The 143,179-nt window shown below is 43.7% G+C and overlaps 7 protein-coding genes and 1 long non-coding RNA gene across 11 annotated transcripts; 4 read left to right on the forward strand and 4 right to left on the reverse strand.

Annotated features, from left to right (window-relative positions):
• Positions 1–512: 512 nt before the first annotated feature.
• Positions 513–5,170, forward strand: LOC133155977 (chondrolectin-like). Its single transcript, XM_061281678.1, has 7 exons — positions 513–768; positions 2,162–2,468; positions 3,139–3,296; positions 3,470–3,520; positions 3,712–3,789; positions 3,878–3,992; positions 4,291–5,170. The coding sequence occupies exons 1-7, from the start codon at positions 696–698 to the stop codon at positions 4,607–4,609; spliced, it is 1,101 nt and encodes a 366-aa protein (XP_061137662.1). The 5' UTR covers positions 513–695; the 3' UTR covers positions 4,610–5,170.
• Positions 5,171–6,587: 1,417 nt separating this feature from the next.
• On the forward strand, positions 6,588–35,975 carry LOC133155536 (serine/threonine-protein kinase SIK2-like). Its single transcript, XM_061280937.1, has 15 exons — positions 6,588–7,155; positions 10,482–10,598; positions 13,129–13,192; positions 18,767–18,928; positions 23,423–23,547; positions 23,635–23,758; positions 26,144–26,370; positions 26,930–27,082; positions 27,386–27,544; positions 28,661–28,892; positions 28,973–29,266; positions 30,503–30,660; positions 31,634–31,747; positions 32,006–32,094; positions 32,256–35,975. Exons 1-15 carry the CDS (start codon positions 7,018–7,020, stop codon positions 32,917–32,919), a joined length of 2,820 nt encoding a protein of 939 aa, XP_061136921.1. The 5' UTR covers positions 6,588–7,017; the 3' UTR covers positions 32,920–35,975.
• Positions 13,161–16,179, reverse strand: LOC133155537 (uncharacterized). 2 transcript variants are annotated; one of them, XR_009714686.1, is made up of 3 exons: positions 16,065–16,179; positions 15,144–15,277; positions 13,161–15,037 (listed from the first exon to the last, which is right to left on the reverse strand). It is a non-coding gene; the product is annotated as an uncharacterized LOC133155537 (long non-coding RNA). The 2 variants fall into 2 exon arrangements; XR_009714687.1 differs by having other exon boundaries at positions 16,069–16,154.
• Positions 35,976–40,321: 4,346 nt separating the features above from the next.
• On the reverse strand, positions 40,322–46,833 carry LOC133155290 (serine/threonine-protein phosphatase 2A 65 kDa regulatory subunit A beta isoform). Its single transcript, XM_061280495.1, has 15 exons — positions 46,622–46,833; positions 45,724–45,814; positions 45,480–45,580; positions 45,165–45,397; positions 44,933–45,080; positions 44,630–44,785; positions 44,039–44,153; positions 43,884–43,954; positions 43,493–43,627; positions 42,791–42,964; positions 42,644–42,704; positions 41,584–41,738; positions 41,371–41,513; positions 41,205–41,296; positions 40,322–41,115 (listed from the first exon to the last, which is right to left on the reverse strand). Exons 1-15 carry the CDS (start codon positions 46,697–46,699, stop codon positions 41,096–41,098), a joined length of 1,773 nt encoding a protein of 590 aa, XP_061136479.1. The 5' UTR covers positions 46,700–46,833; the 3' UTR covers positions 40,322–41,095.
• Positions 46,535–48,243, forward strand: LOC133155293 (mediator of RNA polymerase II transcription subunit 29-like). The gene is made up of 5 exons (XM_061280501.1): positions 46,535–46,596; positions 47,120–47,267; positions 47,353–47,411; positions 47,540–47,624; positions 47,694–48,243. Exons 1-5 carry the CDS (start codon positions 46,550–46,552, stop codon positions 47,919–47,921), a joined length of 567 nt encoding a protein of 188 aa, XP_061136485.1. The 5' UTR covers positions 46,535–46,549; the 3' UTR covers positions 47,922–48,243.
• A 77-nt stretch (positions 48,244–48,320) lies between these two features.
• LOC133155292 (myeloid leukemia factor 1-like) lies at positions 48,321–52,676 on the reverse strand. 2 transcript variants are annotated; one of them, XM_061280499.1, is made up of 8 exons: positions 52,496–52,675; positions 51,849–51,999; positions 51,018–51,104; positions 50,167–50,250; positions 49,959–50,087; positions 49,725–49,884; positions 49,511–49,649; positions 48,321–49,125 (listed from the first exon to the last, which is right to left on the reverse strand). In XM_061280499.1, exons 1-8 carry the CDS (start codon positions 52,540–52,542, stop codon positions 49,065–49,067), a joined length of 858 nt encoding a protein of 285 aa, XP_061136483.1. In that variant the 5' UTR covers positions 52,543–52,675; the 3' UTR covers positions 48,321–49,064. The 2 variants fall into 2 exon arrangements, with proteins under 2 accessions (XP_061136483.1, XP_061136484.1); XM_061280500.1 differs by lacking the exon at positions 51,018–51,104 and having other exon boundaries at positions 52,496–52,676.
• A 500-nt stretch (positions 52,677–53,176) lies between these two features.
• Positions 53,177–120,305, reverse strand: LOC133155291 (serine/Arginine-related protein 53-like). 2 transcript variants are annotated; one of them, XM_061280498.1, is made up of 10 exons: positions 120,256–120,305; positions 119,695–119,889; positions 118,524–118,640; positions 105,907–106,071; positions 93,674–93,710; positions 85,886–85,937; positions 66,578–66,649; positions 55,327–55,433; positions 54,209–54,313; positions 53,177–53,455 (listed from the first exon to the last, which is right to left on the reverse strand). In XM_061280498.1, exons 2-10 carry the CDS (start codon positions 119,868–119,870, stop codon positions 53,363–53,365), a joined length of 924 nt encoding a protein of 307 aa, XP_061136482.1. In that variant the 5' UTR covers positions 119,871–119,889; positions 120,256–120,305; the 3' UTR covers positions 53,177–53,362. The 2 variants fall into 2 exon arrangements, with proteins under 2 accessions (XP_061136482.1, XP_061136480.1); XM_061280496.1 differs by having other exon boundaries at positions 120,147–120,257.
• A 2,142-nt stretch (positions 120,306–122,447) lies between these two features.
• On the forward strand, positions 122,448–128,685 carry LOC133156183 (short stature homeobox protein 2-like). Its single transcript, XM_061281991.1, has 5 exons — positions 122,448–123,029; positions 124,011–124,222; positions 126,232–126,289; positions 126,726–126,814; positions 127,470–128,685. The coding sequence occupies exons 1-5, from the start codon at positions 122,768–122,770 to the stop codon at positions 127,761–127,763; spliced, it is 915 nt and encodes a 304-aa protein (XP_061137975.1). The 5' UTR covers positions 122,448–122,767; the 3' UTR covers positions 127,764–128,685.
• The last annotated feature ends 14,494 nt before the right edge of the window (positions 128,686–143,179 follow it).

Raw genomic sequence — 143,179 nt, forward strand, 5'->3', positions numbered from 1 at the left:
GTTTGACAGCAGATCCGCTCTCACTCACACTCTTAGCACACTTCATTGCTGCTTTTCAAGTCAAGATTGACTCTGTGCTCTCCTTATGTGTTATTTCTCCCCAGACGGCATTCACTCTTTGTGATCTGTGTAGGGGGGGGGGTCAGATGTCCATGCACCCAGAAACTAACTGCATCAAGCTCGTGACACGGCCACATCCCAAACTACAAGGGGTGTGCACATTTATGCAATCCGATTGTTTCAGTTGTTTATCTCCCATCTCGAAAAATATTTCACTTTTCATTTGTTTGCAAATGCTGAAAGTCACATTAATGTTGTGAACTATATACAGTTTTGAATTAAGTACATTATTTTTAAAATACTTTATTATGAAATGTTCAACAATGTAAGACAAAAACAGAGATGCCTCTTGTGCTGATCAGATTCCTTCAAATTATAAAGTGACATTACTTTTTTGTGCTTTGTCTTTTTAACTGAGGAGGGGGGACCCTGGTGGTCTCATCCCCCCTTCTGTCAGACGCCGAGCGCACGACCCACTTTTCCATCCACATCCCATTTCATCGCGAGTCTTGGTTGGCCCTGGTGCGCGTTCGTGTTCGTCACGAGTTTTTCTGTCGCGAAAACGGCGTGATTCAACGATTTCGGTTTGTTTTCGCTCTAACGGCGCAGCAGCACACCGACGTGAACATGTCGAGATGGATTTTATGAGGCTGTTCGGCGCCCTGATCGCCTTCCTCTTCCACAATGGGTGCGCTTCTAAAATCAATGGTAAGACGCCAACACTTGCTTGACTCGGAGTTTCTAGTTTATTTTAAAAATTGCATGCGTCTTCTTGCATTTAATAATAATCGGCAACAATTGCTTGTTTTTGCACAATCTGCTGAGATTTTAAATATTGTGAGAGGGACTGAGAAAGGGGAAAAGCGCGTTGGTATTGTTATTATTAACAGGCGGCGTGATGTGGAAAATATCAACAGCCACATGTTGTTTTCGTCTCAGCTGCTCAGTCAGGAGGTCCCATCTTGAGTTCGACTAAACAGCTTCAATCCTGACGCCAGTAGCAGGAAATACGATCACAAATCACTCGCGGGGTTGGTTTTATACTAGTTTTTCATATAATTCAAATATTTGGGCCAAAGCTGTCAAGCCAAAATAACAGATGAAAATGATCAGAAAGTTGCACAGGAATGAATTGTTCCGCCAAAATCAATACAAAAGTTGCAGACAGCAGTCTATCCTTCACTTTAATGTTGTGATTGTTGGGTGAAAAAAACTAGTGTCAGTGCTGACAAATTGGTAATCAAGTCCAAATGATATTTTAGGTTTTATAAAGGAAGATAAGTTAGGATACATTGGCTGTATTTCTCTCGGTCCATTACTGAATATATATATATATATATATATATATATATATATATATATATATATATATATATATATATATATATATATATATATATATATATATATATATATATATATATATATATATATATATATATATATATATATATATATTTCATAAAATGTTGAAAAGCAATCAATTATTCAATATCTGGTAAGTGACAGTGCTTCCTAGTTATTTTCTGTTTTCTGTTAAGAAGAAAACATTTTGTGTCTTCTTAAAAAAGCAGAAAGCATCTCACACTCCTGCAACTCAGTGAAATTTATATAAATTTACATCCACACACAATAATGAATAACTTTATTAATTTTGTTTTCTTTTAGTCTGTAACAGAAAAGATTTGAAAAGCAGCAATGCGGTTGAAATTGAAAAAGAAATGAAAGCGATGTTTTTGCAAAACAAATAACCCCCCAAAAATATATATTTTTGCCTGGTTCAACTTAAAAGAAAATTAGCAAACTGGCCGATGATGAAATTAAGGTCACAAATGAAATCCCCATGATGTAAAGTAACTGGCGGCCCTACTTTACATCATGGGGATTTCATTTGTGACCTATGTCACAAAAGTTATTTAACTTTTATTTGATAATTGAAATTGATAATGAAATTCTGGTCCTCTGACAAATATCATTGATGATCTCTGCTGTGTAGGCATTCCCAGTGCAATACAGCCCCATTTGCTTTCTAATTTTTCAACCACGTGAGAACCACGGTCAGCCTCTTGTTCTCTCTCTCATGGCTGATGTTTCTGTCCAGGCCAAAGGATCTGCCGGCGAGGGACGGAGCGTCCATGCTATAAAGTGTCCTACATCCAGGACAGCAGGCGAAGGCTGACGTACCAAGACGCCAGACAGGCCTGCAGATCGGACGGAGGAGATCTCCTCAGCATCGAAACAGAAAGCGAGCAGCGACTGATCGAAAGATTCATACAGCAGCTCCACGCCGCCGATGGAGATTTCTGGATTGGCCTTCGACGCAGCCCGCAGCGTTTCAGGACTGGCAGCGTCAACCCGGGATGCCCGTCCCAGTACTTTTGGCTGGACGGGAGCAAAGCCAAGTTCAGGTTGTTTTTCTTTTCACAGATGCAACTCAGAAATTGTCCTTGCGTGTGCTATGTTGGTGTTTCCACTGCTGCTTCAAGACTGATAACCACAGACATTATTTTGGGGAAAAAATTGGAAAATAGCCGGTGTCATAAAAAATTTAATCACTATTGGTTTAAATGAGTCATTGTTGGGAGTATATCCAGTTAGCTCTAGCAGTTTTACACAGCAAAACAAAATGATGTGAAATAACAATATAGGAAGCAGAGGGTGTACTGCTTCACAGTCAAGAGGTCATGGGTTCAAATTTCTTCCTGGGCTTGCCTGAGTTGTCTTTGGGTACTCAGCCGCATGCCAAAACATGCATGTGAGGTTCACCATATTTTCAAAATTAGCGGTGTCAAACTCATTTTTTGTCTCAGGCCACATGGTAGTTATTAGGGATTGGACCGTAGTCTAAAAAATGGAGTCTCGTTCAAATGCTCTGCGTGGGACAGTTCACCATTATAGACAGCACTTTTTCTGTTTTTCAGTTTTCTTTATATTCACGTCGCATATGTGTGTGCAGGGGAGCTGCTAGGGGGTGGCCAGGGGTGGCCAAATAATCAATGCTATAGAATAGAGTGACTGGAGTGATTGAAGAGATTCCGATTCAAATTAATTTGAGCATTTGAACCTTGTGCCTTTCAGGAACTGGCACTGGGACGAGCCTTCCTGCGGCGGGGAAACGTGTGTGGTTCTTTACTACCAACCGTCTGCACCACCCGATGAGGAAGGCCATTTCCTCTTCCAGTGGAATGACGACAACTGCAATGCCAAGAACAACTACGTTTGCAAATATCCAAAAGGTGAGCCACAGGAACACATAAATACAGTTTTCTGACATTAAATCAGCATGTACAGTGTTTCCAACTCTCATAGTCTGTTAGTGGTTTTTTTGTTTTGGTTTTTGTGCTGTACCTGTTGATTAAATAACCGTATGTTGTGCAACTGAGGAAACCCAATCTCTTTATATTTTCAGAGAAGACGACAGTATTTACAGAAGCAGGGCGAGGGAACGCAGCACATGCAGGTACAACATGTACCATATGAAGTCTCAAGTGTCCGATGCCTCAAGGCTTGAAAATGCATTCAGACAAACATACAGTTTGTCCTTGCTCAGTTTCGAACTTATGATTCCACTTTCTAACTGGACGGATCATTAATAAGACATTTTGAATTATTTTTCCATAAACATGGAGTCATTTCTTTTGTTCCCCACAGTTCCTACAGTGATGCCAAATATATTCTTCACAACATCAAGTGGCGAGACGATTAAAGTAGGAATGCCTGAGTCATCAGGTTGGAAGAAAACGGACTGTTTTACACTCAACCAAGTATATTTTGGAATAATATTTTGAAAGCTGTTTTTTTTTGTTCTCCCTTTCAGTATCTTTCTCCGACAACTCCTTGTATGTTCCCTACATCCTGTACGCAACCATTCCTGCACTACTGCTGCTATTGCTTGCGGTTTCGGGCTTCTTCTGCTACAAACAAGCTAAGCGGTATGAACCAAAACACAAATATTTATCTAACGTCTCCAAAAACATTGCCTCTTTTCCATGATACAGTATGAACAGGGCAATATTCACTTTTGAGTACTAGCACTGTTCAAGTTTTTACAACTATGACTGGATTTGGGTTGGAGAACTTCTGTGCATGGGCGGATCTAGGATTTTTTTTTTCTTTGGGGGGGCCTTGGTGGCGAGCAAGGATATCAACTCTAAACTCAAACTTACCTACAAACTGTCTATAGACCTATTGAATCAGAGGCTTTTATTTATCTTTTTTTTCTGCCTTCAGGAGAAAGTCAAAAACCAAAAACTCAACCGGCCAACCAAAACCATGGATGCCCACCGAAGCATCAACTTGCCCTATTCAAGGACCCTATGCCTTCAGTGACATCACCAGACTTTCTCACCTGACTCCGGACAGCACCCTACCAGCTGACTTCAAAACCAAGTACCCGTATGCTGCTACAAAGGAACCCCAGTGGAATGAGTATGAGAATGTATATTTAGCGGACAGGGAGAGCGGCTTCGTGACAAATGACATCTACGAGACCACTGGAGCTCACTGTCGCCCTCAGCCTGGTTGGGTCGAAAATGAGATCTATGGGTAGGATGATACACTCTTCTGCGGCCTGCCAGGTGCGAGCTAAGGAATCTTACCCTGTCAGACTAAAGGACGTATTCTTTATCCTCCTTCTCTACCACATGCCCGGTGCAGGATACCTGAACATGTGCCTGTGACTGGAAACTATACTACCACGTTGTTCTGGATCTACAGTAGAACTAGTAGGACTTGAGACTATTAATGTCATGCATATTGTCAATGTACCAAAAAAGAAAATTGATCAATGGCTAAAAACTCAATTACTGCTGCATATAAAAGAATCCGTTCAACACAGTCCCGCATGCTTAATGTCTGGAATGAGTGAAGCAGGTTATGCAATCACAGATGTTTTGATTGTATCCATTTTGCTTCTTGTGGTTTACATTGTCCCCTTTTATCCATCATTTCTGTCGAGTTATGTAACAGCAGTTTTCATTTCAAAGAGCCAGTGATTAACCCAAATATTCCGCCTTGTCAGCTTGCCCGCAAATGCAGCGCTTTCTATATTTGGTTCAGCATGTTTTCTTGCGAGGTTGTATTCATTTAATAAAATGATTCAGCAGGATAATTCTGGCCTTTTCCTCTGAACTTGAAGAGTGACGTCATTTCATTCTTGATGTAAAGAAACAGGACATGTCGAACCTTGGATGACAGAACGTAACGTGACCCCTGCGAAGCATAAAGCTGTGAGCCTACCTGACTGTTCGATAAACTTCCGTGACAATGAACAGATTTGTAGGAAATTTTAGACATGTCATGGATTCACTCACCAGCGTGCCTGTCTCACAAATAATCTCTGACCGAACGAGTACCGTTCGGGTCTACGTGTGTCATGGAAAGCTGCAGCCAACCCAGTCAAGAAGAGGCTGAGTATGTTCTTGGAGAACGCTCGACAGGAAATGCCAAAAGCACATCTGGAACTCTTACATTCAGGAAGTCTAGTGCGTGACAGCAGGGGCCTTCAGAGCACAGCTCTGCCTGTCTACAGTCCACCGCTCAGTGGGAGACAGCTGCCTGTGGGCTGTACATCAAAACGTGACACTTGCTTGGTCACATTGTACTGTATTAATACACAGTACATACGGTATACTATTTATATTGTTTATTGTATAGATGCAACATACCTTGTATGTAAATAATACATATTGCGTATATATTTAAATAGATGTAGCTGCATAGATATTGTTAGTTCAGTCATGTAACTAAAGACGAAATTGTCCATTCTTGTGAATGTGACTTGTTGATTGACAAATGTGTGCTCTTTGATTGACAGGAGCCCAGTTCATGGAGTGTGCTGTCACTAAAGATGGGTTCACCAGCAGCCCCCGTGAAAGATTTGGATGTATGGATCCACCATTCAATAAAGGTTTAATAAATAAGGATAAGCCGTTTAGAAAATGGATGGATTGATGGGATTACTGTACGTAGCCTTGTTGCAATTGCCTTGTTTAGCCTGCAAGAGGTGCTATGACGTAGCTGATCAGGACGCTTGGGGCTGATAAAATGTTTTGTACTGTATATCACGAGGACTTGTATCAATGCTATGAAGTTTTAATTAGATTTCTCTATAATTGTTTAGTACGCATCATAAGGATCTGTAATGCATTACAACTATACGTCCTCAGAAGTTCCAAATTTCAAAGAATGTACAGAATGTCCACACATGCTGCACGGCACTTTTTTTTTTGACCCACGTGACAAAAAAAGGCAAATGAAGCTGAATATGAACATTAACCCCTTTCGTACCTCGCAAAAAAAAAAATTATGAAGCACCTGCATGAGCTGCACAAAAGAAAGTTACCTTATGCATGCAAGCAAGGGCGATGGATGGGCAGGCAAGGCAGTAGAGCAAACATGCATTTCGGAAGAGCAATTTTACCGGTTGACGTAAGAGGTGGGTCTGGTTGTCGTGGCAACCGATTGGCACCGAAGTGTGGAGCGGCGCCGTGGCCCCGCCCCGTGTACAAATACCCCCATGGCTTTGACGTCAATGCACGTCAGGCGGAGAACATGATGCCTCTTTGCGAGGCAACTCGTGTGTGCTGGCTGGCTGGCTGGCTGAGAGAGAGGACCGCGAGCTGATTCGGAAACAGTAGAGCACCATTGTGGCTGCAGGAAGGTGACATACAGGGTTTGCCCCCACGCCCCCCCCCCCCAAAAAAGAGAGAGAAAAGAAGAGAATGGACCTCCTCGTGTCCCCGCCGTTTTGAAAGAATACGCCGACAAATAACTAAAGTATTTTTTTTTAAATGGACACGCTTCGAATGGCGGCGGTGGTGGAGGCAGAAGCCGGTGGTTAGTTTAAGCTTGTTGGTGTGCAAAAGCTGAAAGAAACCCGTGTGAGCACCCCACGCCACCATCATCACCCCCCAGCTCGTCCTCCGCCGCCGAGACAGTCCCGTCGTCGAGAACAGCATGGTCATGGCTGACAGCGTCCAGAAACCGCTGCTCCGGGGTCCGGTTCGTGTGGGCTTCTACGACATCGAGCGCACTTTAGGAAAGGGCAACTTTGCCGTTGTTAAACTGGCCCGACATCGTATAGCCAAGACGGAGGTGAGTTGAAAAAAAAAAAGTATTGCGAAGTGGTTAGCTTGGAAGCTAACTTAGGCTACTGTGGAGTTCGATTCGAGTTACATAACTTTTTAGCCACTGACGCCCTGTGCATTTGGGGACGAGATTTTGGAAGCAAAACAAAGTTGGTTCGGTGAAGTGTGTGTTGTTAGCCCCCCCAGGTTGGCGGAAGGCTGACAGCCTGCACGTTTAACCCTGCTTGGCACGCTCCACTGCCGGTAAGAGCAATGAGCGTGAGCGCTGCTGGGAAACACAAATTGTAAACATGCATGGCTCCATGGTGGACGTTCATTTGGCATCATGATTCACTTTGAAAGATGTCTGGATACCGTTTAACTAATAAATGGGACATTTGTGTCATCCTTTTTTTTTTTTAACCCAATGACATGTTACTAAAACAGAATAGACATGTCAACCTTGGCGACATGAAATAAGACACAATATGGTGATACGTTATAACAAAATTATTATTTTTGATTCCTAGCAAGACGAATGTCACTGTAAAGAGTTGGAATTAAGAAACGGTATTCTAATTTTGTCAATATGGTAAGAATTAGGGATGTTATGACATTTAAAGGATTCAAAAGCCTGTCAAAACTGTAAATATCTTTCTCCATTGTTACAATGGAATGGCCTGTGACTGAAACAGTACTGTACTGTACCAGATTCGACCTGCCTCCTCCTTTTATGTAGCCTGCAAAAAAATAAAAAATCGTATGCAGCAACTTAGTTTTCATCATCTTCGTTTTTAATCCTGTTTTGCTGCAAAACCGTGCAAAATTCCCACGTCTTTCTCACCTGCATTTTACGCCTAACCCAGCAAAACAGGATCAATTGTCACAACTGTGTGCTCTTGCAGCTCTTAGATGTGCGATGACGTCAGCAGCGGCGTAACATGTAAATGACATTTTTGAGAGCAGCCATTTTTTTGAACACACTAGTGACAGAATTGCCAACGACTGTTTTTTCCTCAAACACAGGTGTCATACCGCCTCGGTCAAAGCTGCGACATGAACACCCATGAACACGGAATATTTAGCAAGTACAGAACCTGTACTTTCTGTCCCCGACACTGCCACCTGCATTTATACTTTATGTGCTAATTACTAAGCAATTTTTATTTGGGTTCTGAAAACACACACAGTACAACCATATATGATTTCACCTCAGTTCATGTTGGGCAGCTCTATTTTATTCTTGTGCTTTTACAGGAGTGGCGACCAAGGTAGTTTCTCTGTCTTTGTGCCCACCATGTGCCCTGCAGCTGACCCACAAAGTGTCACCATGTACCATGCACCTGTACCTTTTGTGCTTATGACCCACACAGCCATCCCAACCAGCGACCAAGCAAAGATCCTGTCTGGGTGTAAACACAGCCGTTCCGTATCTGGGGCGAGCTTCATGGGTCGGCGGTCTGGTTACGTAAGCCAAATCATGACGTGATTTAGTGGGTTTCTTGTGCCTCTGGTTCTGAAGAGTAGGATACACTGGAGAGATCTGTGTTTGGGATGTGTTCAGCTGCACGCACGCAGTCCACTGACATTGCTAGATTTGACATTCGAAACACTCTCAGGCAAAGCGCCACAAGGAGGGGGGTGGGGTGGGGGTTACAGAGATCCGAATTCTTGACGTCATCTTGCAAAGGGGGCCTTGCGTGCTTGGTACCACACAGAGCCGAAGACAAAATAGGCCACGAGACTTGCGAAAAGGACCTTTGATCACTTGGGCCTTTCAACAGTTTGAGGCGTAACGTCAGCAGTGATAACGTACAACAAAAGCACCATTGCCAAGACGAAGCTCGCGGTGCCTTAAAGACTGCCATTGTTGGCCAGCACATCGTAAGACTCTTATCGTTAATCCGGTTAGTAAAGTGAAGTAATACAGCGATAGTCTAGCCGGAGTCATTTGTAGCCATGGAGCGCTAATCCCAAAGCAAATGCATGTCAAACAAATGAGACACCTGCCAATTCCCTAGTTTCCCTCGTGTGTTAACAGCTCACACAAGACTGGCCGGCAGCTGACCTGGTCCAACCTGGAGATTGTAAAATTACCCAGCGTTTTTTTTGTGGGTCCGCTTTGTATGACGCAATTGAGTGTTTTGGCGGGGTCAATGAGAAAAGGTTAGCCCAGTGTGTGTATATAACCTATTTTTTCAACTTGAATGCGATAGATTTGCTGGCTTTGGTCCTCCAGTCAGTCCACCTCTGCAGGAAGTCATTTTACGCCATTTTGACCTTTGCATTGTTCCAATTGTCTGTTGTTTTTTTTTTTTCTTCATTCATTCATCTTCCAAAGCTCTTATCCTCTGTACGTAACTTTCAGTGTGAGTTGAAGGCCTTTTCCTCAAGTGAAGATGCACAAGGTTCTTTGATTTGATTCCTTCAAGTCCATGTCAAAGTTCTCTTTGAGTCTTAAACGAAAGCAAGCAAGTTCCAAATTTGTCAAATTTGACTGTTTTGTAATGGATAATTGGGTTTGTTTCCTGGAGTGAAAACATTTTTTGGAAATCTGAAACTACTCAAATGAACAGAAGTTGAATTTTCCGGATGTACCCTGCAAATCACGGAAGACTTTTATACGAGAACAACTGTTGTAATTCATTTTATTTTTTTATGAGTCACTAAAATGGCGTACAATAAAACGTGTTGTTGATTGCGAGATCATGAACACGATTGCGAAAATCCCGCTTCAGTTGAAATTTATTAAGCCAGTAATCGTTCATGAATGGCTTCATTACACACTCAGCCGTTTCTTTGTAAAAATGACACATACGGTGGATTTCAACTATTAATATCCTAAAGCACTCTATGATGTTTTTAACGGTTGACCCTGAATGATTTATGATGACATAGTTATCAGTGCGATCGTTTTCTTTTGACCAACGTAGTGTTTGCACTGTGGTCCGGGCATGTGGACAGTAGCACAATGCCGTGTGTGTTTTCTCAAAACACAGTGGCGTTTCTTTCCACTTTGTACGTGAGGAATCACAGCTGTGAGGGGGAACTGGGCTGTCCTCTTGTTTGCTCTTGCAGCTTCAGAGAACACTGCGGACCAATAGAGAGTTCTCCGAGGTCCGGCGAGTAATAATTATTTGACCCGGCCCAAAATAGTCTTAATGAGGGCCATAAAGTTGAAAGAAGATTTTAATTTTATTTTTTTTTCCAAAGAAGCCAAACAATGTTTACAAAGCCATCACAAGCATGACAAAGTGAACAGTAGGTTAAAAAAAAAACAAGTTTGTCTCAGAAACTTGCCAGTACTAAGCACTCATGAAATAAAAATTAAAATCTTGTGGGATTTCTTTGCAGGTGGCTATTAAAATCATTGACAAGACCCAGTTGGATGCAGTCAATCTTGAGAAGATCTACAGAGAAGTGCAGATCATGAAAATGCTGGATCACCCGCATATCATCAAGCTCTATCAGGTAAAGGTCAACTCGGCCCTTTTTGGGGATATTTGAAATTTGTCAATATTTTTGTTACAGATGTTAAAATGTATATATAATTATATTATAAATGTATATAATTAAATTAATTAATATAATTCTATTCATTTGTATTATTAATTAAATAAAAAATGTTGCTCCTAAAAACTGTCTAGTTAGACACCTTTCCTGTTGTCCTAAGGGAATTGGATCTGTCCAAGACACATCCTAATGCTCCGCAAACAAACAGTTGTCTTGACGATCCTGACACCAGGATGTGTCTGTGTGTTCTGCACCTTGTCACGTGCACTTTGCATGACAACTGACCAGACCTGAAATGTGTCTGGATGAGTTTTGAAAAGAATTATTGGTTCACGTCACGAAAGAGTAAAATATCTCATTAGAAATACATTGCGGTCTTTAACTGCAGTCGTCATGTCAGCGCTTTCTGATCATTGCAGCATCCGTCTTTATCCTTCATTTGGCTTTGCTGAAGGCACCTCCCCCGCCCTCTTTGCTATAATGATCTGCATCTGTTTGGAGATTTTTCTTTGTGCATTTTCTAATGTTTGTTAGGGGTATGTAATGAGCCAGGAATTCCAGAGCGCTACAATGCAAAGCAGACGACATACGGCACAATCAGTTTTCTGATAAGTCTCCAGGAGTTGTCAATAAGGTTAATACACAAAGATTAGTCACAGATTATCCAAATACTTTTAGGCTAATGACAAATTTAATGGTGGTGTTAAAAAAAGGCAGCAGCTCGGTACCAAAATCCCAAATTGAACATGCTTAACTGGTGAATTTGGTTAACAAAGTACCTTGGAAACAAACTTCACCTATGTGACACAATAACATCAACACACTGGCAATATCTGCGAAATTACATAAGCTTGTTGGGTCCTAGTTTGTTTGGACAAAGTGGACAAATGTTCATTATCCTTACACAACAACCACGTGGCCATGTTCCAGTATTCTGCCATGTTATTTCGGTGGGTGTCATTCTTTCCAAAGGCATAGCCAACCAATCAGTTCGGGTCAATTAGTGATTTCTTCTCCCGTCTCAAACCGGCGTTGGCCTTGTGGCCCAGTGGGACGCCTGAGCCAGTAAAGGGAAACACGCAGGCACAGGCACAATGGTCCCTACTCTCGTTTGTCATTTGTGACATTGTGTCATTGGGGACAATTCAATTGTTTTTGTGTTTGCTATACACTTTAATGGAAAATAGGATTGTGACAACCGTCCAATCCATCATCCATTAGTGAAAATGGGAATAAATATGGAGGTGAGCGCTTGTGTTGTCTGTACAAGGCATCAGCCTGAAAATTAAATAAACATAACCACATTAGAATGCTTTAAAAATAGTTGCAGTCAACATTGCGGTGTATATGTTTTTTTTTCCAGTATGCACCACTGGATTAAAAAGTCGAGCCAAGATGGGTTCTTTAGACGGCTAACATGCCTCGCCATTATCTTGACTTAGCACTGAACAAGAGCGATTGCAACTCGTGTGCTCAGCATGCCAACCATAAGGCTTGGTTCATAGATCATAATTGGAGAAGGGCCTGGTTACATACTTGTCACAAAGCAACGGGGCATCGCTTTGCCCTGTCTGGAATTTCAAGTATGAACCCTCCACTTGTACCGCATTTTATGTTATGACATGACACATAATGGGCGAGAGTCATTTCCCTGCATGCCATGTCGTCACAACAAGGAGTCTGTTTACGGCAGGGACAGCTAATAACCGAAAGCTACCGCAATAGCTTGCTAGGGAGGCTCACTGTCACCACTTTTAGGATTACTTTTTTTTTAATGCTATGCAGGTGCGGTTTGCATACTGCAGAGAGCTGCCTGATATGAATAAATAAATGAATAAACAAATTTAAAAAATAAATAAATAGTACCTCCATTATCAACTAAATCAATCACAATGACATTCATTGAATTAAATAAAAAGTTAAATATTAGTCTCTAATACAAGAAGACATTAAATTCCAGAATGAGGGCCAAAAATCTGAAATCTTTTTTTTTGTTTGTTCATTTGCTTGACGCATAACTCAAGCTTCCTTATCACCAGAGCAGAGCCCAAACTAAAATGTGTTATGAAACAATGCTGCACCTTTTCCAAGAAACCATTTCTTCACTCAATGATTTTTGTCAGTGGAGCAGATGGAAAATTGATCATGAACAAAAAGAGTGGGATCCCGAGTGTGAACGTCTGGCTCGGTGTGTCTGATTCACCCTCCGCTCTCCACATTTAATTCTGTTTGATCTCCTGAATGTTTCTGCTTCTAAATTGGGTCTCCGCCTCCCACACAGCGCCGCATTGAGCAAGCACAGCCATGGTTTTTCGAGTCCCATTCAGATATCTACCCGTCCACCTCCACTATCCACACATTCATTGTTTCCCCTCGATCCTTGTGGAAGTGTTGATTGGGTTATTTCAGCGGTCAAAAAAAAAAAAAAAATGTGGGTGTGATGTCTTTGTGTGTATTTCCATTCAATACTGCCCTCTGCCCTCCTTAGGTGATGGAGACAAAGAACATGCTTTACCTGGTCACAGAGTATGCCAAGAATGGGGAGATCTTCGGTGAGTGATCTTTTCAAAATGCATTGTCAGCACGCACAACCTTTTGTGTCCCTCCCAGCTCTGTTTCACCACATACCTTCCCCGATGCGTCGCTTTAAACAAACAAGTATCACCGTTTGAGATTGGTTGCAGCTGTCACGTGGTTTACGGACCTCGGTGGCAGTCATCCCATGATAGAAATCTGAGATCAATGTCCCGATCAAGTGTATGTCACGTGCTGCACATGTGAGTGAACGTCACTTCAAAAGGAGAGGTAGAATGAACTGATGTTGATTTAGTTTCTGCATACTTCTGCATGTCATTAAAGCTGATTAAATAAAAGGTTTCACAGCAGTAGATTACACGATGAGTGCTAAAGGTATGGTTGTTTTGCATCTGCAGACTGTAGCAGCATAAAAACACACTATTTACCCGCTGAGCCATTAGCTCTATTTGCTCTACACAAGTAACATTAAAATTGACGTATGAGAGACAGGATAGGCAAACATCGAGATGAAGCCATAAACTGATACACACACATGAACATAATACTCTGAACCTTTCTGAAAACCTCACAAATGTTGTCATTGTTTTGACCAAATTTCTCAAAAGCACAATTTTGAAAACACATCAGTAGCAAATTAGCATGTGGAAAAGATTAATCACCATTTGTAGCCTAAAGGTCTTTGCGACTCGCCGCCTGACGACTAACAATGGACTCTTCAAAGGCGCATAGATGATGTGGCCTGTAAAGGTACCAGGAATAGAAATATCTCGCACCCCCTTGACCCGAACACACGCAAAAAAAATACCCTTTTCAAACTCAACACTTGCACACCCACAGACAACAATACAACCGACAAGTGTGAAGTAGACTCTATGAATGACTGTCGGTCGAGACGACTGAACGAAACACACCCACACATTTAGTCATTTTTTCTGAATCAAGTCTGAATGGTTCGATGGTATCTATCTATAGCCCTTTGCAATATGTAACATCAGAAGGTCGCGTCGAAGGCACACGTCTGATTGAATGTTGAGGAACAGAGTTATTTTTTTCCCCTTAACTGCTATCACATGTCGCGGAAGTCGTCGCGGAAGCATTTTCGTACATATAGTCTTGGATGATGCACCGTGTTTATGCCAATGCCTAGCACAAATAAAGCCACTCAGAAGGAACATAACCAGATTTGAATCTTTGTCTGTTGAGACCAGACAAGTGTGTGCCGTGTGATATCTCTAAACCCAGCCAACGGGATATACTTGGCGACCAGAAATCAAGTAGGGTTTGTTTGTTTTTTTGCAAGGATTGCATCAACTGCAGCAGAGTTCTTTGAAAGACAAATATTTCTGGAATCATTCCAATTGTCTAATGACACCTCAGGCTAGTCAATCAAATATTTAAAGAGCTGTTTTCCAAATGTGATTACTTAGGATCACAATTTGTGAAAGACCTATTTACTGAGACCTGCAAATTTGCAACTATTATTTTTTGTTTGTACAGCGATTGTCATATGAAATTGTGACAATAATGGAGGATCCATCAATTTAATTCATCGGCTCAGTTGTAATATGAGCGACAGTTGTGACGTGTATAATGGAATGGCACCGAAAGATTGATCCGATATGAACGATATGCAAGCAGATTACGATCCGCTTATCAACCTGACCAATGAGACTGTCTGAGAATGTATGAAGCCTAATTCCAGACACAGTTGATTAGAGAGCATTACTCAACAGTCTACGTAACAAACAGTCTTTGCGTGGTGTCTTCGAGGCCAGTGTTCCACTTGTGATGTTGACTCAGCAACTGCCAGTCCCGCTCATGTGACCCACAGAGCGCTAGGAAGCAGACAGTAAGAAAAACTGAAAAGGGAAAGAAAAAAAAAAAATCAAAAATAGACGGCTTCACTGCTGCTTTGACCAAAAGAGAGAGATGGCATGTACAGCTGCCGGCGCGTTTCATTCTCACCTCGTTTGCTTGCGTCTCTCTTAGATAACCAATGACGGATAGATATTTCACATTGCACAGTCTGTATATTTCCTCTCGGATCATCGCCGGGATTTAGAAAACCATTGTGTCCCGATTCCTCTGACCCCCTTGCCCTGATTGCACAATGGAATATTGTTACGCAAGAGCCAGCGTATATGTCGTCATCCGTTGCAGCAGCGGCGCTTTGACTCAGACAACCAGATATCGAAAGTGTTTTATTACATTGGTTTGTACAATCACCAGGAGTGGAACCTTAAAGGTCCAACTAGTTGTTTGTATTTCAAAACATTTCTCCCCCCCACAATAAGGCAATTTTGAATTGAGCCGCTTATGCTGCGCTTCAAGAGATTTCAAAACATATCAAACTTGGAAATTGGGTCAAATGCAAATACAGCAGCAGTCCAGCGAGTGGAGGCTCAATAGAATAATAGGAAGAAGAATAGAATGGAGAAGCGCGTGGCGACATCCATTTGAATTTGGAAGGTGGTGGGGAAATGTAGGGCATGCATATTTAAGGAAGCACTACTGGCGTGATGAGGGGAGCGTCGAAGCTGGCAGCTCACACAGATCTCAGTCTGCCTGATGGGAAAGGAAGGAAACATTGTTGCCTTCAAAGAATTCCTATTTCTGATACACCGCCCTATTTGCATAAACTGTCAATTTGCGTTTGCTCATGAGCCCTCCGGCATATCATGGGGTCACTCGTAATAAAAAAAAATGACTGCACAAAATGTGTTTCTTGTCAATCTGCATCTCTTTTGATATTTCAGCAAAGCAATCAGCCCATTTGTCTCAATCATATATTTTATGTTACTGTACTCGAGAACATTTACAAAACTATTGTGGATTTTAAGAATAATAGTTAGCTCGGAGGGAACCTTTGAAAATGTTTTGACCTACCTACCGCAAAGGAGTCATGAGTAAAGTAATCCCACCAGCAGCTGTTTTCTCATGGACACGAGTGATTGTCACATCATCGGTGAAACTCACATTTACACACTTGACTAATTTGATTTCAAGGACGAAAGCTTATATAAATAAGGAACCAAACCGATACATCCCGTCCTGTCTGTGGAATGTCATGTGCTGTTGCATAAACAAACTATGTGTACATGGCACGCATATCTCATTTATTTGAAATCGAGACAATATTGCGAGTAGTTAATAAGTTAATAATATTCTCGCTGGGGGAAAGAAATAACTACCAGTACCAGTGCTTGCATGGGAGTGATGTAGAAAATTGTCTGCCAGCTGCGTGCAGCTTCTGTCAAGTGATCACAGATTAGATTTCAAACCAGTCAAAAGCTGAAAGACAAACAATTGTTGGACCCCAGCTACTTCAAGTATCTCGTATCGGTTATCATCACTCGGGGATCTTGCTCTGTCTGTCAGAAAAGAAATAGTTTGACCATCATCGTTTGAAAATTACACCCAGTAGAGCCCTCGCAGTGAACTGACCTTTAAAATAAATAGTATTGTTGACATAAAACAATACCTGAACCATTTCAATTTCTGGATGGGTCTCGGCTTTAATTAAGTCTTTCAAAGATTCGCTGTAATATAAAACTAACATTACATGGAATAACATCATGCTTCAATCTTACGCCTATGAACCTAAATTAGATTAATAGAGCTCTAAATATACAGTAATGAAATTTAATCGCCAGGCTAGAATAGGATTTAGATACTATAAAATTATATCTACTGACAAATCATTAATGTCTTTTAAAGTTGATGATGCTTCAATTGTAACATTAGAGTTTGAGAACAGCGCCGCCTGGATTGATGAAAATGTTCTTTTTGGATCACAAGTCGTCTCAATCCATTTATTTTCAAACCTATTGAAAGAAACGCGTCAAAACCAAACAAAAAATCTAATCATAGTTGTAGTATATTAAAACCGAGCTGAGCTCCAGCTGGCTCCGAGCCATTTGAATCGCTCCAGAAGGAATTAAGCACCGCCGTCTCTCGACACGCGGCATAGATGTGACTCGAATGTGGTCGGTCAGCTCGGCTATCGGTTACTGATGTGGAAAAAGACCGAGTGTTTTTTTTTTTTGCCCCTTGTACTTCACACCCGCAGACTCTCTCTCTCCCCTCTTTCCGACCGCGGCGTGATCCAAAGCTAGGCCAAGGATCGATCCAGCAATCTTCCCTGTAGACACACTGTTTGTCCCGTCTAAACCTCAGCAGCTGTTACGAAACTCTCTCAATTCCTCCGCCGGCTCTCTGGCATAGCTCAGCGACTGTTTCCTAATACAGCTATGAGTCACCCTTGTTCTGTTGAGTTCTTTGGCCTGGCCAACATTGGATCTGGGGATTATTCATCCTGCTTGACTTTGACTCGCTTTGGGTACTCATTTCCTACTTAACGGCCCAGTAATTAAAGATGGCTTGTTCAACTGGAGTTCAAAGTATGTGCGCTCTTTTGGAAACAAACCCTTCACACGGGGTCAGTGCTTAAACCTGACGTTGGACACGTAGTGTGCTTTTGTCCAAAACACCATGATTGATATTTTCCTGTCAAGGGAACCGGCTGAGAAAACTTTTGTATTTATTTATGCTATTCACTTCAGATATTTCAAGTGTTGTAAACAGCCTAACTATAATAGATATAGTCTTTCCTTAATCCAACACACAGTGATAATGAATCAAATATCAAAGTCAAGCAGTAAACCTCAAATTGAATCTCTGTCCTCGGGGGTTCTCCTCCCGTTGCCTAAAATTCTCCAGGGCACGTCAGGGGATTCTGTTTCCTTGCAGCCTCAAAAGACCGTGGAGGGATGACGTCCCTTTCTCTTGGACCTCCTCGACACATTCCCCTCTGCTGTGTTTCTTTTGATTAGCAACTTTACATGAAAATATTAAACGCGGCCCTGGTCACCGACTGGCATCCCGTTTGGAATGTACCAGCTACTATCTAATCAGTAGCCTTTTCTCTGATGTTAGCAATTCCTCTACCGTGCCGTGGGTGATTTAACATTCCCTCGGAGCAAGAGAAAAACAATTCTTAACGTTCTCGAGATGCTTTTATTCCGCAAGACTTTGAGGCCTTGAATAATTTGCCACTTGATGTGCGTTGCTGGCTCGTGGGAAATATTTTGCTCGACTTAAAATATTGGATGTGCATTTTCATCCAAGACATGGGTGTCAAACTCAAGGCGCCGGGTCCAGATACGGCCCACCGCATCGTTTTATGTGGCCAGTGAAGACAAATCATGCATCGACTTCATGTGTCAATAGTAAAATTAAAAATTGTCTTCACTTTTAGAAAAATAGATAAATTACTAGCATTTATTACCATTCTTTTTTTTTTTAAATTTGAACAGTTTTTACTAGTCTCTGATTCTAAATCTATTAATTTTATCAGGTGACCAAGAATTTTGTTTTAAGATCACACCAACAGACCTCTTCAAAATTTCCCGAAACTGTCAAATTGGTTTGAGATTAACTGTGAACAAATTACCATGTGATTTTGTATCACTCCAACACTCATCAAAATATTGTAAACCACTGTGATTTGAAATGATATAAATAACTTTATAACCGATCAAGGATTTCATTTATCATTTTAATCATTTGCCTCTCTACTTTTGTTGCAGACTATCTGGCTAAGCACGGCCGACTAAGTGAGATAGAGGCCAGGAGGAAGTTCTGGCAGATCTTGTCTGCAGTGGAATACTGTCACAACCGCAAAATTGTCCACCGGGATTTGAAGGCAGAAAATCTGCTGCTGGATGGCCACATGAATATTAAAATTGCAGGTATGACTATGACACACAGACAAATATTTTGACGCAATAAATTACGACAAGTCAAAAGCAATGTCTTATTTATTATTATTTATTTTTATTATAAATATTGTTATTGTGTATACTTTTTTTTTCTTTCATTGAGTGGTGTGGAGGGGGCATGGGGCAACAATTTTGTCAACATCTGTATTCCCCTGTTGGTGTGAAATCCAAAAGGTTTTGATCCATAGCCACGCAATGGCGTCAGGACTGACGCACTTTAGAAATGTCTTAACTACCTGCTCTGGCCATTCGCACTTTTGTGTCGGGAAGTGGTTGGGGGTTGCGTGTGAGATGACTGTTTGCCGGAGCAAATTCTGGAAAAGGCTATCCTTTCAAAACCGATGTGGAAAGAGTGTGAAATGCCTCCCCAGGGACACCACAGCTTCATATTTGAAACATTAAAGATGAAGGACAAAGAGAAACAATCCCAGAGGTAGGCATGATGAAATCAATGTGGACAGTTTTAGTAGTATTTATGCTAATTTAGAGTTACTGTGTTTAGAGGCAGCTAGTCAGGATGTCACTGGGTGGAACAATGGAGAGAATAGTGATGGCTGAGATAATGACTTTCTGTTAATTCTGTTTATGCTCAATAGCTTGTAGTGCCACTGAACTGTGCCGTGTTTTACTATTGTTTCAACAACACATAAGGAGCAAATTTGTTCGAGAACATCAAATTACATCAGCGGTTTGTTTATCCGCAATGTTCCGAGCCGAAAAGGTCAATTTTGACAGAAGCGTATTACTGTCATTTTACTGGCACATTGGTCCTTTTGCGTGGAGATGTTATTACCTCAATTTAAAGAGACACTTTTGACTCGCAGCCAATTGTTCACGTCACAGATGAGCTTTGAAAAACAATGAGCAGAACATTACTTGGCTAGTGATTAGGCGGAAGGGAGGGAAAAAAAAACCTCTCTGGGGAGGAGATGAGCAGCATTGTACGCCGTCTGCTTTTTACCCCGAATGCACTTTGACAAATGGAGGGATATGATCAACTGAGTGTAAATGTGGACTGCTTTGTTTTAATTGACATGAATGCAAAATTGGCAGCACGACAAAAACGGCTTATTAAAATGACAGCAAATGACGAAATACTATGAATCGTCAATATTGAGGGTGGGGGGAATCTTTTCAAACTAATTGGGACTGAATCAATGGTGCCCACGCGACTCAAACCGCCGAAGCCAGAAAGAAATTATACATTTCCTTTTTCATCCCCTCGACATGTCTTGTCAATATTGCTTATACTTCCTATTCCACACATTCCTAACATTGGCGCCAATTGAATTTTCACTGATGTCTCTTCTCTCCGGGTTAGCTATTTGAAGCTCATCCAGGTAGCGGTCAGTGAAAAAAGGTCAGGCTCAAGTAGACTGCTGAGTGGAGGGGGCATCACAGGCAGCAGGAGGGTGCCCTTCATGTTTCCACCTCAAAAAGCCTTTTTACATGCAAGGTGGGCTGTTTGAATCTGGGTAGAGAGGTGGTTGAATATCATTTGCAAAACCCAAATGACACTCAGATCTCCAGTTTCCTGGAGCTGCACTTAATTGTGAATCTTTTAAGATAGCTGCCGTCTTGCACGGCTGAGTGTTTGATGAAGTGGAATACAAAACAAATCCCGCATTTTATTTGGATCTTCACCATCTTGAATGGGTTCTTGCCCATCGCTCAACAAGATGATACTGAATCGTATTGAGTGGGTTGTTGTGTAATCATCCTAACATTGCTAATGGGCAACTCTGAAAAGATAGCCTTCTTGACAAAGGTAAATAAGACACTGTTGTTGTACAGCCTCAAGCATAACACCACCATGGTGACATATGAAATGTTTGTGCAACAGAAGCCCGACTTGAGCCATCGGGGCAAAGAGATGACTCAATCATCTATCTGTCTTTGGCACATGGAGATATCTGCAGGCACTAGTTAGCTTTAGCCACCAACAGCTAGATACTAATAGAGTATTTTTTTTAAAGCCTCATTTTGAGCAAGCACTACAATTTGGTTCATTTCACCATGCTATAATTAGGGTCAAATCAACTGTAAACATATTTCTTGAGCTTAGATGTTCTGGCATCGCGTGACGGCACCACTTAATCGCCTGGCAGCACAAACTTTGATGAGCCTTTAGCTGTACACATTTTTAGTGTGCCATCGTTAAAGCTAATATTATGCTGATGTCGTTGTGTGTGTCATACACACACAAGCGCAACTTGCCCACAGCGTGCGGCAGCGTTTTGACGTCAAACGGGCTGCTCAGTATTCCGCTCCACGAAGTGGGTCACAGCTTGTGAAGTTAAATCTGCACTGGCAATAACGCTTACACAAAAAAAATTCTTACCTGCGTCACATCACAGCAGCATCACACAGCAAGCATCATTGCTGTGGAACACCGTTTTGTAATATTGGTGGCACTTCTTATGGAGTTCTAGATGTTTACGTGAGAACTTTTGTCACCCCAATAATTATAAAAGGTTATTGGTGCCGAACAGAATTGTAGCTCATTTTGCCTCATGCTGCACAACATGTATGTCCATGTGAGTCTGCACTCGTGGACATCACCTCCCCGGCCTAATCACCGTTACTTATTCGTTTAGCTTCCCCCCCCCCCCTTTCCTGTTTATATAACTGTGTCAAATGATGGAGAAAAAAAAGCATGGGGACAAAGGTTTAAGTGAGCACCATTGTCTACGCTTGTTATCAGTGGCTGCCATAGGAATCATGGATCACATTGGTAAAAAGCAAACAATACTAGTTTATTATCCTGACCTGTAACTTTCCATACACAACCACTTCTTTTTTTTAAATCCACTACTAAACCTAAAACACTGCTCATATCTTCAGAATAAAAATGTCCTTGGTGGATAAACACCACATACATTCTATATTAATAGACAGTCTTTTTTTTTTTATTCTATTTTATTTTTCATTTAAGATGCCTCCGTATTTTTACAGCTACTACAGCTTGAACTTTGATTTTAAGACATTGCCTCAAAGTCTGTGTATTTAGTGTGTGTACGTGTAGACGCTTCCCGTGTCATGCTTTTCGGTAGATAAAATCAGACTCGTTTGCTCTCCAGGCAACCAGTCGGAGCAAAGTCTTTGATGAGCTCGTGTGATTTGAACATTCGGGGGCCCCTTTTGCTCAGGATACAAAATATTTGGCTTGTAAAGTACATGATGCAAAGCCCACTGATACTATAAAGATGTTACTACACGCCTTACTTGATTTCCTAGAAAAGTCAAGAAAAACTGAAACGTATTCATTGAATACATAGGGAGGTCATTTTCAGATGGTCTATTCGTCCCTAATTTCTGTATTAGACATCGTTTAAGTTTTTTTGTAAGATTATCCCCAATCTGATGTTTTCTTTATGCAGTCTTTAAAAAAAAAAAAAGTAAAAGTAAAATAATGAAATCTTCATTGCCGTTGGTTGTCAAAAAGAGATTCCCTTTTTTAATTTAACCAAAGACATATATTTTGACATTGTCCGTTACATGCTAATTTATTAAGTTGCATCTATCTAGAAAAACAACTCAAGAACTTGGTTTTGAGATGAAAACGCCTCCAGACTTTGACGATTAACGGGCGGTTTCGGTTTGGTTGACCACCTCTCATCAGAGACAAATGTTCTATGGCATTAATTAGACTAAACTGCCAATTGGCCATCATAAAACAATTAGTATTTCCATCAAGCAAGCACAGTTGATATCCACATAACAAAGATATACAAGAAATAGTTTTTACATACCAGTGGGAAGAAAAGAGGAGTGCAGAGCTGAGACAGAAGATGGGAGTGGAGGCCATAGTGGATGTGGTGAGGAGAGGCAGACTGCGATGGTACGGACATGTAGTGAGGAAGGACGAGAACGACTGGGTGAAGAAAGTTACGTCGTATAACGTAGAGGGAACAAGACCCAGTGGCCGACCTAAAAAGACCTGGCAGGTGACCGTGGCAGCCGACACGGAGGCACTCGGCATCAACCACGAGATGGCCATGGACCGTTCCCGGTGGAAGAAGGCCATATTGAGAACCCAGTCCAACCCAGCGGCGCCTGGAAAGCGGACTTTAAACCGATGATGATGATGATGATGAGTGGCGTCTCTGAGCTTCTTCATGAAAGCTCTTCCAATTTTGTTAGGACTTAGATCTTCCCAACTTGGATCCACTTTTATCTGAGATGTCATAACTAATAAAGCCTTGTGACATCAACTGACAATTTGAAGATGCTTACCTTTTGTCAAATCTATTCGTATAGATTATACCACAGGATAATGGAATTGAAATAATAAATTATAATTTCATGTAATCGTTCTCAACTGCACAATATTATTGTGAACTATTACAATCTAAGTCCATGTTTTGCCATCCATGAGTTGACTGCTTTCTAAATGTATCAAAGTCAGGATTTTTATCTTCTGGCAACACTTTGAAAACGATCCCACCTTTGTGTCTTTGGCAGACTTTGGATTTGGGAACTTCTTCGAGCCTGGCGAGCCTCTGGCCACGTGGTGCGGCAGCCCCCCCTACGCGGCCCCTGAGATCTTCGAGGGCCAACAGTACGAGGGTCCCCAACTGGACATCTGGGTAAGTTGTTGACAATATTCTCTGATGCTGTTGATAACTGTCCCATCCGATTTTCTATTTCAACTTGTTTTCTTTGGGTTGTCCCAGAGTATGGGTGTGGTGCTATACGTGTTAGTCTGTGGCGCCCTGCCCTTCGACGGACCCACTTTACCTGTGCTCCGACAGCGAGTCCTGGAAGGAAGGTTCCGCATCCCCTACTTCATGACTGAAGGTAGAAACCCTCCCTTGATGCAGGCAAAAACATTTATTCCCCATGTGACAGCATCACACCTTCTGATTGGTTTACCACACGCTGCACCATGTGTTAATGAAATGGATCATTTAGGTCAAGGGCGAAGAATGATAGTAAGCATTTCCATCAGCGTACTTTTTATGTCAAGGCAGCCGCGCTGTCATCGGCCATGCTAGCTGGTTAGCAAGAGATTAATTAAACACTTGATGGGCAATTGTGCCATTTTTTTTATGTTTGTGATTGGACCTTGAAACAACATGCAAAGGGGCTGGTGATGTTTGGAGAGTGTCAGGGAAACTGGCTGTTCGTAAGAAATACGAACAGTATGTTCCTCTGCTCTGTCCTTAAACCACTTGCCTGCTCTGTTGTGTTGCTCATCTCACCAGGCAGTAAACACAGTGGAGTGACAAAGTGTTTGTCCCTTAAAACTAAGAACTCCGGGGCCCACCCAAAGCAGCAACAAGCGAAATCAAGCGTTTGCAATACCGTAACTGGCGAGGAGTGTTTCACATCTCGGTGGAGAGATTTTGGCCCACTGCAAACATGGTCTGCCACCATTCTCGCTATTCCACAGCTGGATGTTGGCACACCGCAGAGGACGCGTGAGTCATGTTATCCAGGGAAACCGTCAACCCAACACCGCGTTTCTATTTGTGCATGTCAGACAGTTGTGGCTGAAATGCATCAGAAACGGGCAAAGCAGAGTATCATTAAAACTTAAGTCATTGGTCGTAATAATTAATTGTTTCTTCATGAGCATGTTATGTCCATATTTGAGGCCATTACTGCAGGGGGCTTATGAGGAGTAATTTATAGCATTTTGCCCTAAGAAATCAATTTTAAAGGAACAATTAATCTGTTCACTTCTAATGAAAAGGTCATGTAATTTCTTTTTTATACCCTTTGAGCTAAAAGCCTCACAATCCTACGATTCAAATCACATTTTCTGGTTCATAACGGCTTAACAAGGGTAACTTCTTAAACCCTAACCGATCTTATACAATAGTCTTTGAATGAAGGAAACACGAGTATAATCGCCGGTGGGTGAATATTCAAGAGATGTTCGTTATTCTTTATTGCCCTCAATTCAGTGGCTAATAGATTAGCATTGTTGTTTTACTTAGTAGCCATAAAGCCAAAGATTTGCAGTTAAAAATTCTATTCAATGACATTTTGAATTCTATTTGCATCAAGTCAAGTTTATTGGTATTGCTCTTAATGACAAGCGTCACAAAGGGCTTCACAAGCCCTTAGTTGACAATTAGCGACATCAAAATCCAAATGTACTCACTTACTCAACTCACTCCATCATTTAATTTCAGCAGGGTTATTGACAACAATAATTATGACAATGTATCGCTGCATATAAGTCCCTCTCCACATGCCTAATGGCCACTAATAAAGCGTCGCTAATGAAGTACCCGCTCCTTGATCGGAGTGGAGTGCCGTTCCCCTTGGCTTCATGCAATTCTACACCACTCGGAGGCTGTCAGTGTTAACTGGGATGCTTCTGTGCTTGAGTCATGGTGGTGGTGTAATGGCCTGGCCAGGAACGGCGTGTCAATCAGTCAGCCAGCTTCCATCCGTGTCGCCCCTGACATAGTCCACAATCTTCTCGGGGCAAGTTAGACCTTTGAGCGAACATATTCGTCTTCGGGTGTTGCTATAAACACAGCTGTGGCAACGAGGACAAACCTCCTTTAGCTTGCCGAAAATCCGACGACGATTGCTGCTAAGAATGTGTTGAGACGAACTTCTTCTCGGATCTGCACGTAACGAGGGTGAACATGTTATTCAAGAGTCTGGAAGGTTGAAAATATGGATTGTGCATTTTACAAGGTGCGTCAGACAAGTTCCAGGATTAGTGCCTTAAAAGAACTCCAAACTTTTTCCACTTTGAAGCAATCCCATTGGAGTCAAACACACTTTGCCAACCTTCTCCGCCACGCCTTGGAAGGATTCTTCAAACGAAAGATTATCGTTCGAGCTATTCCGGCAATCGCAGCGTCCTGATGATTCTCGGAAAGGGAAAATCGACTCAAATTGATTGGCTGGCAAACGCTCCCAGGTGTATTAGACCCTGCCAAAGCATATTTCAAGAGCCTCGCAGCGGTCGGTGCGAATGGCTCAGAGTGCCGCGCGGCAGCTCGGGAATGCAGTTGAGGCGTTGCAGGAGCAGGCAGGAGACCTTAATCCTGTTAAGAACCCAGCTGTGTCTGACGTCAATCTCATCCAGCCATTAACGAGAGGTCAGGAGATTTCATTTGGGCGGGAGGGAACTTGAAAGGACTGTAGACACTGCTGTCTCACAGAGGAAGAAAATGACATTTTAACGAGAATTTGTTTTCTATTCCCCTCTCTCAGACTGCGAGCATCTGATCCGCAGGATGTTAGTCCTGGATCCGTCAAAGCGTCTGTCCGTAGCGCAGATCAAAGAGCACAAGTGGATGGCGCTGGATGTTCCGGTGCAGCGGCCCGTTCTGTACCAGCAGCCCGTCTCCGCCGAAGGCCAGACGGGCGTGGGCGAGTACAGCGAGCAGGTCGTGCGCTTGATGCACAGCCTTGGCATCGACCAGCACAAGACTGTCGAGGTAATGAGGCAGATTAGAATGTTGGGCATTATTCATCGCTAATCGTTTAGGATGCAGTTAATATACACAAGTAAATAGAAATTACGTAAGATCTTTGAGTAGCTCTGTCACAAGATAGAAACACATGAGAGGTCTTTGATTTCCGAAAACCACATAATCACAGTACACACCACACGGCATTGCAAAACAGGACTCGGAATTCGGTAATGAAGGAATTTTGCTTCTGGCTTGTGTGCAACTGGGAAAAAAAAAAGGCATAACGGAGGTTATTACTGGGCCAACATGAGGGTTAACTGAAATGTTGCTAGAGGAGCAGACGCTTGGGAGAGATGGAGAACTAATACTCTAATCTTAAGTTTTGGTCACTTCTTATATCAAACTACACAAACTTCTCTGTGGGTTTTTTGTTGGCAAATCACAACATTAAATGAAGGTGAAGTCAATCCAATAATATGGCATATTCAATGTCAGGTGAGATTTTAGGAGGAACTTGACAATTTGTAAAATAAAAAAATCTTGATCAAGTGATGTCATCGAACATGTGCTGTCTGTGCTCCAGTCTCTGCAGAACAAAAGCTACAACCACTTTGCTGCCATCTACTACCTGCTGGTAGAGAGGCTCAAGGCCCACCGCTGCAGCTTCCCCGTGGAGCAGAGGCTGGATGCACGTCAGCGGCGGCCCAGCACCATCGCCGAGCAGACGGTCGCCAAGGTAGCTCATGAATAATCCATAGCCTGCGTCCTCGCTCGCCGCCATGATCAAAGTGCTCTTATTCACACCTGCATCCACTGACCACAATCATTTCTTTTCTCCAACTGTTCTTCCTCTCAGCCTTGATCTTTATCGCTCTCTTACGCATTTTTTTCTCGTCTCCTTCCTCTTCCCGACCCCCCCCCCCCCCCCCCCCCGTTCAATTGCTTGTACCGTTTGCATCCCCGTTTGTGGCATGGCCGTGCTCGGGGAGTCAACAGCTGCGATTTGGAGAAGGACTCAGTCTGCCTCTTCTCTCCGCAGTCGACGAGCGGTGCAGCTCAGGTGGGCTTGCTCCCGCAGGGGGTCCGTCTGCTGCGATCTCCTGCCGTTTCCCAAGCCGCCTCCGACGCGTTTACCTTCACCCAGCCCACGTGCACCCTGGAGCAGAACTTCATGGCTGAGGATGTCAACACGCCCAAAGTAGGTTCAGTGAGCAGCAGCAAACTCAGTTGGCTGGGACACACCGTGTCTTTGGAACTCCCGTGCTCGCGTGCATGTTCTCTAACCTCATATGACGGCCGATCGGCTTTGGTTCTGGAAAATGCCGTTATTACAGTCATTATCGTGCTGCCAAAGAATGTCCAAAAACATTATCCTGATGCGCTCCGACAGTGATTGGTTTTGATAAGCTCACTCGTTGTAAGTCACAAGTGTGTGTGTGTGTGTGTGCTTGCACGTCATGCTCCTTTGAGGGCTCCAGCATTTGCTTGCTTCGTCAACCTGCCAGAGTTCAGATGACTCGTCCTCTTATGTAAGCTCCAAGCTAGTGTACGCATCAGACAGGACAACGACCTGTCCTCCATATGCCAAAGACTCACACAGACTCAAAACACACTTTTTTTTTTCTTCTTGTTTATTTGTGCCAACTAGTGACCTTCTTCCTGCTGGCCTGTCATGAGTTGGCTTATGATTAGAGTCCCACCACCACACACACACACACACACATGTAGTTTTCATTTAGCAGTCCCCAAAATGTACTTTGCAGAACCCCCTCAACCAGTAGCTCCAACCAAATGTGATGTGTGTGTGTGTGCTAAGCAGAGCAGGGCGTGCGTGCGTGTGTGTGTCTGCGTGAATGGAGCTCGGTTATGTAAGCAGTCCTGCATGATGTGACTGACTAAATGTGTTGCCGAGCGAACACGCATGGACGGGAAGCCGCAGCGCTCAACCACCAAAGTGAATACTAAGTTTTTCCAAGCCGTTAACTCAAATGCGTTTCTTTTTTTATTTCCTTTACTTTTAATTGTTACTCTACTTTTTCTCGTCGCTTGTGTATCAGTGACTGTTTCTCGTTGTGTTTTGTGTGTGCGTGCGCGCGCGTGCGTGTGGCTGTTGAGTAACTGCATTCCAATCCAGTGCACTAGTGAAAGCAGATGGAGAACTTGAGCGAAGTTGCTGTCTCCATACCGACAGCAGGCTGTTATTGCAACAAGTCATTTGCATGCTTTTGAGTGGCTGTGGCAATGAAAACCCAGTTGCTGACTCAAGGTGGGCAATGAGGATGCAAATAAAGGTATCTTCTACATCTCTTTAAAGTTAAACGGCTGCATGCTGGACCCCCTGCCTCCCATCACTGTACTCCGCAAGTCCTCCACCTCGTCTCCTAGCAACATGATGGAGATGTCGATTGATGAGGGCATCGAGACCGAAGAGCCCGACGCGGAGGAGGACGCGCCCCACATGTCTTTGGCCTATCTGGCCGCTCGTTTCGGCCAGAGGCGACACACCCTCTCTGAGGTCACCAACCAGCCGGGAATGTCGAACCAGGGTATGATGCCTTCAGGTCTTATGGGCGTTTTTTTTTTCTTTCCCTCCCCGAGTCTCCCACTTAAAAGCCTTTTCCACCAGGTCAACTGTTCACCCTGGGCCACAACCCTTCCACGGGCAGCGTGGACTCTGACATGGGCTACGACATGGGCTCCATGCACAGCGACCTCAGCCTGCTCGAGGACCCCCCGTCGCTCAACGAAGTGGTGCTGGCCAACAGCACGGCCCCCCGCGTGGCCCCCGCGTCCTTCCTGAGCACTCGGCCGGCCAACCCGGCGATGGCTGCCTTGACCTCGCAGCACAGGGACACCCACAACCGTTCGCCCATCAGCTTCAGAGAAGGACGGCGCGCCTCTGACACCTCACTCACACAAGGTCAGGAGCCCACTCACGCTTATCAGTGCGATTCAACATGCGTGCAATTCAAGTTCAGATAGATTGAGCCAGCTCGCACTGACAAACCTGTATGACCGGCAAAGTCACCGGATCGGAAGGACACGAGCGTGACTGCAAGAATGAATAAGTGTCAGATCATGTCTCTTTGGATGCCGTCATGAAGTGCCGCGCTGGGGGGGGGGGTTGACATGCAACAGAGCACACAATCATAACACGCCGGCTGCAGCTGCTCTTTCACACCCTTACCTGCACATCCACTCATGTGCATATAGATTCGAGTGCCTCATTTTCACTGTCGTTCACGCCCTCCCCCTCTTTCTTGCCCTCCCTCCTTATCACCTCATCTACTTGGGCCCTCCGATGACTCTGATTCATGAATCACCGACTGATTTTAGAAAGTTCCAGCCCACACATGTTGCCATCGTACCATTTCTCCCGCCACCCCTTTCGCCCCGCTTGTCTTGCTTTTTTTCCTTTAGACAGCACTGTAGACGGCTTGTTACCAGATTGTGATGGCATTCGGTCGAGGGGCAGACCTTTCAAGCCCAAATATGGATCGGCACAAAATCATACAGCTTGAGAGATATTCAGCTACTGCACTTGCCCTTGTCTAGATCGCTATCAATGTTTAATTACATCGCCCCGTGCCCGATCCTGCCATAAAAACAGCAATGAAAATCTTGGTGGGGGCAATCAAGAAGGGATTTCTGAACACTCTCTCTGCCATTCCATATACTGCCTCCCTGATCTTGGCCCACACATTATAAAACTCACATGCACTTCTGCCGAGCCGAAAGGATAATTACAGCTTGAAAACATTTGTTTCTCCAGCTCCTCATTGACAGCCTGCAATGTGTGTGCTCCCGTTTGCTGTTTGTGTGACTTGTTTCTCTCGCTCGCTCACTCGCCCGCTCGCTCGTTTTCATTTTAAATCCTCTTTGGGGAGAGAGAGTCGATGCGGCGGATTCTTTTGCGTCAGACTGCTGACTCGGGTTAGAAATAACTCCCACCAGCACAGTGAGTCAGGACATATCGTACACGGCCGTTGCTCGTCACCACTGGATGGCTCTTATCAGGCTCACGCAGTGTCATATGTGCGCACACACACACCAACACACCCACTACGCTTCAGTGACGCGTGTGGAAGGAGATGTGTCAGAAAAGGGGGGGGGCCATTATAAAATCTGACGTTCAACATTCTCAATATTCGCACAGGTCTGGTTGCCTTTCGACAGCATCTCCAGAACCTGGCGAGGACCAAAGGAATCTTGGAGCTGAACAAAGTCCAGATGCTGGTGGAGCAGATGGGCTCCAGTGAAATGACAGCCATGGCACCCCCGGCAGCCCAGTACCACTTGCACAACCTCCTGGAGGTCAGTCGCACTCGAGAATCTGGTCATAAACACACACGCATGGCAGACTCATTGCTTGGCAGTTCATCCACCATCACACCAGCTCAGTGGCCTAGTGGTAGAGTGACCGCCCTGAGACCGGAAGGTTGTGGGTTCAAACCCCGGCCGGGTCATACCAAAGACTATATAAATGGAACCCATTGCCTCCCTGCTTGGCATTAAGGGTTGGAATTGGGGGGTTAGATCACCAAATGATTCCCGAGCGCGGCGCCGCTGCTGCTCACTGCTCCCCGCTCCCCCAGGGGATGGATCAAAATCACATGGGGATGGGTTAAATGCAGAGGACAAATTTCACCACACCCAGATGTGTGTGTGACGATCATTGCGACCTTAACTTAACTTTAACTTAACTCACCCCATTTTGGGCAGGGGGAAAAAAAAAAGACAGTCACTGGGGTTGTTGTGTAACCCCGAGAGAGCTGGCCGACCGAGGCTTGTTTACCGTGTCTCGTCCCCTTGGGGCCCGCAGCCTGGGCCAAAGTGAATGCCGCCATTGTCAAAGGCTGTCAGACTTAGCCGTAGCAGAGACTGGACGTTCAATAAGCCCAAATCACAAGCCCGCTGAATGAGACACACTGTACGGGAACAGGAGTTTTCCAGTAAGTCTAAACATAAACACACAATTAATAGGCAAAAGTGACAAGATCTGTTTGTTCCCGTTCGTTCATAATGCAATAACACGGCGCCCCGTCATCCTTTTAATATGCCGCTAGTATGTAATCCCCATGGAACATGGCATTTAGTGATAAGGCATCTGGCTGATCAGTCAACACAAAGGCATTTTGGCAGCCACACTGTACGGATAAGCCACTTAGACCGAGCCTCGAAGCACCCAGGAGCACACGGCGGCAGTGTTAAGTGTGTCCTTGACTTTACGGCATTGCGTGTAGTCGTGGACATCCTGTTTGTGACTTGTCAATGTTTGTGTTGGAAGACCGAGGCAACCAAGCAACAGGAAGGCCCGACTTTGTACCAAGGTGGGCCGCAGCCACCCCTCCTGTCCCGCAGGCAGAGTTTGGAGACGCAGTACCTCACCCATCGTCTGCAGGTACGCTCCGACGGGACAGCACACCTCCATTACATAGTCAATCAGGCGGAACTAGTTGAACTCATTTCTTCAGTGTTGACATTTTGGAGGGTCTTAAGCTCGGCTAGCACATTTTGTGCTCGAGACAGAAATAGGCTCATATTACAAAACTCAGTAGTGGTCAGATGGCCCCGTAATGGGGTTTGAATTTTTTGTAGCTCATCCAACACCTGACATTCATCGAGTTGAAAGCCGTCTTGTGTTTCTTGTGTCCATTAGACGGGCGTTTTGGCAAACAGTCCTGCAAGCTGTCAGATGTACTGTAAGGAGTCCCCCCGAAGTTTAGAACAACAGCTACAAGAACACCGGTAAGTCATCACTCCAGATTGTCTCATTGCTAACCCAAACAGCTGCACTTATTGACATAATAGACATTTTTAGTTACACCCATTGTTTGATCAAGTTCTGATTTTGACAACCAACACCCAAGCAGTACTTAGCGTCTAACTCGACCGTATCGTCCTCACAGACTGAACCAGAAGCGGATGTACCTTCAGCAGTCGCAGGGTATAGGCCTGCCCGTCTACTTCAATCAGATGCAGATCGCCGAAGGCTCCTATCCAGCGGCCGGTGCCCCTCTGGACCCGACAGCCTCCCAGAACTCCCCCCAGGTATCCCCGATGTCGGCCGGCGGGCCTCAACCGCAGCCGCAAGCCTCGCCGCCTTACGGCCACCCCCACAGCCTAAGCCCCCTTCTGGAACCAGGGGAGGGCCCTCTTTACGACCCCTACATGAGCCACCACCACTACGCCCAGCACATGCTCCCTGTCCCCCACCTTCAGCACCACCCCTTGCAACCTCTCCACCATCAGCACTTCCCCCACCACCACCACCACCACCACCAATCGCCTCATGAAACCTCAGCCAGCAGCCTCGGTTTCTGCTACCCTGTAGAGCAGCAGGCCTGCTGCCCCTCGGTTGAAGCCCCGCCCCCAGGCCAGTATGAGTTCCCACTAGACCTAGGGCTACTCCCCCCTCCCATCATAGGAGAGGTGGAGGGGCCCGGGGCGGAGGCCTCATGTGAGCCGGGCCAGCGCGAGGGTCTGGTTCTGGCCGAGCTGCAGAGCCCGCTCCTGGACAGTGAGATGATGGAGACGGTGGACTCCCAGCACGGTTTTGTGTTGGTCAACTGAAGACTCGGGTGCAATGGGCCGGTTTGAAGCAGTATTAAGCACAGAGATCCCGAAGAGCAGAGAGATTTGGAGAGAGGGGCTTAGCAGCGGGGAAAGCGCAGATTTTCGTACAACCAACGAAAACTGAATTTCTTACTTGGGATGAACCTCGGAGAACCTTTCGTACCAAAATCCCTCCCTTAGCTGACCTCCTTTCCCTCCCTCTCCTCCCCACCTGTCGAGCAGGACAGTGCGGCGGGAACTCGTGTTGATGTCGCGTCGCTGTGGCGAGGCTGCTCCAGCGGCAGCCCTCGTGAGACGACGACAATCACGTGCAGCGTATTCACACAGAAATGGCTTGGAAGTGAGCGCTTTTTGGACTGGGTGGCGAGCAAAAGCACAAAATGGCTGCCAGGACCGCAGGTTGTTTGAGCACTAGTTTGAGGTCCACGTGCTTCGACGCTCATTGTGCTCACCGGTACGGCAATTCTCAAGCTGCGTGAGCATCTATCAGTTATTCTAGAGATAAAGAACCGGTAATGCGAGTTCAGTGTGCACCACGTTTGAAGATAATTGCTGAAAACATGCAAATTTGCACCATTTAAAATGTGCCTGGTATTTTGGTGGGGGTGGGGCTAAAAGTTGAAATTTTAGCCCTTGCCATGAAGCTGCTAGAGAATTTATTTGCAGTGCTGAAGATTCATCACTCGACGAGTGAAAACAAAGAGCGTACGAACGAGCACGTGGACCTTAAACTGGACTTGCGGGAAGTGCTCAAAAGGCTCGCCATAGGCAGCGTTGTTTTTTCTGCTCAAATAAGACACCTTGACAACAACCGCAAGTTGTCGTTTTAGCGGAGAGAAGAGACAACGGCCCTCGTTTATCACAAAGCACAAATTCAAGTGTCACTTTGCACTCTGGTGGGTTGTACGGCAGCGGGTGGGCGGGCACAACGGTCGTATTGACCACTCGCAACACTAACAATAGAGGCACGCAGTATTCTGACAGGAGCACTCGCCAAGTGGATGACTACACAACACAACAACACATTTCCCTCACTCTCCAGTGTTTTTCTCTTTTTTTTTTTGGCAACTACTGAACTAACACTACTGAAAGGCTTCTCCACCTTCTATCCTGAGGAGCGCTTGATTTGTGGCGTGTGGTAAACGAGGGCTCCCGTAGTTGAATGTTTGGTGGCAACATCTTATTATTCTACCTTTTTGTGGCAATACTGAAGCAATATTAATCTTCTGTGATGATGATGATGCGCCTAAGATGCGCGGCTCACTCTGATCTGATTCGTCACGCGGAACTGTTGACATCAGCAGGAGTGTTTTTTTGGTTTTGTTTTGTTTTGCACAAGTCGGCGAGAATGTCACGTGACTGAAAAGGACGAGATTTTCCGTGAACGAATGTAACGGATGACGCCACGCGTGACCACTTTTGGGGCGTACGGCAAAAATGGCGTCGAGACGAGACTTTTTTTTTTTCTTCTTCATTATTTTATTCTTTTGTTTTAGCAGCACTCAGACTGTGATGAATACAGTTGAAGTATCTTTCCGACAAGTGACATTTTGTGTGTGTGTGCGTGTGCGTGTGCGTGTGTGGTCAAATCAAATTGAAAATTAATTATTTGGCGAAGTGAGGTGTCTAATAAAGTACACCGACCGAAGCAACAATGGCAGAGTTGGAGGTCAAATCCACCATTCAGACCTTTCACGTACTTTTCTTATCAATAGCAATAGACATCACTTATTCACCAAGGACTATTGGAGTCAAGCTAAAAAGAGAAGAAATAAAAATATTGAATATACAAGTCAAACGATCATATGAAGACTTCTCTCACCAAATGACGTTTTCTCTGAAAATTGCGATGTTTTTTGTAATGTTACAATTTGCTCAAAATGACAACATTGATGACTATCCGATAAAATGACGACAATTGTAATGCTACAATTTTGTTACAGTTTCAACTTGGTCACATTCTCTCAAAACGATTGTCCTCGTAAGATTACAATTTAAACATTCGCAACTTCATCTTATTACAACTATTCTCGTAAAACGAGGACTTATTTCCTCTGAAAATGGTGACTACTGTTAGAATGTTACATTTTTTCATTCAAGCATTACAAGTTGAACTCTTGTCATCCGCCTTTTTTCCTTGTCAGATTACGATTTGATATTCACTCGATGAATTATGACTTCATTGTAGTGACTTTTCCCCTCAGATTTTGATGTTATCGTTTTGAAATTACATTTTTAGATTGGCCCTAATATTCATTGGTACTTACAGCAATGAGGCCCTGTATATTTTTTCTTTTCACGTTTCATGAATTACTTGACACCGTAACGTGAGTTTATATCTATTTACAGTCCCAATTTTGTCACCTCGTGTCGCCATCGTGACGGCATTGATTAGTAACGGCAGCAATAATAACCCACAATGCATTGCAGCCATAAGTGGCAGAAAAAGGTGTGCAAAGAACTCAAATATTGTATCCATATTTTCAGGTAGCTCAGGTTTACTGGACAGAAATGTATTACTACCGCTGTAGGACATCAACTCATATTTGTTTGAAAAAGTGTACAAATTAGCGTTAAATACAGCGAGCTAGTATTGTTTGTATTCTGTGTGCCTTTTACTTTCCACATTTCAATTTATCGATTTATTCATGATTAGCTTTTGTCATAAACACACACACTCAAATGAGTACAATCCCGTTTTTACAAAGGTACAAAAACCAAAGTCCCTCAAAGATTTTGCCAGTATGAGCCGCCATCTTTGTGACTTTAAACAATGTTTTTTGTTTTAAATGGCCACACGTGTCAAAAGTATTCTAGCAATATATTTGTGTGTAGGTGAAGACTGAAATAATCGGGAGAGTAGTATTGGATACAATACATTCATTTCACACACACACACACACACACACACACACGCCCCCCTGCCCACTCGACTCCCTGCGGATGGAACACAACAACATGAAATAGACTTTTCTATATTTCCCCTCATTGTTGTCGACCACACATAAGCTAACTTGCTGTTGAGATTAAAAAAGGGTTATTGAACAGCTAAATGCTTCCTTGTCTTCTTTTGTCTCCAAAAGAAATTGTGCTCTGAAGCTGTCTTAACGTGCACGCAACTTTTTTTCCCAAAACTCTAGGAAGCGAAACAAAGGAGAGCTGCATGACTCAGCAGAAATGACCTCACTCTAATTACTCTGACCAGTACAGATTTTTCATATTTGTTCAATGTTTGCAGCAATGACGGAGTGAACCACTCAACCCGACACAATCCCATTACTCATATCAGTTATTGCTTTTCTTTTTTAGTATGTACTGTGGATATAAAAGTATACACACCCCTGTGCAAATGCAAAATCGATCATTTCAAAAATATTTTTCAAAAGCAATGTTACTGTCTGGAATTCTGTTGCAAAAGTGTGCACACCCTTGTAATTGGGATAAAACTTGTGTCCAGAATTAACCAAGCATATTTAAACCCAAAATAAACCCTAAATAAAGTTCAGATGTTACCGTAGGAATCTCATGATCTTGTGCTAACACTGACTGTCGGCTAGCAAGAATTTAAGCATTGTTTTGCAATGTTTTGTAATTAGAAGAATGCTCAAATTAGTTTTCAAATCCACTTATAAAGGATTTCTTGAGCAATGCATGATATGAACATAGGTGTTTCCCCACCCAATGTGCAGGGAAGGTGACAATGTACCAGAGAACACCTAATCCCTGAGACTAGACGCAGATGAGTTGGGGGACTGATCTGGCCTCTTCATGGAAAAGCAAGGCGTTATGGCTTTCCAGGGAATATGATCACGTCGAGTGTGAAGGACACATGCGTGACCTCAGTGGACATGACAGTAAATCCAATAATAATGCAGGGATTTGTGATGCTTTTTACTGCCATACTTTCACATTTTTAAAAAATGACCATGTATAGCAAGACCATTAATTAGGGGAAAAAAATGACAATGAGGCTTTTTAAGGGATAAACACTTTGTGTATGCATAGAGTCTAGGGGTACACTTGATTGACTTGTATGCAGTCTGTGGTATCAATGCCTCCCTGGATTATGGTAAGGATCAAAAGTGGCTTCTTTAAAAAAAAAAAAAATAATACTATGTATAATAAGGGGCTCCTGGAATGTTATGTGGATATTTCCATTTTAAGCCTTGCTTGCAGTGCAAAGCCGATAAGAAGAAAAGGCACAACTCAACAGCATGTGTATTTTCCCCCCTCAGTAAGTAAAAAACGCACACACACATCAGGTCAAAGTATGCTGTGATGACATCATCCGTTGCCACGACAACAGGGGAGGGGGCATGACAACATCCTACTGCGTCTTTGCCAGCAAGATGAGTGAAAAAAAGAAAAGGAATCCGGATTAGAGCTGGGCAGTTCATTAAAAAAAAAACATTAATAAGGTTCTACCTTCTCAAGGTTAACATACATGTTGAAATGACTTTCCTTTTATACTTTTACTGGATGTGACGTAAATAACATGAATCGTGAGTATTATCAATGGAACAATGACAGGCCTCGCTGTTGAGAGTTTGCATGAAATCTTCACGCTGCATGCAGGAATGCGCGCAGACACACGCGCGCACGCGCACGCCTCAAGCGCAAACAAACATACTGACTAGTAGTGATGTGCATTACAATTCTTTTAAGAGAACTGAATCGTTTGGAATCAGTTCTCTCAAAAGATTCGTTCATAAGATTCGTTCAACGAATCGGCTGGTTGATCTGTGACGTCACACGGACACTCATTAGGTACACCGCCATTTTCAAGTGTAAATAATAACAGGCCACTTTATTAGGGAAATATCATGGTCAAAGGTCATAAAAATGGTGGTGTACCTAATGGAGTGTCCGAGTGACGTCACAGATCAAACAGCCAATCAGAAAGTGGGGGTGAGGGCGGGTGTGGCACTTTTCACTTTCAGTTAAGCTTTGACCATGATTTTTCCCTAATGAAGTGGCCTGTGATTAGGTACACTTGAAAATGGCGGTGTACCTAATGGAGTGTCCGTGTGACGTCACAGATCAACCAGCCAATCAGAAAGTGGGGGTGAGGGCGGGTGTGGCACTTTTCACTTAAACCAGGGGCGTCGAGCTCTAGTCCTCGGGGCCGCATTCCAACATGTTTTCCAAGTGACCCTCGTTAAGCGCACCTGCGGGAAAAGTTTTAGCTCCTTTCACGTTCTGCAAGAGCTAAAACTTTTCACGCAGGTGCACTTAACGAGGGAATCACACGGACACTCCATTAGGAACACCGCCATTTTCAAGTGAACCTAATAACAGGCCACTTTATTAGGGAAATATCATGGTCAAAGGTCATAGGTGTCAAGTTCTGGTCCTCGGGGCCGCGTTCCAACATAATTTTCAAGTGACCCTCGTTAAGTGCACCTGCGTGAAAAGTTTTAGCTCCTGCAGAACACGAAATGAGCTAAAACTTTTCCCGCAGGTGTGCTTAACGAGGGTCACTTGGAAAACATATTGGAACGCGGCCCCTCGAGGACTGGAGGTCGACACCCCTGGTTTAAGTGAAAAGTGCCACACCCGCCCTCACCCCCACTTTCTGATTGGCTGGTTGATCTGTGACGTCAAACGGACACTCCATTAGGTACACCGCCATTTTCAAGTGTACCTAATCACAGGCCACTTCATTAGGGAAAAATCATGGTCAAAGCTTAACTGAAAGTGAAAAGTGCCACACCCGCCCTCACCCCCACTTTCTGATTGGCTGTTTGATCTGTGACGTCACACCGACACTCCATTAGGTACACCACCATTTTTAGGTGTACCTAATAACTTTATGCATTTTTTGTACGTGTCAAGAATGTGTATTTGACTACTTGCTCTTTATTTTGGGGGACACAAACACATATACATATTGTCATATAAAGCAGTTAACCAAAGATGTCAGATTTTTGTTTTCATCCCCCAAAAAATAAAAACAATAACACCAGACAAGTTTTAAGATAAAGTTTATTGAAATAATAATAATAATAAAAGTACATTTCAAACGGGAAGGCAGTTTACTCGTTGACTCGTCCGCGAACGAGAAAGTCAGGACTCGTTCCCTCACTGCTCCGTTTTCGCGATGAACTGGAAATGCAAATCACTCATTCACTGACTCACAGTGCCGTTCAGTTAGTGAACGGGAAATGCAATTTACGACTCGTTCGCGAACGGGAAGCTACGTCATTTTCTTCTTCGTTTTGTTTTACGGCGAGGTGGCACCAGCTTCAATGGGCATTACTGACACCTACTGGTTGAAGTCATATGAACTGAAAAAACTGAATCACTTTAGGAAGTGATTCGTTCGTTCTCGTTCACTGAAAGTATTTGTTCCTTTGAACGAATCGTTCACTCACGAGCCAACACTACTGACCAGCAGATGGATAGTCACAAGTCACTCGACACCATTCCAGTGCCAGGATTAGGGGAAAAAACATGTAATGAATGGTTAAAAAAAAAAAAAAATCAATCAACCAATTAACAGATTAATAACATTGCCATTTATTTCATTGGAGAAAGGCAATTGAGAGGGGTTTTAAGTTACAAATTCAACTTAGTACTATACAGTCTATTTGATTACACTGAAAGCAAAATGTGAGCGATCATTTTGACTGATGATTATTTGCCCGTAGACTAGAGCGCAACTGTCTTTATGTTTAGTTTGTGTGTACATGTGTGTGCGCGTGGGTTTTGCTCAACTACTTCCACTGAAAAGAAGAGTCAGTCCTGGGAGGCAGCTTCATTGACGTCAGGACCTCTCACGGCTGTCTGCTGCCTCGCCTGCTGAAAATAACAGCATCCCAATGAAAGCGAGCGGACGGGTGGCCTCGAGTGGATTCACTGTTTCCTTTCCACGTAATCTCCTTTTAATGAACATTAGGGCTCCGATTTCAGAAAAGGCTTTCACATGCCTATCAAGCCTCGGAGGTGCCATCCACATTCACACCTCCTCCGTTCTTCAGAAGTACATCCTCGTGCCTCCGGGCCGCTCCCCAAGGGGCTCTCACAATGGCAGAATATGCTGATGCGCACCAGACAAGGGCATCACAATGCAGCAGCGAAAGAGGAAGCAAGCTAGCTGCAGAAGTAGAGAGGAACTCAACATATAGAAGCCTAGCAGAAGTCAGCACACAAACCAGAGACACAAAAGTGAAGATAAGAGGCCAAACAAACTGAAAGCAGGTGTCAGGTATACTGGCTGCTTTGTTTCAAAGCTTTCATCTCCATACTTGAGGTCAGAGCGGGTACAATGTGTAATTAGATTGTCTGTCTGGTATTGCAGAGGTGGGCAAATGTTTGGGCTCAAGGGCCACATTGATTTTCAAGAGTGAGCTGTGCCAGGTTTGACACGCGAGTTTGCAGTCAAAACAGGTGTGACGAGTGTTCTTTGTTACTTTATTCAGATGAAGGTACAGTAGAACAGCATCAAGTGTGTGAAGCACTGAAAAGAACAATAAAAGCACACTGGTCATCAAATGGTGCACAAAAAGGTCCTGACACCCCCCTCCAAAAAAAAAAAAAAAAAAAAAGTATTTTGAAGCCTCACTTGAAAACACTTAAGAGGCATTTTAAGTCCAGAATATTCCTTGAAGCCTACCGTGCTCCCCTTTCATGAACATATTAAGCCTTGGAGTGAGTTTCCATTTCGGAACATGGTTTTGTGTAGAATGACCACTGACAAATTGGGAGTCAAGATGCATTCTGGGTCTTTTATAATGGGTCGCCAATTAGTAGGATAAAACATTGCATGCTATCTTTTTTGGCAAAGAGTTTTTGGATTTTAACAACTTTTGCCATTCTTGCGCAAGGATTTGGGGAGCAACGAGTGAGGCAACTTAGCGTTTTAAGATAAGAACATGAACTTGTCGTCGAATATCACATTTTGAGTTTGTTAAAACAATGCGAATTAAAAAAAAAAAAAAAGTGTAAAATGGAGGAACGTGAGAGGGGTTGCTGGGGCTCTGAGACGGTTAACTAGCGCGTAACACTATTAGTCAGCATGCACCACTTGATTGACACTTGACGGTGAAGCGTCTGTTTACAGCGAGGGAAGTTGGGGGGCCCAAGGAGGAAAATCAAAATTATCGGATTGGTCTATACAGTTAGCCATTGATCTTGAACATCAATAAATATCTTGTAAAAGGGTTGCGTTGCTTCACTTATGCCAGGGCAAGACTGGAGGGAGAGAAGAAATAATACGACTATTAGTTTGCTTATCATCGTCATCAGGAATATAATTGACAATGGATGTTCTGTAGGCTCACCACTGATGGCCTCCTGTGCAAAGTACTTGACATCCATGTCTGTATCAGAGGCCAGCTTCTCCAGCACCGGCTTGACTTCATCCCGCAGTGTGCTGATGACACAAATTGGCGGCCGGTCAAGAGAGCGATGCCCGTGGACGTTTCTGCGACAGCGAGCGCAATTTACCTGCCGTCCAGGATGGGTCCGATCTTCTGCAGCGATTTGGCTACGTTGAAGCGCACGTTGGCCACCTGGTCGTTGGACATCTTGAGCACCACGGGCAGCATCTGCTTGGTGGTGATCTCCTGACCGCACGCCTCCGACAAAGCCTGAGAGCAATACGGAAAATGTCACGGTGCAACTCGGAGACTGCTGAGGGCGCGCCGGCGCGAGACCCACGTTGATGCAGAAGAGGGTCGTCATCCTGTGGAGGTAATTGGGGTCGTTGGCCATGCCCAGAACCTTTGGCACGATGGTGTTCTGCGCCCACTCGGCTCCGAACCTCTCCACCAGCTTCATCAGGTTACAGGTGGCGGCCTCGCGGATGGCGTACACTGCATGGCCACAACAGCAAACGGATGTTACCCTCACCTCGATCAATAAGCAGTGACGCATGGACATAGGAGTCTATCTCAGGTTATCTGAGCTACTTTTTGACTAAATGTGCGGTGCGCCAACTCTAAATGGTCCTTTTATTCTCACACTTGTAGTCGGCGACACTGGCTGCTCAAGACTTAGCACCTCGCTAACCGCATGCTTTGCACTATAAATGGCCGTCCGTTGAATGAAAACAAAACAAGGGCAGAGCCAAGAGTCGAGGAAAAGAAAGCAAAACGTGAAGACCAGGGTGCGCTATTGTCATTTTTTTCCCCCCAACTCACTCTTCCGACTGCATTGCAGTAGAGGTGGACGAATTGAAAGCAGTGTTATTAAAGTTGTCAGACCTGCATCCCAAATGGCAAAGGTGTCAAAATGATCACATGAAGTCAGTGAGGAACGCATTCTGGAGAGAGCATGTCCTTTCTTATGTAACGGTAGCCTGGCCCTTACCCTAACCCCCCAGACACACACACACACGACATTCCAATGATGTAATGCAGCTGGCCCTTTGTCCTCAATCACACATCTCTAATTGGGGGAAAGTGGCGAGAGAGAAAGCCCTCAACACAAAAGACAATGTCCTCATGTGTAGGACATGTACAGCCTTTCCGGTGACTGCGCGTTTAAATAAACTTCACTGGAGTGACAAATGCAACGCCTTGATGGACAACGTATGGTTCACTATTCTCGCTATAGCAATTGCTGCCGCTCTCCATCGTGTGCTACTGTCGCCTCCGTGCCCGGCCGGGAGTGAAGGGTAAGGCTTGGAAAAAGTGCAGCTGCCCTCATGAGTGACTTGGGCGTCGGCAAACATGTATGATCCAACGCAACATAGCAAGAAGAGCAGCAAGTGTCTTACCGTGGTCAATGAGCCAGGCCATACAAAGAGTGTTGAGCTTCTCGTCAAAGAACTCCACACCCTAAGCAGACAGACGCCATTCAAATCCAACGCGGATAAAAATCTAAGTCAACAGCAGAATATTTTGTTGGCGATTTGATGACTGACCAGCTGACCGGCCAACAGGGGCATGTACTCAATGATGGCCAGGCGGACCCTCCACTTGGCGTCCTCGGCCAGCTCCACAATGGCCGGCAGGAGTGACTGGGACAGCTGACGGATGCCGATCACCTCGTTGACACAGTCCAGGTTGGAGATTATGTTGAGACGCACCTCGGGGCACTGTGAACACAAACGGCAAAAATGAGTATTTTTTGTGAATAAATGGGTTTTCTACTCAAATAAATTTCCTTTTGATTATGACTTCTGTTCCTGTGACACAACACAAACTTGGAGGCAAAGTTATCAGCATCTCCGCCTCCTCCAAAAAAAAAAAAAAAGGGGGGGGGGGGTAGTGAGCATCACCTTCAAATATTGAAGTTCTGCATGCTAAAACTGTCGATGTTTGGACAGTAATCTAATTGGACAGTCGTGGTCTTTTTTGGCAGCGACAAGAAAGTGGGCCAACTTTAAATAGGACTGGGGAACGCAGAGGCACAGATGACAGTTTCAAATCTTCCAAAACATTTAGAAGGATAACCAGTCGAAAATATCAGGACAAAGCTACACAAGCGCCCTACATACACTCCACTTTTTTTTTTTTTGAAGCATCAAGGCCAAGTAACCCCGTGTGAAAATCATGTGATGGTCACAAAGTGGCTGTAGGCTGCGTGAGAAGTAGAAAAAGAAAGAAAAGTGCATTTCTTTTACCTCATCCTTGAGCTGAGCCAGGAAGAGAGGCAGTAAATGCTCTATTGTGTTATCCTTGCCCAGGATGGCAGAAAGGCCCATAATGACCAAGGCTAGTGCTGACTTGACATGTTGGTTGGTGTCTGAAACCAGCTCCTGCGCACACGCCACAAAACAGTTGCAACATTAGTTGGTAGAAGGTGACACCCAAAAAATAAATCACATCAGTATTTAAATTTTAATTATGCAAAATGGGAACGAGATGAATATAGCTTCACACACTAATTTTCGTGTGGTAAATAGTGCCCCCTGCTGTTTGAAAGCGGTGCAAAAAGATGGCCCATCCAGCACCAGCTATCGCTATCAACGGGGTCTGAGGTTCACCTGCAAATTACTTTTTTCATTTATATACCTTGACGCAGGGCAGGATGTGAGTCATGATGATCTGCTCACGATTATCCTCTGGGAGGTTCTCACAGAATTCTAAGCAGAGGAAGATCACTTAGTAAATTGTTGACGTTAAATAAGGCTTGTTATTTTAGACATAGCGTGCATTCATGGACTGACCTTTGACTTTGTTAGCAGCCGCGGCACGGACCTCAGCTTCGCAGTCCTTGAGAAGGTTCTGGAACGCTGGGACCAGGTCGTTCTTTGTGATTTCGGGACCCACTGCTTTTTGAAGCTAAAAAAATTTAACATATTTTTTTCCACTATCCAAATAACTGTTTAGCCTTGAAGTATACATCTCAAACATCACAATGACCTTAAACTGTTACTTTTCAAGTCTTGACTACTCAGGCCTGAGCAATATGGATTTTCTGGGGCGACTGCTGATTCTGCCCAAAAAAATTCGATTACTTTTATTTTATTATTTAAGTATTACGATACTCCTTCTTTAACGATTGGAGATCCTGCTCAGAATCTATCATAACGGCATCGACGAAGCGTAATCTCATAACAGGCACTTAGGCACAGTGGCAATCAATGTCAGCAGGAAAAAAAGGGCTTATTCTGCAATTCAACAAGGTCCACCTCATTTAAATTCACAGCAAGAGGAGTCTGAACAGCACAGCTGAATTCGACAATGGAGCACATCCATCTCCCCTGCAGCTTCGCAGATAATGAATCCGTTGATGTGCAATCCCAGGTCAAGCTCACCTCGGAGAACTTGTCGGCCACCATATAGCGGACCCTCCAGGACTTGTCCTCGGCGGCCTGTCGCAGGGTGGGCATCACCAGGGTCTCCAGGTCCTCCTGAGGCAGCAACGTGGCAATGCTGACGCAAGCCTCCACCGCCAGAAGCCGCACAGAGTCCTGAGGGAGGCAAAGTGAAGCCATGAGTTTGGCCGCCGCAAGCATCAAGTGATTACTTGGCAACACTTTGAAAAACTAAACGTCGAGTGAGATGCATCAGCAATGTGAAGTTTGTAATTACTCTTGATCCGTTGTTTTGTAACCAACCTGCTCGTCGGAGGCCAGAGCCGTGAAGAGGGAGATGATGTCACTACGAACATAATCCAACTCCAACACTCGGGCAAACTCGCCCAATTTTGAAGCAGCGGCGCGACGGACCATGGGAGTGTCATCCGAACACAAGGTGCGGAAATGCCTAAAAGTAACCGCGCACACATTTTCTTATGCATCACCTTGGAATATAAATATTAGCAGCTTGTGGAAGAACTTCTCAACTTACTGGCGAATCTCCGCCTTCACCGTGCTGGAGACGCGCGGATAACAGACACTGAAGAGCCCGCAGGCAGAGGTACGAGAGGTGAACCAGTCACCGCAGGACAGACGTTTGACCAGGGGCTCAAAATGGACCTCCAGGTCTACCGGAGAATGCTCCTGGGAGATCTTGCGCAGGGACTCCACTGCTTTGTCACGGACCACAGTCTCCTCCACTGTGGCCAGGCTTTCCAGAGGAGGCTGCCAGTCGGGGGGAAAGGAGGGCAGTGGTAAACCACATATTGGCAGAAGTCCATCGATTATATGACGGCATGAGACGTACCAGGAGACAGTGGACGTATTCGGGACCTCCCACCAACATGGTAAAATTACCAAGCTGCTCAGCCAGAGCCAAAAGCACCTCATCTTCATCGTAGATGGTGTCTGCCACAGAAAGAGGTCAGCGGTTCAACCAAAGTCAGTATACACACTTGTAAATATTCTTGACAGCGTGTGACACCACTGTTAAAACATTACCACTAAGTCATAATGGGGTTTAATTGGCACCATTGAGTTAAATTGCTTACCTGTGAGGAAAGGAAGCAGTTCAGTACGGGTCCGCTCCACACCCAGAGCCAGTGCAATAGTGGACAGCTTCTTGATGCTGTTCAGTCGCAACTGTTGAGTAATAGAAAGAGAATTAGTGACAGGGAAGTATGTTGATGCGTTTGTCAGCCCTCATTAACCAGATTTTTTTTTTTACGAGAGCTATTACCTGAAAAGGGCAGGACCCAAATGTGGGTCAATATCATTGTAAACTCAGAACATCTACGCTTAAAAATGGCGTTTGCGATTCTATTGATAAAAAGCACAGCAAAGACAATATTGTGTATAACCTTTAGTAAAAACAGTAAAGGACATTTTAAAGGGGATGTTTACACTTCGCGGCAGGTCTGATCTAAAAAAAATCCGCGCATATCATGGGTTGACTGACTGGATTTAAAAATAAGTACTGTTGCTATCGTGTTATAAACCCGCTGGCGCTGACTAACACCAAGCAGAGACGAAAACCAAAACATTTCAACATATTGTGTATGCGTTTAGAATATGATGGAAAAAGGATCGCGCTGAAAACGAAAGGCTCCTGTCAAAACCATCGATACGGCAAGACGTCAGCGACTAGCCCGATGACTGGAGACTAATGCCTCGGATTCCTTCAAGTAACAGCCGAAGAACAACCAGTAGTGAATAGTACACATATTATTGGCGCATATTGTCAGCATTAAGCAAATTTGCTATGACAAACGAGCGCCGAACGAGTCAAGGGTGCGCCCCAGTTGACAAAGCCGAATAGGCCCCGCTAACCATCTTCGCTAGTTAGGAATGCTAGCCAGATAGCAACCGGCGATGTAAATGTCACACAAGCGGCCTCAAGGTTCCGTCGGATTATTAACTTCAAGGTAAAAAGAAGCTTTTGTTACCCACCTGAACATCTTCATTCCGCAGTTCATCAATGAGAACAGCGATAGGGTAGAGAGAATCGTCTCCATCGGCTCCTGCCATTTTGGATTGTACAGCGACAAAACGAATGGCGCTACTGTGGCCGACTACGGGGTTTCCGGCCCACTTATGAAAGGGAGCCGATTCGCCTCCTCGGACGATTGTTTTGTTATAAATTCAAATCGATGACGTTCTAAAGCACGTTGACGAATAAGCAACGGGCACACTGTGTTTAGAATGCAAATAAAGCTGTGTCTGAGGAAATACAATCACGTCATTAAAAAAAAATCAAACTGTGTCAAACTAGATAATTGTATCAAAGAGGGGATCCATACACCAAGTTATTTTAAGTGGTCTGGATTTATTCATATATGTTTATAAATCTTTTTTTATTTTGGCTGCTCTCATTAAAAATGTTACAATTATCAATATAAACACTATATCTGGGTCAACCGGAAATGTTTATTGTGTTTCCGGTGTCAGTGTGGCGAGCCATGCCAAGATGGCGTCTCAACAACAAGCAGCTTCTCTCCAGCAGCAACAGCAGCAACAGCAGTTGAGTCAACAACAAGACTTTGACCCGGTGCATCGATTTAAAATGCTCATCCCGCAGTTGAAAGAAAGTCTTCAGGTAATAAAATCGAGAAGCTTATTGGAGGGTGCCACCTCAAGCGGCGCGTCATGAAGTTGAGTGATGCTTTGTGTTCATCTCACAGAACCTAATGAAGATCGCGTCGCTCAACTTGACCCACAACACAATCATCGATAACGGAGTGTACGAACCCCCGCCCACCACTTTTTTTTGTTTTAGTTTATAAAACCAAACATAATGATACATTCAAAAGACATGGCATAATCGGATGCTATTAAATTCTTCCCATTATGTTGTTTCTTGTGCTTTAGTACAAGCAACGACACTGCTGTTCAGCGCTTTGACAAAAGCTTGGAGGAGTTCTACGCGCTTTGTGATCAGCTGGAGCTGTGTTTGGTGAGACTTCAAGACTTTCACATAGACGTGCTACCTACCGTCTTCTAAGCTGTATCTTGCCCTACGCAGAGGCTGGCGTACGAATGCCTCTCGCAGAGCATCGACAGCGCCAAACATTCGCCCAACTTGGTTCCCACCGCAACCAAACCTGACACGGTGCAGACGGAGTCCATGTCCTACGCCCAGTACCTTGGCATGATCAAGTCCCAGATCTCGTGTGCCAAGGACATCCACAACGCTCTGCTGGAGTGTTCCAAAAAGATCGCAGGAATGGGTCAGCCTCCAGGAATTATGTAGATCTCTCTTGGACTTCATTTCTCAAATGTCATTTATTTTTGGATTTCTTGCTGTTTTTTTTGTACCACCTCCGACAGAGGAGTAATGCTTTGAGTCAAATGTGGTTCTACAAGATTGTAAACAAAGCCTCACATCCTGAAATTTTATTTCAAGCTGATGGCAATTACACTTTATCAAACAAGTATTCTTACGTTGTGTTCCATTATGGCCAGCAGGGGGTGCCAGATGTGCACTTATCTACCGTTGTACAGTCTTTGACTACTAAAACATTTACGAGTGTGTTGAAATCTGCAGTGATCAATAAACCTACACATTTATAAGATTTCTTGCTTGTCGGGCTTCAATAAGCATTGTAACGTTTCGAATCAAATACTTGGAAGTCCAAAATAGCTGTAGACATTTTGATATAGACATTTTTATTTTTTGACACTTAATTGTATATTTAAAATATACAAGAGTTGCAAGTGGCGTTACAGAGCTCGGATGAAAAATGAAACAGTACAAAAAAGGGAAAGAAATGACTCTTTGTACAAAGCAGGCACGAAACATTTCAGCTACTCAACAAGATACGTTCAACCTATTTTAAGTGCATTTGTGGCTCCTAAGTCAGTCAACTCGAGTTTTTACGGCCCTTCGCATTCATCCCATCAACTAATCAGTCAACAGCTAATGTCTCGTGAGCTAAGAGTGAAAAACATTTGTTAAAAAAACACAAACTATTCTTTGCTCTTCTTAAAAACAAAAACACTGTCTTGTCTGATAAAACTGCCCCTATTATAAGTTCAGGCGTCGCAGAGCTGCCACTTACTATACATCTCTCACCTATCGCTTTGGAGACCACCGATTGGTCCACTCGTTCAGAATCCAGCTCGCTAAATTCACCGTTATTCTGTCATCGGCAACGCGTCATTTCCTGACTTCCTCAACCTTTGTGCCACTGCGATCAAAGTTGGAAATGTGACAATTGAAAATAAGGAGATGGGAGCAGAAGCAGCAGCTTAACAGTCACGTTTCCAAGCATATCAAAATGTTTCAATTTATGGGTCGGCTCTATCCAATTAAGTCATGGGGATAATGCCATCATTTGTGGATGTGTGTGTGTGTGTGTGTTTCGTGAGAGCACTTGCGGAGATGTTGATGATTTTACTGCTTTGGCGAGTTGGATGCTTTCAGGATACTTTTACTTTTGGACTTGGGTTGTTCACTGGGGAAGACAACAAAGCATAAGGCTGTTGTAATGATAAGTTATTTCTTGCCAAGGAAATTTAATATATGCCTGCAAGTAAGTGGTTTGAAGGTTTCAATTACATTAATGCCAGTTTTAGATGCCCGTCTATAGAGGGCTAGCATTAAGCTAGCAGATTTCCAGAAAAGAGAACAAAATGGTGTTTGGTTGTGTACTTTTCTTTTAAAAAAAAAAAACTTTTTACTAAAACTTTTAAATATGTTTTAAGTACTAGTACTGCAACGATTTAGCACTGGCAGCTAAAACTTTTTGTTGGAACGACTCTTGAAAAAAAAAAAAAAACCATAATATTTGGTCTTACAAATCGTTGCATTACGGCTAATGTGTGCTAGTCATTACTAACCTGCGGCTTGGCTCCGGACCAACTAGACTTGCCTGCTGACCTCTGCGACGTCGGGACGGCTCTAGCTGAGCCATGTAGGCCCACGGCCTGAACTTGGAAAACTCCTTCTGCCATTCCTCGTCAAAGGACTTCGCTTCAGCTAAGAGAGAAGAGTCAGGACAAGAAGGTCAGGACTAAGCAAATGAATGGAATGTGATAAAAGTCATCAACGTACATTCATCTAAATTGTGGAAGTCCTGTAGGAACTCCTTATCTCCTGTTTTCTTGTTCCTTTTCTTCTCAACCACGTGCCCTCTGTCTTTTATGTGGTGGCCGATGGCCATCTTTTCCAGGCCGCTTTCAGAGTCTCTCACGGCTTTCACAGTCTCCTTCACCTGCACAAGCATATTGATAATGAGAAACTGAAAACAGTTGGGTTTCCCCATCCTCCCTCAGTAGATCCACTTACACCTCCCGGGGCCTGGCGTGTCGACGACGAAGCATGGAAGACCTTCGGGGGTTCGTTACCAACCTTGGAATACGTCATGACTGATGAGGAGCTGAACGAGTGAGCGTTGGGGTCTGTGGACATGTTCTCCTGACACGCAAGCATAAAAAAAAAAAATATTGGCTTGCAAATGTGCAAAGAGAAAACGGTTCTTGGTGTTTTAACTCACAAAGTTTCGAAACATCCCATCCATTCTGCTCCTCACGTTGGTCATCATGCTGTCGAACATGTTGAAAGGGTTTGTGGCCGTGTCCTGTGCCAGCACACAAGATAGAAAGAATAGTCACAGCGGCTGGACGCTTATGCTCGGACGCCAACTGCTCTCGGTGCGCTAAACGTATAAATATATCCAATTATGAAGCCTTGAGTGGCGAGGATATCTTTAAGAACAACATCTGCCCGTGTTAGCATGTCGGGCTCTATCGCTATGCGCGGAGGGGATACAATCAGCATCGGGGGGTGTTGAATGACTTGTGTTCCATGTGTAATTGGGTCGCATTGACAGAGATTAGCGCGGGCTTTGACACTGAAACTGAGATTCATTCTGGGAAAGCTACGCAGGGGTGGCTGAGTCCAAGGCTGCTCCGCTCGCTCAGCTCTTTCCCAAAAGGTCAAGCTGATGTAAATAAAACACTCCTGGTCACTGTCGGGCTGGCCAATTTTACTCGACGTTGGCCTCTATGGACAAATAAATGCCACTTCCATTTGGGACCTGATTATATTTAGATCTGACTTGCCTTTGAGTAGAAGCGAGATAAGAACCTGTTGTTCAGAGGGCCAATGCTTTGCTACGTTAGCGCCATGAAAGGTAAACGAATAGAACTTGTTTTCCCGCTGGGAAGTTAATGTGTTGAATTCTTAATTATAAAAAAAAAAAAGTTTGGTCATTTGTTTGTCAAACCAGCGGAATTTGATACTTTGAGGTGACTATCCTCATAATTTCCTCTTACTGAATTGGCAATTGTATATTTTCAGCAATTTTAAATGTTTACGTTTGAGGTGGCACTTTGTCTGCCTTACATTTCTGAAGTTGGGAGTTCGAATCAATTGGCTTCCTCCTTCCTGTGGGGAGTTTGAATGTGCTCCTCGGGCTTTTCTCCGGGTACTCTGGCAATATTTAAAAACATGCATGTTATTAGGTGTAAACATTTAATACATTTTTTCAAACAGTCTTGCCAAGTTGCCACACATGCACCCCAAAAAGGATCAAATCAAGTGTTTGGTTAACTGCGATTTAGTCACGGAGGTCATTAGTGCAGGACGCTAGCTCGACTTAATAGCAGCAAGCTGCAGTAATTGAGAGGCATCAAGTTGCTGCCTATTGAGGCCAAGCTTGTGATGAAAGTCATTATCAAGGATAAATATACAGACCTCAATGACATGGAAGGATTAAACTGGTTTCGCATGCTTGGTCTGATTCGAGGGAAGGTTAACGGGTATGTTTTTTTACTGAGCGGTGTTGTTCAATTTAGTTTGTCACAATACAGCAATTTAGAAATGAAAAGATGGTACAAGACGCCAATCAGTTAATTGGTAAATAATCGCCAATTGAAAATGTAAAGATGGTTGGTCTTTATTGGCCCGCCACTTTTGAGAGGTCACACTGTACTTGCCAGTAAAACAATAGCCTATTAATAGTGCTGCTATGGGTGACAGATATAACGGTTGGAGAGGTCAAGGGTGTTGACCTTCTTTGAAACCAGACACTAACATGGCCTCATGCCCGCCGTGTACGAGTGTTGCTCCACTTAATCCTCTATAGTTTGCTTGCTCAACAAACTCAACTAATGAGGCAGGCAGGCGTGGATTAGTTAGTTGAACTGTTGGTATATGACACGGTCATGTTCCCACCCTATGTTCGCCTCTTAGTGCCGGGGTCTCCTCCGCTTCATGGCTGCCCATTCTGCAATCCATGATGCTCTGCATGTAGTGGCCGCCAAATGGCTCAGAGAAACTTCGCATTATCTGGCGTGCATTTTCCTGGTGTGCTCGGAATGGGTCTCTGCAAAGGAGATGTCGATTATGAATGTTGCTTAAAACATTTCCAATACAGTTTATAAAAGTGTTGATTCTGGAGTCTTCGATTCTATTTCCATTAAGTCCTGTGGAAGCTTGGAGATTGAGATTTCCAACGTCTAAACTGTGATAGTATAACACTTTGGAGAATTAAGAGGGTTTGTTTTAGGCTGGCAATCTTCAAAACAGTATTTTTGAATAAATAACGTCATAAATTGGACCTTGAAATAAAGAAGAGGGTACCCCCACCATCACCCCGAACTAAAAGCTCTTAATTTCTGCGCGTCACACACACGCATGCACGAATTCGTTGTAGGAACTTTTTCGTGCATTGTAATCCACAGTATTCACATTTAAAAAATAATTGCAATTTCTTATTGATTATAGTAGCACGACAATAAATAAACGCCATTCTTTAGCCCCTTTTGACATTATTAAAAAAAAAAAAAAAAGCGAGCTAAAATTTGTGGCCAAATACTTACGAGAAGAAGGGGTCATCGGTAAGGTCCCCGAACTTGCTTGTGAACATCTCGATGAAAAATGTGTAAACTAAAGGAAAATTGAGAAATAATACAATAAAATGCTTAAATAAACATAACCGTCCTTGTGCGCGTCACAGGTGGACAGAAGTGCTCGACAATAAGTATAGTAATGTCCCCCACGGGGGAGGAGTCAGGTGATTTAGGATCGAGGGCATCTTACCACGTGACGCGTTCCCGTCCTCCGATTGGCTGATGGACGCAATTCAGTCCACGAGGTTTGTTGTCTTTGAGGGTTGCCATGACGATGGCGCTCTCGAAGCTTCTGATTAAAAGTCCTAAAACTCACGCTCTTTCATAAACGTCAACGTTTAGTAACTATGACACAGTAACTTACACTTTCTTACAAAATGACAGTGACCATTCACAGTGGCGTGTGAGGAGCAAATAACTGGGTGCAATGGTTTAAGAGTGCTTGTATTTGTATTTAGGACTTCATTACAACACTGGCTATTTGGAGGCGATGGCGGGGTGACAGTGTCCCACGCTGGGTATAGACTTACCATCTGGAGCGCTCCATAAATAGACCTGTCTCCTATTCTCTACACAGTCTTAAATTGTTACTCCTAATTAAAATTCAGCCGTAAAAGTTAGTCAACAAGGTCGCACATTGAATAAGCAAAGTTTTCCATCAGTACTTTTTAATGAAATTGTTTACAAAGGAGAATACACGCAGCATATTCTACAATGAAAACCAAGAAGATAAAGTGTTTCAAATTGTTTTGCTACCATTAAATGTGTCCTACAAAAACTGTACAACTCTGCCACAACAATATAAATTTTTGGGACGGCTCTCCTGGCGTTCTCAGGTTAGGACACGGGACTTCCCATGAGCCTCTCCTGGCGAAGTGAAATAAGCCTGTTGAGCCACAACTCCTCAGCCTTCTCCTTGTCCATGAACAACTGTGTGAAACAGATTTCACAAAGAGCTCATTTAAAAATGTCCTCATGCACTGTGCACTAGACAGTATAATGTTCTTGTTTTCAATTATTATTTTAGTCTTTGGGATGAAGGACACTATAATTTTTATTCCTCAACCCAACCAGTCCGATGGCTGCGCCGTATTGAGTCTTGAGTCTCCATTAAGAAGTAACACCATGAAACCTAAGGATCTGTGTGTTGTACGTGTGTGTGTGTGAGTGAGTGTGTGTCATACAGATTGGAGAGCAATCCTTCACTTTGAATCTGACACTGCTTTCCTTGATTGTTATTTCGTTCGACACTGGTGAGATCTTGTCTGTCGGCCCCGCGCTAGTGTCGTAGGGCTAATGTGTGTTTGTGTCTGTGATGACACGATGCGGACTGGTCTAATGACTCATCCGTTCTAATTGGGATCGGAGCTGAGGCCGGGGCCCGCCTGGGGCATATTGATACCATACATCAGCCTGTCGCCAGGTCTCGTATGCGCGTGTGTGCATAGAATGTGCGTGTGGGGGTTATCTGCATATGTCAGGTCATAACTTCGTTTGCCTGCTGGAGATAGATGAGTGGGAAGCCCTGGGGAGCATTAGTGCAGTTGAAAGTTTTCCTTCTCGTTTGTCATCATTGCCTTGCAGAGGAGGAGGGGATGGAAGGAGGATATGCAGCACACGCATAACACATGCACGCGCATGCAAAGGAGTGTGTTGTGAGGGGTTGTCACGGCGACCACTCACAGCGGGATGGGCCAAAGTGTCGGTGTCGTTATAGACGATGGACAGGGGGAAACTGAGGTCCACGTGGTCCGGCTTTTCCGACTCCTGCTTCACCACGGGCTCAGTCTGACAAGGAAGAAAGAAATGGAAGGAAGGAACAAGTAAATCAAAGACACCTTGCAAAAGTACATCAAATGAAGATGCATTCGGATTCAATTAAATGAGGTTCAGAAAATGTAGAGAACTAGAAAATTGCTTTACACGGTGACAAAAAGTGCCCAAACTTGCAGATGAGGCACAATTGTATGTTATTAAGATATAATTAATATAGGTTCCAATGACATGACTAATAAATAAACAGCTTGGAGTAATTCCGATAAGTAAAAACTGCCTGTTGTCATACAGCGACTCAGAGGAACTTATATCAGCACATTGCATGTACAGTACAACCTGGAAGGCGTCATTGAATGAGGCCTACATTTGTCCACTAGATGGCAGTGCAAGTCTGTAGCATGAAGCTCCGAGATAAATGACAATACAAAAGATCGGCCAAGCTTAATCAAAAAAGACAATACTGACTTTTGACTGAGCATTATTCTCTTTTAAATATTTGTTTCGATGTCTTTTTTTTTTTTCACCGACCGTAGATTTTAAACTGATGGTTACTTGCTGATTAATACTAGTGATCAGTTGGTCTGTAATTTGATGACCACAGACTTTGCCCACGTATGAACGTTTTTAGCAGATGAAAACTATCCATTAAACATGACTTTGAGAAATTATATCAATGTAGGTGCAAATCAGTACATGATGGCAATTCAAAGTGTACTTCCAATTTTAATGATCTATGCTCGGTTGTCATTGGACAGCGACATCAAGCTCCCTGGTGGAGGTCAACGTTATTGTGGGTCTCGACCTTGGCCGGCGTCCTCTGAGCGGACACGAGGTCACTGTCACATGTTCCCGCCTGTCTTCTCAAAAGAACTCAGGCAAATCAAATCTTTGGAACATTTCAATAATGACTTATGTGTTTTGGGTGACAGATGCAGGACGCACCAGTTTGTCTGAATGGGGACGTTTGATTTGTTGCAAGCGAATTGAATGAGGGAGCAAAAAAAAAAAAAAGCGCCGCACTGCACCTTGACGGCGTCCCGGGATGATTTGAAAGCCTGCGGAACAAAGGAGTCGTCCTCGATGGCCTCGATGTCCTTTATCCTTCGCACTTGCTCCTCCAGAGAAGCTCCCTCTGGAAAGAAAAAAAAAAACGCAAGGGAGGAGGTGCGTGAAGAAAAAGGCCAAACGGCAGCGTTGGTTGATTCCACCTGATTGCATGTGATCTGTCTGCAAAATGCTCCCTGACGCATAATGTGACGTATGGGATGTTATTTCAATCTTTAAGGGGGCGCCCCACCAAGGGCACGTAGCAGCCCCCCTCTTGTAAGAAGGCAAATAAATGCTAACAAGATGAGAGTAAATTACACTGGGAATAATGCATTGTAAAATAATCACAAATATGAACACAAACTGCTGCAATGGAATTTCATTAGGGAGACAAAATGGGATTAGATTTCAGAGCGTTTTGGTGGATCACAGACTATTGCTGATGCCGTTTGTCCAATCACGCGCAGGGACGGACGGGAAAGGGCTTCCAGTAAATGACGGCTGCATATAAACACGTCAGGACTGCGCATAATCACACAAGTGCAGCTTTTGCAAGCGTAAGAGGAATTACCAAAAAGGAAAGTTTGCCATTTTCGACTATGAACACCGGGGCTATTGTGCGGCTGTCAATCTTGAAACCGATCGGTCAATATTCATCCTTCCCTTCCGCGTCTATCCATCCTCCGCTGTACTCGCCCATTTCCCCACCTGTCAATCTTTCACGTGTGTTACTATCTGGGGGGTGTCGTCGAAATAAGCAATTGTTAGTACGCCCACACAAGCACAAGGAGGGGGGTCGTTCTGATAACTACAAAACACGCTGGAAAACTTTAACTGTGTGTGGGGGGGGGAATATTCTGAAGTTTGTCACAAACACCACACAAGATTTCTGACAAGCTTTCCATTAACGTGGAAATTTGATCCTTTTGGACATTGGTGTCAAACTCGAGCCCCGGGGGCCAGATACGGCCCGCCAAATCATTTTATGTGGCCCGCAAAGAACAAATGTGCATCGACTTTGTTGTACAAATGGCAATTTTTTCACTACCTTATCTTATTAAAAATATTTGGAGTTTTTATTAGTCTCCGATTTCAGAACTAGTCGATTTGACCCGCGACAAAAACGAGTTCGACGCCCCTGCATTAGGACCTCAAACTTTATTTTTGCCTAACACATTATGGGTGGATAAGATGACTCTCACATGCTGTTTGACAGATGTCAGCAACCAAGATATGAATTTCACGAGGAAAATCACACATAATGGACGCGGCGAGCTCGGAGGCGGACCGGAAAAATCAATAGTGGAGCCGGCCGGGGGTGAGCGCACTTGGCAGCTCGTCGAGGTCAAACTTGATATTTAATATTGACACGTTATCTGACAAATGAATTTAATTGTCAGCGCATTAGGGCTGCTTTGTGTGTGACAGCGATGAGAGGAAATCGAGAGGGAGCGAGATCTTGTGTGTCGGATTGTTCATGAGACATTGCGAAGGGATCCGGTGCATGAAACGACGGGAACAAATCATTCCAAATGTAATTGATTCAAAGTTCAACCAGTGGTAGTAAAAGTGAACAAGTGCGAGAAGACGCTCGGCCGTGAGTCGACAAGTAAAAGTGGGAGTCATTAGTGAGATTAGTCGGACAGACAACCACGTTGACAAGGGGATCAATACGCTATTGTTCGTTCTAAATAGCTGTTTGTCCACCTCATTGATTAAGAGCACAAGAGCAGCAGAGAAAATCAAACAAGCCAATGGCAGCTTGATCCAGGAGCTGTCACCTTCAAAGCCTGAAAAAGAAATGGCAGTGTGTCGCCACAAGAGGGCGCTGTTCAACAGCACACGACAGATGCTCAACGCTTGACTTTGCAGGCCGGTGTCTGACAGGGTGGACATTTTTGGTTAACGTGCGTTTTTTTTTTTTTTTTTTAATGAGCAATTAGCAACACGGTTCAGCTAGCAAGCTAACTGTGTACTGTTCAACAACGTTTGAATATATTGTGAAATGAATAGTTGACATTTGAGCATTCGTTTCTTTTTAATATGCAGGAATGTTGCATGGGCTCTCATTAGTATATTTTAATTTGATGACTGCCGGTGGTTTGGCGGAGATGAAAATTTCGGAACCTAAATGTCTATTTTTACGAGTCGCTAACCCACACGCCGCGCATAGAAACACATGCTCACGCAGCAAAATCCCAGGTTTCAATTAAGTGTCTCCCTGTGCAGCTGTAAAGATGTAATTCACCGCTCGATTTAGAAGCCTCTCAGTGGAGAATTTTTTTTTTCTCCTAATTGATAGAAATTAAGCCATTAATCAAGCCACTAGCCATCACTCAGCCCAGGGAAGATGAATACAAACTTTCATAATAAGCACCTTCCTCATTTTAGCCCTCATTAGCATTAATTTTTAATGTAATTATGCTATTCTTTTACAGTGAGCTCATAAATTACAGCTCTTTTGTTGCTGGCTGGCCTTGTAAAATCCAAAGTAATGCTTTGTAGTCTTGATCTTTAAGGCAATTACTGCCTTCTTTACTCTTTTATCTCTCTGCATTTCCAATAACCTGCTCTCTGATGATTTATCTCTGCCGTACCCCCTCCTTATCCTTTTTTCTCGTTCTCTCTCTCTCTTGCTACACCAGCGGCCAACTGACCCGCTGCCACCTCCAAGAAAGACCCCAATACGCCCACATGCTCCCCATCTCGGAGTCCAGATGCACGAGGCACCGATACATGACGACTAATTGTTTACTATCTCCTGTAGTCGTTTTCTAGCTCGCGTTTCATTAGCAAATATGACGCCTGGGCAATTTTGCTTAAGAGCCCGCCGTTCTTGCTCTCTCGACCGGTCTCCCGTGGGATTTACCTGTAGGCGAGCGGCTGCTGTTTGTGGGTTAAGCTTAGCGCGGTGATGTGCCGGGAGGCGGAATAGAGGTGCTTTACTCCACAAGGATGTGGCAATAATGTCTGCTGGCTCATTCTGAACTCCTAAACAACAGGCTGCTCCAATTCACATTTTAATACATGACTAGAAACAACAATGCTAACCGTATCACATCCTGTCTATAACACATTTAAGAAGCATAACAGTTCGGTATCTCGAAAGCTTCCTCCAATTACTCGCTGCTGCCAAAAAGAAACCAAACCGTCTGTTCAGAACCTCAAGAAGCATCGAGTCGGAAGCGCACAGACCCAAGTTGATTCATTACAAAGGTGTCCGGTGCGGGCCTTGCTAGGCTAATACTTTTAGAGTGTATTGATTACGGAGAAGCTGACAGCTCCTGATGTTCAAGCCCCTGCAAATGCATCAAGTGGCTAATGAGCAGCTATTAGGGCCATCGATTTGCTGATTTCAATTGATAGCCGGCGGGCCAAAGCTGCATGTCAATATTTGCGTAGCTGATAGCAGCAGCTTCAGGCATTGACGGGAACAGAAACAACGTCAGAGAAAGAAGTTAGAAATGGGAAAGAAGGAGGGTGGAGATTATAAAGAAAGCGCTAATGAATGAATGAATAAGTCAAAATTCACTGTCACTATCAAGTTTCTTTTAAATCAAAATTCTTTAATTTGGCATGGGACGAGAACATTTTCCGATTAAATATGTTTGCTAGTAAACATCTACTCTACACTTGAGCCCAATTGTTGATGACAATGCACAAACGGTCAAAAGGTGTCCCACAAAATCCTGGATGGTCTTCCTCGAAATTTAGCTGGTGCCCCAGAATTCTGGATTAGCGCTACCCGGTGGCCGTGAGCATTATTTGACCTTGAGAAGCTTATGCGATATATTGATGCAATATTTTACATGCTATCTATTTGGCATCAGGAAATGAAATGCAGCTGATCACTGGATGTCACACACACAAACACACACACACACACCCTTGTGATAGTGATCTCCCACTCTCCAGTCAATAAAAAAGACGGAATGATGAATTAAAGAGGCAAACAAGCTTCTAATGACAGGATGACACGGCGTTCACGCGCGGCTGTGCTTGCGCTATCTCCTTCCACATCGCGCTCGACTCGACGCTTCCGTCACTCTCTGTCAAGTCGCCACTTCTGCCTTTTTTGACTACATTACAGTCACAGAGGTGAGAGGGCACACATACAATATAATCGCCAAATTCTTCACGTCGGACTCGAACGCTATTGTGCTAAGTGGCAACGTGGGATGGATAACACAAACCAGGTGCGCGTGAGTGCCAGAGACGATTTCCAGCGCCTGGCCAGCATCAACGACTCACATTAATCGTTGATGCTTTCACAGACCCGGTGGTGAGATCTTATAGCTCACTTTTTCTATCAGCAGAAAATCCGTGATCACATTTGATTTTTATTTTACCTTTTGCATTAGAATACACTTTGTCAACGTGAGGCGGATTATAACACTTAGGGTGACAGCGCAGCTCCGTTATTCGGCACAGTGTCATTTTAGGGCAATGAGAATACCAAGTCTTGCCCTTTAGCAGAAATAACAAGCAGTTGAAGGGATGAGCCTGACAATTAACTCGGCTGTCGTCCTATGTGTGTGTGTACATGCAAGAAGTGCAGAGGTCGCCGGTATTTTGATCCCTGGTCAGCTTTTTTTTTTTTTTTTATGAACAAGTGTATCAACCGAGAAACACCAAGCAGCTAATGACTTAATTGGGGAAAGCGCTTCAGAATGAAAATGATGTAATCCGAATCCAGGAAACGAGCTCCGTTTACTAGCAAACATGCGTACGTGAGTCTTCTTGACATGTAGCCATCGAGCAACTCGCTCCCGGTCTAATTGATTCTCTCTTTCATTGGACTGCTTGACAGGGTGAATGTGTGTGTGTGTGTGTGTGCGTGGTCTGCTACAAAATATATGAGGAAAGGTCACGGCCGAGTACGTGTGTTTCTCAGTAACAATTAATTAGGAAAATGCCCCCAGCCCTCCTCTTTTGACCTCCTTTGTAGACTAATAACCTTCTTACTGTTATATTTGTCCTTTTTTTAAAAAAAAAATCGTTTGCATATAAGAAATTAATATTTTAAACGATAATGAGACACTATTAAATATATTTAAATGTTTTCCGCTGGACATCGCCACTTTGCTTATGTCACCGAGAAATACACAATCACTTCTATGTGACGGCTGATGTGTACCCTGCAGGGAGTTGGAAGGGCTAGGCTGGGTCAGCGCCACCCAGGAGGATGACGCCATTTTGACCTGCAACGCTCTGCGGGTGTGTCGAACTGCTGCAGTCTGGCCACCCGCTTAGACCGCACCGAGCGCCGCTGCCGTGCGCGTGTGTGAGATCATGTCCAGACGTACGCTTGTTCCGCTTTGACGCACAAGGGAGGGGGAAGGGGGAGGAGGGGAGTTTTCCACTTGTAGAGAAGTCAGAACCTTCTTCAGCAGGTCACAGCTCGACAAATAATTTGAAGTTGAGTAAAGCTTTTAAATACACTGCTAACACCACTCATAGCCAAAAAGAATATGGTATGCTGTTTAAGCGGTATCGGTGTTGTAGTATCGGTGCCGGCGATAATCTTGTGTTTGTTGATCCCGAGAAATTATTTGCCCCAATTATTAGTATGTGTAGTAAATACACAACTGTCCAAAATGTCTTGGCTAAAAAACAAAAAAAAAATTTAAGATTCACGGTCGAATCGTCAGCCTGATTAATTCAACAATTATCAGTGCCTCGCCTTACTTGTCACTCATCAAAAGTTTGCTGAATATACATTGTGCTACTGGTAACGGGTTAATTGATAAGGGTGACCTGGGAAACGATTACCAATCACAGAAGGTTAAAAGGGGGCTGTCAATCGCGCCAAACCTGAATGAGTGCGGGACAAGGACTTGAGGAAATCAATTACAAATAACTTCAATGTGTGTGTGTGTACACGCAAAGTCATTCCTAAATACAAAATAAAAACATTTTTGGAGGATAGACTTAAATATCCCCCGCGTGACCATGATGCTGGTCTCATTTTAAAATATTTCCACAGACTTGAGGGCCCCCCTGTGTCGTTCACACAAAACCGCGTGATCGGCAATCAATCAACTTCAAGCTTTAGTTATCATTGCGCAGAGCTGAAGTTGACACGCCGACTTGTTTGTTCGAGCGCTGCTGTGTATGTATGTGTGTGTCGCACACAGGTACAAAAGGTCACATGGGGTGAGTGGCTGGGATTGGGTTCTCGCTCACATGGCCAGCAGTCACTGGCTCATATACACCGTCGACATCTATGAGGGAATATAATGAGATGGGATGGGAGGGGTTAGAAAGAAACTTGCATTAATGAAAAGAAAGGGGTGGGGGTCGGGGGGATCAATAAAGGCGTAATTGCTTGGTTTATCCGGTTGTAATGAAACAAATTGACAGGAGACGGAAGCTAAAGAGAAAGCTGGCACCCCAATGGTGTTATTTTGTATTTAGTTTTTGTTTTTTTGGGGGAGGGGCTGAGTTTGGGAGGAGAGAGGGAGGGGGGGAAAGGTCTTCTCGTGATAATTAAATCTTCTCACACTGATTTTCTGCCAAATTTATTTCCCCGGGGAGCATAACAGTGATTCAATGCTTAGCAGCCTTGCATAACTAATGGTCTCGGTGTGGGGTGGGGTGGTGGTGGGGGTCGAGTGGGGTGCACACCTGAATGAATAGGGAGGAGAGAGGAGCAAATAAAGGCAGCCTGTGGCACTTTTCATCTCCAATCAATCATTATACCGGCAAGGCACAAATCGAAAGGATGGTTTTATGCACGTTGCGAGCGGACTGTTTTAAAATGGTTCTTTGAAGCAAAAGTGTAATTAATTGCTGGTCTGCTCTCCTTTTTTCTTTTTTTTTTTAAATGGCTCCTGCAGTGCATTGTGGGTCTAAAAAAGAAAGCGAGCTTTAATTCCTGGAACAAATAGAGGTGGTGAAGTGTGGGCTCAATGTTGGTCTGACTGTTGCTGGCATGATTGTGTTGAGCACAATAACACAACAAATAAGGCCATTCATCACAAGTAAGGACGGGAGACGGGGCTCACGTCGCCGATCGTTAGCAAATCAATACAAACGGGATTTTCTTACAGCAAAATCACTGAGGGGGGATCTGTGCAGTCATAATTCATGTGCGGATCACATATTAACACAATGACATCTTTCAGTGCCGTATGTTATTGTTAATGTGATGAGATGGTGGACAGTTGAAAAGAGAAAAAAATAAATCCCGTGTTTACTAGCGGTTGAATTTGGTCACTTGTCCTTCGGCGTGCCACGGGGTGGCCTCGGTAATTAAAACATTTAAAGCGCAGCCAGTTTACCCCCCCCGCCCCGCCCGCCCCCTCGCTCACCGGGTGTGATATGGGGGTCACGCGCCTGTAGATTCTAATTTGCGCCCCATTTGTATTCATGACAGGCACGTGCTAAATATTTAACAGCAGCCCGGCAGGAGTTTGTATTGTTCGGCTTTGCGGGGTCAAATAATTTGATTTCAAGGCAGATTACATTAAGCATCAATGTCCAAGCGGGCACTCTCACTTGCCTCTCATTTCCTGTCTTTTATTGCGGCTCAAAACGAAGGCTTTGGATCACACAACAGCATCTTATCCAAGGGATTACTTATTACTTTCAATTAGAAAAGGCATCGCGTCGTTTATTATAAAACACACAAACCGGCCGGCGCTGGATGCGAACGGAAATTTTAGAGTGACAAATTGTTTCGTGTTTGTCCGCTTGAGGAAACGATTTATCCAGCCGACCATTTTTGAAAGCGCTTGCCAACATAATATTTGGTGTTGTGTATTAGGAAGGACAAAAAAAAATCCAGTTTGAGACATTTTCTGTTGCTGGACTCAAAAACGTTAGATGAGAAAATTGGGTCAGGCTAGTTTTCATTTGTGTTAAACCGAAACGCATTAAGCCTGTGATTGGCTGGCGACCGGTCAGCAGGAACAGGAACACTCAATAGAAAACAAATGGATTGTTATTTATATATAAAGTGATCAAATGAATATTTTGAGACAATTAATATGGCGAAATGTTGCGCGTGTTCACCAAATAAAACATCTCCCGAGTCACGAGGATTTGCACGCCATAGTGCGCTTTGAGTCTAGTTCTTCCAAATTGGACAAATGGCGACCCAAAAGAGTGAAAAGTGATTGACAACAGAGCTAGTTAGACAGCGACGAGGCCTTAATGGTTGCTGGGTCGAGCGAGTGGCTACAGCTGAATATTTAATGGGCATATAATTCCTCAACACACACACACGCAGACAAGGACACACCCACCCCGTGACCTGTCCTACACACAAAGTAATTAGGGAAACAGTCCTTTCGTTTAGCTGCCCAAAGAGCAAACGGTAGGTATAGATTCCCCTAATGATGTGGGTTAAAGAGCTATTATACGTCTCATTAAAATATATGATCTCCCAATCTGCTGCTAGTTTGAGGGAACGGGCAGAGAGCGGCACGCGGGGGGCTAAAACATCATCCTTGTTAGGCCCGGTGTCACATAACATATCGACAGAGATCCACTATTCGTCTGCACAAATAAAACACGCTTAGTAATTATAAAAAAGAAAAAAAATCCAACAAAAATCCTAAATGTCTTTTAATTTATTTTATATTATTATTTTATATGTATATATGTGTATTTATTATATTTATAAACTTATTTTTTTAATTTTGTGGCTCAAAACAAAATAAAACTTGAGTCACAGCTGCAACTTAGATGAGAACTTTGTAGATTGTGCGGGCGTACCTAATGATGTGGCCTGCAGATTGCCCCCGAAAGCTTGGCCACCTTCATAACTGCTCGTTGTTAAAACAGTTTGCACAACCAAAAAAAGCGCACAGTGATTGCGCCGCGCTGATGTCAAGTGCGCCTTGTGGGTACGCTAAGTGCAATCTCTTGACTTGAAGGCATGCGGCTAACAAAGGAAACCATCCTCCCCTTCTCATTCTCAGCGCCTTTCATTTCGCACGTTTCCTTTTTCAAGCGCTAGCATCATCTGGCTGCCCTTAACCAGCGAGGCAAACATTTCTTTTAAGTGGAGACTACTTTGTTAACTGATGGCCACGGGGCCAGTTATTGATCCCTTTTCTTTCTCTCACAAAAGCCCTGATGATAACCCCCCCCCCCCCCCCCCGTCCCCCCTCCCTCCCTCCCATCATCTCCTCGCAGCAATGATAGCACGCACATCACAGCGCTGACATGAATCAGATCCGGGTGGTTTCGATTAGCGCTACGCTAACGCGGACCCGCTGCCAGTCTCGAATCTATTTATGAAACGAGGCGTGTAGGAGGTAGCGTTCCGAGCTCTTCCCCTTCCACTCTTAAAAGGTTCCCTCGTTTCGCTCGACTTTAGCGGTGTAAACTTTTCTCGCGGAGTTGACCTCGGAGAGACCCTGCGGGGAATGCGGAGACCCCTGGTGATCTGTTGCTAAACTGCAAGAGTGGCCCACCTCTTCCATCTCGCTGGTGCTGGGAGGAAGGGCAGCGGAGGATACGGTTGGCTGATCGCTACTTGGGTTTGTGTCTAGCAGTGAGGGAGAAGGCCACAGGGAAAGTTCACATCTCGGGAAAGAAGTTAGACCTTATCCCACGGCCTTCCTGGTACATCAGAGAAATATTAGGCAGCATGGGTTGAAGGGCAAACGATGTTTTGTAGTTGGGAAATTACCCGATGAAAGTCGAGTCAAAGTCGATTGATCGACAACGACACTGATAATGATGAGGGATAGTTGCTAGTTTCACTCAATGTACCAGCATAGAAATAAATATGAAAACAAAAAACTAAAAATTAATAAAAATGCAACTCACCATTACACTGCATTAGTTGTATGATTATAGAACATGTGGGATTTTTTTTTTTTTGGCACAAAGTCTTAATTTGTAATATCGTTAATCTGATAGTATAACTAACATATTATATAAAATATAGCAACATGCTTGTTACAAATGGTGTATCTAAAAAAAAAGAAAAAAATAAAACATTACAGGCTAACAATATTAAATGTTTTTTTTTCTTTTCAGTGTGTGTGAATATTACAATCCCCAAGCCCTTACTGAAATATTCCACGACTCAAGGACAAGAAAAGGAGGCCCGATTTAATTTTTAGCTGTTCTGTCCCTCGGCTGTCATTACAGGCGGGAGCCAAACGAGGCAGCAGAGAAAAGGCGAGACAAAAAGTTTCGATGTTGATGACACTCAGCTAATGTTATCGTACGGGTGGGATAGAGAAAAGGAGACAAACAACAACAGGGTGTAAAAGAATCGGAGGATGAGGAGAGGAGAATACATAGTAACCAGAGCTGGGGACCAAAGCAAGAGTGCAAGGCTAATTACTTTCTGATGGCCATGGACCGTTCCCGGTGGAAGAAAGCCATATCGAGAACCCGGTCCAACCCAGCGGCGCCTGGAAAGCGGACTTTAAACCGATGATGATGATGATGGCTGCACTTTCATTCAGCCAAAAAGGCCAGCTAACTTTAAAGGTCACATTGCCATTCCTCCTCCATGGAAGCACCCACAAAATACACAAAGCTACAAGAGCGATAGAAAAAAAAAAGAAAACAAAAGAACACCCACACTAGAACAAATTATTCTGCTGCTGAACACACACACACAGACAGACACATTCTCATTTCTATGGTGCCCTGGTCAGAACAAGGACCAGCCTCATTATTCTATCGCGGGACTTTTATTATCACCAGCATATCCAGTGGAAATGACTCTTGGCTTTATTTGAATGTCTATCGGGACGTGTGTGTGTCAGCGCACGCTTGTGTGTGTATATACGATATCTCTGGCCACTGGGGAGCTTCATGCTGGCAGCAAAATCTGGCTGTAGTGTAAAGTATGTATATTTCCTTTGCATTTAATGCAAATGAAGTCCAAAAATAAACAGACATACATATGTACGTTCATTACAGTCGATGATGTGTCAAAAGTAAACAGAAAAGAGCAGTTGACAAGAAACTTTAACACTCATTGAAGTTATGAGCTGTAAAAGAAAAACGTCAACAATAATCTTAATAATGAAATGAACTGGTATGAAATATATATGTATCTTCATCATCATCATTATTACTATTATTTATAAAAAAAACACAATGTAACAAATTGAACCATTTGACATTTTTGCTTGAGTCCAATTAACATATTTTTTTAGGATTTGGGTCATTGATGTTTCAAATCAATCAAACTTAAATCGATGTTTTTTCCCCTTTATAAATGTATGATGCACACGCTCACACAACACTTACCTATATCCAGCTTTTTTCGGGTCTCCTGCTCTTGCCTGGCTATTTTGGCCTTAAGAACTTCATCTGTTTTGGCTAAAAAGAAAAAAGAGGAAAAGACATGGTTAATGAATATAATGATATAAATTGAAACGCAGAAACAAAGTTACACGTTTAGTCTGAAGTTGAACATGATGTGCTGAAAACAGTATGCAGGAATCACAAAGCAGTAAATGAAAACACGATACAAAACGAATCTTGATTTCTCGCAGGCAGGAAGTAGTTTCCCCTGCAAAAAGTCAAAGATAGCCACCCTGCCTCTTTCTTTCTCTCTCTCTCTCTCTCCATCCCTTGCAGCTCTTTATCTCGTTGGCATAATGAAATGCTTAAAAGCAAGCCGGGCGTCCGGGCGGGAGTAAACACTCGTCAAGCATCTCTTTTCATACCTCTGCCCAAATAAAAAAATAATCAAAATGTTAAGCAACGTTAAAAAAAAAAAAAAAAAAAGACACAATGTGCCGTGTGGCAGGACTATCAATACGGCCTGTGAATTAATTACATTTCCGTCGTGCACTACATCATTTATTTTGCGGGCGGCGAGGCCTCGATGGAGCCATTCGCCTTTATTGCGATTTCGCCGCTTGATGAGTGAGTTATGTAAAATTGAGTCTCCAATATCATTACACTTAATGAGTTTAAACTTTCAGCGAGGGGAAAAAAGTAGGCTGCAGTGTTGTTGTGGTTTTTTTTAGCTGAGGTGAACGCAATATGAGAGTGGGAGGAGAGCGCAGGGAAAGTGCGTGCGCGCTATAGGAGGGCACAACTGTGGGAGTCTGACGGCAGATTGTTGCAGGGAGTGTACTTTGTTTGAAATGCCTCATTGGAAGTGAGTGGCTCTATGAGCTGCCAAGCAAAACTGTTACATAAAATACATAAACAGTGTTTATATTGTGTGTGTCTGCGCGCGTGTGTGTGAGGCCACAGGGTGAGCTCGACTGCGCCGCCGGTTTTGTTCGCTAATTGGCGTAGACAAAGAAGCCGTCACACGGCTGTTACGGCTGGTTAAGTCTGGAGGTTACGCATCTTTACTGACAATGACTCGACATGGATGAGTGAACCCTCGTCTACCTCCCTCTGCGTGTGTGTGTGTGTGTGTGTGTGTGTGTAACATTGCCCGCGTGTTATTGGATCTGTTTAACTCGACGCTAAAAGTCCCAATTTAAAAAGCCGAAGGTTCGGGTCAAAAAGCAAACCGGGAAATTCAACATTTTGTGAGTTTATAATTACATTGGAAGCGCTATGGTCAAATGTGATCCAATACATCATTTTGTACAATTTGGCAGGGGAATTTTTTTTAATAAAAAATATAATAATAATATATAATAATAATAATTACTTTTTCATACCTCATTAAAATGAATGAGCTCCAAATTTCTTTAACTTTTTTTCCCAATCTTTATAAAAACAAAATGTGGAGAATTAAAGTTTGGGCATCATGACATCATACTTTGGCGCCTATTGCCATTGTGCTATTTCTGGTGTGTGCACCTTGGCCACCAGGGGGCAGTATAATCCTTACATTCAAATTGAATGAAGAGTTTCACAACTACTGTGACTGATTCAGTGAGTAGTAACAGTCAAATAATTTAGAGCCAGACCTTTCAATGAATTTTAGCTTTGAAAATCGAACTTGTTTCTGACTCTTTGTCATAAAAATCATACTTAATATAAAAAGTTAGAGAATCCCTGGTATAACAAATTTAAACTAACGAGCAGCTTAGCAAGGGGGGAGTGATGTAGCACTATTTGGCAGTTTTGCTCAACCCTGTGCGTGCTCTCATTGCAGCCAAGAATTTATTTAGCATGCCCAGTTGTGTGTTTGTGCGAGGACACCTGTGTAGGTGTGTGCGTGCGTTGCTTTGCTCGGGGCTACAGGGAAGGCAGGAAAGAGACAGTGAGGTGTGATGTGGGTGAAAAAGGGAGGGAAAAGGGTCCGGAGACACAAGCGGAAAGATGGCAGCCGTGTAGGAGAAAGGAAATACTGACAGCTTGAGGGGGGGGACAACCAAACAAGCGAGCGTGAAAAGGCTGGTGAACAACATCAGGGGGGGGGGGCTGATTTGACGCCTCTTTAGCGTTGTTTATCCTCCACCTCCATCCCTTTGCCAAAAGCGTCTCTTATCCTCTCCTCCTTCTGTTTTTTGCCCTCTACCAAGCCCTCCCCGCGTTCGCGCCGTTTCTTGCTCGTCTCTCCAGTACACCGAGCCTTGGGGCGATAGCAGCAAATCAAACTGTTTATCCATCTCTCATCAGCGCAAAACGCCTCGCGGGGCCCCCCGGCCCCCTCAAAACAATGGAAGCGAGGGCCGAGCGCAGAGCCAGGGATGTCGTTTAATGACATCAACAGGGGCGCTTCTTGAAAAGACGAGCTGCAAAACATGCAGGGGCAAAAGTATTGGGACACCTCTGATTTGATTAACTTGGGGTTGGGCTAGACCTTTCACAGAGGAAGCCAATTTAAAAAAAAAAAAAAAAAAGGATGACCAATCATGGCTCACCAAATGTGAACATGACAGCAAAATGTTAATTCCATAAAAATATCTTTCGTAGCCGCTTTCGCGGCTCCAGTCCAATATTGAGTAACAGCACGATGGACTTTTATTAAAGCGGGTAATAAAGGTTCTTTCACTTCATTTAGTCTGCGTTCCATCTTGGCCGTGTGAAAGGGGCGGAGCGCGTCCCGATTATGAGTGTAATTGCAGCTCGGGGGAATCCCCCGCAATGGCTGCCAGAAGATGTTTCACGTGAAAGGGGAGGAAGAAAGTGAGGCAGGTTGCCATGCATTTCTTTTCACTTCCTCCATCGCTTCTTTTTCCTCTTGGCAGGATTAGCGGGGTCTCGTTAGAAGGGGAAATGTAATAACGCTCCCACCAGGTGGAACGGGGCCATTATGAGCCGGGAGATGGATGGGCCGTGTAAGGCCGACGGGGGCCACGCGGCCCGCTCACAATTTCGATTCAATAAACTGGCAAAGCAAGAGCCGCAATCTGATTTATCTCTTTATACGCTGCCAATGTTCGCTTGCTCCGACGCTGATTCCCTATTACGGAACGGTGAAGGACTATTCATTGGACGTGTGGAGCGGCGGTCGCAGGGGCTTGTCGGGGGACCACGGTCAAAACAGACACAGCAGAGGGTTAATGCGTTTACGCGCGGATAAACAATTAAATCTAAAGCTGAGGTGAGTTATGGACTTATTAAGGGCGGATAAGGGAAGGCGAGTGCGCTTGTTGCTTGGGCCTTGGGCGAGGTGCTCTACATATGTAGCGCGCGGATTACAAGTGAGAATAGATATTACATTATAGAGTTTGAAAGAGCAGCATCCAGCCCACCTTTTGTAGCGAGTCTATAGCACGTGGGAAAAAAAAAATAAAGCAGCCGGCTGAGGTCAGCGCAACTGTTATTCACTTAGCTCGTATGCGTGTAAATGCGAGAGGGCACGTGTTGGCGGGCAACATATCCCGTTTGACTGCGGGCGTGCGGGCGGGCGTCGATGGCCGCCGCCGCCGCCGCCAATCAAAACGAGGAGGAGATAAAACAGGTCTACAGCAGCTGCATTTGACCTCAGGGAGAAGCACTGCCCGATTCAGCCACTAGGTGGTGCAGCACGCAGGCAACATGAGTGGGAGGCCTTTCCTCTCAAATGTGTGTTTGCATGTGTTCATCACGTGGCTGTAAAAAGACAATAGTCCACAGGAGATGTCACACATGAGTCCGGATTGAACGCCTCACATATAAAGAGATCAATTAGAGCTGCTGCTGGATGTTTTCGTGGAGGAATGAAGCAAAGGCGGGAAACCGGGCTGACACGCTGACCTCCGCACTGAACTTGCCAACATCTGACTGCCAGAAGAGCTTTGGAGTAACATTTTAAAAGAACATTTTGAACGTTTCCATTTGTATCCGTCAAACTAATTGAAATAGAACAAACAGGGCCATACAAATTAAACCAGAAAGGAAGTCATTAGCATAATTAGCATGTAGCCAATGTATTTATGTTCTGCTCACCTAATATGTTTCCCAAAAGTTCGGTATTAAGATTTAAAGGTGTGTGTACCAAATATATATAGTATATATTATTTTTATTAATATTTTTATTAACATAAATTATTTTTGCTTCTCATTAAGGTGATGGCATAATCTAAATCGTTTTTAACTCTGTCAACATTTTTTTTAAGGATTTTTTGCTTTGACATTTTGAATTTTTGAGTTATTCTATGAAGCATTTCATTTTGCATGGTTTGCTACGAAACGAACCTTTGAGGAGCTCCCGCAAAGTGCAGGTACAGTACGTCATTTTTTCTCACCCCATCATGAATAACTTTGTGGGTGATTTGCTCCTATGTTCTTCTAAGAAGAACACAACACTTGTGTGTCAAGGCCATTTCCTCCCTTCAGGTGCAACCTTGACCTTTAGGAGGTGTGAGGTTGTGAGCAGGTATCATGAGATCAATAAATTTTGCAACGGGGCACTTCGTGGGTGGGTGTTTCAGGTCCCGGACTTGCACCTGACCTTTGGACCGGAGCAGTGGCCCGTAACTCGCTCAGCCGGGGCCGGTGAGGACACAACGGAGGGGAAAATGGGCAGGGAGTTTCAGAGGCCTCCGGCGGTCAGAGCGAGATCAAAAAGGGATTTTACTCGGGAGGACTGCGTAGCGCCACGGGCTGCGCGTCCACTAACAAGAGGTCCGTCCATCTGCGCGTGCAACAGAACACGAAGCTGCCTAAGGGGAAGGTAAAACCCACAACAAAGCATCTACGATATAGTGGCCAGGTCGAAGTTCAAGTATGAAAATAGCATGTGTAAATTTCAATAGCCTCTGCACGGATATTAAAACATTACATTACGTTGTGCGTCTTCTAATTGGCTTGTGTACGCCTTTCAGACATGGCGGGCTGAAGTTCTGCGAGGAGAACTTTGTCAGAGATGAGTGGCTAAGTGCACATCGCAGGTCTTGAGAGGGCAATCAGAGCAAATCCATAATGCAGGGATCACTCTGTGAAATATTAAAGCATCCCGTGGCCTGCCAATGACATCTCACCCTCGACTTCAACCCCGTCATGTTTCCGCACGCTACTTCCTCTTTGTTATGCCTCCGATTTCTTTTCCCCTTCCTTCTCATCTCATTCACGTCCTTCAAATCTTTGCTTTTCTTTTCATTCTTGGCATCTGGCGGACTTGGCTTTTTGTTTTTTCCTACCACGCTTTGGACTGTGGGACGATATTAAAAGGCACACGGAAAATATTTGGCTAATCATGCTAGGTCGGGCTACCTGTTTGAAGAACGAGACAAACATCCACATCCGATTGCCAAATACTTGAGTGAATTCAAATTAAACAACTTTTATGCAGGCTTTCCCCAAATCATCAATAATAGATTTATATTTCTGTAACTCAGTAATATAAAAAAAGTATTCACAGCAATTGTGGTGCAAAAATATGCATGTGTGTGAGCCCTTGTGTGTGTCCACTTATTTTAGGGTGAGCGCACTTGATTACGCTGTTGAATGGTGGAGAATAAAACTCACCCCCTTCCACCCCGGCCGAAAGCCTGTTGGATTCCATTGTGACGGTGCAGCGCTGAGTATGTGTCTTGTGTGTGCGGGCGGCACTGCGAGTGCTGGGGGGGGTAGCTAAGACCATCAAAACCACCGCCGCACATGAAAGGTAGACCGGAGCGGCTAATCGCCATAATGACACAAGGAGACTACGAAAGGGTCGGCCACTTAGAAGAAGAGAAAAGCGAGGAGAGGTTCTGGCTGTGTCAATGGGGCTCGGCTCAACTGACCACATTACAGGAACAAACACGGAGTGCCACAGCAGAGCCACAGGCTTGGTGGTCCGACTGCTCTTTTTTTTTTTTTTTTTCTACTGTGGAAGGCTCAGTGTGCCTGCATTGTAGTCTTTTTTTGGGTGGGTGGGGACTTGAAAACGCTATTAAAAGATTGGCAAAAAAAAAATATATTGAGATCTCCACCAAGGCTTGGAAATTCAAAAGTGAACAGTGAAGTTGGGATTGAGTCTCTGGGGTCAATTTTTAATTGTCAGAGTAAAATGTTAATATGATAGCAATGCATTGAGAGCGAGAGCGAGAGAGAGAGAGAGAGAGAGAGAGAGAGAGAGAGAGAGAGAAATGACAGGCCCCCTCCCGAGCTCGTAAGAAGACAACCGTAACATCGCCCCCCCCCCCTCGCCCTCTCCCCTTCTTGTCCCTTAATTCTTATTTTCATGGCTTTGCTTAAAATATTGATAATCAATTAGCACCACGTCTGTTTTGCTACAAGAATGGCTGTTGCGCTCTATCACTCTGTCAGGGCCAATTGGCCGCTTATTCAAAGTTCATCTCTTTCCTCGGCGGCTCTGCGCCTTTGGAGGAGTCATTACGTGTCGAACATAGCCTGAGGTGCAATCACCTATTCTCTTTCATTACCGGCGAGATGGAGAAGGTGAGAGAGATTATTAGAACTTTGGAATGATCACAAAGCTCCACGCCGCCTGTCAGATCCCCCCTACGTGTAATTCATCTGGCCTCGCTCAGCCAGCACCCCCCCCCCCCTCCTCCCCCTCTCTCAGCCAGGGGTTTGGCCACAGACATTATTCATGAACATCTGCAGCGCGCTGAATATTCGGCAGCTTTCGCCCTGATGATGAAAAGGGAGCTGCCCCCCTTTAGACTGGAAAATTAACATGCCGGCGTGGCGATTATGGACGTTTCATTTTAAGCCCCGGCTTTGACACGCCGAGACCGACCACTGATGGCTCGGACTGGGTCCGGGAACTCTCTCGTTGAAATAGCATGCGAGAACCTTTTGGGTGTGTCGTCAATTAGAGGCAGGGGTGGGGGTGGGGGGGGTGGGGGAGTCAAGTGCAAAAATCATTCCTCAAAGATGGATGCCCAACCTGTGGCGAGAGCCAAAAATGTCTCATTCCACCCCCTTCACCTGCGTCTTTGATTTTCTCCTGCTTGTCTCTCCACATGAAAATGCCGGCAGATAATGGAGGCTATTCCTCTCTCGCAAGGCGAGGAGCACAACTGGAGTCCAGCCAAGCGTCCTGTCCCTCTCCCTTCCTCCCGTCCGTCGACGAGATGTGCTCTCATCGTGGTGCTTCTGTAACCGTGCCAAGCCTCGGAGAAAAATTGGTTGAAACACAACAGGGCAGCATTTTTACCTCTAGGAGGTAAAAAGTGTTTGCTCCACATCCTTTGGCCTAATATTTGAGCCAAAAGCAAAAGTTTGGACTGACAAAAGAATTTTCATGCACTGTAGATTCATTGCGTGCCAAGATCTTAGATTAATAATGGGAGCGTTTGGACAACCTCTACAAACAAACAAACAAACAAACAAACAAACAAACAAACAAACAAACAAATACATAAATAAATAAAACTATTGTAGTCATGTGAATCCAGGCAGCCATCAATGTAAATAAATGAATAAATAAATAAATAAAAACTTGGTGCCACATAGTAGTTAAAGCTTGACGCTCAGCTAAAGAGAAGCGATGAAAGAAACGCAAGAAATATAAGTGGACCCGATAGACAAAAGAAATCAGCTTTCATTGCCTCTAAGAAGAAGGAACACTTGGAGGCTTCTGTTCTGACAAGGCTGGAGCAGGACTTTGCGCTGCCCATCGCTGACTGTACCGGCTACGGGATCCCAAATGAGATCTGGCAGCTTTGTCAGCGAGTTTGAGGAGCTCAGCGGCGGGGCGGGAACGACGTCGACGGCCTCGCTTTTATCTCTAAATCGAAAGGCGAGCTCCCGTGAATGCTCCACAGTTAAGGAAAAAGGGGAGCGTGGTTGCAGAAAAACTTGTCAAAATAGAACAAAGCGAGACACAAAAAAAAAAAAAGGGAGCTGGACGCAGAAGGAACATGCCAGAAGATGTTAGGCCTCTGCACCCCGACATTCAGTCCGTGAAATAAAGTAGAGCTGCTTTGGAAGTTTCTCCAAGATTTTTTTGTTTTTTAAACAAAAAAAATTCTAAAACGTCAACTATAAGTAAGCGTCCAAAAAGAAAGCCTGTTAGCATCAACTTAGCCTGATATATTTAAAAGCAATGAAAATAACATTCCGTCCATTTCGGCAACTCTTTTTTTTTTTCCCCCCCGTCGCAACTGAGCTATAAATGTATCCCAAACTTTTCCTCCATAGAGCAGAAAAAAGGGGAAACGGAGATTGCAACGTGTTGTGCGGAGGGATTGTAAGAATAAAAGAAGCCTTAGTGGTATAATATCACGGTTGAATCCCCTTGATCCCTTCTACCTCGTTCCGCTCGCGTCGTCGTATTTTCTTTTTTCAATTTACAGGATTTTGTTTGTGTGTGCGCGACAGCGAGGAGGATGAGGTAGAACATTTATCTTTATCCCGGTTTTGTTGCGTTTGCTCCTCCTTGACAATGCGCGGCGGTAATTAGTCGGCCGGTTTGGTTCCAAGCTTTTTCGCCGAGTGCCCCCATTTGCCAACTTTCGCCTTTTGTTCTTGCCACACAATGCCGCCCACTCGCCCGCGGTGTCCTTCTCCCTCGCTCCCTTCTTTTCCGTGCTCACACCCACACAGGGCGTGAAACAATCTAGCCAAAATGCGCTTCCATTTAAAACCCCATTACCGAGTCCCTGTTGTTTTGTTCTGCGCAATTAAAAAAAAAAAAAAAAAACGGGCCTCTTCATCAGAACGCTTCTATGGTTCCGAGGAGTTACTGTGAGCTGGCCGGCTCGGCTCCGCCTAATTCTTCAGGTTTTGTTTACATATAGGCTTAGACTGGTCCCATTTGAAAGGGCTCAGTGCCATACTTCATCCTTAAGCCTAGATAATACCGGCGAGTAACTTCAGCCAAATTGAAATAAAGATATTGTACATAGACGTGCTTGAAGCTAGTGTGAAAGAGTGCTTGCGATATTACCTCACAAAGTACTGACACACTTCAAGAGGGTTAAAAACTTGGAACGAGACTTTTTTTTAAGGCGGGGGGGGGGCTCTAAAAGAGTGTCAGGTGGTAATTTCAGACTCTGGACTTCTGGGCAAGGGTGCACGGCCTGGGCCATACAGGAAGGGTCTCATTTCAAAGGAGAGCAAATAAATGAGAGACAACGGCGAGTGGTGACCACAAGGTCACTAATGGTTGAGGTGTTCTTTTCCCGAGTTGAGTAATGACGCATCAACATTGTTCAAAAGGTTCAGGCTACTACAATTTGAGTGTAATGCTTTTTTTTTTTACAAAAACAAGACAACCGCCAAAATCCACCCACCAATTCTCACCCCAAAAGCTGTGCTGCTAGCATATCTTGAATATTCTATTGCTCCATGTAAAATGACAATAATAATCAAATAAATGCCATACCACTGAAAAGAATGTCAACCAAATTTGAATGATTAAAACATATCAAAGACTTCTTATTCTGTGGACAGCAAAAAGAATTGAGGCTAACTCAACAGCGCTAATACCCACAACTGTTCCATCCCCAATTAGGACCACAACTTCAACTATTTAGCCGCCATATGCACTTATTCACTAAACATGCACCGACAGGTGAGCTAGTCGCCCATGTCGCAAATTGAAGAGGAGGTTGAGGCGGGCTCGGCCATCAAATGACAGGTGCTCCAAGGAGGAGGCTCTGGACAGCTCTATAATTCACTCCGGTCAAGACATTTAGGAGACACAATGGCTTCAAAGTGCGCTCGCGTGCCTGAAAATGAACACACTCCATATATAAAGTAGCTAATGTCACTCGACTAAATCATAAAGGTGGATGGAAAAGCATTCTCCTCAACTGATAATGTCCATTCTAACCTCCCCCCACCCAACGAAACAACATATTGTCTGTATTGATCTCTATTTAAAGCCCTCCAATAATAAAACTGGGGCCTCAACCAAAAAGAGGCTTAGACCCGCTAATTGAGTCTGTGCTGAAAGGAAGCCATTGATCAGGAGCATTATGGGGAAATTAAACAGCACCGCCAAAAGTGGATCAAAGTCAATGAAGGCCCAATGCGGGCCTGGGGAGGAAACCGATACGCACCCCTTGACACACACAGTGTCACATTATTTTAAAAACACTTGTAGAAACTTGCTTACTAAAAAAATAGATGAATATTTTTTTTTTTAAAAATGCAAAAAGTATCATCTTGCTGAGGACCTGTGGATGAGACCCACTGGGGGAATGAATACAGCAATGGGGCCCTGTCTGGTTCATCTATTGGTGCCGTGAGACCATCATAATCTGGTCCCTTGCCCCCTTCCCGCCCCGTTCCATCCCACCGGCCTCACCGGTGGGCCCTCAAGGCTCCCTGCCTTCTGCTGGGGGGCTTCTTTGTGTCTAATTACCAGCCGGCGAAATGATACATAGGGCACAAAACACATGGATCAAGAGCTTTTTCTAAAAATCACAACTAATTTATAATTAGTAATTTAAGCCAATTCACGGAAATAAAAAAAACTCCCTTGGTCTTTGCTTTTATGATTTAATTTTTATACAACACAAAATAATAATAAATAATCAAATTAATTAATAAAATATATTTATAATTGATTTATTTAAATTTAATGTCGAATTAATAAAATTTAATTAGCACACAAACAACATTTAAAAATGACTGATGATCTCAGGAGTATAAACGCAAAGAAATAAAATTGTCTTAAGACCAAATATGGCTATGCTGAAAACACGCCAAAGGGAAAATGCAACTGTTGCACTCCTGTGAACTTCAACGAAGCGAGTCGTCGGAGGAAGCGCGATAGCCACAAACACCCGCCTAGATCCACTTAAAACAAAGTTAGCGACATCAACTCCACATTGTGGCCCAATCTACTTACACAAGCAAATCCAAAGCTTACATTACACTGAAATAAGCGGCGGATATTGGCAGAATGGGTTTACCCCTGCATTGTTCTAACTGGGCTTTTCTGAGGGAATTTTCCGGCCTCGGATTGTTTCAAAAAAGACGACAAAAAAAGTAGTTGTTGGCCTCCATCTCGAGGAGGACTTGGCCAGGATTGGAGGGGGTGTTAAGATGATTTGTGGGCCCTTTCTCCTATCGGATCATCTAAAATGTGAGCGATTACACCGGTAATCGTCCGCAAGCCGACGCTGGCACAGTCTGCCTCGGGGAGATAAAGGGCGAGCGACAACAGTTGAGAACCAAGAGAATGAGACCTGAGAGAGACAACGGGAGGAAGGTGGCAGATTATCACACGCCGGGACGAGCTTGTACGCCTTTTCTCCGCCACGTACATTGTTTCTACGGGGAGACGGACGTTGTTTGTTGCGGGCCAAACAAATAGCCGACACCGCCTCATCAAAGCTCGGGATTGGCAGCCAAGTGTGGCTGTTGACAACAACCAAGCTGGTGAAAGAAGAGAAGAGCAGAGAGAGGAAGGAAAACAGGAAGACAAGAGAAATCCCTGCTGTAATTCCCCAAACTGTAATCCACTGGTTTTAATGGTGTGTGTGTGTGTGGGGGGGGGGGGGGATTACACATTTATCATCAATGCTCATTCCGGTTCTGCGTGTATGTGTGTGTGTGTGTGTGTGTGTGTAGGAGCCCCGACAATGCTAGTTGAGGGATTTAAACTGCCGTTCGCTATCACACAACCGCACAATTGAGAATAATGACAACGGTCTATTCGCTGCAGCTGATCTTCAAGATCAAGTCCTGAGACAAACTCGCGCTTGGCCGACAGCCAGCGTCCTTCCCGTTGGTCACAGTGACACTCTATTATGGAGGGGTCAGAGGTCATACCTGGCGAGATGTGCGGAGGGGGGGGAAACCCAGTTTTAGCGCATATTGGGGATTGGAAGGTTTGTCAGATTACATCTGCGGATCTCATATTGGTTCTCGTGAGGTTGTGCGGGTGTACCTAATCAAGTGTCCAGTGAGTCTATTAAAAATATATATTACTTCAAGAAGTAGGGGGACATTGTGGTTATTTTTTTTTAATCCAACTGCCATTTTAATATGTACTCAAAGTGTAATTGTAATTGCCTTTGATGCAAGTGTCCAGATTGAAGAAAAATGGCTTCTTGTAAGCGAGGCACAATATGGTACGACATGTGTGCTACAGATGTAGTAGCTCTGAAAAATCATAGTGTGTGTGTGTGTGTGTGTGTGTGTGTGTGTGGATGTGTGTGAGTGTATATAAGAGAGAGAAAGAGTACCTGAAGAATGCAAATATATGAGCAGGAGAAAGAAGGGGGAAATTAAATGAACATTAATTCTGCTGTCTCGGCAAACAGCGAGATGAAAGAGCGGCCGTGCACTTTCTCCTATTTATACGTACCTCCTGGATGAAAGTTTGCGGATGGAGTTAGAGGCCAAACGCTTGCTTCATTAATAAAGCCGAATCGGCAATTTGAGCCAACTGGGGACATTTAAGGGAGGACTGGCTGACTCCAAAATCAAAGATTGGTGTTTAAAAGTACTTGTGTAAGATAAGGCTTCACTTTTGACTAGCTGCCTGAAGGAAGAACAAGATGGAAAGCACAAATACATGAACAAGAGGTAAGAAAAAAAATAAGAACAGTGTGCCCAGTGTGTGAATTCAGTTCAGGAGGTGTAAAAGTGCAATCTGTGAGAAATTAAGCCTCGCGCTGGAAGAGTGAAACAATTCACCTCCATCTGTTCCAAAGGCCTGGAACATGATATCGGAGACGACAGGTGTCTAAATGTTTATTAGGCGCGTCTGTGTCTTTGAGTTTTGACCCGCACTAATTGAATTTAAACAAACCTTCACTTCAGGAGGCGGCACGAACACAGTGCGCGCCTTGGCGGTAACATTTCAAACGTTTCTGCCCCGTGAGAACAAACGCAACGGCGTATTATTTAACGTATTACTTCATTCGTCCGTTATGGTCTTCATGGGAAATGTTCTAAAAAATCTCTGACACCACGACAACAAGTATCTTTGAAATGACAAACTTGTCTCAATTGCTAGCTGCATTTCGGGGACAGTTCATTCGGTACACCAGCGCAATCTCAGAGCTGAATTAAAAAGTTTGGTCGATCAAAGTTTCATGCTGGGGAATTTTGAGTCCAACTGTAGTTTTCATCAGCGCATGAAAACGAACGGAGATCTTTCCTTCAAGTCAATAACTAATGACCCGTATTTTCCCTTATTTAACGTCAGCTTTACCTCGACCCGCACATAGCCCCGCCCCTTCGCCCCCCCCTGCCGCGGAAGGTGTGACGTTTCACGCGGATTTGTTGCCAATTTGATGCATGGCGGCGTAGAAAGTCGATGAAATAACGAGGGGGGCAAATTCATTAAGCGTGTGTAAATGTAACACTTCTCAAGATTCATGGGGATGTTCACGTGGTGCATAATCATGCCTCCGTCTGCTCATCTCGCTGCGGCATAAAACATTTCATCTGGGAGGAACTCTTTCTGTCGTTGGACCCTCTACTAACCCCCCTCCCCATTTCTCCGTCTTCCTCCCTTGATCTCGCTCCGTGGCTGCCAGAAGCCACAATCATAAAATTATTAAAATGCTGTTTGGCTGCCATTAATCAGCGGCGGCGATAAATCCTCACGCGGGAAGTGACGGCGCATTAGTCACAAACCTCTCGGCCCTGACAGACACGCGGTAATGAGCCGCAAAAACGGCGCGGGTCAATCATAAACTCATCAAATGCGTCATTTAATTTCTCCATTTGGACAAACACAATTTGTTTATGAGAGAGATATCAGGTGTTGTGGAATGAGCGACGGCGCTGAAATGGCCGGCGCATTAATCAGAGCTTGATTACGCGCGACTCTGCGGTTGTTTATCCTAATTTCATTCATTTCCATCAACAAAGCAAACACGGGCGAACGCAGCCATTAGCCGTGGTCGGGGATGGCACAATTACAGCCCAGCCATTAAATAAAGTGATGATGAATGGGCCAATACAAACTAAAACAAAGGCGGTTTTATTACTTCAATTGCATGTGAGCCTTCGTCTTCCTGGTTGGCTGTGTCTCTCGCTGGAAACAAAAACGGACTAACTGCGCGAGGGAGACACAAATGAGGTTTAAAAACTCAAATCTACTACGTTGACTAGTACTCCACGATATCGATTTTACAACCATTGTGTAATGCACCAAAAAGTTAAACACAACTGAACTTGACTCAGGCAGTAATTCTTTGATAATCGCTGCACTATGCCATCGGGGGTCCAAACATCCTTATGTGGCTAGAACCAACTCACACATAATGGACAGATGCGCCAATGTAAAAAGACAGCTGGTGGAAAGATGTACACGTGTATGAGTTCTTGTCAAGATGTATCGGTAGTTTTTAACGTGGTGATCTTTCAATCGCAGCACATCACTCCGGCTAGCCCTGCCCACGATATAGTGCTGAATAAATAAATTTGCCTTGCCATATGTCGTTAACATGATCAACTCCGTCCCTTCTCATCTCACGCAGTGTGCAGCCGGCATCTCTCTCCCTGAGCGCACGCCAGCAATCCATGCTAATTAAATTACTTAGCAAAGTTTACTTAACAGTAAATAAACGCTTAGCAAAATTTAAGGCGGTTGCAGATTTGCTTTCATTCCACTTCAGTGCCGGCGCTCGTTTTAGGCTCGTCTGCAAATAATTAGCGTGTGCATTTGCATCAAAATCGTTTATCCCATATGTTGCGAAATTATGGAAAGCCGTAAATTAAAATAAATCCTTTTCTTTCTGTTATGTCTACATGTTGAGAGACAGGCGGGGGAGAAGGAGGAGGAGGAAGAGATGCCACCATGTGTCTCTAAACACTGACAAGGATGGGGGGGGGGGGCTGAAATAACTCAGTTTGCATTGGAACTCGCTCGGAGTGATTCGTTTTAAGAGCTCACCAGATGCTGTTTGAAATCTGCCCACATAAGAAAAACAAAGACGTGCTTCACAGACACGCAGCGCAGCGGCCGACACTCAATGGCTGACATGCTCCCTCTAGTACGGCGTGTCTACGGCACTAGCCAAGGAGACTCGGGTACAAATTTGACGAGTTTGTGATACACGGATTACCCTATGATGAAAACATGTGTAGTCGGCACAGGGATAGGGCGTTACTGCTTTAGAGCGCCTCATTGTTTTGACGCAAAAAGGCCCCGTAACAACCCAGTGGGCTATATTTCGGTCAGTGTGAATATATATTTGCAGCTCAAACATGTCATTTATGTGTAGGCATGAAAAACACGTGCATTCAGCGGATACACATATCATTTGAGAGCAGAGAGAATAGCTTGGTTTTTCATGATTTCGTTATTTTCAATCATTCCAATTTGGGAAAGTTGTTAAAAACAATTTTCTGTGGCGCACCAAATTTACAAGATCTATTTGTTAAAGTGTTTTTAAAAGTGAGACATATGTAATTGATATTTTGCATTGCGATGTTTGAAATTTAAAAAGTTTCTATGTTACTACTGACTATTTTAGATACAATATTTAATTTCAACAAAAAAATAATTGAATCCATCCAAAGCTCAGCATGGTTTTTTTTTATAAAGTCAGCATTTTTGAAGGCCTTCTTACATAAGATTTTTTTTTCCCGACGTTTAAGTGCTTATTTCTACGGATCCGCCATTAATACATGCTACGGCCTGAGGCGAAAGCACAGAAAGGTGCAGGGTGTCATCACCCTGTTGCAAAAGGATGTTGCTTTATTATAGCCATAAAACAAAGCCCAGAAAAAATCAATTGGACATAAACCTTTGATCCAGCCAGGCCAGTCCACCCAGTCATTAATAGTCTCGCTTTTAGACTGGAAGGCATATTCCTTATTGGAGTGAGGAGTCAATTGTTCTCCAGCCTTCTCATCTCCAGATCAGATGCCTCTTCCACCAGAGTCAACTGGTAAACGCTTATTCAGGTATTTGAGGGCTTATGAAACTGGAGGCCTCTCTCTATCTCTGTGTGAGCCATAATTAAGACTGTTGACTGGAACAATGAGGTAATGGCACATAAATCCATCTGATCAATGGTTACAGAGTCTAAATTACAGGACACCCTCCTGTGCTATTATCCTCTCAAAGGACAAGAGGACACGGATACACGCACTAATAGCATCCAGGGGATTTCTGTTGTTGTCTGAATTCCAAAGAATTCCGCTGACAAGACAAAATTGGCCAGAACGGTAATAAATAAAGACAATTTTCCGACAAAAATCCCAATAAACCCAAAAGGTGTTGGTGCAAACTAGCAATCAACGTGCAGTTACACAAAGTACAACAGGTCATCCAGATGTATTGCGCTATAATTGTATGAGTGTGTTGGGAGGGGGGAGAGCGGAGAAGGGGGGGGGGGGGGGGGAATGAAGGTCAACATCGGCTAGTGGTTCAATTAGTCATGAGTGACACGAGCAAGTGGTGCCGGGACCAGACGAATTAAGAAGCGCAAAATGTCTGATGACTGTTATTATCCAAACAAATACTCGGAGGCATTCCAGAGATGATCGAGTATAAGAGTCAGGTGATAATTACGCTGGGAAGAAAGAGAGAAGGTACAAGAGTGTGTAAAATAAAATTGAAAAAAAAAAAAAAGATACATATAAAAAAAAAAAAATTAAAAAAAGGAGGTGCTCTCAGCATCTTTATTAGGTCTTACTCTGGCAGAACAAAGGACGGCAGCCTCCTAAATGTGGCGCATTAGCCCTTGAGTTCCAGAGGGCGTAAGGTGACACCCCTCCATGTATGTGGTCTGTTCACCATACATCTGTCAGGGCCTAAGGGGGTGGGCTGAGCTGCTGCGAGCGAGCGAGCGAGGGAGGGAGGGACTGCGCTGACCGTAGGGACCCCTGCTGGGACTGAGCGCTATTTGCTGTGAATGAATTAGTCCTATTGCACGATGTTGCTAAAACGCTTGGCTTGCTGATCCGCCTTTGCATCTACATGGCTGTCACTCAATTGTGATTCTCCACCGATAAAATGCTAACAAATATAAATAAATCAGAATTAATCAATTAGATTCATCTGTGTCGTAGAAGTTCAAACCTAAAATGACGAGAATTACCACAAAAACACAAACGTGGACTAGCTTAATGCTAACACTCAAGCTACTTGAAGTGCCGTGTAAAACGTATGACCGCTATGTTCAGTCATGACGTTATGGGAAAGCACTCGATGCCAACATTCCACTTGAGCACAGCGTAATTACATTTGGCAGCCGATTTAGAGACATGAAGCCATTTCAAGTCAAAAGAAGTTCTTAGTGTTATTAAAGGCTCATGAAAACAAGTGGTCCAAATTGCACTCGCTCCTTAATGACTTCAGACAGGTGTCAAGAGTAGACAAACCAGCGTGGAAGTTAATTCGGACCACTGAGCCCCTGCCAAGTTCAAGCCTCTGATGAGAGCTTAAGGACTGTTTGTTTTTGCTGCTGTCAAAGGTTCAAATGGGGAGAGGACGCAGGTTTTGATGACCCCTTGGCCTCCGGGCCCCGCGGTGGGTGTTCTGCAAACACTCTCCTATTGACGCACGGATAAGGAGAGGCCCTCTGCCGCGACCTCCCTCGTACAGCGCTCGCGCTCATTTGAGTGGAAACGGACAGCGCTCTCAAAAGAGGCGAGAACTGAGCGAGGGGCTGAAAAGAAAACGGTACAATAACGTGTGCGGGGCTGCCGTGTGCATTTGCCAAGTGTGTATCGGTGCACTTTGCAGGGTGAGCACATTAGCATTCGATATGAAACTTGGCTTTGTTGATGGTGTTCTGAACAAATTAAGTTATTCAGAGCAAACGGCGAGGTTAATAATAAGCAAAAATAATGAGGGATGGATGGGCGGATGGATGGATGGATGGATGGATGGATGGATGGATGGATGGATGGATGGATGGATGAATGGATGGGTGTTTGGGTGGGTGTTTTTTGTTTGGGTGGGTGTTTTTTTGGATGGATGGATAGATGGAGGGATGATGGATGGAGGGATGGATGGAGCTAGATATAGAGATAGACATAGCTAGATAGCGAAAGAGCTAACTAGCTAGTTACGTGGATTGATAGATGGATAGCTAGTCACATGTGGGTATTAGTTTATATGCACATACGTGTATTTGATATGTAGGCCAAGCAGTGATGCCCTCCTCCTCGTAATCCACATAGACTGTCACTCTAGTAACACACATGGACCCACACTCATACACACTTAAAGCCCCCAGTGGGCGCTAAGCAGGCCAGCGGGCCAGCCGAGGGGGCTCATTACAGGGCCGCAGAGCCCCCCGACACAAAGGCCTTATCCGCTTTAGCCACAGGATGATCTGCTCTCTACTGACTAGAGAGAGTCCATAGACGGACAAAAGGCGGGCGGGGGACGGGAGGAGGGAAGAGGAGAGCCGCGGGCTTCAAGGATGTCAGGAGACCCCGGGAGAGAAAGCCTGGCGGGCGCTCACAGAGGAATGGAGGGGAAGGAGGAGGCGGCTTAAGCTCCACGGCTACGTCAGGACATTAACATTCACACAACCTCCCAACATCTGCTGCCTCCTGTTCGCCCTCCATCCCTCCCCGTTTCCATGTCTGCCCGAGACCGGAACAAAGACAGGGAGGTAAGAATAAAGTTATCGAACAAGCTTTAATTGACCAGTTGGGTTTTTACGGAAGGTCCGATGGATCCAGATGAAGAACATTATTGAATTATCAAAATAATGATCACAAAATGTCAGGGTCGATTAATCGATGAACCTCCACTCAATTGTTGACTTACTTGTCACAGAACTTGCACCTTACATTCATTTCTAATGTAAGAATCCAATTTTTTATGATCCAATTACTCGATTAATCAATGGGATAATCAGTAGGACAAAAACTAGCATGAAAAGAAGGGAAGCTAGCACGAAAAGAACGGCCTTCGACTTGGGATTTCCGACCGCACCACAACGTTCCACAATTGTATAGCGTCAAATAAAAAAATATATATATATGCTGTATTTCTCAGATGGTCAAAAGCTCCCCAAAAAGTTGCCGGACAAAGACAGCTGTTGCTCAGCAACCTCCAGTTAGCCATAAGCTTGCGTGTTCGCTATATGAGTACAAAAGTACATTTGATTCGTACGGTACATGATGTACGGACGCCTACGTCTTTCCTAGATTTCCTGTCGTGAAATTAAAGCAGTGCTACGCCGTGTGTGGGTACATGACCGTAAACAAGAAGACATCTTTCCATGCAGTCGATCTCTGCCTGTCGCACGTGGCTCGCAAATTGGAGCCGGAATATACGCGGCGACATGTGTGAATTAATTCAGCGAGGTGTGTTTGAAATCAAACCGCTGTAAATATTGGCCCGGGAACGCTCAAAACGATCATATTTCTTACCTGCAGCCTGGAGGACCATCTGCATTCGAACCTTAGCCTGTTCTGCTGGCGTCTGCAGGGGAGAAAAAAAAGACATGAGTGATTCAAAAAATCTTACACTATAGTGGAGTGCAAAAATAAAAAATTCGCCCAACCCCTGCTCTGCACATCACCATCCGTACCAATAATCCAGCAAGAGCACAGAAACGTGTCACAAAGGCCCGTTCGTGACAGCCCAGACAAGCCCCAAGCCCACACAACTTTTATCTATGTAATCTACTTGGAAAGCTGCTGGCTCCCCCTTGGCGCTGCTAGATTTTACCCAAGACCGTCTTTGACCGCGACCATTAGCGCCAACGCTCCCTTAAACTGTCCTCGCCGAGTACCAGGGGACAACTTCTGCCCTGTTCCCAGTGGCGCCTGTTAGAGTGGAGAAAATAAAAATCATACTTGTGGAAAGGAAAAAAAATAAATAAATACAGGCGCATCCTGGACACACAAGGGAGGATCAATAAGGAGGAGATGAAGAGAAATTTCGAGAGAGAAAACAAAAAGGTATTTTAACAAGTCTTGTGAGAGTGGGATGAGAGGGCACAGAGCACATTTGAAAAAAGATCACAGCCGCTGCGCCCTTCCTATTGGCTCCCCCGTATGTTAGCGGGTTCGAGCGAGTGAGGGGAGGGAGGGGGGTTGGCGTTTGTGCTTTGACAGTCGTGTTGGGAGACGCAGTCCCCGCCGCCCTGCCTTCAACCTCGCCGTAATACCAATATCGCCGCTATTAGATTTGAGGATCTTAATTGTCACGGAAGAATGATGGGAAGGATTGTGAGTGGAGCCATTTATAAAAAAAAAAAAAAAAAAAAGGCGGAGGAGTGCTCTTTTTTGGTGCGATGGCACAGCGGCCCTCGTTACCAAGCGGCGGCGGAAACTGTGTGTAGGATTAGAGAGAAATTAAATGCTAATGGGGATGGGATCTGAAACCGCTGCCTGGGAGCATCATTTAGACATTGCTGACAGGCAACCCCCCTCCCCCCTCTGCTCTCTTCCTCCCACCTTCTCCTCCTACATAGACAACCAAGCTCTTCTTCCCACTACTTTCCCTCCCGGCACCACCACCTCCTGCTCAGCCACAGGGAGAAAAAAAAATAAAATCGGATTTATCAAACTGTAAACTTGTCACTTTGTAAAAACGTCACTTTCCGGCGGCGGGGAAATATAATGACCCGCTTTAATGCAGCCATGTCAGGCTGCAGGATCCGACACGCAGCGCACATTAAGGCACACTTAATGCGGTGTGTGTGTGCGTGTGTGTCCCCTGTAGCAGGTGACATTGCGCATCACACTCGGCGTTGACGGGCGCTGCTCGACAGCTGAAATTACCAATTGCTATTATGCCTGGGAAAAGGAAGGATGGAATTCTTCAAACGCACACACAAGATGGCCCAGTTCAATCTATCAAATTTTTTTTTTTTGCCTCAAGAAGCAAAAATAAGACATTTCAACACTTAGCAAGGCAGATTACGATCAAATTACCATAACAAGTACAGTAAAAGGTACTCAGATGTCCAATAACTAAGAGAACAAAATGACGGCAAGATACACGTGGTATTAGCATGTTGCACTCTGACACATTGTTTCTCCGTAATTCACGCGTGCCCTCCTCCTCTGTGCGTAATTCATTAGTAAACAATAAAGAGGCGTTAATTGTGCTCCCCAGAGGCAGATGTCTGAGCGAAAGAGAAAGAGAGGCAGCTAAAGTGACGGCCTCCTCAATTAGAAAACAAACACGAGAAGTGCTGTGTGGAGGTTGAGATAGATCACATGTGAGACGTAAAACACACACAGAAGCTGAGAAATAAATATTGTTGAAGTGCGGACGATGAGTTGGGCAACAATTTGGAATTGCATTGTACGGAATGTACGATATGGAAAAAAATGACAGGTGATTTTAAATAAATAATCAAGACCATACGATCGCCTAAAATACAAGAAATTAAATTTTGTATTCTTGTTTCTAGTTCCTGATTGCAAAACGACAACAAGAGGGCAGCCAATATTGGTATCGGCCGTCGTCGCGAGTACCGATACTTTGTAATAAGGCTGGTATCGGTATTCACCCATTCTTAGTCCGAACTTTGACCATAAAATAAATTTAGTTTCAGATGTACCTCGCACATCTCACTAACTAATTAAATTCTGCTGTATTGTATTGTTTTGGCTCCTGACAATTTTTGATTAGCTCATCTGTGATTTCCTAACTGTGTGTAAATTGACATTTGCAAATGGGATGGATCAGAGCAAGTCAATAAAAAAAAAAAAAAGAATAAGGCAATGATTGGCCTTGGCAGAGGTCCTCACAAATGCTTTAGGAAGAGAGCTTACTGAATCCATTTCTGCTTCTCCGCTCTTTGGCGCTTTTGTCCATCTGCCGACCCGGCATGCCTTGCTTTGTCTGGTCAGCCTCGGGCCTAATAATAACAATAATAGCCTCTCGGAGCAGCTCTCCATTATAAATAGATGACGTTTCGTGATGCACGGCGTAGCATTGTTTTTACCCGGCCGAGCGAGGCTTATTTATTTGGCTAATGGCTCGTGTTTATTTTCGACTAATGGGACAGACGCGGGGCACTTAGGCTCAACAAAGTAAGTCCGTCAACACTGCGGTAAGGTCGGCCGGCGCGAGTCGGCCGGACTTCCTCCTCCCTCGTGCCGGGGCGAGAGCTCGGACCCCGAGTCGTGCATGAATAATTGAAATGGAGCCTGAGTGGTAATGCTGGTATTAACAGAAGTGGCGCGGCATCTTCTTAGAGAAGAACAATTACAATTTTGATTGGGTGTTCCCTGTCTGCTGAGTTGATTACTAAAATACAACAATAGAGACTAGTTAAACCAACAATAGCCCATTTCCCAATTATGGGAAATTCTTTTTTGAAAGTCAAGTGGGACAGATTGCGTTGGTTGGACGATATGCTCATCGCGCAAATATGTGACATCAGTCTTAAAGGTCCGCCGTCGTTACCATTACTTCTATATCGCGACTGCTTATTGACGGAAAATAATGGTCCGCACGCCCCATATACTATATGTCTTTGTAGTGGAGTTGCTACTCAATAGTCATCTCATTATATAGCACAGTCTTCCTCCGCCTCGTCCCCGACAAACAGATATACGCCGTAGCCAAAAGAGGACAGCAGAAAACAGAGCTCCAAGAAAATGTAATATTTCCGTTTTTAATATCAAGGTCTATAAGATCAGGGCAGATATGGGTTCCATGGCAATATGCTTATTTGGATATTTTATAGGGGGAGGGGGGGGGTCTGCCTATCAGTGTTGGAGGTGTGTGTGTGGGGGGGGGGGGGGTCATCGTATATGAAAAATAATGTTGTGTATGGCTATACTTTTATATATATTGTCAATATGGCATCGGGGTTCTTTTACAATGCGCCATACTTCAGGCCTGGGCTAACAGCATTTTATGGCCCGCCGGCAGTTCATCTTCATGTCTCAGGCAGGCAGGAGCGGTGCATAATAATGTCGTTTCCTGCCACCAAATGCTATTTCACGGGCCGGGCCTCATTTCTCAAACTTCACCACTTTTACAATTTCCCAAACTTTTATTCCCGTCATTATTACCAACAAGATTTCATTAGGTATTTAGAATGTAAACAAGTCTGAGTAATGACGCTCTCCCGCCCGTGACCCCCACCCCGCCCGAATAGTTCCATCCTCTGATCGCCCTGCCGCACACACACCAACACACACGTTGACACACAACGGCAACAAACTGCGGTTTACGAACCCACCGCTACATGACGAGTACGAATATATGCGCTTGTAAAGCGCTACAAACAAGATGCAACTCAAAGGAGTGTGTGCACATGCATGTAGATGCTCTTGACAAAGGCGGGAGGGGGGCGGTTGGGGGGTAGGCGTTACACTCAACTCACATAAATCATGTAGAAGAAAAATGAGCAAATCTGCGGGCTAACTCATCTCCTCTCCATCCGGAGAAAATGAAATTCACGGGAATACCTATCAAAACTGCAATCATCCAGAGATAATATCTTCTTTGGTCTATCTGCACTTTCCGATTTAATTTCCTCCATGCCCTTGACATCCAGCGATAGCATTAAGATGAAGCACATACAGTAAAGGGAGTAGTTCGCAACACTTTTTGATATATGACACCGCCGCGCCTAATGTAATGTCATCATTTGGAAATTAATGCAATCGTTCTTTTGTTTAGGTTTTTTTTTTCTGTTGGGAGGGGGCGAGGGGGGCGTTAACGATGATGAAGGCGGATTGTGGGTGCGTACATGCAAAGGAGAAGCAAGTCGTGTTTGTGTGTCGTGCTGTGACGCCTCCCGCTTGTGTGCCAGAATGACATGCAATTACATGCGGGTCCGGCGGGGGGGAGTAGGGGGGTCACTCAAATTACTCCGTCATTTAGCCGCAGTGTACGGATGAGAAAAGCCAGCCACCACCTCATGCTCGCCCCCCCCAATGCCACATCAAATATCATGAAATCATTACCGCAATAAACATGGAAATCTGTTTACTGATTAGCAACAGCCAGTCCCTTCCTCATCTCTGTTATCCCTCTAGAACCGCCTTTTCCTCTGGGAAGACATTCACAGGGAAGGAAACCAACCCAAAAAAAATTGGATTCCCCCAAACTTTTTGAACGAGGGGTCACATTAAGTGCGTAGCCAGGTTGGATTACCTCAAGGGGTCAGTGCCTCCTGCAGCTGCCCGTCGCTGTCCGTCATCAGGACAACCGGGTTACCAGTCTCACTAAACTCTTCAACTCACTGAGGGCCGCCGTCGAGCACGGCTCAAGTCGAGCGGGTGCGAGAAATGAAGTTACGATTTGTTGACCGATGTTATAACGATACGGCGGAACCTCTTGGGAAACAGTAATTCTGTAAATTAAAAACGACTTTTAATAGTTGCATGACTTGATAGATAAAAGAAAAAAAAGGAATGTGTCAGGTATAATTTGTTTTCCTTGCAAAAGATTGTATCGCATTTTGTTCCCCTTTCAGCTCGCCTGTTGGAGTTTTTTTTTTAAAGCATTTCTTTTGTAGGTGTAAAATGGTTTTAACCTTGGAGGCGGTTTGTGCTCTTGTCTCAGAATACTTTCTTCCTACCAACAACTCAAACATTTCCTCTTGCCTGCGTCCGCTGGCAGCGTGCCCGGCGGAAAGCCTTCGCAGATTCGCGTTTGCAGAGTCGTAACGTTATCGATAAAGCCGCATTTCCTTTCGTTTCATTCCCTAAACGGCACGAACTGATTAGCGGCTGCGGGGCTGCCTCTTTAGCGACGACGTGTCTTCTTCTTCTGAGCAGAGCAAAGCATCATTGGGAGTCATACTCGAGTTCCCTCGCCTCGCCGCTTGTGTACAAAAGCGGCGTAGCTAAACGCGATGCACTGGGAGCAATTATTTTCATTCGTTTTACTCTTTGTTGTCTGGCGTTCGCGCCGTCTGCCGAGATACGACAACAAAACGCACGACGACAACAAATGTCTTCACATGCAAATTACCTAACGGCGGCGACTATTTTCTCAGGAATAAAATTGTATTCATAGAGTGCCAATGCACAGCAAATACGGAATATAAATAATACGGAATTCATTTCATTGACAGGGGTTTTGTCCTGAATGACATTGGCCATTCGGGAAAATCCAACCATTTCCCCAAAACGGCTTAAAAAGTGCAGTCAATCAAACAATATTTTGCACACACAAATTAATTTGGGCAAAATCAATGCGAAAATAGCATCTCACTAAAACGATGAACAAGAAAAACTTGCCAACCAGGGTGTTTACTCTCCATCAAGTGTCTTGGGTGTCATTTGTTTTATTACACGGTATATTTGACTTCTCTTTAAGCTTCTGTGGCGGGAATTCTGAAATGTTAATAAAACCTTGGCTTCAAACAACTCACTCCTCAAAATCATTCGGAAAACTTCTATCTGAAGAATGAAAGAGGAAGAGAAAATGATCAAAACCAAGACATGCTGAACTATTTAAACATTTTGGACGGCGTTCAAATCCCCGAACAATTTGGAAAGCCGTCCTAAAAAAAAAAAGAAAAAGACTGCTATTAAGAAGAAAGCTCAAACAATACAGATTGATAAATAAAAGAGAGTGATGGTTTTATTCCAACAGTTTCAAGACAGGCATCTAAAAGAATAATATGTCTCAGCCTTAGTTGAGTTGACGCGCTCATCTGGAGAGCAGTACATCAGCAGAGAGCCATAAATGCCTGTTTGGAAATCTGCTGGGATGTTTATGCGAGCAGCTGAGGGGGAACAACATTTTGAACACTTCTACAAGTCTTCCTCGGGGGGGGGGAGGAACATACTCGGTTATTTACTGTTCCCGGCCCCCGAATCGTAATCAAGAGCGTCGAGCTCCCCGGGCGACCGAACGCCGGGGTGCAATCTCCCTATAAGCATAAACACACCCATAAATTCAAACGTGCCCGCCGCGGTCGCGGGGGTTGAATTCCTCGAGACGTTTTTTTTGGCACTGAAATATACGGCCTAAAAGAAACGGATGTGTGCTTTCATCACAGTGTGTGTAAAGTTAAAACGCAATGTAATGTTAAAAATATATTCGGGTGTATAAAAGCCAACGCCTGCGAGGAAGCAATGATGCTGCTGCTGTTGCATGTTATCTTTCATATCAGATTAGACAGACTCGAAAGTTACGATCTCTACCTTTAAAAAGAAAATTATAATCATGGACACGATTAACTGCCATATCTCCTCCATTGACTGTAATCCATTATAATTTGAACTGTTGTAGTGGTATAAGAACCGCACAACAGACTTGTAAGATTGTTTTCATTTGATGGTTTTGGTTACAACATTTGTATTTTGGAAGTTTTTGTTTTTATTGTCTTCATCATGTGAATCAAAACAAATTACAACAATAATGGTCTTTGTAATACTTTAAACTACTCCTCAGTAACTCCATATTAAGTTTTATTTTTTTAAAGTAGCTTCAAGAGTCTTCAAGTCTAAGTGCATCTTGTGCGCTGAAGGCTCACTTCCTATTGCTATATACAAAGTGATTAATAATGTTAATGCATGTGACCCTTTTCTCTTGAATTATTCACGTTACCTTTTTATGGAGTACTGCATTATTGGATAGCTAACATACATTCCCATCCACTTGTTCAGATCTGCTCTCTGTATCTTGCTTATAGGTTGAGATTTATTAAGGAATTTGAAACTTTATGCATTCAGGTCTACGCTTAACGCAATACACTTGCGTCCGCTCAGAGTCAAAGTCGGAAGATGCGTATTAACCTCAACATGCATTGTTTGGGTTTTGAAAAGAGAGATGTCAACAATTGTTCATCATTAGCCGCGTTGCATTGCAGTTAATAAAAGCCGCTCGCTCGAAAACTGCTAAGCTCGAATATCATTGTCGCAATTTCAGGGTCATTTGCGTAGTGCGGTTTTGGTATGCAGGGGGCCGGGGCGTGCGACATCCGCCGAGAACCAGGACCCTCGCTGACCCCCGTCTATAATTCATCCTGTGGAATAAGGGGCCAAAAGGAAAGCCACCCAAAAAGAGGAGCGGGAACCTTTTCGCTTTGTTGCATGGCACCGTGACCTCGTATTAAAGCGAGGTAAGAAAAAAAGCCAAGAAATGGACATTAAATTTTAAGGTTTTGTCCCGTGAGATCGTTTTGAGCGGGCTCTCGCCTTTATTGCTGTGTGAAGCCCGAGTGTGTGCGCTTGAAGACACTTCATGAAGACATTGCAATGTGTGTGTTATCAAATAGAACTTACCAGATGTTCCAATCCAAGTTTCATGCTCACGGTATCCCTGCAAGACACATTGACAAACTGTAAGTAAAGTTCACTCGCATAAAATGATGCCATTTTTCATCGAGCATGCCGCTCTCCTTTCGATGATTCAGATGCAATGAACAGCGCCTCTGCTGGATGCAGGCAAGTACTGCACTATACTGTCATATCAGTATTAGTTTTTGAGTAATTATTAATTACATTAAAAAGTATGTCTGATAAACAGTGTATGCCGTGGAATGGCAAGTTGAGAAATTGTGTGCGTGTGGGAGGTTGGGGAAGGGAAAGGCAAATTGGCAGTAAATAATAGATGCAATTTTGGCATATTTCAAATTTGCAGCAGTGGAAATCAAAAGATCAAGAGAATACAAACAGCCTCCGATCCCAGCACCCCCGACCAACTCTGGTCCCCATTACTGACAACTGTGTGTGTATGTTTGTGTGTGGATGCACGCGCACGAAAAGAGAGGAAGGCTTATCGACAGGCTTCAGTTGCTAATGCAGCCGGCAGCATCACAGTGTAAATCTATACCATCTCTAAAATTACACGCTGTCTGATACACCCCCCCCACACTTCCCCTTCCCTCCCCAAAATCCATCCATCTATCCATCCATCACACCGGACTCTATAAACGAGGTCATTCCCGCATCATTAATTTCAAATAAGGTCTGATGGAAGAATATGATAATAGCAAGATTGATTAAAAAAAAAAAAGGACGATGGGGAAGAAATGGAGAGAACTAGCTTGCGCACCGCAATGTTCATTACCCCAAAAAGATGTCTCGTATAACATAAAATCTTCAATAATACACGGAAAAGTAGTTCACAACATGCCTGCAGGTCATTTGATTTTATCTAAGAGTATTTACTAGGTGCTGCTGTTTTGGTGAGCAACAGACTTCAAAAGGGCTCACAAACTGACGTCATTGCAACTACAATACAAACAAGTGTATGGGACGCAAGATGAGAAATTGCTTCACGGACCACAAGATCAACTTTAACACAGTAGGTGCTGCTGTTTTGATTAGCAACATTGTTCAAAAGAGCTCAAGAGTGTTTGTGTGTGAGCGGTAATTACAATTATATCTTCTCCCCCCCCCTCCCCCCCGAGGGACGACTATGTGTTTATTTGTTCAAGATAGACAGATCGATGGATAGATAACTTCCCTTGAGGGAAATGAAGAAAATCTAAGGCAGCAATGAAAGTGAAGGGTCAAAAGGTAACCACGAAAAAAGCCGTTTGTTGCTTATTCCGTCGTCTCGGCAGCACAAAGTCGAGCACTTAAGGCCAACTTCATCGGGGGCTGTAATTACATTACATTGTGACAAACACCCCGCCACATTTATTATACATGGCGGGGCGCGCGGCGGGCAGACAGCGAGACATTTGTTACCGTGGTGACAGTGTGTGTAATCCGCTAATGAAGCGCAATTAGCGGGGAAACAATCGAACACAGGGGAGACACGGACACGCTCCAATCCCTCCTCCTCCTCCTCCTGCATCCTTTCCACTTTCTTTTTGCAACATATCGTTTCACGATTAAAAACATCACGGCATTTAATCAGGCTTTCTTTTCAAACTTCACGGTGGGGGCCAGCTAGGCAGTCAACACGCTTCTCCCGTGTTCAAAACATCATCTCATCTGATGAAGTCTTAAGGGAGCAAACTCTGTTTCTCCTCATTCTCTCGCTGTCCTCACCCCTCCCTTTCCTCCTCGGTGCCTTCCACGCAGCGGCGGCATTGATTTCTGAATTAGGCCACAATATTAAATAATTAATATACTTGCCGTGATTGATGTTTTGCATTAGGCCCATATTAGGTTATCAATCAAAATCCACTTGGTTTAATGTAATAATATTGAAAATGTGTCAGTGGCTGTTCATCCAATTTGTAGCGGAGGCAGGCCAGATCGGAATGGTCGGTGTAGCACAAGGCCTTGGGAGACGTGGCGGCCTTGCTCGCTTATAACAATTACGCAGCGGGACTCGGCATCGGAGCAGAAATAGAAGAGAATACACCATGGGAATTAGGCGGGCGGAGGAGTGCTATGGGCTAAATGGCGATGTTACATCATGAACCTTGAAACATTCGAGTGTGCCATTTCATGACATTAGTTTGAACTATTTTAAGTAATAATCACTTCATTGACAAAACAGTATAACAAACGCAACTGCAAATGGGATAAAGTCATATCCACTTATGGTAAGAAAATAATAATAATAATAATTGTCAACATTTTTCGCAATAATTTGACTCCCCATGTCTGAAAGAAATTAAGACAAAATGACTGCAATGAGCCGATTCACTCAAAACCGATCCCGACTCTTATGATGCTAAACATCAGGGGCACACGTAATGCTAAGATAAAAAAAATTAAAGCAAAGCAGTTTTTTTTTTTTTTAACAAACAGGAAGTGACCGACTAAGAGTGCTGATGTTAATTACTGTGGTTAATTAAGTGAAGTTGATCAAACAAACTAAGCAATGTCAAGGTCAATATTGACCAATTTACCACGGTGCCTTCCATCCATCACACTGTCGGTACTTTCCTGCTACTGCCTTCGCTTTTCCTCGCTAGCCCATTCATAGATTTTTTTTTTTTTTTTTTTAGCCTTGATTCACACTAAACTTAAAAGTCCTAAACTTGAATTTTTTTCTTTGCGCAGAAATACTGCCTGTGTGAGAGAGTCGATTGGTGCTGACAAGCAACAATTCATGAATCGGTTGAGTTATCGCCGTCTTTGTTCATTTAAAAAAACATGTGGTCTAAAACACAGAACACTCTAATCTTTTGATTTTGAGGTTGTAAAGTGTCTTTTGAGAGCGCGGGGGAGCCGGCATCTTTCCCAAATGATGTCATGGATATCAGTGTCACTGTCATGTGGAAGTGGTCTGGAATTCCAAATGGGGGGCATTTTGAATGAAGAGGTGGTGAGCTAAGAAATTAAGTTATAATGAAATAACTGAGGCCTTCATACGGAGACATCATTCCTGTGTGTGTGTGTGTGTGTGTGTGTGTGTGTGTGTGTGTGTGTGTGTGTCAGCCACCCCATTTGCCACAATCAGGCGACTTGTCAAGCGTGTCATTGAGAATTCATGTCGTTTGACTGCTGATATAACGACAGGCGTATTTATTGGAAAGTCGATGGACACACACGCAGACGCGCGCACACACAAGCGTGCACATTTGAATAAAAGAAAGCACGGTGTAATAAACATCCCCCCCCCCCGCCATCAGTGACATGTGCCTTTTAGCAGCACAAGGCGAACGCTTGATATGAAGTAGTCGAGGGACGTGATACAAAAAGCCCGGTGTGCCCCTCAGGCTTGATTGCTATCGCCGCAGTTCCTTTTAAACGTGGCTGTCATTTGAAATTGAAATGGCATTCTTGTGCGGGCGCTATCGTGGCAAGCTCTCGGGGTTTATGTCGCAAATAGAAAGGATGGTACACACAAACACACAAACAAGATGGGCAAATGTCAGCAAGGGGGGGGGGGGGGGGTTGGGGGGGCTATCAATTCTCCGTGCAAGACCTGAGAGGAATAAGGACTGTTTGGTTTTTGGACCTGATGGTATTGTCGGTAAGAGCATGATTGAGATTTATCACTGAAGCACTCTAAGTTCCCCCACCCTAAAATTCAGACAATGTTTGAAGGTCGACGGAAATTGGTCAATTAAATTGACAGGCTGATTAATCGGACAGGCCCTAGTTTGGGTAGTGACGATATGATGAATAAGATTTTATTTTTTGGTCCCTTATCACATGCAACATTAAATGTATAAATTACAGGCTAAACATTGGACTGTTCTTTATTGTTTCACTTCACAATGGAGAGACAAGCTGTCAAAAATTGTCTAAATTCCACCGAGTAAGTCTTTTTAATCGGTTTTAATCGATTAACCCGCGGTGGCATTAGATTACGTTGTCACGCGGAACACAAGAGAACCCTCGTTGGCCAAGAAAAATATTTCCTGTAATTAAGTCTTGACCATCGCAGCAACTTGCATATTTGGAGCAAATCGATGCAAAGGCAAAGAATTTTTTTTTTCAGCTTCATAGAGTGAAAGCAGTAGCTCACAAAAGAAACCGCAAAAGGGGGATAACGTCGGAGAGCAATCCATTTCCCGGCGGTTTCTTCAATAGCAGGCGGCCGTCTTTCATATCGCCCAATTAGAGGCTTCCCTAATCGGAGCGCTACCTCTCCGTTATTGAGAAGCAGACAATGACACCACCCAACATTCTGCTCGCAAAGTCTGGAGATTGCTGCGCTCATACACAAAGAGCAAAGCGCCGCTACGGAGGGGTGGGATTTTTGTCACTGTTAAAATCACATGTGGAAATCTTTTGGCTCGCCAGAAGACTGATGGGGAACAATGGTGGCTTCGCGCAGCATCTGTCATGGCACAATATAAAAAGATGATCTTGGCATCAAATGGACAAAAAAAAAAAAAAAGGAGGGGGAGGAAGATGAGAGAGGGGGGGGGGGGCAAGAAGGTTATTCATTTGCAAATCAGGCCCTGGCGCTCAGCTCTATTTCAAGCTAGCAGTGGGTGCCAGGAGTTAACAAGGTAATCACTTTCAATCCTGCCCTTCAATTGGACATTGTACCCTCAGCCCGAGAAGAGCTTCTGAAGGAGGGGAGAGCAATATGGCTGCACAACTCTGGCGTATGCGCAGACGCAATACACATTCTGTATTGGCACACATTTATATGGTCAATAAATACAATCGGACGACAAACTGTTGGAGAACTTTTTCAGCAACTTCCTTTAAATATATGATTGAGATGCGCCGAGAACATGAGCAGTGGCGCCTTGGCAGACTTTTAGAGTTTGAATTTATTCCATGGTCAAGCTCGTGACTCAATTTAATCACATCTAAAGAATATTCCCAATTGAAATTGATTCATATTTTGTTTTTTTTACACGATATTTGTCAGAATTCTGACAACTGAGTCATTACAAAATATATATAACAAATAAAATAATAATATTTTTCGTTCCTTTACACTTACAACAATAAAGTAATGATTAATGGCAATATTTTGCAGATTTTTTTTTTGATGGAGCAGTTGTCTTATCATGTAATGTGTTAAAATAAATCCAAAAATATAAACAAAAATCGGGCTGATTAACTCTCATCAATACGAACCAAATTGATATGGAAGCGACAGCTAGTCTGACATTTGCGAGTCCGTGACATTTTCCTCTCATTTCTCCGCCCCTTCCAATTTCAACATATTTCCATTTGAAATCCAAAAAGACTGTTACAGGTGATCTAGTCACTCTGCATGACAAAAAATGGCAAAGCAGCAGCTAGGACCAGCCTACAGAGAAAGAGGGGGGGGGGGGTAAACAGTACATGCAAAACGGTGGCATAAAGCTAACCCTGTCCTAATCCTTTCCTCCTCTCTTTGGCTTGTGTCAGCTGTAACCGGCTGGCCTGTGAGGCAGTTAGCCGCGGTTAGCGCCTGATTTGCATAATCAATATGACAACCTTATTTTTCGAATGCAAACAGGATTTTGTGTGTGTGTGTGTGTGTGTCGCTAGCCTCTGGCCAGCCTCAGTCATGGCCCTCTTTAGTCCTAATTAGATTAGGTGCGATTATCCCAGCTCTACCTTACAAGTGTACAGGCAGGATAAAGTGTCCACAAAGACCGGGCTGTCACAGCGACTCGGCTCGGCTCCGGCGTGCAGGTTATCGAAGGTCTGGCGAGACACGTCGCATACATTGTTATTCATTTCATCTGCAAGCCGTGCCTTTTGCACTTTTCTTAGCGCTGTTGCTACTCCTGCCGTGTCACGTAATCGCTAGCCCGGGGTGAGTCTTTCTTTCCGCCTGCCTGTCCGTCAGAATACAAAGCAACGTGGCCCCGAGCGCTCGGCGGCCTGCGGGGTGAGCGCCGGCGTGTACGCTCGTGCGTCTCCCGGACTTGAAGGAAGGCGCGGCACAAAGACGGCGGCTGTTTCAGTGCTGGTCAAGTTGCTAAAACGGTTTGGCCTCAAAGCACAAGCGTCAACTGAAATTAATCTTGATTTTTTTTTTTTTCAGCAATAATAAAGTCAACTGGAAACATGTCACCAAGACAAAGATACACGTTTGGATTCAAGCACGGTCGCAAACAACATTTTGGTATTCAAATATTAATCGGGAATTCTGCTGAGACATTCTGACGTCAACTCCCTTTAAAAAGAAAAAAAAGTAATATTTTATCAATAGCAAACTCAGTCTTGTTATTTGTTTTTCTGGAGGAAACTGGTCTTTTGCTATAAAGGCTTGAGTGAAGTGCAGATGAAGAAGCCCCCGAAGTGGCGAGAAAATGAAACATTAACAGTGTGCCACAACAATCTTCTTTTCAACGCCGGACCAAACAAACCCACAACCCTTTTTTTTTTTTTTCTTGCGAGAGAAAAACATATTTTCGCCGACAAGCGCATTTACATAATGCTCTAAATCAGAGGCGGCCTGTCGTGTTTTGTGCTCATAACCCGGCCGCGTACGATCTTGACTTCGGAGCCGTAAACAACCGCGGCGGTGAGGCCAGGCGAGATCTTTCGCAACCTGCTCTATGAAAGTCCAATTGCATAAAACAAAGTTTAAAGAAGAGGCGACGAAGGTATACACGGATGCAAAGAGACGACAGGAGAGAATAAAAGAGGGGAACAGGGTAATTGGATTGGGGAGGCTTGTGCGGTTGTGTTTTTCATGCATGTGTGTGTGTGCACGTTTTAGGGGGGCAGAGGAGGAGGGGGGGGGTCTGGACTTCTATTTGGCCGGATCTGGTCTCTGTCATCACGCTCCAGGCCTGGCTTCTCTTCGTGCCTGCAGCAGGTCTCCAACACATCAACACACTCGGACACACACTCGCAACGCTAAATGTGTTAGCGCTACAAATCGCCAGCTAGAGCCAGTGTGTGTGTGTGTGTGTCAGTTTTTTTTTTTTTTTTTTCCCCATGCAACTATTTGCATACTCCTTTAACAACTCACTAAATGGTTAAGCAGATTACAGAGCGCACTAAGTGGATTGTCACAGCTCGCTATCGCTCACTGGGGGTGTCTCTCCTGTGATTAAAAGTGGCCAGATAAACCCCCCCCCTCCCTCACACACACACTTCGTTCATACACAGGCACAAGTGCACATTTGGACGGGTCATTCATGGCACTTTGTGGTACAAAGTCACTGCAAAGACCATTAAGACAAACATATTTCCGGTGTAATGCAAATAAATATTTAAAATATTTGGTTTGACAGCGGCAGTGCACAATTGAGGCCATTTGAGGGATGACTGGCTGACGTTCTTAAAATGATTTCCTAAAGCAGCACAGGTTGAATCTGAAGCTGCGCGTCGTGCACGAGAGAAAATCAAAAGCAACTTTTGCTCATTATTATCTTCACGGCAAAAGAGTATCTAATGGCCCAAGTCAAGCGCACAACTCAAGCGCTTTTAATAAACAAGTAAAACGACTCATTGATTTGATACACTGTGAGATTATCCAAAGGTTCTGAAGACGCTGTTTGTAGTTTCATTTACCTCCCCAAAGCAACACTTCTACAGACACAGCCTCGAGTCCTTTACACAACACACACAAACACACAAAAAACAGCGGTCACATCCATACCACCCGTGCACATGGGAGAGGATGCCGCAGGCTTTGGCTACCTACTTATATACAACGACAACAAAAAAAAACACACACTTTGTACACTTACTGTGTATTACCGACACTAATGAGCTGATAGATGTTGAACAACGGCAAAGAAGCAGGCAATTTTTTCCTCGGTGTGAAGCGAGGAGGGAGTGAAAACCAACACAAACTGTGTGTGTGTGTGTGTTTGTGTGTGTTATTTTGTTTTCTCTGTGCCTCACAGCAACGCGTCTTCCAGAGGTTAAAGCTGAGAAGACGGCGCAGCGCTAGCCAAGCGGAGGCCTGAGGCTCCCGCTGAAACCCCCATTGGCGAAGCTGGGTACTGTTCACTTTCATCGAAGAGAGGGGAAAGGAAATAATGAGAGCAATCACTGAATGGGATCAAACGGGAATGAATGAGAAATCATGTTCGGCCCCAAAGCTTTGGAATGTGAAAAACGGTAAACGCCGAGGCGATTTCACAGACATCAGAAGACGCTTTCATAAAATGGAGACTCTCGGTTGGTGTCTTTAACCTAAAGCTCATTACAGCTACTTTTGCATAAACGGGGGGAAGATGTCCGAACCACTCGGACGAGACCGGGAAAGGTGGATCTGGCACAGAATAAAAGTTCAGCTTAATTGGGAAAACCTCATGATTGAGGATGAGGCAATCGCCCGAAGGTTAGCATAAGTTTTGAAAAAATTTGACTTCAGGTGGAGAAATGTGATGGAGGAGAAAAAATGTAAACTTGAGGTTGTACAGACTCGCCGATTTGTCAACAACTAATTCCACAATGATAGCGTGATCTCGACTACCCCGCTACTGTTTTTTTTATTTTTTGCCCCGGCTCCCTGTCTCGTCTAAAAACGCCGCGAGTACAACGTGTTTTCTTTTACACTTAACCTGTCTGCAAGATTCAGCTCACCATTACGTGCATGTCAAGTCAACTTTATTTCTATAGCGTCCATCCACAACGTCTTAAGGCACTTTGAGTGGGTCACAACTCATATATTATATATATTGTATAAAAGAAAAACATCAGAAAGCACAAGGAAATGGAGGCAAGGGGGAGAAAAATTCTCTCTCTAAAGAAAAATCTCGAATAGAACCCAGACTCTGTGGGGCAACCATCTGGCTCGACTGGTTGCTTTGAGATGAGGGGGGAACGGCGGGTAGAATGGGCACGACAACAGCTGTATCAACAACTAATAGTCCCATCGTGCCAATTATTGGAAATGATCAGCGGTGGCGCCGTAGCAAAAGGGTGCGGCGAGTCGCATTCCTCGGTGATCCGCTTGCCTTTATAGATGCGATAAATAGCAAAATGTTTTCTTTTGGGTTTCCGACTCCCGTGGCGTGATGTCATCAATGTTGTCGCCGTCGCCTCTCCGTCCTCGCATCCCATAGCGGATGCGGCTTGAAAACAGCCAACTAAAATGGGACGTTTGATGGAAATGTTATAATGATATCGTTTTCTAGGATATCAGCCATGCCATTTATTGACACGGGCCCCTTTGAAGGTTTGCCGCCTTTTGCAAGCGCACACTTGTTCGCACAAGTTGGAAAATGAAAGAGGATGAACGCACGCGTGTAGTTTAGCACATGTAATTAAGTACGTGCCACCAATGTGGTGATTAAGATGGCCATTAATAAAAAATTGGGATGTGACTTAAAGGAAATCCACCACTGACGCACAAATACAGAGCCGGGGGAAAACAAAAGACGTCCGGCCTCGCTGGCGCGCACCGGCGCACCTCCAATCACCCACTTAACCCTTCGCCACTGGTGAAAAGCAACAAGATCTCTTAACAAGAGCTCGTCGTTTCCAATGAATTTTGCATGAAAACACGCCGGCGGAGCACCAAGTTGCCTGCTGTCATACGAGAGGAGCGCTAAATGTTTAATGACGACAACAGCGCGTGCACAACACTGTGGGTTGTCAGGGTGCCGCTCTGAACCCCCCACCCGTCCCGCTTTCATCCTGACAGACTCTCCGAAAAAGCTCCTGATCCCTCGCACCTCCCCTCCCACCCAGCAAGGAGACCTGGATGGAAATGAGCTTGGAGTACTACAGTGTGAGCGCTGTTTGCGAGCCAAGTGATACAGATCACGGGGGTTTAAAATAAGACCGCCACCCCCTCCACCCGTCCCCGACATCACCATTAGACGAAGACGAGAGGAAATGAGGGAGAAGACAAGGTGGCGGGCGCAGACAGGATGCACATCTGCAATCCTTGAGTTGAAAATATTCCTCAAACATCTGTCAGCTGTCTTTCTTGGGCGAAAGGAGCAATTGTCATCCTGCTCATCTCCCGTGGAAGCGTGCGAGGAGCATCCACGTCGTCCCGGTTTAGGTTCCCGATAACGACGTGACGAGGCCCACAGACACACCGGCGAGTCAAAAACGTTTACCATTGAGTTTTTAAAAGGGGGAGTTTGCAGCATCAAAACTGTTAGGCTGCACGATTTTGATGAATCTAATTCAGGTTTTTTTATATATTTTTTTTTCTATTATAATATTCCTATATTATTTTATTATTACATTATTTATTTTTTATTATTAATATATAATACTATTATTTCATATTACTTTATTATTTTTTTCAACGATAGGTAATTTGAACCACATCTAATCTGGCTACAGGTGGTTGCATGCAACACACGCACAGACAAACAGATTCACACACACGCACACGCGCACACACACACCCACACACACACAAACCTCGGAAGTTCATATGTGCGCTCAAATGAAGACAGGCTCAAGCGGGGTCAGCGATAAAGAAGGAGATTCCTATCGCCGCTGAAGGATATTGAAGCCTTAATAAGAAAATAGATATAGTCGCCTAGCTTAACATTTTCTTTGATAGCTTTATTTGTTTTCCTGATAGCCATCGAAGAAAAGCAATATATAATGACAGCAAATATAGAAGCGCTATTCCTTTAAAAGAAACGGCATGCGTTCTGAAAATGAATTTGGGAATATCGAAAAACGCTTTAAGACCTCGGTTCAACGGGCCTCGGGAGATTAAAGGTTTTTCTTTGGCTTTATTCGCTTCCTAATTCAAAAGGAGGACGACACGAGCGGTGATGCGGCGAGACGTTCTGATTGGCTGAAAGGGTCCACAGGGGGATTTTTTTCATGACACGCCGGATGTAAACTCAAATCAATGATGCAAAATGCCACCTGTGAAAATACAAAATTAATAACACCAAAAAAAAAAATCTGTGGCCGTTGGTATATTATATGTAATTTAGTCTAATTGACTCTGTTTAAAGTCTGTTTAAAGACCAAATGGTGGCTTGCTGAGCTCTGGCGGTGCTCATTAAACACGCCGCCGCACACGGAGTTGGCACCGTGTTGCATATTTGAACGACTGTGGGATTTCTTCCATGTCAAACGGTAGCTCAGGCTGAGCTGGTCAGCGTTAACATTTGATATTAATTATTTCACTAGACATGCGGAATGCGACTTTAACAGGATGCGTAGACATTCTTCCCGTGGAGTGGAACCTCGTTACAAATGTCATTGTTCACGGACAAGTTACGCACAATTTTTTGGGAGGGGGATGACTAGTTTTGTACTATTTTTGGAACTGGCATATTAAATGCTGGACGTAGGTACAACGGTTGGAAGGGCTCAGTTGCATCTGTTATCGTATTCCTACGAGATTGAAATTTATTGAGGTTTGCTAATAAATTGAGATTGGCTAGACAGTGAAAATTTCCATAAAGCACCCACTTCGGATTGATTTCAACTTGTGAGTTCAGTCCTCCCACACCGATGTGAGGCTGAGCAGATGGTGCGCATCACTTAAGCACACACATACATCAATCAACGTTCAATCTGACGTTTTAAAAATGGCCGAACTCATTCTGTGTATGGACACACACACACACAAAAAACAGGCAGTGTATTATTTTCAAACAAGGCTATTGTTCAGCTATGCGTAACCCGAATAGAAAAACATCAATAGCCTCAAAACAACTCCAAATATATTGTAAAAAAAATATTTAATAAACAACTGCAGTTGAGCAAAAAAATATATATAAGCATGGAATATTGGCGAAGAATTAAGGATGCTATTCTGGTAGTTTGCCCTGAAGCAAAACAACCTGTACGCTTGCAGACCTCAATGAAAGGTTGCAATCTCCCACTTTTTTGTCCCAAGACAGACACACTAAAGGCACCAAAGATGCGGAAAATCTTATTATGCGGCAAGACTTATTGCGGGCAGACCAGGAGCGGCAAAAGTTGCAAACTTGAACAAAGTCGCTAAAAATGGAATAACCTTCGACTCCTCTATCACCGTGTCATCTTTTCTTACAAGGGGGAACTGGATCAGATTAGCTGAAGGGTGCGGGCCCATGCTTGATTGCAGAAGGAAATTGAAGGAGAAAGCAGTGATGGGTAAAAGGATTGAGTGACGGATGGATGGAAGGACGACCAAGGCTAAGCTTAATATTTGCCCTCGGTTATATTCTGCGTGTTCTCTATGGAGTGGACATTAGGACTAACACGGGAGCGGTGAGTTGACTGGCGCGTGTACGTTTGCGTGTCGCGGGTTATTCATCACTTACGTCTTTTTCTCCGCCTTGTCCTTGTTCTTCTCTCGGTCCCGATCCCGTCCCTTGTCTTTATCGCGGCCCTTATGTCGGCTCCGGGTCCGCTCTCTGCTGCGGCTTCTTCGGCGGCCGTGGCTTCCTCGGCTCCTGCTGCGAGAGCGCCGGTGGCGGGAATGAGACCTAGAAGACAGACGTTTTAAAAAAGTTTCAGAATCATGAAAGCTAGAAATGGTCACCAGTGTTAAGATATGAGAGGCCAATATTATGTATACAAATATTTGATCTATTTTTTAGAAAAAATAAATAAATTAAAATATATATATTTATATTTATTTTTTTATTTTATTTCCAGATTTATATATTTTTATATATTTTTTTAGAAAATAACCAGATCAAAATAGCCACCGAATAGACTGCGGTCCAACTTTTAAAGTGAGCTCCAGTCGGTTCCGATCTTCAATCGGGCATCACTCATACTTTTAGTTCTCTTTCACGCTCTCTGTGGTTCTCCGTCAATACTTTTGACAATAACATATAGACGATATAATAAAAGAATTGATAACATGACCCCCCAAACCGCTGGAAAAGTAGATTAAATCGACAGCCCGGCTGTCTTTGCGGAGTCGTTAGAGGAGATGGAGGCAATGTAATTCTTGTGACTGTCACCAAAAGGCTTCCCTTAAGCGCTCCGCGTTCATTTTTCACTGTGTGGGCATAATGTCACGGTTACATAAAATCAAACACACACATACACACACACGCTGCGGGGATATAGCCAATTAGAGCTAGGCTCAGAGGAGGACCGGTCGTCGCTATTGATCCCGTTGCTGACCCCCCTGGTCTCCGAAAGATTTACAGTTGGAGATTTACTCTCTGCATAGTTGTACCCACACATGTCAACAGACATAAAAAGCGAACATGAAGCCAGACAGAAACATTTATTAATAATAATATTAATACTTGCTTGATTTCAAGCAAACAATTTTATCAGTGTGCCGTTTGCGGGCCATCGTGATTGGAAACCCCGGTAGAAATCAGCTGCTATCGTTATCTTCCATCATCTATCATTTTATTGATTTGTCTATAAAAACAGTCAAACCTGCTGTCCACAAGCTTTATTGCTTCCCCCCCTCCTTTATTAGTTTGCAGTTTGGGACATCCACAGCTGTCTTTCTGCCGACAGAAAACTAATCATTTTCTTCAGACGCCTGTCACCGTACAAACAGACAACAGTCTGACAACTGTTGCGATCAATTAGGAGCCGAGGAGAGCGTCGCCGCGAGGACGGGCTGCGCTATTTTGAGGCGATTCGGGTGGGGAAGGTTGCAGTCGGGGTTTTGGTACATCCAACAAGACAGAACCGAAGCTTAAGTCTACGGTGAAAAACACGATTTTGGACGCATCTACTTTGGGAAGAGAGTCGTTTAAAGTGCTCTGATTAAAGCAGCAGAAAGTTCGGATGTTCTAGTAAGCTTTTCTAGTCAATGGACTATTTGGGTTATTGACAGGTTGGAGGTCAAATTAATAAAGAGAAAAACCCTTGGCATTATTTAAAAAAATATAAATAAAAAAAAGTATTTCAAAAAACAAATTAAATTTAAAAAAAATAAGAAAATACAAATTCACAATCACAAAAATCGGACATTTGAACAGGGGTGTGTAGACTTTTACATCCACTGTAAGTTACCAAGGACTTGTGAATTGAAATAAACTGGAATGCTCGGAGGCAACTCCAACCAACAAACCCCAAACTGGTGATTAAGACGAGCTTTTCCTGGACTAATTGATTTCTTCAACTTTGAAACACTTCACTTCATACTCCTCTCATTCGATGAATCCTACTTTGCGTGCAATTACTTTCCTCGCACCTTTTGTCGAGACGCAGCTGAGCAAAACCGCAAGCGTGAGCACCCATTTTAATCAAACATCTGATCAAATTTGATCGAGTGTGTTTATCAGTGTGCACCAAAGCGGCCGTTAAGATTCACAGAGAATCACAGCTAATGGGAAAAGGGAAAAGAAAAACATTGGCATTTGGGGTGGGGGGGGGGGGCTTCGGTTCGGAGTCTCCAGGCGAGATAATTCATCAATGGCGCAAACAGACTTTGGAATGAGTGACTCTGTGTGTTGACAATGCCTGTGCATGTTTGTAATCAACAGTACATGAGGGGGGGAAAAAAATAGGACAGAATCGCAGCGTTCCAAGCTTTCGTCTTGCATTGAGCGCCAAGCAAACTGCGGCCAGAAGCCGCAGATGCGTTCAACACAATCTCCGTCTCTGTTTCTCTCTCCCCCTCCTCTCTTTTTTCTTCCCTGTGAAGAAACAGCCCACTTCTGGGGGTGTGCGGCAAATTAAATTGACTGTAGTTAATAGAGTGAGCCTGTGCTGCTAAATGTCAATTTCCTGACCAAGTCCTTCCCCTTGGAGAATGATTAGCTAATTTAAAGCTAGGGATAAACGGGCTAATGCAAGGCGAGCACAGATAAACGTTTGCGGCCGGACCTCATGCCAAGTCTTCCCTCCGCTTTACATTTCATTGGCCTTATTATCTCCGGGGAAAATAGGTGTCCCTGTGGCCTAAACATATTTTCATTTCTAATAAAAGGCCCTTGCTGTTTGAGCCCCCCGATCCCCCATCACTGGCTTGTTTCACCATTCCCCGCCTCGTTTTTCGCCATCTCCATTAAATCCCCACGCTGCAATTGGCCGGCGCCGTTTTTCCCGGGGAATTATCAATCGAATAATTATGCGGCATGTTGGGAGCCGGGCTAACGCTTATCACCGCTGACCCCCCCCCTCCCCTCGGTGGGTGCCGGGATATGATCCCTTCACCGGAGCCCATTGGGGTAATTACGTGAAGCTGGATGGTGGGTTACCCTTATCAGTCAGCATTCTATTTCTGTATTTGATTGAAAATTGGACATTAATGGCAGAGACGCGATATGACGCGTGTCAGATACAGGTGAACGCCTCCGCTGGCATCTGACCCCCGGCCGAGTCATTATTGATACCGAGTAGGGTGCCGAGCGTGGACAGAGGCGCGCAGCAATTTCTTATCTTCAACCAATTTCTGCAGAATTCATATTGTTTCCTCTTTTCTCCATCGACAATCAAAAAAGCTCGAAGCAGCAAAGTCCGGCACTGTTTGTCCAGATATGCTGACATAATTAGAAGAACAACAAATCCAGTCAAGTTCTTACAGACGCTCTGACCGAATATTTCAGTGACCCGAATGTGACCAGGAAGCCCTTGAAGAGTTTGAGAGATGCTTTAAATGAGCTCACAATAGTTTTCAATTAAAATGATTCAACGTTGGCAGGATTGCGAACGTGACATTTATTTTCTACTCTACAAGCACATTCGGAACTTTTGATTGGACAGCTGGCCATCCGATGTTTTTGGACTGCTTGTTTTCTATACGTCCTTAACCAATACACCCTGATCAAGCACAATCATCTGAGTAAACAAAACACAAACTATAGCTCGCACCAAAAAAAAAAAAAAATGCTTGCTTGGCATCAACTATAGCAAACAGTAGACAAACTGAAAAAAGAAACGGGCCACATTTGAAGAACTTCATTAACGCCGAGTTATTTCCACTGACGGCACACAGCAGCTGTTTAGTATTCCGACTTAAAAGTCACTTTTTGTTTTTCATCCCTGGCATTTCAATGTGTCTAAAAAGCACCTTGAGTGAGCAATGCGTATTCGCTGCTGCCAAAAGACGCGGAAAACAGCTGTTCCCGCCTGACGCTGCCAGCTGAACGGAATGCAAATATGTTAACCATCCAGAATTTATTACTTTTGAGTGCTCTTCAAAAGCCACAGCAGACACAAGTTTAATTTATGATATTCCTCTAATTACGAGAGCTGTTGAAATCATTTCCCAAGCTGCTTCCTCCTTCCAAGCAGTCGCATTATCCCTTCCCTCGGTTCACGGCGCACGCACACGCGCCCGATACGCTGGCTGCAAAGTAGGTGATTGTGAAGACAATTAAGACGGCAAAGGCAGAGCATGAAAAGATCCACAGAGATGGTTTTTTTTCCCTAACCCTCCCCTCGGTCCTCCCTCCGCGTCATAAAAGCAATGTTTAGATTTGTCATAATCGGCTGTTTGCTTTCAATTTAAGCAAGCGTCAACACAAACGTCTGCAGTGCAAGGCTGGCTGGCTGGGCTGTGAAGCAGAAATGAGACGGCGGGCGGACCACCCACCCAAATGCGCACACACACACAGTTACAGACACAAGGTCAAGTCATTTAGCAGAGTTCAAAAAGCCTTTAGATCTATACGAACCTACGCCGGGCAGCCGACGATGAGGGCAAAAGACGAATTTGTGCCGAAAGACGCTTTTAGTGTGTGCGTGGTGATTAGCAGACGTCTTCATCGGCGCATATGCCGAGCGTCACTCAGCCGCTCTGTCGCAATCCTAAACTTGGCCGTCTGGTGGGCGCCCGTCACCTTTGACCCGCGCGCAGCCAAAACTTGACGTGACACCCATTAGCAGCTGGAGATTTGGAGGCGTGGGCCGTGAGGTCAAGTGAAGGTCACGCTTCGACTAGGTGCTAACTTGCCAACTCGCTCACAGTCACTCAGGCCCGACTTTTTCCAAACTCGCCTTTCCCAACTTGCTGCCGCCATCCGTCACAGCCCTGACACGATTAGTTATGGCCGGTTAGGAGAGAGATGTTATCGGTTGCCAAGATGTCCGTCTAGAAAACACTGGAAAAGATGGCGGCTGGGAAGGTGGGGTTGGGAGAAAAAGCAAGTTTTTTTTTTGCGCAACGTTCCTGGACCTTCACCTTAAAAGTACCCCGATTTGCTGGTATCCGTTATTATCATCTGTTTGCAATCATAAATTAATTAATGCATAAATAAAGTAATTAATGAGTAAATAAATAAATACATAAACAAACACAAAATAAATGAATAAATAAAAAAAATAAAAAATATATAAAATAATGAAAAAGATCAAATAAAAAAATAAACAGAATAAATTTCGGGATATAGAGAGAAAGCTGGTTCCAATCAGCCGGTGCGCACCTTCTCCACTCGGCGATGTATTTTACTGCCTCTTGTACACGTTGCGTATTTATGAAGTGGCGCGAGATCTGAGGGCCCATAGCAAAACAACCTTGTATTGTTTAAACGTGGACTGTTGGGCCCCGTCTGTGTGCTTAAGTGATTTAGGAACACGCTCACAAGTGCGGTATATATATAAAAAAAAAAAAGAAAATCATAAACGCTGAGACAAACCATGCGAGTAGACTGTAACAGGCACCAAGGAAGGGGCCGACAAAAAGCAGACGTGCATTCCACTACTAAAAGGAAACTACACTTAATTAAACACCCAAGAAACAACTTGGGGAAGGAGTTTGTTTCGAATAAAAGAAGCAGCGCTATCGGTTTCCGACATAAAGTTCTCTTTTGACACAACTTGGGCTCGTCAGGCTTGTCCCGTTTTTATTTTTTTTCCCCATAAGTTCATGTCACCATGAACAAGAGCCAGCGGTAAACGGCCCATCAGGAAATTAATAGAAAGGGCAAAGACAATATTAAATTGTGACCAAAACTACTTTTATTTCAACAATTATTCCTTAGAGGAAGACAGTCAAAAAAGAAAGATCCTGTTGTATTAATATTGTGCTACAGAAACTACGTTTTGAAATATTAAAGGAGACCTCACATTGCCACATTTAGCTTTAGCATTTAGCATTGCATTAAATCATCTATTAATATTTTATTTTATTTTCATACCTATTTTCTCATAACTTTATTTATTAATTACAGCCTATATCTTATCAAATACCTTATTCTCAAAACATTACGATATTTTTCGTTCCGTAACGGCGACTTTTTATTCCTTTTCACTCCACCCCTGTAATATTCCATTTTTTATTAGCATGTCAAAGCCCAGATTGAAATGATGCCGCAAATTACATTCACTCTGTTATTTTAACATCCCGTACTGTGACTTTAAGGAGGTATCTGGCATATGTCAGCTGCAATTGCTTGACTAAATTTAAAGTACTTGAACATTCCCCCCATTTTGATTTAAACCCAACATCAAGAGTGGCCCAAGCGATCCGCCTGCCCTTGGTTGCGCTCAATCGCACGACACTTAACAGCGTATCCTTTGGCCAACCCGTTTATTTCCACTTCCTGCTTCCTCAGCCCGAAACCGACGTCGGGGACGGCTCGCGGAAAACGTTGAGAAAGTGTTTCATTACGTTCAAAAAGACTGTCAAGGTTGTAGTCAGGCTGCACGTGATCTTTGTTTCATTTTTCTGCCACAACTAAATGTGTGAGTGAAACCACGTGTGTGTGTGTGTGTGTTCTTCCCACTGACAAGTTAGCTCTAATTTGCTCTCAAGTTGTCCACTTGGGGAGAAGTTGAGCGATGATGGAGAAGGATTTTTTTTTTTTTTTTTTGGCAAGACAACGCACGTGGCTCCGCCTCACGATGAGTTAACACGCATAAATACACATCAATAATCCCGGGCTATCATTCACACGCTCTCTTTATGAATAATTATTGCACGCAGGCAAATCAAGAGATCAAAAGACGACACATCCAAATATTTTTACATAGTAAATGTGCTCACACTTACTTTCAGGCTGTGTTGATGAACGTGAGCTAAAAAGTCCACGTTGTAACTCGGAGTGTGCCAGCGCATTACAAAGACACGCTTGCGGAAAAAATGTCCATATGGTTTAAGCGGGATCATAACCGGAGTTCAAGGTAAACACGGCTGACTGAGGTTTGTCCACGCGTGCTCTCCTAGCTCACGTCTCCAAGGGCCCGCTCAAAACCTGGCCACTGCACACACGCACCTTTCTCTTTGGATGTGTGTGGCATGGCTAGGAGATTATTAAGTGTCTAATTACAGGTGCCACATACAGTGCATATAAAGCTGACTCTGACTCTGACTCTGATATAGAAAGTCTACACACCCCCTGTTCAAACTACTGAAATAAGATGAATCATTTCAATTATTTTCCACCTTTAACGTGACCTAGAAATTGTATTTAAGTAATCAAGGAGGTAATAACAAACAGATAATGTTGTTGCACAAGTGTGCACACCCTCATATAAAAAGGATGTGGCTGTTTTCTGAATCATCCAGTTACATTCAAATTTGTGTAGAATGGGAGTCAGCACACATCGGACACGTGTTATGGTATTTAAATGACATGGTATGTTACACGATAGTTCTTCTCTGTAGATTACATTTTTGGTCATATTTGGGGTGTCTGGAACAGATCAATTATACTTGCATTATTTCCTAAGGGAAACATTGCGTCGGTTTCCGAACAATTCTGTTTTAGTCAAACGGTTTAGTCACAAAACATTTGGTTGCACCTTATTTAGCTAGACGGCGAATATTTTCTAAAGAGTGCATCATCTAATTAGTGAAATAAATGACATGGGTGACTTGAGGGGGAGTCAAACTTCACAAAGTTAAGTCGGAGGCCGCTTTAGCTTAGCCAACTCGGCGACTACCGCTTCCGATAAAAGTCAAAACGGGACAGATGGCACATTTGCTATCGAATGAGTTTGGGGCAGACGGTCATACATTTACTTTACTACTTTCGAAAGCTGACCTGACCATCACGCACCGGCCGCCATTCACTGCCCTACAAACTGAGCTTCGCTGAACGCAGATCCGGTTGTGAGCAACTGGTAGAGCCTCCTTTGCTCTCTCTCTCTATCTCTCTGTATTGCTCTCTGGCTCTTTGCCTGGCGGCCCAGGGTGTTATTAGACGTCAGGCCGCCTCACAGCTCCAAACGGCTCAATGACAACACACGGGTCCTGCCAATTAGAAATAATTAGACAGCCATTTCAGTGGCAAGTCTTTTTAAGTGCATATATAACGATGCAATGATGCTTATTAGGCGGCCCCCGAGCCAGCGAGGAGCGCGGCCTCAAACGCTTTGGTGCCGCGGAAAATAATTATGCCAGTGATCACAAAGCGAGCTGCACATCTCTGTACTTCACCTCCACGCGTTTCAAAAATCCACTTCATTAGCTCCCGTAATTAATCCTCCAATAATTGCAGGAAAAGCCCAGTTTACCTCCCTTCGTTTCTAATTATCATCTTATAAATAGTTATGGTTCTAATTAATGTGTTCATTAGGCAGGATATTTCTCTCAAAGCCTCGCTGGGAGCCAAAGGTCCGGCTTGGCTCTCTCTGAAGCCTAAGCAGCCAGAAGGTGAGGCCATCCTGCCTGCATTTGCTTTTATTTTACTACATTCAACCTCCTAATTGGCATTTAAAACCCAATTTGGAAGAACTTCAAGAAGCTTAAATGAGGGAGAGAGAATGAGGCTGATAGAAGGAGCAAGGGAGAGTGAGAGATAGATTTTTTTTTTTTTTTTTTGAACGCCAGAGCTAATAGCACGTCTGACTCTTTCTTTCTTTCTGCCGCTGTGGCCAGAAGGACGAATCATTTTATTATCATCAAGTCCACACAATGAGGAACTAACAATTTATTTGACATTGAACACATCTTATTGAGTTTACGGATAATTATTCATTCGTCAGGTCATCTTGCTACTAAAAAGCAGACTTGGCAAAAGTTTGTGCTAAAGTATGTGGGGGGGAAATGTTTTTTTGTCATGATTCAACTCTTGTACATACTGGTGGTAAGTTAAAAAAAAAAAAGTACAGACTAAAACAAATCTCAAACATCATCAAATGAATCAAACTATTTTGAGAAGTGATTATTGTTCAGAGCCGTAAATAAACTTAAAATGACCAAATTGTCTGGTTTCAGCCTCTCAGCAGCTAATACGCTCTGAATTCTGTGGTGCTTCATGAAAGCAGACTGATGGGCAAACATCTGGTTTGACTTCTTTGGAAAACAATGATCAACTAATCAACTTTGATGCAATGAAAACAACATGTCCCGATAGCTACGATAGCATTGGAAACAAAACATAATAATTTTGAAATAGCAAACGATAACTGAAAATCTGTACCACACTTGGATGTTATTTTAAAGTTTGATGGGGGGGGAGAAATTATTTAGGCACAAGACAACTTGCCAATCATTATTCTTGAAGCTTAAAAATTATCTTCAAAAAATACTTATTTAATAGCCACAATGACTTCAGATGTTCGCCTATACGCGATCATTTTGTTATTTTCGATCTTCGTGTTACACAGTGCAGACTAGGCTGCAGCTCCGGGGAGTAAAATGGTGTGGTTTTGATACAGTGGGATGGAGAAGTGGTGGAGTCAGGTATTGGAGGATGGCAAAGGTGGGGAGGGGGGCGGGAGCGCTCGCGGCGAGGCGAGGATGAAAGCGGCTGTATGTGTCAGTCACTTATTCCTCCCATTGGTAAATAAAGGTTTCTGGCAACAAAGGCGAGCGGCGCTTGACTGGCCTTTATGGTGGATAAATAAAAGAGACAATACAGAGAAAAGAGTGAAGAAAGAAAAAGGAGACGGGAGCAGCGGCGCATCAAAAAATGGTGGTCGGATCTTATGACGGGGAGCGTGTTGAGAGCAAAGCAGAGCAGCTTATGTCAACATCTTGGGCTGAACAATTAACGGAATTCAATTGCAATATAGTAGAATGATTTTTTTTCTCTTCATTTTGTTTTTTATTTATATACCGACGAGCTAAGTTCAGTGCTTAACAAGTGTAAGTGCTTAGTAAGTCAATTTAACTTCAAACCTATAAGTAGCTTTATTTTAGAATAAGGGCAAAACATTTATGATTAGTTTTTTGTCATGCAGATTGTTTGTTTGGTAATAAAAAGTACATGGAAAACTAAACTTGTAAATAATATTGAGGGGAAAAAATATAATTTTAAATTGAAATATTATTAAATATATTAAATATTAAATATGATTAAATATTACTTCAATATTATTTGTCTAAATCCTTTATTTCTAGTAATGACATACAAATCCAGCGGTGCTCTGATGCGTGCAACGCATCTTAAGTTACGAGACGTTGGTTGTCCGATTATTTGCAAATTTGAGATATGTTATTAAATCTCACAGTTTAGCGGCCATGTTTGTGGAGCATATCATGACAAGCCGTAAAAACAGTAATACTATTATTATATTTATCATAAGACTAACTTTGTGTATCTTTTTGCCGGATTTTTACTAAGGGAGACACAGTGACCCCCCCCCCTAAAAAAAGTAACCCCATTTTCCTTTAAAATAAGGAAGTGACACCCACAACCACCTGCTACATCACACACACACACTACATTGTACATTAATATACGACACATGGGGAATTACCGATCCAGGTGGTCCGGTTCTAGATTTTGCCTGGCCCACCTCTTGTCTTCATCCCTCCCTCGGTGTGACCTTGCACACTCTGTGTCGGAGGGAAAAGCTATCTAGCAGATGTACAACACCTCATCTCATTCAGGGGAGGGAAATTGCTGAGTGAAATACATACCAGGTCATTTCTCACACACACACGGGCACACACACACACACACATACAGTGTATAGAATTTTGGCTAGTAGAAAATAGTGGTCATGTTATAGGTCTAACCAAGGCTGATTGTCAAGCCATTAAAGAGCTCTTCTCCGCTTGTTCGTGATGATGGATTAGGATTACGTTGAAAAAGGATAAGAACATTTTCTCGGGGCATCCCTTTCTCCCGCTCGCCAACTAATCGCTCACTTTGAACACGAGGCCCGCGTTTCCACCAGCGCTTCTAATGGCGACATGACGGAATGAGTGACTGAGCCACACACGTTTAACCGCGGTGGCGTGTGTGGCGGGGCAAAATCGGGGCCTGTGATCCGGCTGCGATGAGAGGCTGCGTCGCCGTCATTGCACACGCATCGCAACGTTGTGCGGTGTGCATATCTGTGCTCTGTGGGCTGCTAATGCGTTTGCTGGCAGGCCTCGTACACACACACACACAGACAGAAGCAGAGAGCGGCCCCGGTATGCCTGTTCAGATCAAAGAGAATAAACATTAATGGCAAATAGGTAATCTGCTCCTCTTGTCTGTTTTACATTTCAGGGCAAGATTGACTGCCTCTAGGGGACCGGGCCCTCCTGATTGAGGGCACGGAGGAGGGAGGGGCCAGAGGGAGGGAGCCACGATTGATGGTAACCACATGATAAGACTATTATTCTTATTGCATGTATCTTTTTATTCGTATTCATAAAGGAGGCATTGGAAAGAAGGTAATCATGTTCTCCACTTGAAAGCGGCTCAATATCGTCCTAATCTGGCCTTTGGGATGCGCACATTGTTATTCCCATTCCGCCGCTCTATCTTTGCCCCATTTTGTCTTTGCTCTTCATTTGCCGCCCACTCTCCTGCATTCAACTCAAGTCCTCAACTTTTCCCACTCCCTCCAAACTTGCCGTCCTCTCCGTCTCCCGCCTCTCTAGGGTCGCTGCACGCCCACCCTTCCTTCATATTCCGCTGGGGGTGGCGGGGAGGGTCAGGGGGGGGAGGGCGGCACCTTATATCCTACGTACGTATCCATCATGAGGTCCTGTCCACTCAATCCTGCACTGATCCATCAGCCAGCATCCTCAGGTACACACGCCATACGACTGACTAATGGTACTGGAAGCCCCTGTACAGTCCGAGTCAGCCTTGCTGTCAGTCCACTGTGACGACGCAACGTTTCATATACCGTGTATCGCGGATTAAAAAAAAATCCCATTCTCCCACGGCGCACATTCTGTTATGTCTGAGGCGGCAAACGTAGAAAGAGTTCCGGCAAGTTCACATGCTTGATTTTCAGGTGCTAGCAAAATGGGCTCGTTCCGTTTTATTTTATTCAGGGAGTACTCGCTGCCCCTTCGATGTTTGTCGTATGAAAATGCCTGTGTGCATTTCTGACAAAATTTGCCATGGCGCCGAATCCCTCCGGCGACCCATCGCACCTGCTCCTTGCTAAGCAGATTACACAACTCTGCTAATCAGAGCGCCCGCCGCGTTTGCATGCGCCGATGTCATCGGCTGCACCTCGAAATCTCCCAAATCCCCCTACACCTTTCATCTCACGCCACTCCGACGAATCCGTTTTCAGACAGATGTTCTCATTGCCAACGCAAATGACGACTCAGGTCCAAACCCCGCCCCCAAGAACAAAAAAAAAGTTGCAAACGCCACAGCCTCATCCAGCATGGCGACATCTCCGCAAATAAACAAAAGACCCCAGTGGCCGCATACATTACGACAACCTTTTTCTCCCGGGTGCATCCACGCATGTCAGTGCGAGGGATTTAAACGAGAAAAAAAAAAAACCTGTTTACTGGTTCATTAGCAGCAGATTAGCTATGCTAATGACATGGAGCACCACACACGGCGACTTTGCCTTTATGTCGCTGAAAAGAATACGCAAGTGTGTGTGTGTGGTGCAAGTATGTACACACGAGGCTTGCATGAATAAGCGAGTCCCTTGAAACATAATGGCACGTAAGCGCCATTGGACAGCAGGGTAATAATCATAATTTAGCAAATCAATGTATGGATGATGTTGGATGAAGTTAAGAATAAAAACAAAACACAAACGAGTAAAAAATGAGCCTACTACTCAATCTCAGTCAAGTTTTGAGGAAACACAGTGTCTTTTTTTTTTACTGACCTACAAACGACATGACCTCTCCAGTAATTGTTTTTACCTTCGGTCCCGGCTGCGTGACCTGTGCGAGCGGTGGCTCCTTCCCCTGTCACCGCTCCGACTTCTCCTTTTATGAGATGAACCTCGGGATGAGCTGCTGCTTGAACGTTTCTTTCGTCTGAAACAAACGTGCGAACACGATCTCACTCGGTCGTTACGAGAGTTTTTACAAGATGGCTGAGAGGCAAGTAAAAGCGAGTTCGGTACAACTAGCAAGCGCCGATAGTAGCGGTGCTGGAAGGATGATTTGGTATTCCAACAGGTTGGATCCCGTGAGTGAGAACTTGTGAACTACCTCACGAGCCAAGACGCAACATTTTTCCGGGAGGTGATACGTCAGTTCATCCAAAAATGAAACAAGCAGACGTGCTGATACACCTTTCACACAAACGCAACTTTTTCTTGTTCACTCGGAGGTTTCATTTCTGCTCTCCGCCTCCGTTTCAACTCAAGGGGAAATAACAAAGTACAAGTTTTTTCAAAGTGTGCAATTTTTTGTTGTTGCTAGCTACTGTTTTACTTTTACCTCATTAAGGAGTTGAACATTTGAATTACGTATTAAACATGATTTTTTTTGTCATTTAAAAAAAGAGACCAAGCTCTATCATTTCATATCATATATCACTCCACTGTTTAGTTTAATTAAGTAATCAACCCTTCACGGGCCAAAGGCTTGTTTTACTTTGGCGGGATTCCGGTACGTGCGTATGTGCATGTTAATTGATCAAATGTATTGGCGAGCAGATGAGGGCTGCCGGGGTTTTACCGCCCCGCCTTTCGCACACAGGCAACGACTTCCCATCAGCAGTAATGGACCTTGACCGGGCCTCATAAATAATTACCATCAAGCGGCCTTGTCTGAGCAGCCCCGCACAACCAGTGGCAGTTGTGGATGGATGGAGGCTTGACGGAGGAACTCGGCTCCGGGCCGCTATGTGTGATTGCGGGAAAAACCTTCTTCCATCTACTCCTGAATTAACAGCTGGTAAAATGAGATCTACCATGGAATTCTTAATGGTATCCAAGTGGGCTAAAATTCAATTAGGAGAAAAGAAAACGTTTACAACCCCATGCTTTGGTTTCTTGAGATCAGTTTGTGCTAAACTGCTAATATAAGCAATTATGAGCATTTTTAAAATGGGGGACAGAGTTATTGCCCTTTGCACTCTCACCTCCTGTCCCTAGATCGTGAACGGCTCCGGCGGCTGGACCGGTGACTCCTGCTGCTTGTCACCCTGCTACCAGAAGATGAGGACGAAGAAGATGAAGATGAAGACGAGCGGCGACGCTGTTTCTTTTTCTTCTTGCTTCGGGTTTCGCCCTCACTGCTTGATGAGCGTCGACCCATAACTGTCTCACGGTTGTCACTGTCATACAGCAAAAACACACAAGGTTGCTAAGAGGCTAATGTTTACATATTATAAACGAACCGGGACCACTTTCGTCAACAAGTCATGTTTAACACCAATTCACACACTGCGTACACAGGAAATGCATTGAAACGGGGCTTTAGCGTGTTGTTAAATCAAGCGAATGGTCTGTAGAGTGCCTGTTTTGACTAGCTAGCTAGCTAACCGAGCTAACTCCACAACGCTACGTTCGAATATTTTTACTCGACTGATACCGGAATGGTTGTGCAAATGTCTTGGGTGACATATAAGTCACGCGAAGGCTAAATTCGAGTGAAGTGAAGTCGAATTGACAGCATCTTTGTTGTATATCCCGCTTCTCACCGTTGCCGAGCTCCACAACAAACATGCTAGGCAGCGCTAGACTAAAATAGTCAAAGTAGAGCGAATCAATCGAGCCCATGCTGGTATAAAAGGCATGGGAAACATCGATCGATGATTGGTTTGGTCTAACAACGTATAGGTGTATTTTTTTTTATTTCGGAGTCGCTGATTCGCCATTAATTCCTCCGTATATACATTAATAGAGTAGTTTGAAGATTTAAATAGTAGCGTTTTAGCTGGTTTTCTTTCTTTTTTTTCAAGAGTGGCATAATAATAAAATACTAAAACTGTTTTATGTAGCAATGTAAGTTTGTCAGTCATCGAATACATTTAAACAGCTATTAATCTTCAAGTACCATGGAAATAGTGTATTTTCTAAATAAATTACAATTATAATATCAGGTTTGATCCCTAAAATGTATATCAAGCATTATTGCAAGATATTATGCACAGTTTAAAGAACACGGTGCTTAAATATAGTAAAAATAGAAACGTTCAAAACCCACATTTATTAAAGATTAAATGCAAATGTAGTAAACAGTGGTGGGACACCCCACTGGCCACCTTATTTGTCGGAACAATTTGTTATAAGTAATTTTCCTGCTATCTTCACATGGATGTTGTATTCTTATGTTCCTTTATACTTTTCCTTAATAAATGTATATCAACTGAATATTCAAAGAGCAAATTTACAATTTATCTCATTAACAACCCTAAAAAACTCTTTGGTAAAGAAAGAAAATAATTATTGGATTTAAATGTATTTAAAATTAAAGTTAAATTTTAAAAATTCTAAATAAACGTTTATAAAAAAACACAGTGTTTCTTTTGAGTACTGCTGGAAGGAATCGCACTTTGAGGATCACTGCACTTTACAACACACATACACACACGTGTGTACATTTATTCTATTCACGAGTTGCAATAGCTACAAGTGCAGCCTTGAGCTCATGTGCATGAGGTCATAATCGTCATGCAACAATAAACAAACACATTGGGTGAGAGTGTTTTCCCTTCAAAGTGCATTTGAATCCAAACCACGATTTGCCTGTACAATAAATTAATTCGAAGACTGGTGGAGAAGAGGGGGGTTGGCGAGGGGGGGGGGGGGGGGATAAACAGGATGCGCATCACCTCATTAAGCATGCAACGCCGCTTTGGGCAGGAATAACAGTATTAATGCCTAAAGGTTTACACTGAAACATCGTTAATATTTAATCTGGGGGAATTATTATCACCACGGCGTGGAAATTGAGATGCTTATAGATGATCAATAAACACGCCTCGTTTAACATCACGATTTAGGGGGGAAAAAAAATCCCTGCTCTTTTCTCTTAATTGCTCTCATTGTTTATTTACAAATATGGGCCATAATAAGCGGTAATTAGCGAGCCCATTGGCAACATATATTAGCAGAGAGAGAGGCGCGTTAATTGAACGTTTATCTGTTATTTAACACCACAAGCATGCCTTTAAAAGGCCCGTTGAGGATTAGAAGCCAGATATAGCAGTATTATTTTCGACGCAGCACTTAATTTGAACATTACATCACCATAAACGTTCAGTTTGCAGAAATCTAATTTCATATAGGCTTTATAAATATAACAAATAGTTATCCGACACACATGCACGCACGCACAAGCTCACGACATAAATTTACGTTAACAAACGCGATAATATAACTTTTGCTGATAAATTAAATAATTTGATAATTGATATATATTATACTGATATCGTGCAATAAACGGCAATCTACGGTTCGCGCTAATGATAACTTCAAAAAAGATAAAACTATATTTAGTCTTATTTTTATTTGCATTGATCAGAGATGAGACGTCTCACTCTGTCTTTCTCTCTCTCTCTCTTTCTGTCTCTCTCGTCATTTTCTCAGCCACTCCCCTGCAGAGAGAGAGAGAGCTTGAGAGCGAGCAATAGAGAGCGGAGAGAGAGAGAGATTCATTGCACTCTCTCGGGTGTTTAAAAAGTAACCCAGGACAATGGCAGCGAATGAGCGCTTAATTAAATTAATTAGTCCTTCTTGTCAATCTTGGATTAATGGCCAATAGATGCTGCGGCGGTGCAGCTTAATGTTTTTTTCTCTCTTTTTTTTTGTACTAGTGTGGGTGGATGAAGGGAGTAAAAGAAGAGAGGGAGGGAGGGAGGGGGGGGCTCATCTCGGCATCCTGAGGGGAGGTAATTTGCACGGATCAAGGGGGCAAGGCGCCGCAAAGTATAAATAGTGTGACTTCAATCGAGGATCACCAGCAGGTTCCCCAACTCCGCGCTACCAAAGGAGGGAGAAATTGGCCGAGGAAGACGCGTCTTTATGTCCCATTTTTTTCGGGCGCCTTCCCAGAGAGTTGGCAGCATCACCTCGTCTCGTTTTCAAGGGGCCGCACCATTGATGTCTTAAGCTGCCGTGGAGCAAAGGGAGAGAGGGGCTACGACGGCGAGTCTGCCTGACTGATTTTTTCCTTCTTTGAAAGGAAAAAAAAAATCACGAGAGTGTGTGATGGAAGAGCTTACCGCGTTCGTGTCGAAGTCTTTCGATCACAAAGTCAAAGAGAAGAAGGAGGTGATCACCTACCGGGAGGTGCTGGAGACCAGTGCGGCGAGGGCGGCCGGCCGCGGCGGGGAGCCCTTAGCCCCGGAGCCCGGGAGCCGGGAGGAAGCGGCGGTCGTAGTCCGGAACGTGGCGCTCTCGCCGGGGAGGGAGACGGACATCCTCGGCCCGGAGAGGACCAGAGACGCCGGCAGTCCCAAACTCATTGACGGTAAGAGTCGATAGGATATAGATCGGCTTGGAGGAAAAGTCTATAAAGGCTATATAAACGTGTTTAATGGTGTTGCAAACTATTTTATTTGGCTGGTTCTCACATTTTACGAGAGAAAATCCCTCGGAATGTTCCTGCAGCGATCGTTAAACACTTTTAAAGTTAATCATCCATGATTACACGTATAAGGTGGAAATTATTATTTGAATCAATGTGTTAATGCAGCTCAATTTTGACAGTACATTAAAAATAGGTTTTAACTATTTTTTATATTTAAAGTGCTTGTCGTTAAATGTGATATGCAGGTTTTGCAGCATGCATGTATGCATAGGTGCACAAGCGCAGGTGGATGATGAGCTTGAAGCTGGCCTATAGTGTGCAGTGTTTTTCGTTTTACACGTCCAATGCAGCGAGTTTTTTTTTTGTTAAATGCATGGTAACATTATTTTAATAAACGGAGTATAATAGAAACAATAAATTTGATCAAACTAGGTGTCCATAATTTTTCTATACAATTAATAAAATACATTATTTCTATTCATTTGCCTTTATCATAGCCCAAATATATTTCTTGATTACGTTAAAAAAAACTTTCTAATTTCTTTTGAAAAACAGATCAAAATGTTTCAACACATGCTATTTAAAAGCGGAGTGTCTTGTTAAGCGTGGCCGTGACAGGCTGCTTGTTTCCCGCGTGGATCACACACGCAGGCATCAGTAGAGGAGCACACACACACACACACACACATGATGGCCTTGCATATTTATAAGCACTTAATAATTAAAGACCTTTATGTAGCTCGACAAAACATCTGAGCTGTGATCCGTTTTTGAGGTTTGGGGAGGGCAGGTCTCTCCTTCACTTTCCATTGCTTTCATTTTTTTTCCCCCAGTGCCCATTGAGGCCATCGGTGCACCGTACGTCAAATAACGTGAAAAAAAAAAGTCATGTGGCTCCACTCCCTGTTTCTTTTTTTAAAGGCACCACGGATGTGAAGGAGAGGAAAGAGGAGTCCACAAAGCCCATGGAGGACGAAGCGCAAACCAAAATCAAGCAAAGGAGAAGTCGGACTAACTTCACGCTGGAGCAGCTCAACGAGCTGGAGAGGCTCTTCGACGAGACGCACTACCCGGACGCCTTCATGCGGGAGGAGTTGAGCCAGAGGCTGGGGCTGTCCGAAGCCCGAGTGCAGGTCAGGGACCACCTGCTTTTCTCACACCCATGCATGGGAATAAAAAAGAATGCAGGAAAGCATGGATAAATAGTAGACAACAACATAAGACAAAGCAAGCATGAAGGATTATTAATAAAGATATGAAAACATTTAAATATTCAACAGTGTCTAACAATCATTAATATGCAAAATTAAATTCTAAATAATAAATATTCCATACAAGTCGTTTTATTTATTTGTAGGCTCTATGCAATATAGCGATAAAAACAATGTTAAAATAATTAGCAATGAGGAAACAGAAACGGTTTGGGAAATGAATGGAATGATAATAAAGCTTCATGTCATTTCATAAAATTTACCTGTAAATAATATTTATTATTTTTGTGACATGTAAAACACATGATTGGAATCTAATGGTTAAAAAAATAATACAAGAAACATACGTTTTGTTAATAGCATCACTCATCAGTTAAATATTTAATTAAACAATAATCTATTCCGTTTTGTGGGTATGACTCGATAAATATTGCAATTATATACATATATATATATTTTATATATATGACAAATCATAAGATGCATTCAAATACACTGATATTTTTCAAAAACGTATGACAATTGGCTTAGTTTTAAAAATCAACATTTGTTTTCTGCAGGTAAAAAAAAATCATGTTGTAAATCAAATGATGGAAGTAAAATATTTATTTACTTTAGGGGCTTTAGTTTAACGCATCAGTCATTTATATATGTGATTTAGCACGGACATAAATCAACTAAAATACGTGCAAACGTGTCTTATAAGTCCATTCCAAATATATTGCCGAGTAAAGCCATATTTTCCCATTCGAATAGAAATGTATTGATATCTTCCCACATTTTGATGTATTCTTCTCCAAGCAGCAATGCTTATTCAATTATTGCGTTAACGATCTCACTTGGGGGCTGTGTGTGTGTTGACGTCACGAGAGTGCACGTGCATGCTTTTCATCCTCACTGTGCAGCAGGATTGCAGCGTGTGTGTTTGTGTGTGCGTTCGTGGAACGTGTTGTTGTTCGCGAGGGCCCACGAGCAAAAAGACCATCTGGACAGAAACCCAGTATGCCTTCCAAGGAAAGTGGGGTGTGTGTGTGGGTGGGGCGGGGGTCTTTAAGCATGAACAGAATTAACATACGACTTAATCCGAAAAATGAACGGGAATAATAAGAGGGCTCATCAGAAAAAGTTTTTCTATATGATTTTTCCCGCAATTGTGCTGAGGGATTTGCATGAATTAAATGCGTTTATTATCGAGGCACACTCTTTTGATACAGACGCCGACACAATATAATAAATAGATGAAACATATGATCACTGCCAAAGGTTTATTTTCTATTTCTTCCCGCCTCAATCGATAGCTTTGCTGTTATCACCACTATAAATTCCAAGTGGAGCGCGCGCAAAAAACTCAATAAATGAAATCCGCCGACAGCCAAATCGATAATATTTTCTATCACAACAACGCGCCACGAAACATTTGTGCTAATTTAACTAAATGTGCTACTCCGCCGTGTAGTTTGTGTTTAAGTGTTTTTTTTCTCTCCTCCAAAGCGTTATAAAGACGTAGTTAATGGGAGCGGTCGTATAATGAGAGGAAAACGGTGCAATGAGTGGAGGGCAAAGCATCATCAACCATCATCATCATCATCATGGCTGCTACTCGATAGCGCACAGTCCATTCAAAGTCTGCTGGGACACTCGAGCATGTGCAGAAAGATGACACTGGGGCTGACAAGGTTATTTATTACAACCCGATCGCCCTGCAACATCTCCACAATTTGCCCCGATAAAGGAGTCGTTATTTATTTATTTATTTATTTATTTATTTATTTATTGCATATTCCCGCATTTGTCTGCAACGTGTCCTTGCTAATGTTTTAAATGCATTTGGGTATTTCACCCCTTTGAGGATTTATATTAAAAAAAAAAAAAAAGTGATTATTGTTACTTACCCACACACAATTAATCTGTATTCATGTGTGTTGCTGCAGGTTTGGTTCCAGAACAGAAGAGCCAAATGCAGAAAGCAGGAGAACCAGTTACATAAAGGTACATGCATACACTGAAGATTAATGCTATGAGTGATGATGTCGCTTTCTCTGATGATAAACAACAAAACAGACACACACCTATTACACACGAAAATGAATCTAAGCAGGTTTGTTGAGCAAGGGAATCACTTACAACTGTGGCTCATTTTGGGGTCTACATTTTGGACCCACTTGTGAAGGCCTACCAGTTTGATACACATTTCTGAAATAGCACGTTGGTGACCCCGGCTGTTTACAGTAGACACACAAACCAGCAGTTTTCATCTGCCTCATGCAAGTGGCACCCACAACCGCACACATCTTGCTTTCTACCACAACAAAGTGATTTTTTTGTTAGGTGGTGAGCATTTTCCTAATATTGTATTCAAGTGCTTATTTTGTATTGTGCATTTTGCTTGTTATAAGGCGCTCATCTCCGCATTCTTTTCTTCTAGGGGTTCTGATAGGAGCAGCAAATCAGTTTGAGGCTTGTCGCGTGGCGCCATATGTCAACGTGGGGGCCTTGCGGATGCCATTCCAACAGGCAAGTGTCTCTTTAAAGGGATTCTGAAATTATGAACAGTGTGTTAAAGGCATAGTATGATCAAATTTGTATATTCAAGCTCTTGTGCCCCAAAAGGCAAAGTGAAAATATGCACAAATAGGTTTTATATGACTTTCAACAGGTATTCCACATTCTAATGTGTTTTAAGAACATGGGTGGAGTAAGTTTTTTTTTAAAGTAGCGGGTCAGTCAAATGTAATAAACCATGATTTAGCAGTGATTCTCAAAGTGTGGTAAGATGACCACTAATGGGCTCCCTCTAGTGTTACCCAAAAGAATCACATCTTAAGTATTGTTCAGTTGTATTTAACTTTAAAGTGCATTTGCATTTACAGTGGCTTACAGTAATAGGAATAAAACCTCCGTCTCGATTCTTAAAACTGATTGGTGGGTTGAATGTTTTATTTTTTTAATGGTGGTTCCCCGAGCGTTGATCAATTCACTAGAAATTGATCCAATGCTGTCAATGGCGCAGTTGACCATGCCATCGATTTGAGACGCTCCCCAATCAAGACTTAAAAGCAGGGGGAAAAAATGACAAGTGAATGTCCCATGAGCCACTGCGAACTTAACGCATGTTCTCCCCCCTCCCCTTCCCCCTTCTCTGCCCCCCCCTCCTGCGTGCGTCCCGTAGGATAGTCATTGCAACGTGCCGCCCTTCTCCTTTCAGGTTCAGGCGCAACTGCAGCTGGACAGCGCCGTGGCGCATGCGCAGCACCATCTGCACTCTCACCTAGCCGCACACGCGCCCTACATGATGTTTCCGGCACCGCCCTTCGGTCTGCCGCTGGCCACGCTTGCCGCCGAGTCGGCGTCGGCAGCGTCCGTCGTGGCCGCCGCTGCTGCCGCCAAGAACACCAGCAAGAACTCAAGCATCGCCGATCTGAGACTCAAGGCCAAGAAACACGCGGCCGCGCTGGGCCTGTGACGTCCATCACGACGACGATGACGTCGCTCGGGAACGCGCACGCACGGGGACGCCAACGCCACGCGAGGACGCTATTTATGTTTTTTTTGTTTTTTTTCCTCCGCTGCAGGACAACTATAAAAATAAAGGCTATTTATGAGATTATGAAAAATGACTGCTTAATAGCCTATGGGAAGTAATTTTTCTACGCCAAAAAAAACAAACAAACAAACATGGACGGCCCTTGTGGCGGAAAGAAGAAGAAGAGGAGGATGCAGCTGGTGGTTGATACTTTGTCAAACAAGGCGAACCATTCTGCAGTCTGTTCTAACATCTTATTATTATTAATATTATTATTATTACTTACTGAGGCTGGCCTCGTTGTAGTTCAACACTTCCACGCCAAGAAATGAAGCGAGGGAATTCCAAAATGTTTGCATGAGTCAACACGCTGACCTTTATGACCTTTTTTCTTTCTTTGCTTCTTTCTTTTCTTCTTCCCTTTTTTTTTTGGGTAAAAATGACAAAAAAAACACCACAAATGTGAGATCATAATATATGGTTTTTTTTTTTTTATGCTAAGTGGTGTTTCATCTACTTTTAAAGGTAGTTTTTTTTTTTACGTTATATATATGACAGTATATATAACAAAAAAGAACTGTAAAAAGGTACGGGCACATGTAAAATATGTTTATACACAAGAAACATCTTTTTGGATTCATTTTCTGAGGGTGTTTGACTTCCATTTGCGTGCAAGCTATGTGCTTCCTGTATGTACTTTTTTAAAAATATATATATGACAGTGAAAGTGAACTCACCTGAGGCACGGGTTTCCTAAAAAAAAAAAAAAGAAAGAAAAAATAATACTCATGACAATACCTTTTCCATCTCATGTGAAACGTGAATCCACCTAATCAAAATAAATCAACAAAAGGTTCTTTAATGAGTTGACGCTTTATTGGAGCAATATGGCTCTTTGTTTTGAATTTATTTATTGGTAAAGAATTGTTTGGAAATCATGCATGACTGTGACGGGAATCTTTTGATAACGTCACGAGTGACAGGTCCGTTTAGTGAGGAACATTGCTTGTTCTCCTGCCAAATTCATGCATTATGCATGCTTTTCGGTTGTGGGACATTTGGAGAGGCGGACTGATCATTTTCACTCTACAAGAGAACACAACGGGGAGATAACAGAGAAAGAGGAATCAAGTTTGGCATCCCTTTTTCTAAATTCTTTGTTTATTCTCTTTTTTTCTTTATTTGACAAAAATGAATTAATTCATCTATGCAGCCAAACACATGTAACAATAGTTAATTGACTTTGGCCATAGTTGAAACAGCGCTGGTCAAAAGGGTCTGTCGGCCATTTTCTGTTCTAATGGCCGCAAATCAAAATGGAGGGGGCCTTTGTGTGAAAGCGTCATTAACGCCTGCGCCTCACAAATTCATTTCCTGACATCTTAATCGTATCTTATTGAACAAACATGTGACATGATCATGCGCAGGCAGATCGCTTTACAAGACCCAATTTTCTGCACACAACAACAGTGTCCCGAGCTATTAATTAATAGCACTGGATCCATGTATGTGTGTGTGTGTGTCTTTGTGTGTGTCTTGGCATTCCGGGGCAGGATCCAGACGCCAAATCTATTGAATTATTGATCGCCGGCCTGGCCAGTAATGGAGGAGACGGAACTGGGAAAGTGAACTGATCGTGGGAGAGTGCACTGTCCCATCTCGGGAAGATGTACACAGCTAGCTTTAGGCACATCTGCCCATTCGCTGGATCAAGAGATCCAAAACAGGGGTTGTATTCGTGTTTTGGTTCTTATTTGGAGTTGTGTAGTACAATACAGTGTCAATCTTTACAAAGCTGTGAAAAGCTTGCAAGTTGGGGCAACATTGGCAGATACAAAGCCTGTCAAAAGTCGGGACTTCAAAATAAAAGAACCACAGTATAATAAATATTAGATCCATCACACTTACCTTGGAGCGCATTAAAAAAGATATTCTTTTCAAATATTGATTTCAAAAAATGCTACAATTAAGCCAAATAAATTGTTGTAAACATCTGTTATTAAACTAAAAGATTTTATTCTGAAGGTGTGATTTTTGACAGGCTGTGTTACACCAATTTACCAATTTCATTTTAATTTAATTAGTAAGCTTACAATTAAGCTAAACACAGAATTACAATTTGTGAATTCAAAACAACCACATAATGCTAAAACAAATTAGCATTAAGCTAATTAAGCATCAAGCATTAGCATTTGTTTGTATTATGGATCTGCTATTTCTCGATAAAATATAAATTACATCAGTTTTTCTTGTTTGGTGGGGGGAACAGACGTTTCCATTCACTTCAATGAGAAAAGATCATTTAAAAAAAATGTTTTCAACATCTTTTCTACTTTACCTCCCTGGAGCCGTGTGAAGGCTTGGACGCTATCAGGCCTTCTAAAGATGTGGTACGGGAGTGGAGGGCCCTGGAGACAATGAGACGGGGACACACAAGTGCCCTGCTGATCAGACACACAGACGACCCCACTCTCCTCTCAACACACTCTTAAGACACACACAAACACTAACCCCCCCCCAGTCAGACGGGAGCCAGGCAGGCTCTCACGGGCTTCTCGTTGTCTTTACCACCACCCCACATCATCACCTTGGCCTTCATTCCTCTTCATACATGCTTCAACGTTATGCGCAGAAGAGACATGAGTCGTCAACTGCTGTAATCATTGCTTCTGAAACGGAATCAAATCCCGCATTGTAAATTGCACATATCCTACACACCTACACACACTTCACTGGTGAGTCACAAACAGCACTCCACACCACGGAATCCTTCATATCAACTGGTGCCGTCTTGTTGCTATATTTACCTCAGCGCGGCCCCTGAGACAAATGGGCTATGTGCTCTCGTTTCCCCGCGCTGGGCCCTTTTTATCAAATTAGAGCATGTTAAACACTCTCAGGCAGCCGCTCGCACTGACAGCCGAGCAGATTGTAAATACTGCCTTCATCTGCGTCGCATGAATTTGCGAGGGTGATGTACACTCAACGGCCACTTCATTCGATAACGCTGGCGCCGTACGACAAATTGTACAAAGAAATGAAACTAAGTTGGGAATTGAAGGGCTTCCCTATTGTGTATGTTTTACGAGCAGTAACAATAATTTCATTCAATTTGAAGAAAGTTAAAAGTGCTTTAATCAAGGTATTTTTCAAAAATTATTTGACATTGTTCTTAGGGGAAAGTCTGCACCAAAAGAACTACTGGTATCGATGCTTGGTATCGGTATCGGCGGCTACTCAAAAGTATTCGTACTGGTATCGGTCTAAAAAAAGCGGCTATTTTATTGTGCTTTTTTTTTTAGATCTTGAAACACATTTTAAAATGGCACAAATACATTCTAGACTCACGTATTTGAAAAAAATACTATACAAACAGTGCGGAAACAAAACCTGACAAACTTAGCATCCCACAATATCTTGCCTAAAGACATACACGATAAAAAATGAACTCTAAGTAGGCGTAAAACGCAGGATGATAGAAGACTGAGTCAGTCACTAATCTCTTTCTAAAAGTGTAATATGTTTTCAATCTGTAGTTTTTGCTAGCTAACGCAATATAGCTCATTAGCCCAAGCAGATGTATCGAAAAAGGTCCAGCGAGTGCACGTCTAACGCTGCGCCGAAGACGACAGCCAACAGATAAAACCCCGACTTCAAAGGCATCAAAAGAATCCAAAGTGCTGAAACTCGCTCCCGTAGCACTCAGTCGAGCAATTAGGACGCCGTATCTGCGCCTGTTATCACATGCGAGCGGGCCCGGGTGGCTGACCGCAGCACTCCTTGTGGGTTGGAGTCGGCATGCCGGTTACACGCCGTATTTGATTTCACCGTAGGATGAAAAGTGGGTGTTTGTGCAGTTCTGACCCCAACTGTGACTCGAGAAGCTTTCCAGCGGTGATTACACCAAAAAAAACAACAACACAACAATTGCATCGATTTCGACAGCTTTCCTGCTTAACTAACATAAAATCGAGGTCAGAACTGAATCGCAAGTCTGATTGTTGGACTGTTTCTTGTTTAAGGTGCCTGAAGGGCAATCTATACGGTTTTATATTTACCGGCAATGATTTTGTTGTTATTAATTGAGATAAAGAAAGCCATGAGGGGCCTTGAGGAAAATCCATAAGATGGTAAAAATCGGTTCAGCTGTGTTTTTTATGTGGCGCTTAAATGGATGAATGGCATTTCAATTCATTTCAATGGGCTTAAACTAATTTGAGATTGTTTTCACCGCATGAACACCGCGGAGGTTTTGTCGTAATGGAAAAAAAATAAATAAAAAAATCAAGCCTAAGCGCATCAATCACCTGTGAACTATGAATGTTATTCTCTAATGCCGCTGTAAATCTACGTTTGTGCCATCGGAAAAATCAATACATCTTATTTGGCTTTGGAAATATATAACTACGCTTGATATACGCTTGCAATTGACTTTTTCCTGTCGTTTGCGCTCCAACTGCAGATGAGCGCCAGCATTTTATGAGACTTAAATACACGCATTGACCAAACATTAGCTGTACTTAGTCATGAAAGCAGCCACAACTATTGGCATGTGTCAACAGTTTATTATGATGATGAAGTCAAAGGAATTTATGCCAGCAAACCTCAAGGGCTGAGCTAAATATGTGGGCACATTTCATGTGAACTGCTCTGCGGTGTTCACTTGACTTTATATGGCGTCCAGTTACATGCAGATCAGACGGCTGGAATCTGTTATTGATTATTTTTTTTCCCCCTCTCATTTCCGAGCTGCCACAGTCTGCCTGTCCAATCTGCTCCTCAACAAGAATAGACAGAAGAATTCTTTTTTCTGTGTGTGTGTGTGTTCCAAAGATTGAACATCCAGTTTATATGCTAGGTCCTGCGCTAATTTCTTTTTCAAGCTACATTCGAACCTGGCGCCGGAAGCCAAGCCCTTCCCGACAAAGTGAACAGCTATCTTTATTCTAATTGCTCCTAATATCCTTTCCACATGAGCATGGCTTTATAAAAAATTTTAGTAGTCATTATCGTCTCCTACAAACACCATCAACAGATGGATGCGGTGTCTAATAAATAATCTAAGAAGTTTTCCTAGTGCATATCAATAGTTGTGTGAGCTATAGTGGAATATATGCTAAGAGTTCAAGAGCTTTCCATGTAATAGAATTTTAAAGCAGGAAAGTGCTCATGTTTTTCCAAGTGTCTAATTTGGATTTCATTGATCCTGCCACCGGTGTCCCCTCGCTGATACAGCCGCTATTGACAGCCGTGTTGTTGCGCTAATTCATTCCTCGGCCCGGCGCTGTCCCCAGGCAGGAAACACGAGCGATACGACCACACGGGCATGCCCACGCTAATAAATACCAACCGTGGAGACGTAATGTAAAATGTCGGGGAGGGACGGACGGGCATGTGAACCCGGAGGAAGCTCGCGTGCTTGCGGGCGAGTCGCTGACGGGGAAGGCTGATGCAAATTGATGTCACGAGCTGAGAGAAGGGCAGGGAAATTTGCGAAGAGCTGACTGGGCTGCTTTACAGGGCCAAGGAGGCATCGGAGGAGGCAGGACCCCCCTTGAGTGGTGCCACTTTCTATTGGATTACACTGTTGGCTCAACTATTTGCCGACGTCTAATTAAATAGGCCCGGCGAGGGAGGGGTGTGTGTGTGTGAAGGACATTATCTCATTGTAAAATGGGATGTAATATCCTAGCCGGCCTGGAAATACCCCGGGACAAAATATGTGGCGCCTGAAAATGTTTCCCAGCGACTTGGTATGTGAGCCAGGTGTGCACGTGTGAGTCACCGAGGAAATTTGCGTGTAAACAAACTCATCGCAACTATCGAGCTCAAGCCTGGGAAGCCGATGGCAAAGTGGAGCTAAGAAGGTGTGCTATGCTGGACAAGTTGTCAAAGATGAGTGTGGCAAAGAGCCGGCACTTTGTCGCGCTAAAGAACGTTTAAGAGAGAGCCTCTTATCTTAACGATGACAGATATACCCTTTAAAAGGGTCACAAAGGGGGGGGCAGTGGACGGAACATCTAAATATGGGATAAGGTGCTGTAAATAAATGGCTAGTTGAAGTTTAATTGAGCTGATGGCGGAATGAGGGACACCTAACATGTTCAGGTGAAAGATGAGAGGATGTGATATTTACCTGGAGGAAGACGTCAAGGTCATCAGTCCTCTTGCTAAAAACTTTCCAAGTCTCTTCGTTCTTCTGAAGTGCACCTCAATAAGAAAGTGAGGAGAAAAATATCTGGAAAAGTGGTGTTTATTGTAAAAATATCGTTGCTATAAATTGTAAATTGTAAAATGTAAATTATAAAAGAGTAAACAATATTAACATGCTTACTTTCCGAGTAAACCAATTTAATATGAAACTAAAAACTGCGCATTGTAAATAATCCAATAATTGATACAATGTGGAACCTCTATTTAATAATAATAATAAATAATAATAAATAATAATAGTAAAACCTTTTTTTTTTTCAAAACAGTTTGTGCTTTACGAGGCATTTTTACAGTACAGAAAAAATATGAAACAGCCAAGTCTTTCCCCCAATTAGCCCATTCAAACAAGGTTCCATTTCATTACAGAACTGTTGGAAAAATCCTCCTCAAATGATTTATTCCCATTTAGTCCCCAAATGAAAATAAACACAAAGATGTGAACTGACAGAAACCAACCATGTTGTAATTCCCCCCCCCCCCCCCCCCCCCCTCCACCTCCTGCTCTGGAGCATTGCGAGAACATTAGAACGCGACTCCATTCACAGCTCCTTTAGCATTCAAATGAGACTTTACGAGGTGTAATTGTACGCCGCGCGCCGCTCCTCGCGTCAACACTTTTTCATATTAATCCCGTTTGTTTACTTCATTGCCCAAAAGCCATCTCTCTTTCTCGAGTGGGCTGGATAAATACTGCGCGCCCTTGCTCTCAGAGTGCTACGAAAGCGGTGATGCAAATGTAATATATCTTGATAAGATTTCCTTTGGGTGATATTTACAATCCCGACACTCACATCCACAGTGATTTTCACTCACTACAATTGGAAATAATTGTGTGTGTGGAGAGCGGGATAACAGCAACATGCTGGAGAACCAGAACTTCTCATAACAGCTCATCCGATTGGGCTCCAGGACGGAAAAATGAAGCCGGCTTGCGGGCCGCGGAGGGGCCGCGTGGTACGGTTCGGGGTGTCGGGTGGACACGTAGAGGAGACGGGAGCGGTGTTAAAACACATCCCCGTGGCACTATTGTATAAGCATACATGCGGGATGGCAAAAATGGAAGACGACACTTTAAATGACATTATTATAAAATGCAATACTCCTGGAATGATCCTTTATTAAATTAGGCCCTATGATCCAAGATGAATTTCTGGCTTCCCTAATCCATCAAGAGGGGAATATTAAAAGATAGGCCTCCACCGGCATTAGACGCTCACTCCGTCTTGACTTTCATTATTCTGCATTAGGTGGCTGCTGGGGGAGAGCCTCTTAATGAGAATTACAATGATTCACTGGCCCCGGCCCCACTTCTGACAAGTCAAATATTAACTCCTCAGTCACAGCTGTCGGAATTAAAATACTTTGGAGCGCTGGACGCGCTAAATTAAATTGGCCTTTTATGTTCCTTAGACGGTTGACCCCCCGTGGGGCCGGCTCGCCGCTCTGCGGCGCGTTCCACGACGCCAGAGGCTCGCGTCGCTCTCACCAAAACAAATGTGTGGATCTTGCTGCTGCAACGGTTGTGGTCAAATATTCTTGGCTCATAGGTTTGCTAGTTTTGTTAGCATGTCTATGGCATTTTGCATTGTGGGTTAGCATTGAGCTAATAGACTTTTATAAGAAAGTTTGCTTGAATACACAATATCTTAAGTCAGGTGAATTTCTATTTCTGAATTTAGGCTTGATCGTCGCTTTCGGTAACGTCTCTCCCCGTTTCGCCAGAATCTTGCTGTACTGAACTATTTTGAGTTCCTTCCCAACAAAATCGATAGTTTGATTTCACTGGGAAGCGAGTGAACAAAAAAACAAAAACACAAATGACCTCTCAGTCTTTTGCTTGAAATCACAAATATACAATATTTAAACATAAAACACACACGCACACACATGCCCCAGGGCATGTCACCTCTCCCCTTTCAAAAGTCAAGTGAATGAATAAAGAAGTTGGATGGGCCTGATAAAGAAAGACAAAAACATCCAAATGGAAGACAGTGGAGGATTAATTCAGTGGGCAGATGGGTCCCGGTGTCAATTTATGCTATTCTGATCCACTCCGCTGAAACCAGAGCCTCATGCCAGCCCCAAACAAGTCACCTTTGACCCTGATGACAGACACAATACAGCTACTTCGTATTCATGCGCACTTTATTTGGACTAAAACCACCGCTCAGGCCTGACTTGACAACGCTGCAGCTAAGGTCATAGCATTAGCATAAGTCATGCAGCAGCCGTAGCATTTGTGCTACTTGCCACATTTTAAATCTAATTTATAAAATTAAAAACATGTTTGACCCAGGGTTAGCATAAAGGTTATTAATTACCAGCAAGAAAGTAATTACTTCCCGTTCAAAGAGCATTCCGTTTGCGGAATCTCACAGTTGCCTTCGAGGGGGAAGCAAAAAAAAAAAAATCCCCCTTATTATGTAAGCTATTTGAATTAAGCACTGCTCTGACCTTAAGATTGAATATCCAACATTTTCGTGGATCTCATTATACGCTCATAATTAGCTTCAAGTGGGAGGAGTGCATTTCAGCGTTTCTATTAAAATGAATCGAAAGGCTCCAGCGTAAACGGCTCTTTGAACGGGGCCATGATTGAGAGGGCACAGCCACGGCGGAACATTAGTCACTATTTTAGCGTTAAATAAGCGCCGTTAAAGACTGCTAACCCCACTAGCTTAAGCGCTCATTCATCAGCGCTTTCTCCCTTGTCAATACTAGCGTCGGCTCGCAATCAAACAACCATTAAGAGCAAACAGCATTCCGATAAAGGAGATTTCCTTATTGAGGTAATCACTGGCGAGAGCTCAGCACTCGTATTGGCGCTAACGCCCAAAGTGGCTTGGCAATTAAAAGCAAGCGGGGACGGATCATCGTTTGAGGATGCCCTTTGCAGCTATGCAAATTGATGGCCAGTGAAAATAGAAATCGGCGCGCCGCTGAGCGTCATTAGCTCCAAAAGTTCTGAGACGAGCCGGCTGGCTCGACGTTGGCCTTTTTAAATAACTATCACGCCGTCCATATTGATCAGTTTTTCTGAAGTCGGAAATCTTCACAACCTCCGTTCTTCTCCACCACCAGTGGAGCCGTTCCACTATTGATCCCTGGCGGTGGGTGATTGGTTGAGGCGTAATTTGAGACGGACATTGACGGATGAGTGCAAACTGTTTTTCTTTGGCTTGGGGGCGCGAGAGAGGGGGGGTGGTGCTGATGATGAAGTCATAATGCGAATGACACGGTCAGACAGGGACCACAATGCAATAGAGTGCTGTCGAGACTAACCTTTAGAGAGAACATTGTCGAGGAGTAGGCGTCAGACGGTATGTTCCATGACATGCCTCCAGAGTCATCTGCGATCACATGAGGGAAGTAGTTATAAAAAGTTTACACACCCCTGTTCAAATTCCAGGTGAAAAAAACAAAAAAAAAAACAAGAGAAATAATTTTAAAACTTTTTCATTCATGTGACCTGTATAAACTCAGCTGCAAAAAAAATCCTTTTGAAAATTGAAATAAAAGTCAACTCAGAATGAGTTTGCAAAAGTGTAAACACCCTCATTATCTGGCAGTCACATTCACATTGATAACCATGAGTTTGAATGTGATTAATTATGAGCACAGCCGCACCCCGAGTTACAGAAGGGTGTGCACACTTATGCAACCACTTTCTCGTATTTTTATTTCTACGTCCTTTCTCGAAAATAGTAGGTCGCGTAAACGGTGCATTTTTTTGTTGTTGTCTCTCAGCACCATTTGTGATTACAGCCCGGCGTCAAGTTTTAACCGCATCTCTGTCGGTGTAATTGCGTGCATATTGGGTTTTAATAAAAGTGTCGAATATCATCACGCGGCTGATCACCAGGCCGCTTCCACTGTTTGACAAGTCAATCTTTCATTGCCGCTAATGCTATTACACAAACGCGCACGGGGAAAGACAAGAGGCGACAGCTAGATTTAGAAATAAATCTGCTTTTTTTTTTTTCATACTTTTTTTTTCTTTCCCCTCCCTTCTTTCTTTTTGCTTCTGTTGATTTAATAATGCATGCTGGTGGAAAACGTTTGCGCCAGTGGTGAAAGCCGGGGACATTTTGATTAATATTTTCCATTTATTTACCAGTGCTTTGAGCTAAAATTAGACGGCCACCTCTTCCCTCGGCAGGACAGCAGTGACTTTGGTTTCTCAGCCAGGCCAGTGGAACACACGCACACACGCACACACACACACACTCACGTTCCAGGGAGGGTAGGAAGGGAGGGGCGGCTGGCTCGGGAGTAATTTCAGCGGATTGTGAGCGGACAGTAGCTCCGCTGGGAGAGCTGGCAATCATGGGGGAAACAATGTTTACATCGATCAGCTGTCAGGAAGATTTATGGCCTCATTTTGCTGTAATGGAGAATTAGTGGGGAGATTATCAGCGACTCAACACCGCCGCTTGTTACCCGTGTCCAGGCCTGGCAATTTGTCTCTTCCCGGGAGCAGCCCAAACACTTGTGACAGCACCGGCCGGCGCTTTGTCCTAATTCAATCAAGAGAAAATGTTGGAATTAATTTGTTACAAGAAAATTTAAATATCTTCCAGTTCAACAGTGGCCTATGGCCACCGGAGAAAGAAGATACGAAGCTTGGGGGGGGGGGGGAAAGGGAGACGAGGAGAGAGCGACTGATTTATTGTCCCGGGCAAGTTATTGATCCGGTTCGATTGAGGCTTGCGCGCAGAGGATTTAATGTGTAATAATTTCCAATTTAAAGCTCCTTCTCAAGATCACGGTTGTAAGGAGAGGAGAGGAGAGGAGAAGACAGGCCGGGGTCGCATAGCCGGCCCGCTGCTAAGACTGCGCCATATAAACGGAAATGGGTTTATCCTTTCTGGCATCTTCTATTTGACAGGAAAACAATTACTCAAATTTAAAACGGCGTAATACATTTCAAATCGCAAAGGCTTCGATTTAGAGAAAAAAAAATGCAATTGTAATATAAATGGAGTTGTTACGAAAAAAAAAAGTGTGGTTACGACGTGTGCCGGATACACAATCATCCCTAACCGCCATATTGTTCGACCCCAGCCTTTCCGTCGGCACTCCGCGGACCGCTGTCAGCGTGTTGACCTATTATTGATCAAACCGCCCGCTGGCCGCTAAGCAGTCTTCAATGAGAAGGGGCCGAGAAGGTTAACAGAAGACAGCCAGGCAGCAAGATAACCATCGCACGTAGTGGTCACATGACACGAGGGGGGCATGTTCCTCACGCCGTGCTGGATTTGACTTCGTGTAACATTCAGAGGTGAGATGAGGCCAAGATGGATAATGTTGCTGAAAAATAGTCCAGTGAGAATCATTTACTTTGGATGTATATGCATTTCCTCTCCATTCACGCTTAGTGTAGGCTATAAACGCAAAACATCTTTACTCACAACTGCACATTCTAATATGATACAAGACAGCAGCAGAAAAATGATTATTACTAGCGTAGATCTGCACTGTATCGTTCTGAGGACAGATTGTAATATTTTGTGTGTCCACTAAAGCAGTTAAAAAACAACCAAAATATGGCTGGAAAAGAAAATTCAAGACATTTCAGAACAGATTTCCGGAGCTTTCTTTGTTAGCATTGCATACCAGCTGCTTGGTCCAAAGAGGCATTGCCAAGGAGTGGGCACAAAAACACACCTGAGCGTTCCAACTTTAGCAACCTTTGCACACTTACAAGTTGAAATCACTTAAGACCGAGGAGTCATAAATGGGAAGATACCATTGTGTGTAAAAATAGGGATCATTCTAGAGAGAGGCCATATTTCCTCTCTTCCTCCATCCAGCTTTGTTTATTACCATCTCAAGGCATTCCTCAATTCTACTCTGATTTTTAATTCTTCCAGCCGACAAGTCGCTGTCTGTTCCCGACCGCTGACGTTTGCATGAAACACTTTTTACAAATTAGCGAACAGGCGGGCTCTTATTAAAAAAAAAAAAAAAATCTGATGCGTACACATTAGCATGAGTTAATTGATGCCTAATTACTTTCTGCTGCCATGCATAAATTTGGGCTGCCTTCCCTCTCCGAGCCACGAGAGACCCGAGACGAGGGCGATGATTTCCAAGCTTGCCATAAATAAATGAATAAACATCGAGACGGGCCAGAGAGAAGCTGGTCTCACAGAGTTGCCAGGTGGGCAGGGTTAAAGACCAACTATGTAGGCGCGCACACACATCCACACACACACATTTGCGTGCACACACAGCGGGAGCAGGTGCTAATACAAATGATCTTTGAAACTCGCAAGAGGTGCCAGGCTAAGCACTGAGGCGCAGCATCCACACAAGTCCAAAAGAGAACACATTATTTATTCTACCTGAGCATCGGGTTTACATCCGGATCGGAGCGGATGATAGCAGCGACCTCTTGCCTAATTTGTCATAATTGCTCACTTATTAGGTGAAGCGGGTCAGAGTCGTGGGGAGCAGGCTGTCAGGGCGCGAGGTTAATGACAGAGAGGAGACGCAGACAGACGCATTGGAAAGTCTGCAAAAGTCATCCCGCCGTTCTCCATACAAAGCGTTAGCAGTTATGACCTCTATGCTGGACTATATCGGAATGTTTGATTTTCGATTATTTTTGTCACCTGTTGGAATACGTTAAGAAAATAAAATTGGGAACTGAATTGGCCATGCAAGAATAATAACAGCGGGAGCACAATTATTGACAGTCTGACAGTTTTTTTTTTTTTAACTAATTCTGACTGCAGAATTCTAATCTGTGTCATGTCAAGTTACACGCTTTGATGAGTCCGATCATAATCATCTGTTCACAATACAGTTGAACTTTTTCTCATCTGGAGGGTAAGCTATGAAGCAAAAAATATGTGACATGCTCGAAAAAAAAATGCAATTTTGGAATCAGCGTGACAATTTTAGTTTTAATCAGCATCAACAAATTGTTTTCCAGTTTAATCAATGTATTACTAATACATCTAAAACGATATATATGGATCTCCCTTGTCATGCCAAAAATGAACTTGTACAAAATGTCTCGAAAGAATGAATGAATGGATTAGGGGGTCTCACCCAACCCCGAGCAACTATCAATCAATTAAGAGGTGTGCCCAAGACTTTTGTACATACAATAAATCCGCAGTGGCTAACTTTTCATAGCACATTAATCACGACATGGCTGGCACGCACATGCTTGAAAATATGAGCCAGTTGGAGTGTGGCCTGGCTGCTATTAATTTCTTTCTAAAGGACCACAGAACACATTAAGTGAGCTCCAGCAGCGTGAAACTGATAGCGAGGCGGACTATGAGACTGCATTTAGCATGTGGCCCGTTCATCCTCATCCTCATCTTCATCCCGGTTGGTTTGAAACCCTAACTGTAACTAAATAAATGAACTTGGAAGAGCTCTTATAGATCAAACCAAAGAATCTTCATTTAGCCGCCATTTTGTTCTCCATCATAACACGGGAACGGATTACTGTACCTAATTTAGATTGTGTTTCATCAATTGTGTCTTTGTAAAGATTCAAAGGTGCGCTGTGCATTGCGGGTAATTATAAGCTGCCACTTTCTCGCCGACATAATCAGCTCCTTTTGACAGCTGAGTTATTAAATTGTCCCGCCGTACCTGATAAACATATTAATTTATTTCAAGAGAGATAATTTCATCAATGCAGGATTGATATCGTATACGCGGCAGGCGATGCCCTCTCCTTTTTAATTATACAAATATCACAGTTGTCAGAACACTGACAGATTTTTCGGATTTTCTTCCACTGCTAGTGAAGCTTTGATTAAAAGTGAGCCGCTGACGCTTGTCTATAAAAAATCATTTTGAAAGCTTTGTTTTATTCTCAAGTGTAACTGATTTATACCATTACCCCGCTGAGAGAAATAAAACATTTAACTCAACTTTTTTTTCTTCTTCAAATTGATGGATTGTATTTAAAAGGAACATTAAACCTTCAAGTTGTCCCTCACATGCTTTTATAAATCATCAGCGGTGTCCTCAAACTTGGGGCCATGTCAGTTTAACTGAAATTTATATGGATCATGCAAGTAAATCTGAAAACTGAAAGTGTGCCCAAATGGTGTCAATCCCCCCCCCAAAAAAACCCCAGTAGGAATGTTAACGTTTCCTGTGAAATTTCACATTTCCTGTTGTAGAGAATTTGGAAGCTACTGTAAACTGTACGCAATGATGACCCAGAGGTAACAGTGTACATACACACAGCTGCGCAGACAATGTCCCGAAGTCTCAAATATTTTTCCACGACAAAAAGGATATCTGGGATCAGCACTGATATTTAGACAGCTCATCACCTCTGTTAGTTTTGCACAGCGTTCACATCCCACACATAATTTATGTGGGTTGAAGAAGCAGAGTGATGTTAGCGAGGGATGTTAGTGATGTGTGAGTGGGTGGGCGTGAGCGGAGGTGAACAGCAGTTTATAGCGACTGTAGCTTACAAGGTACAGTGGTGGCTTTAAATGAAACTAGAGAATGCAATTTCTGGAGAAATTGTGTGTGAAGGCTAATAGGCTGAATTAAAACTTGTGGAAGATCAGAGTGAAACTATTTGTGGGTCTTGTAATGTAGATTTTTTGGTATGGGCGGATTATTCGAATCAATAGGTATAAACTGAAAAGTTTAAAGTTGTAATGGTTTGAAATTTCCCCAAAACTTACAAAAAAAATCGTACAAAAAAAAACGTCCCGCACTGCTTGCATTTTGCGATGATTGATATTATCACAAAAATCATCGTCTCGAAAAGTTGATGTGATTAACAAATCAAGCGGTTTGGCATCCTTTGAGGTGACCCTCGCGCACGGGGCCTTGGCCCACAGCAGTGTGATTGACAGCTCAGGTTGACCTCATCAGTGGCAGTGGGTCCCTGAAGACTGATCATGATGGAACTCTCACTAACAACACCAGTGATGGAACACCTCAAGGTTTTTTTAAATCCACTTTCCTAAAAGGTAACAATCCCTTTGTGGTCTTTGTGGAGCTAAACCGGCTCTCATCCAATCCCAAACTTTCCACACTTGCGAACCGCTCAATAAAAGGATAGTCGAGTTGCAAATGAAAGTGGAACATAAGGTCTGCGTTGATCATTAGCCATCAATTAATCACTCAATTACCTAAATGGTACG

Source organism: Syngnathus typhle, linkage group LG6 (assembly GCF_033458585.1).
Source record: "Syngnathus typhle isolate RoL2023-S1 ecotype Sweden linkage group LG6, RoL_Styp_1.0, whole genome shotgun sequence".
Lineage (NCBI taxonomy): Eukaryota > Metazoa > Chordata > Actinopteri > Syngnathiformes > Syngnathidae > Syngnathus > Syngnathus typhle.

Coding starts and splice junctions, on each gene's coding strand:
- LOC133155292 (XM_061280499.1), bottom strand. CDS start 52,542: ATGTTCACAAGCAAGTTCGGGGACCTTACCGATGACCCCTTCTTCTC. Junction 50,088..50,166: donor ATGGGATGTTTCGAAACTTT/GTGAGTTAAAAC, acceptor CTTGCGTGTCAG/GAGAACATGTCCACAGACCC. Junction 49,650..49,724: donor CTTCCACAATTTAGATGAAT/GTACGTTGATGA, acceptor CTTCTCTCTTAG/CTGAAGCGAAGTCCTTTGAC.
- LOC133156183 (XM_061281991.1), top strand. CDS start 122,768: ATGGAAGAGCTTACCGCGTTCGTGTCGAAGTCTTTCGATCACAAAGTC. Junction 123,030..124,010: donor CAGTCCCAAACTCATTGACG/GTAAGAGTCGAT, acceptor CTTTTTTTAAAG/GCACCACGGATGTGAAGGAG. Junction 124,223..126,231: donor TGTCCGAAGCCCGAGTGCAG/GTCAGGGACCAC, acceptor GTGTTGCTGCAG/GTTTGGTTCCAGAACAGAAG.
- LOC133155290 (XM_061280495.1), bottom strand. CDS start 46,699: ATGGCAGGAGCCGATGGAGACGATTCTCTCTACCCTATCGCTGTTCTC. Junction 45,815..46,621: donor TGCGGAATGAAGATGTTCAG/GTGGGTAACAAA, acceptor ATTACTCAACAG/TTGCGACTGAACAGCATCAA. Junction 43,955..44,038: donor GGCTGCTAACAAAGTCAAAG/GTCAGTCCATGA, acceptor TCCTCTGCTTAG/AATTCTGTGAGAACCTCCCA.
- LOC133155291 (XM_061280496.1), bottom strand. CDS start 120,178: ATGTCACCCAAGACATTTGCACAACCATTCCG. Junction 119,890..120,146: donor ACATTTGCACAACCATTCCG/GTATCAGTCGAG, acceptor GCTGTATGACAG/TGACAACCGTGAGACAGTTA. Junction 85,938..93,673: donor AACTTGGATTGGAACATCTG/GTAAGTTCTATT, acceptor TCTCCCCTGCAG/ACGCCAGCAGAACAGGCTAA.
- LOC133155536 (XM_061280937.1), top strand. CDS start 7,018: ATGGTCATGGCTGACAGCGTCCAGAAACCGCTGCTCCGGGGTCCGGTT. Junction 13,193..18,766: donor CAAGAATGGGGAGATCTTCG/GTGAGTGATCTT, acceptor CTTTTGTTGCAG/ACTATCTGGCTAAGCACGGC. Junction 27,545..28,660: donor AGGATGTCAACACGCCCAAA/GTAGGTTCAGTG, acceptor ATCTCTTTAAAG/TTAAACGGCTGCATGCTGGA.
- LOC133155293 (XM_061280501.1), top strand. CDS start 46,550: ATGTCACACAAGCGGCCTCAAGGTTCCGTCGGATTATTAACTTCAAG. Junction 47,268..47,352: donor AGTTGAAAGAAAGTCTTCAG/GTAATAAAATCG, acceptor TTCATCTCACAG/AACCTAATGAAGATCGCGTC. Junction 47,412..47,539: donor ACAATCATCGATAACGGAGT/GTACGAACCCCC, acceptor CTTGTGCTTTAG/TACAAGCAACGACACTGCTG.
- LOC133155977 (XM_061281678.1), top strand. CDS start 696: ATGGATTTTATGAGGCTGTTCGGCGCCCTGATCGCCTTCCTCTTCCAC. Junction 2,469..3,138: donor GGGAGCAAAGCCAAGTTCAG/GTTGTTTTTCTT, acceptor TGTGCCTTTCAG/GAACTGGCACTGGGACGAGC. Junction 3,297..3,469: donor CGTTTGCAAATATCCAAAAG/GTGAGCCACAGG, acceptor TTATATTTTCAG/AGAAGACGACAGTATTTACA.